Source organism: Engystomops pustulosus, chromosome 1 (genome assembly GCF_040894005.1).
Source record: "Engystomops pustulosus chromosome 1, aEngPut4.maternal, whole genome shotgun sequence".
Classification (NCBI taxonomy): Eukaryota; Metazoa; Chordata; class Amphibia; order Anura; family Leptodactylidae; genus Engystomops; species Engystomops pustulosus.
In genome coordinates, this window is record NC_092411.1 from 272,398,619 (window position 1) to 272,542,797 (window position 144,179).

The window sequence follows — 144,179 nt, forward strand, 5'->3', positions numbered from 1 at the left end:
GATTGGAGGTTGATTAGCCGATTCTGGCAAATTGACGGACCTAGCAACTAACCAAGGCTAAGATTGGTGTCCCCCTGGCCAATCAAAGCCATGGCTAATGTACTCTAATAATTGTGTTTGTACATACCCATAAAAAATCTTCAATAACAGAGCTACTCAGTACAGAACCGGTCCAAAAAATTCACATACCTAAAAATAAAATAAATAATACTGATCACCAACACCCGATGCTGGGTTTTGCCACTATGGCTCCTTCCGGGGGCACGTAATAAAAGGAATGGCTTGAGGTGATCTGTACAGGCTATGCTATCTATACATGTTATCTCCTATAGTGAAGATGAAATCTGAAAACACGTGTTCACACAAGGAAGAGAAGAATTGCATTGCATGTCTATGGTCTGAACCGGAACCTATTCCGCAATTGGAGCCGCAATGTGATCCTGGGGCCTTTAGAGTGAATTATCAGTCTACCTTGTATGAAAAGAAGCTATAACCTGATATGTAGAGCTCCAGTCATTATTTTATTCAAAGCCATGGCTACTTGCTAGGGTTGGGTTTGCTGTATTGGCTGTTTGGACTCCAATATGTCCGGTCGAGGTGGCCTAACCCAAAGCCGACATAGGGTCTGCTCATCTCTATTAGTACTCCTATAAAATATACTGGTCTAGAAATAGTTGGAAAGGTGGTATGGGGTACTGAATAAATTAATGACTACCTCCCTGGTGGTCTAGGGTAGTGAAGATGTAAGTGCTTTTTTCACTCCCTCATACAAACCTCTTGACTAGACAACCAGAAATAAGAGTCAAAAATAGCTTCCTGGGTGAAATTGTACTAAAGGGGATTCTGCTAAAATCCTTGGTGGCTTAGGGTAGTCATCGGGTTATGGTTAACATAGATTAGTGAATACCTCGACACCTTAGTAACTCAAAAAAGATTGGCCAATAAAAGATGAAGGCTACGGGAACCCTCTATTTCCCGTAATATTGGCCAGGCGGCAACATCCTGAAGGTGGGACACTGAAATAATAATGGGGCAGATTTACTTACCCGGTCCAGTCGCGATCCAGCGGCGCGTTCTCCGACGCTGATTCGAGTCTGCCGGGATTCACTAAGATCGTGCGCCCGATGTCCAATAGGTGTCGCTGCTGCGCTGAAGTCCGCCGGAGTTCACCTCCTCCGTCTCGGTGTACGTGAGTGCTGATCTTGCGATACAAATTCTTTTTAAAATTCAGCGGTTTTTCCAAATCTGTCGGGTTTTCCGATGGCCACGCCCCCCGATTTCTGTCGCGTGAAAGCCAAAATCCCGGGCAATTTGGCGCAAATTGGAAAAATTCCGGAAACCCGCCGAAAATGCATGATTCGGACCCTTAGTAAATGAGCCCCAAAGTTTGATTGATTTGTTATATTGTTGACCAGCAATCAATGTAAAATCCCCCTTAAACAACACAAGAGTGCTCTCCTTGAAGTTTCATCTCATCTCTAAGTTATTGGAAACAGCTATTATCTCAATGTCCACCCCCTTTACCCATCCGTTATCCCTTACCTCATTATCGCCGCCATGCTGAGATCATAGATAGACGTCTTACAATAACCCGTTTCAGTTTTGTTTTGTCTCCTTCCAAGACGAGTGCAGACACCCAAGTAAGATCTATCTCCTTAATATAAGATGTCCCCCCCCCCCAACCCTACAAAAGCCGCTCTGGCTGAGATCCAACTTGCTAAACTTCTATTGAACTTTCAAACTGGGTGAAGAAAATGAGAAAATTGTCAGATGCTTTGTTCTGTCAAGGTTCATTATAACAATATGGATTATTCATTCTGCGGAACTTGTGATGCTGAAAATATTTTATTAACATCTTCGTGCACCGATAACTTTCGGCATTGTCTGCCGCGTGAGCCAACAAGCGGGGAGTCAATAGGTGTTTCCGCTAAGAAGCCAGTTACCTTCAAAGTATTTAACAATGAGAAGAATGGAAGGCTGGAAACCTGACAGGGACGTCAGTCAGAGACGAGCGATGGCCCTGAAGAAGGGCATCTGCTCAATAATACATCCTCATTAACATGTCTATTCTCCTGGGCCAAACCACTCGAAGGAATGTACCATATGAGATTACTCCACAAATGCATTAATCTGCTCAGTGATGGAAGAAAGATCAAAGATCCTGAAGGCAATGTTATTAAATCGGAGGAGACAGTTGTTTTTATCTTTATTGTATTATTACGCGATCTACTAAGAGATGAGTCTTCGCTACAATCGAGGGTCATTATCTAAATAGCAATAATAGTGATGTTCCCATATCCGTACAAACATCTTTGGCTCTAGGATACATACTACATAACTTACAAATAATACTATGTGAACCCTAACATGTTGTACCTTTATGAGGATGTATATTGTAGTTAGGCTCCTTACTATAGATTTGTAATGGCGTATAAATATGTAATGTCCTGGAGTTCGTCCATTACTAAATGTAAATACTGGAATTCTTGCCCCAGTGATCTAGTGGGAATGATCACTCCATTATCCTCCCTGACTCCAAATATTTAGGGCCTCAATACACTCAGGATTGCGTTAATTGCATCTAGTAGGCAGCATTGAACCACAAGTCTCTTACAAAGTAGCAGGAATAGGACACTACAAGTACATCATTTGTTTATACAGGCGGTCCCCTACTTAAGGACACCCGACTTACAGATGACCCCTAGTTACAGACGGACCCCTCTGCCCACTGTGACCTCTGGTGAAGCTCTCCAAATGCTTTACTATAGTCCCAGACTGCAATGATCAGCTGTAAGGTGTCTGTAATGAAGCTTTATTGATAATCACTGGTCCAATTACAGCAAAAATTTTGAAACTCCAATTGTCACTGGGGAAAAAGAAAAAAATTGTCTAGAACTTCCATTATAAAATATACAGTTTCGACTTACATACAAATTCAACTTAAGAACAAACCTTTAGACCCTATCTTGTATGTAACCCGGGGACTGCCTGTACTTATGTTTGTTTCTAACTTGTAAGGGTTAATAACGTTGTTTGTATTAAAATGACTTCCTGCTGTGATACAGTCTGAGTGTATTTTGAACATGAATTAACTAGTTTTATGAGTTATTGGCTTTGGGGTTTTAATAACTGTGCAGGTGCGGAGGTCTTACATCTGGAGAGAGACCCCCGGCTAATCTCACATGTGACTGTCAGCTGCTCCGCACTAGAGGGAAAGGTCCTGTGACCCGGATATGAAGAGGGGAAGGAGAAGGCACGGCCAGTATAGGGGTGCACATGCTGTGTGATGGGTCCCATTGGTATTCTATGTTCTGTACATACATAATAAAGGTGTATCTATAAGGGGGTGCAGACATTATAGTAGTAGCCCCTGTGTAATAGTAGCTATTAGCATGTTATATACACATGACTACCTCCTTATATGTTACTCCAATGTCTGGAGTCAGCTGAGCTCTCAATGGAGGATGGGGCTCATGCCATTCAATAGGGACCTATCATATATGTAAAGGACCATAGGCACCCATGCATCTTATAGGGACATATGGGGGGAGAATTAGCAACACCGAACATTCACCATTTCCGCTATGTTGGAAGGAAGATGCACCAGGCTTTTTGAAATTAAGTGGCTCCTCATATACCAAATACTCATGGGGATTAAGGTAATTTTTGTAGATTTCTTGGGATGCAGGACACCACCTCTCTTAGTAAGAATCCCAGTCCTTGTGCCAAGGATGACATAAAATAGTAAAAATTCACAAATATTTGTAAACATAAAGAACTAAAGAAAGCATTTTTACACCAGACGACTCACACTGATGTCTGTATTTAAAGGGGTTGGCCACTTTTCAATAATTCTCTTTCCTTAGACATGTCTCTGTACCTGTGTCTTTGGATCCTTTGAGAGCTTTAGGCTTTCTCTGTTCTCTTCATATACACAACTTAGTGTTTCTCACTTACAGTCTGTCCTAATGGTGTCACCCACTGTGCCTCTTTCTCTCACAGTCTGTCTCACTGACAGTCACAGGAGGAGGGGAGGGAAAGTCATAACTCTCATAACTCTCCCCCTACAGCTCCTCCTATTCAGCAATGCTCAGACATGTAAACAAAGATCCACAGAGAGTTTGTAGACAGCACTAAAGTAAGTAGCAGGTCTGCTGAATCACCTAATAAACACTCAGGGATTATTGTTAAGGTAGTAAAGGTACATGGGCAACTTATGTAAAAGAGTGGCTATGAACATGCAACATGTAAACCCTTAATAAATTTACCTAATATCGCCACGTTCATAGAAAGAAAGATTTTCCCTCTATAATTTGGTTTGTAGCCATTGTGATACATGTGAGAAGTTCTAGAGCAGCTCAGCCTCTCCGGTACCCAAGGACAGGCATAGTAATAAGAAATCCATGATATCTATGAGGGGTGATAATTGGGGAGGTAGATGTGGAGACATGACTGAGTTGAGCAGAGTTCATGATTCCGCTTCTTGCATCTGCTGGAACATCTGGTGTACAGGTGGTAGACACTGCGGAAGCCTCTGCCGACCCACAGGAGGCAGAAATCATAATCCTGACAGTGAATGTGCTTAACTCTAAAATATGTGTACGGGGATCACACTGACAGACTCACACGCTGGGCAGCAGCTGCAGCAGAGCGCCAGGGTAAACACGGACCAGAACCATCAGCAAAACCATCATCCGAATAATCAGCAACCACTAGACGTCTAGCGAGATGGTGACATGATTGAAATGATGGATCTCACCATCTCGTAGACCTTACATGACCAGTGTTCTGGGTCTCAGCAGGTGGCATATGGTTAGGGTGTGCCCTCAATGTCCTATAAGTGGGGTATGGACTTTGTTATGGATGACGTGACAACGTGAAACGAAAGCAACATATATGATACCACATAAAGCATTGGGTTACAGGCAGGGGTGAACCTATCGTATTTTACAGACTATAAGGTGCACCGGATTATAAGGCGCACCATTAATAAATGCCTGCCAAAACTCATAGGTTCATAAATAAGGCGCACCGGATTATAAGGCGCACCTGATTATAAGGATGAATGACCAGCAGGTGGCAGACCTGTGCACAGTTCAAGGCAGCTGTTGTCTGTAAGTACGGTTCAAATATAAGGCGCACTGGACTATAAGGCGCACCTTTGATTTCTGAGAAAATCAAAGGATTTTTTGTGTGCCTTATAGTCCGAAAAATCCGGAAAACTCTCTGCTGTCTGAGGTCAACTATAGAATGGCGCCTCCGCCATCCCATCAACTAGTTATATATTTGGTTACTCCTATAGTCATATATCATGTTGTGTGGGTCTAACATCCATGCTGAGATTGGGTGTAGAGACTGTTTAAATTGTAAGTATCAGGTCCTGCTTTGTAGCACCCGATGCTGCCCCCCACTTTTATGCAGATTGAGTTGCCTGAGGAAAGTGGTTCAACTTGCCTCATGGCTGCTACCCCACTTGTTAAAGTGTCAATCATATGTCTGGAACATGACCTCCATATTGGATGAAGGACAAGTTTTTCAATGACAATGTGGTTATGTAGCATCAGAGAAGACCAGAATTGTTCCAGAAATCAATTTGTAATATTGCTTGTGGTTTAATAAATTCACATTCGGGTTCACAACGATTGGATCCAGCATCTTGTTTTCAGTGGCAGGGACAACATGCCACATAGCTGTCCATCGCAGGGAACGTTCCTGGTTGTTGTTGCTACTTTCTGTGTTGATGACTTCTGAACCACAAGAGATTTTACAAATCTGATTGCAGCAATCGATTTCTGGGACATTTCTGGCCTTCTTTGATAGGTTACATGATCACCTTCCTCTTGGCTTCTTTCAAGGTGGTGGATATGTTCTAGAAACAGTCTAAAAGTTAGGCCCCATCACCCATTACTCGCTGGGGTATTAGATATGTCTTTTGACTAATCCGTCATCAGCAGACCATAGAGAGTCAGTAGGAGGTCACAGGGAATTTGGCATTTCTAGTGGTGGCACTTTGTTCCACTAATCACAATGGATCAAGGAGGTTGGATTGTCAATTGGTGTCACGAGTCTCCCTGCGACCCGTGCCCCTCTCCGTTCCCGTGTCGGCTTACATCAACGTCCACCGTGGTACAGTGATACCCCTAAACCCTGACAAATGGACATTGCTGGCATATCCTATGCCACTTTTTATACTACCCCTATAGTGGAGATTGATTGTAATGCTTGACCTGACAGTCACTGCTACAACCCATTTAATTTGGCCATAAAACACCCCCTTAGTTACTTGTGTGATTGTTGCCAATAGTATGTACAGCAAAAAACTTGCCTGTGAATTGATTTGTACATGTATTATACACACACACACACGTGGAAGATGGACGTCTGACCCTACAGGGTGCGGTCCTCCATACAGATCCCCCATGTGTGATTATTGCTACTCCAGTAATAGTGACAGATATTAATGGGGGGTCCCTTAGCAGTGCAGTGTAAGGTCAGGCCCAGGGTAATAATGTCACCTCTCCAGGGGTAAGACACTTCAAGGCCATGGACTGATCCAGAAGGATGACACATCTGCCAGATAAACTTGACTTTCCTAGTCCCGACGCCCATTTATCAATGTCCACCAGGAAGCAGTGATTATAAACATCTGCCGTATGTAATATATTACAGACACTTATTGCAGGGTGACCCCCTTAGAAGTTCTGGGTCCCTTGACTAAACATATTCCTTGTGATGTCTATGAAAATGGAGCATAAAAGTGAGAATGTATGGGAACCATGTGTATATTATTCTATATCTCGTCTAAACACCAACAGTGGGGGTATGTTGGGGGTATAATTTATGTCGGGGACCTCCTGCCCTCATGTATTTGTTTGGACGGTTGACAGCTAATAATCATGTAATAGATTGCCTTACTAGCATGAAAAATAAGCCTCACACACTTTTATGTGCCATGGGTATGGCCTACAAGTCTCAGGATGTTATACACTGTCTGCTATGGTGTACGGGTTGCATTGGGACCTGAATAGTGATGAGCAGACCCATTGGTCGGGTTCGGTGTTCGGGTTCAGACGCCTGTCCCAGACATATTACTGGATTGGCAGCCGAACACCCAGTCCACCAAATTGATGCCCCAACTAGTTATGGCTTTGAATGTCCATAAGGGTCGTAAGGGTGTCAAACCCAAATGCCTTACCCAAACCATCAGATCTGCTCATCTTTAGACCTTAAAGGGGTTGTCCACTTGCAGTAAATAATTGATATTGCATAATGAAAAGATATTACATTTTCCAATATACTTTCTGTATCAATACCTCACACTTTTCTAGATCTCTGCTTGCTGTAGTGCACCAGGAGTTTTCATAGTTTACTTCCTGTAGCTGGACATCGGTCCATAGTCATGTGATGTCACACAGGTGCACGGCTCTGATCACACTATTATAATGAGATGTGCACCTGTGTGACATCACCTGACTATGGACCGATGTTTATCTACAGGAATTAAACAATAAAGCTTCCTGTTGCATGACAGCAAGCAGAGATCTTGGAAACCGTGAAGAATTGATGCAGAAAGTGTATTGAAAAATGTGATAACTTTTTGTTACTCACACAATATCAGCTATTTTCTAGAATGTGCTTAAAGTGGACAACCCCTTTAAAAACGGTAATCGGAGAATAGAGCAATGGAGGAACAGTGGATGTAACACAATTACAAAAATTTTTCCAAAGCTACATATTTTTCTTCCCAATTCTATCAGATTTGACAGAAAGGACACAAATCACCAGATACCGATTTATTTGTACTTCTATCATCTCTCTTTTCAGTCTTTAAAATATATCAACAATGTCAAAAATTTCATGTAAAAATTGGTGCAAATTGCACAAAATGGATCAAAATAGCATAATAAATTGGCACAGATCACTAGACATGCTCCATAGTTTCCAATTCTTTTATTTTGCGATCCATTGGTTGCTGTCTTACGGATTTGCCATAATTTGACATTTTATAGCCGTGAAATTTTTTTGGACACTTTTCATAACTTTTGAGGGATTTCCAAGAATCAAGTATCCCCCTTAGCAGATGTCAGACAAACTGCTACTGTGCCCCGGAGATGACTGGTGGGTCACAGCTGTAGAACCAGTATACACTCCTGCTGCCACAGCCAAATCGTACAGAACTAAAGTCCCAATATTTAACCTTTTTTTTTTATAATAATTCTTTATAGTAATTCTTTATTTATATAGCGCACACAAATTACGCAGCGCTGCACAGAGTTTGCCAAATCAGTGGCTCACAATCAAATCAACCGACCAGTATGTGTTGGAGTGTGGGAGGAAACCGGAGGACCCGGAGGAAACCCACACAAAAGGAGAGAACATACAAACTCTTTGCAGGTGTTGACCCTGGGACTGGAATGCAGGACCCCAGCTTTGCAAGGCTATAGAGCTAACCACTGAGCCACCATGATGTCCCTACCTTTCAGGTGCCATGGTCAATCCTGATTACAGTCCAGTAGACTCAGCGCAGACTCTACTACTGGTCCATGCAACACTATGGGCAGATGCTTGTTGTTACATTGGCTTATAGATGGAGCAGTTCACAGACTGTAATGTAAAGCTCAGCACTAGCATGGCAACCTCTAAAATATGATATATACGTGTCAGGGGTTATTCGCTCCTACTCTATGCAATCTGCATGTAACTTAGAGCAGACAGAGCTGAACAGATTGTACAGTGTCCAATCTACAGTATGTTATATAACAGGAGGAGCTGAGCAGATTGTACATAGTGTCCTATCTGCAGGCAGCATGTTATAGAGCAGGAGGAGCTGAGCACATTATCCATAGTGTCCTATCTGCAGGCATCATGTTATAGAGCAGAAGGAGCTGAGCAGATTGTACATAGTGTCCTATCTGCAGGCAGCATGTTATAGAGCAGGAGGAGCTGAGCACATTATCCATAGTGTCCTATCTGCAAGCAACATCTTATAGAGCAGGAGGAGCTGAACAGATTGTACATAGCGTCTTATCTGCAAGCAGCATGTTATAGAGCAGGAGGAGCTGAGCAGATTGTATATAGTGTCCTATCTGCAGGCAGCATGTTATAGAGCAGGAGGAGCTGAGCACATTATCCATAGTGTCCTATCTGCAGGCATCATGTTATAGAGCAGAAGGAGCTGAGCAGATTGTACATAGTGTCCTATCTGCAGGCTGCATGTTATAGAGCAGGAGGAGCTGAGCAGATTGTACATAGTGTCCTATCTGCAGGCAGTATGTTATAGAGCAGGAGGAGTTGAGCAGATTGTATGTAGTGTCCTATCTGCAGGCAGCATGTTGTAGAGCAGGAGGAGCTGAGCAGATTTTGCATAGTGCATTCAGATATAATTACATAAAGCTTTTTAAAATACATATATAGTTTTTTTTTTATACCACCTCATGCCCTTTTTTACAAAAAGTTCTTGGCCTTGAAGCCTGAAATCCTTCTAGTAAATGAGTATTCAGTCAGATGCCTGGAGGATCATGGTCCTGAAAGTGGGTGAAATCATTTCTCTGGTTATAATGGAGTCTCATTAATCACACTCCTATCTGGGAGGAAAGTGGCTGCTCAGCATCTCCCCTCGCTTCCTCTGAGTTCTTGTCCGCGTCTCTCAGCTCTCGCTCTCGGCCTCCTATTACTTGGCCTTGTAAATGTCTGCTGACAACTGCTTCACAATTAAGCGACCCAACTATCGCATGAATCCGGCTATTATTTCCTGATTGAATACAAGAGGCGAGTTAGAAGGAGGGACCTTTGTCCTTCCTCAGGCTGCCGGCTTCCTCCAGTGTTTTGGAATCTACTGGAAACCCCCAGCTGCAAATAATTACCACATCTGGCCCCTGTCAAGCACCAGTCCCCCGTCCCCCGCAGGAGCGCAGCTTTACAAACTTCCGACACCTGCTGAGGAGGATATATCGGATACTTCATCGTTTGACCTTCTCGAGAAATGAACTTGCAATGTGTTGGAAATCATTCAATATGTTTCCCTCTCACAGTGGTTACGATACGCCGGCGATAGGAAATCGCGCTAAGTCCTGTTACACGTGGAGTAGTCGGAATAATGGGATGTAATATCTCTAGTATTAGGTAGTCCTCTCCATAGGAAGTAAGATGATACATTGAGATAGCTAAGATTCCAAAAAATTTGATGATGGAATTTTGCAAATTTGTGTACAATTTTAACGTACATCTTCTTTAAAGTAAATCTCCACCTTGTCTCTTCTAAACTAAATTTGTAGAAAGTGAAGTATTTAGGAAATTGACGTAGAAGAAAAGTCCAACAAGTCCAACCTAGAATCCCACAGTGCTGATCCAAAAGAAGGCGAAAGATTGTATTAGCCTGGTGCCAATACATTCCTTGCTGTTTAACATCTCAGGACCAGAGGTTGAGCAAAAAATTACCAAAATTACCAAAATCTGTTATGATTAGGAATGAGTGGAGGTGGAGTTTAGGTTCGGCAAATACCTGAAACTTGAAGCTACATTTAGTTTCGGATTTGGCTCACCCCTTCTCTCTCACCAGTAACACCAGCGATCGGTGCTGGCACTGATCGGTGGTGTTACCCTTTGAATGCAGCCCTTTGAAACAGGGAAATGTATACACTACTCATCTTGTGGACTTTCAACTCCAACATGGCCATTGTTTGACCCTATCCAGCCTTGAAGAAGTGGCCACAATATGCAGAACTCTCCTTTTAGAACTTAAAGGGAGTCACCGGCTTCCGCTGTCTCTTTCATTCCTATATATTTCAATGGAGAGGGTCTACAGCATGCTCAACCACTTTCCCAATATGTTTCAGATTTGGTAAGAGGGTCAACACGAAATTGGTCCAAACCATATTATTTGCCAGAGGTTGTATGGCCCTATATGCCTGAGGTCTAGACATATAGCTATATCTTGTATAGTCAGGTGACGGATGACCTCTTCTATGAATGCTGAGCATGTAGCAGAAATCCCATAACTGGCACGAATGGAATTTAGCTTCATCCAGGACGTCATGTTCTTTCACTCTTCCTAGGAATCTTAGACGATTAGGATTTCCGACAGTCCACAGCTGTCCTAGAAAGAGAAGAGAATGAGAATGGCTGCGTTCCCCGGGCCATTATGTAAGACGATATGAAAAAAGTTGGAATTATGATAATCCTGGGAATTTGCATTAATTTATTCACGCAAACGTTTACTTCTACTGGTGGCATGTGGACAGCTGTGAGGAGCGATGCTGGAGAACGGCTGAGGATTTACTTCCAGAATATGATTAATAAAACTGGGATCCTGAGTTGCTTATGACATTGCACATTACCTTACAATTGGGGGATGGAAGGTTCAACACTCATTGCTTCATGGGTAATAATAACATAACGTTACTAGGGCTTATTTACTAAGGGTCCTGCGGCCACATTTCCGTCGGGTTACCCAGCCTTTCGGGGATCTCGCAGCTGGGACGGGTATTCAAAAGGGGATTGTGTCGCACGCAATCGGATTGTGTCACAAACGGGCCGGCTTTCATGTGACACAAATCAGGGGGCGGGCCGTCGGATGATCCGATGGGTTCAGACAAAGGATTTAACTTTAAAATTCTATTGCAATCCAAGCACTTATGGTGAACTCCGGCTGACCTGAGTGGGAAAGCGACACATGCAGGAAATCGGGTGCACAATCTTTGTGAATCGCGTCGGATCGCATGATCGTCGGACACTCGGGAACCCTGTGGCCGGGTAAGTAAATATGCCCCACAGTGTTGTAATGTCCATACCTGGAAAGTTAGGGCAGAACTTACTGTACTGAATTGGACACTGCAGATCACATGGAGTCTACGTTGTCTCTGAGTATGAAGTATCTTCTTATAGTGAGAAGGTCTGGTAGAACATTCATTATGGCTTATGACCTACAGTAGCAGTGGTGGTTTTCTATCAGACCTATGGTTATGTGCAGGCTACTAGATTAAGGAGAACTTTTAACCATCCTCTATTGAGACTGGTATTTTTGGGTCCCAACCCCAGTTATGGCTGGTATCTGACCCCTATTTTTTAATTGCCAAGGTGACAACCCTACTATGACTCCACTGATTTTGAGCAACAAATTTCAAGGCCATCTCTTTATATTAGCATTTTAAGAGTCCATTTTGGGTAAATGATGCTCTGACATGATGGTCTGGTCCTGTCGAAATGAGCAGGTATGGCCAACATTCAACTAATGTCTATGTGCACCTTTAAAGGAGACCTTATCACATAGATGGAGCCAACTAGGTGTTCCTTGGGTCTACCCTTCAAAATTTCGAAAGGATTGTTCACCTTGGTGTATTCAACTAATACTCATCAATTGCATAGCCATAAAGTGAAAAGATCACAGTCCATGGGAAATAAGTGGGCACAAATCCTGTCTGCCACTTGAATTAGCCATTTATAATATGAAGTGGAGGGTTTTCCATTGTAGTTTCGCTGTGTCTTGTTGCTCCTCTAATTTTGGTTTGTTATCTCATTGCCTCCATGATGAAGTTGCCCGTAACTACTGTATTTTTCGGACTATAAGGCGCACCGGATTATAAGGCGCACCATCAATAAATGCCTGCTAAAACATCTAGGTTCATATATGAGGCGCACCATATTATAAGGCGCACCTAATTATAACGAGGAATGACCAGCAGGTGGCAGACCTGTGCACAGTTCAAGGCAGCTGTTGTCTGTAAGTATGATTCATATATAAGGCGCACTGGACTAAAAGGCGCACCTTTGATCTCTGAGAAAATCAAAGGATTTTCCCAAACAATTCCCCAAAAATACGGTAATAGTAAAATAGACAACATTGCATATCATTGGTTATCAGTAGTGGATTATAATACAGGTGGTTTGGGCGGTAACCCAGGGCCCAAGTCTTCATGGGGGCCCAGGGCAACACAAACCACCCTATAAATTTGATACTAAGAAGGACCTTTATCCATGAATTCTCGTACATCTGCCCCTGTTCTCAATACCCATGTACACAAAAGCCATTTCAGGAAATGTAAAGGTCCTGAAATGGCAATTTGAAAGCTAGTAGAAGGGACGCAACCTCCATTCTCCAAGAAGCTTCATTCCAGTACCATATTTTGGAAGTGACTTCCAGACTTGTTCTAGTTATGGGATACATCCCAGGGTCCACGGCAGTCCTAATCTACTCTTGCTAGTCATTCACCACTGGTGCCAACCGGGTTTCCAATGTAATACCCATTAGATGACCACAGTCCCCCAACAATAAGTGCCCTGTTACTTAGATCTCTTATGATTGCCATTGATTCACGTGCAACTAGTGAGCAAGTGTTCATTTCCTCTACAGCTCCAGCTAGTGGTGAAAGTGGGCATTACAAAAGGGCACATTGAACCCAATGGACATACCGGTCTTCCAGAAGCAGAGACACTCTTTCTGTACACTTTCCATACTACCCCCATAGGTGTCCACGCCTGGCACACTGACTCACTGGGGGAGCTGCATCACAGTAGGGCACACAATAAGCATTTGTAACATAGAAGCAATAGCAGTATACAGTATATCATACTACAGCTGAGCGCTGCTTGTGCCAGAGAGCAGATTTCTATTGATCTTTCCATTCTTGCCCTGTGACACATGCTGCATCAGTCATTGCCGATGATTCATGTTTCAGACTACAAGGACTGATGTCATGTTATAGACCAAAACATAAAAGCACAAATTTAAAGCGAAAAAAAAAAATGAAATGTCATCAATATGTCAAAACCATGACAAGTGTGTAAACATTCCTGGGACAGGGGTACTACACAACTCTGGCCCTTACGGGGGTGGGAAACGCGTGGAATATGTCTATGACAGGTCATGGTGGAATCTGTCAGGTATATAACAAGTTTCTCTGAGGGAAGAGAAGCCATAAAATTGTCTGCAATGTGCACGATAAGACCAATATGGCTGCTCCCCTCCATAAACAGTGCTCTCCACAGGTTGTGTGTGGTACTACAATTTTGTATCCAATTCAACAGAGATAATTTGTAGTTGTAGATACAACCCATGGACAGGAGAGAAAGCAGTCAAGCCTTTGTAATCTTGGCAATTCCTTTGAAATTACTATACTATTGATTGTCTGTCTTCAGTATGTATCAGTATCAGTGGAGATCTAAATTCTGACGACCTCCAGTCACAGTGACACACCTATAGTTGTGGCTGTGGCTAGTACTGCATATCAGTCTGATTTACTTGTATGGGGATGACTCACAGTACCTGGAACCACTACATACATGGATGAATTTCTGGTTTTTTTTTTAGGGGGGGGGGATAAGCATTTTAGAGACCAAACAACGATGACCAATCCGAATAAAAGTCCAAAACTCTGGGGTATCATCTCTTGGAACAGCACCAAGCAAGAAAATGTGGGTCCTGAATTTCCCATTTAAATGGAATAATACTCATTCATGCTCTCATCCAGAGCCAGATTATAGGGAGAACTCCCAGGGCGCATGCCCCAGGGCCCCCACCACTTTACTTCTAAAGGGGACCCTCACCCACAATTTCCAGCAGTCAGCTCGCCAAGAGATCTGTTAGAGGAGAAGGGAGAACTCTCAGGGAAGCAGTGGCATGTTGGACTGGTGTGGCAACTGGTTCTAGTAACCAGTACTACTGCCACTGTGCCTGGCGGGGCCCCTGGAGACTATTTGATCTTGTGTGGAGGGCGTGGGCCGGATCTATAATGGCAGACGCCGGGGGCCCCCATAGAGAAAGGACTGATCCCAGGGCCCGGCGCAAGTGCTCCAGGAGCGCCAATGTAGATCCGGCCCTGGTGCCAGCCAACACTTGTCCTACTTGATAATTCCATACCTGGGAATATATGACCTCCCCTTTAAAAAAAACGTGATACAAAGTATATTAAGAAAACCCATATGAAAACGCATTAGGGAAGACAATTGTTTCCATCTTGGGGATGGGGGTGGGGGAGTACAAGAGGAGATGCTCCCTATTATTACCTGACACTGGTCCAAGTAAAGGTTAAGCTTTTCAATTGAAATTTCACTACATGTTGGCGTCTCCAGAATCATTGTGAAATATTGCTATTTCCCTCCGGTTCATAATTAAAAATAACAGATGGTGACTCTCGGGCCGTACAAGGCTGACTTCATTCTCTCTGCTAGGAAGTCATTCATAAAGCAGTCAATGTAAATCTTACGGTAGAAGTTTGTCGTAGGGATAGTAAATTTTCTTAAGTGAATTACAAAGTAGCGCTCATTGTGGTGAGTCACAATCGGAGAAGGCAGCGCGGATGGGTATGTGAATGGTAGGGGATGACATGAGATAGGCAAGACATGTACTGTACCATATACTACATACTGTAAAATAGGATCACATAGTGTTCCAGGCTGATATAAGGATTCATTTGGGACATGGAATTCTTAAAATATCTTAAAGGGCTCTCCAATCCTTTTGTTAGTATAGTCCCCCAACAATAAGCAGACGATATGGTATAGACCTCCTATGATCAGGTACGATCCATATGGAATCCAAGAGTAAGTGTTCAATCCTACTACAGCTCCACCCACAGCTCAATGGTTTATGTGGAATTTTGTGGAATGGATATATGGATATGTCAAGTTCCTCTGAAGTGGAGAGAGCGACTGATACAATTCATGCAAAAGAATAGTTTTCAAGATCCCCATCTGACAAACCTATGAGATTTTGGTTCAAGTTTTCCAAGGGGAGAAGAAATCTCAGTCTTTGCCTCTTTATATTGTTTTGTGATGTGGAAATGAAGCACCCGGAATCTAATTTGCTCCAATTTTCAGCCTGCGTCTTTTTTGAGCAAAACTGGAACATAATAATGATGGCTTGGGCAGATGAATGTTGATGGTATAAGTTGTGCAAAGGCATCGGGGCAGATTTACTTACCCGGTCCAGTCGCGATCAAGCGGCGGGTTCTCCGACGCTGATTCGGGTCCTACCCCGATTCACTAAGGTCCGTGCGCCTATATCCAGCAGTGTCGCTGCTGCGCCGAGGTCCGCCGGAGTTCACCTTCTATTTCTTGGTGCAGGTAAGTGCGTGTCAAGATACCCTTTTTTTTAAAAATACCGCGATTTTTCCGAATCCGTCGGGTTTTCCGACAGCCACGTCCCCCGATTTCCATCGCATGCATGCCGGCGCCGAAGCGCCACAATCCGATCGTGTGCTCCAAAAACCCGGGGCAATTCGGCGCAAATCGGAAAAATTCTGGAAACCCGACAAAAAAGAGCAATTCGGCCCCTTAGTAAAGGAATATGCATATTGCATTTCAACATGTCCAATCCTTTGTTCTTGAAGGTTTGGTAGTGGCTTGTTCTCCTCTCCTTAGTGAAATAAAAGTTATTATTAAATAGAATTTTGCCTGAGATATGAAGTTATCTAACTATAGGATAGGACATCATTTGGTGATCAGTGGGGGCTCAATCATTGGTATCCCCTATACCACAAAAATGTGGTATAACCAATACATTCCCCTATCTAAAAAGAGTGGCACATTAAGCATGCGTCCTGCTGCTCCATCCATTCTCCATGGCGCTGTCACAGATATAGATGTGAAAGGAGCGGCAGTATGAATGCTAAACCTATTGCTCGTTTCAGACAGGGGAATGGGACTCCTGCTCTCGTGATCAGTCATGGTGCCAGTGGTTTGAGCCCCACTAATCATCAAGTTATCTCCATCCTGTAGATATAGGATAACTTAAAGTGTAATTCAGACATCATAATAATTATTACCGAAATTGTCAGACATGATTCCCCCTTTGAAAACAAAAACAATGATGCCCATATTGTGCTGTTCACCCTTTTCTTCTCCGAGTTATGGTATTTTCTGTTATGAAGCTGCTTGGCAGAAATCCTCCTTAGTTGCAGTGAAATTGATGGAGAAAAATCTCTTCCGGTGTCTGCACTGAGTTAAATTTATGCCATTCCCATGTTGTCTTGTGTTCTTTGATTAAGTCATTTAGCTGTAAAACCACTGAACACTGCATAGTGTACAAACAGGATGCATGCCGTGACTAGCCTGGCATCTTCAATCACATGAAGGTGAATGGTGCATGTAATAAGTAGTAGAAACCATCAGTGAAATTGTTACTTGTAGTGTATAGTCTGTGCCTTGTGAGCACTAAGGGTTAACAGCTCGCTCTTGCCTAGAAAGTGTCCAGAGAGCAGAAGGTGGAGGGAGGGGGTTGCTGCAGAAAAGTGTATGACACAGCATGAGGTGCAGAGAGGCAGAAAACATTCTGCAGAATCTCAGACTGGGATGGAGGGACCAAACAGGGGAGACATTTTACTCTGTGTAGGAGACTGCTGCTCCAGAGTGAGCAGGGAGAAGCAGTCGCTTCCCCTCTGTGACTCCGTAAAGTTGTTTACAGGACAGTTTCATAGGGGTTAACAACACAACCAGGAGACATGGCTACTGCAGGAATAGGCTAAACTGAGGAGGATAGCAAAGAAACTGCTGCACATAGGTAATTAAGATAATAGGCAAAGTTGTTCTACATCACAACAGCTATTGATCTGTGAAAAAAAAATTATATCAGAGTTACACTTTAATCTTTTGCTCTTCAAAGAGGTAATGCATGTCCCCATATAAGCTTTGATGACTACCCCCATTGAAGTTACAACTTTCCAGAACTGTATGACCCTATAAAAAGGGCATCAGCACAATGGTTACCTCTATCCACTTTGCATCAATCGCGTAGTCAGGGTATTCCCACTTTTTAATAGAAACATTTTGGAAAAAAAATACTTGCTGAAGACATAGGGGCAGATTTACTTACCTGGTCCATTCGCAATCCAGCGGCGCGTTCTCTGACGCTGATTCGGGTTCTGCCGGGATTCACTAAGGTCGTGTGCCCGATGTCCACTAGGTGTCACTGCTGCGCTGAAGTCCGCCGGAGTTCGCTGGAATTCACCTCCTTCGTTCCGGTGTATGTGAGTGCTATTTTTGCGACTCAATGGGGCAGATTTACTCACCCGGTCCATTCGCGATCCAGCGGCGCGTTCTCTACGGAGGATTCGGGTCTTCCGGCGATTCACTAAGGTAGTTCCCCTGATGTCCACCAGGTGACGCTGCTGCGCTAAAGTTCGTTGGAGTGCACTGAAGTTCACCGTCCTAGGCTGGATGCAGCTAAGTGCTTGTCAAGCGACACTTTTTAAAAAAAAATGCGGCGGGATTTCCGTCGCGTGCATGCCGGCGCCGATGAGCCACAATCCGATCGCAAGCGCCAAAATCCCAGGGCAATTCAGGGAAAATCGGCGCAAATCAGAAATATTCGGATTACCTGTCGGAAAAACGTGATTCGGGCCCTAAGTAAATGACCCCCAATATTTTTAAAAAATTCTGCAATTTTTCCGAATCCGTCGGGTTTTCCGACGGCCACCCCCCGATTTCTGTTGTGTGAAAGCTGGCACCGATGCGCCACAATCCGATCGCGTGCGCCAGAATCCCGAGGCAATTCGTCGCAAAACGGAAATATTCGGGAAACCCGACGTAAGTGCGGTATTCGGACCCTTAGTAAATGAGCCCCAATATTTTATCTCCTCATCTAGAGATGGACTATTGTCTCAAGATTTATAGCACTTTCCATGGGAAAAGATGAATTTCCCAGCAGGTCTCTGATCCCCCGTCGTGGGATTCTCACGTAGACGACCAGGATTTAAGGGACTTTCTGACAAAATTAAAAGCTAATAGTTTATTTGAGCTCCTAATTAAAGGTGTTTTTCTAATGGAGAGCGCCATCCAATCCCTCTGCACGGAGTTTAATCACGGCGCTTAATGCATCCTGGATGAAATGGATAGCCCGCCGTGGAATGCTTTTGTTCTCCTTCGAAGCTGCAAGTCATAATATTCGAGGTGGAAACTAAAGTAAAGTAAACAGAGGAATTTCGCAGGGAAAGTGCTGAGGAATGTTACAGTATGTGTTCAATTTTGTGTTCATTTTACAAAAATGATGAATTTCCTCCTCTTTGGTATTTTTGTGATCCCACACATTTTTTATGTTACATTGAACTCCGAACTTCCAGGAGTGCAAATTTATTGTTTTTTCTGCTTTGTGAGTGATATCTGATTCCTGTTAATATTTTGTAAGTGACACAACACTGGTTATTGCTGAGCTCAGCACATTCCTACTGTGTTACGGTAAGTAAGCGCTAACTAAGGGTGAGAACCTGAGCAGCCAGGAACCGGGCAATGTTCTTCTATGTGTTGAAGGGTCTACAACACTTTAGAACTTTCTAAGCCGACCATAAAGTAAACCCCCGAAATGAGGAGGAACCCATTGGCCGATTTGGTCCTTCTGGGGCCTTATGGAAAGTTTTCTTTGGGGGGGGGGTCCAGATAATTTTACCTTGTCTGCCATAGCTTTAAACTAGATTCACATCCTGAGATCTCTGATCTCGAAGAGTGTGTTCACACGTGGAAAAGAATGTTTTTGGAGTGGATTTTGAGGTGTTCTTATGCCTGCACCAAAAAAATGTTGTTAACCCTAAAATAGAAAGAACCATCCAACCCTATTGTGGCAGAATCACCACAAAAATCCATTAAAAGGATTTTTCCCAAGTGTAGAATTTATCAACTCTCGACAGGATAGGGGGTAACAGGGCGATCGTTGTGGGTTTGACTGTTGCGACACCAACTGATCACGAGAACGAGATTCCGAGTGGGGATCCTATTCTCACTGATGGGTGGAGCGGCTGTGAGCATGGGTTTTGCAGGTCCATTCTATTCTATGGGAGATAGCCACGCACTGTGGTCAGGGAAGTCAACCCTGGCCCATTTGAGTCAAAGAAATTATCTATTTTACGGTGGACTATCCCTTTAAGAGGAAAAAGCCATCTTACATGGTGTATACTCCTGTATACATGCAGCTCTGCACGTTGCTCTCACATAGTAATAAATGGAGCTCTTCATGCTGGTTGTTGTGAACATAACAATCCCATTACCTCTCATGATGGGGCCCGATAACGCCGGGCCCACATCTTATCACATCATATAACACTTTCTTTTCTTGTCTCTCCCAGATAACACATTCTCAGTCAGACTCGTAAACCTGTCAGTCACAGAAGAAGGGGGTATTGTACATACACTACCGCCACCCAACCCCTATCTATAGGAGTGAGACCTTATCACAGGGTTGACTAAACAACTGCGGAAACTATGGATTTTTCCCTTCCAATTCCATTTTTTAATTACAAATCTGTTACAGAACCGGATGTTGTGCACTCAGTTCTCATAATATATTTCAAAAGGTTTACACTAGATCCAACCTTAGATTGACCCTTGGGCCATAGGGTCACAGTGGAAAGCTGAGCTGAAATAGAAGCTGCCGTACCGCGGCATGTCCACTCCACAATGGATGGAGTCATTGGCTTCCAGCTTTCTCCATTGTGTAGATGTGCTGTCCAAAATGGTGGGGATGTTTGTACCCCCACCAATCTGATACTTATGAGCTGAGGATGGGTCTTAAGTCTAAAAATGGACCCCAAAACCTTTGTAAAGAGGTTTACACATGAAGACAACTTATTCCATATCTTGATGACAATAGAAGTCCCACATGTATTGAACGCAGCCCCCATTCTGTTGACTGTTGGGGTTCCTAGTGATCAAAGGCTAAGTTGTCACTATGGGACAACCCCTGTAAATTGTATACTAGCTATATACATCCATAAAGGGATGTGGCGCCATGACAGCTCCTGTGTCTGCGCCATATTGAAATTACAAAGTAGGACCCCCACTTCTATGTGGCAGAATGGAGAACGACCTCTGCCAATATGCCTTATGTGGGTATTTGGACTGGAAATGCCCCTACAGGCTCCATCTACAAGCCAGAATGTTGAGCCATACTTGAACGGACCATGTATCTGTAGTACATGGCCACCATGTAGTACTGTGGTGGTCACTGAAAAATATCTGACTGGTAACAGCTCCCAATACTAAAAGTCCATCTGTTATCTCAGAAGCGAACTGTGCATTTCCCCCATTTCAGATCTTATTACAGAATTTGCAATCAACCTTTGGATATTTGGGTAGAGCCATCAGAGGTGATTAGTGAGGTGCATATCGGATGCCATGTAATTGCGTCACTGCGCTCCTTGCGGTTAATTTGTTCTCCAGATCCAGAAATTATTCCAATAGCTTCTCATTAAGAAATGTAAGAAGGGCCGATCCTGCGTTGTTATTGTATAATCAGGGAGCGGTGTGAACCAATGATTTATATGGCAGCAGGATACGGGTTATAAATGCTGCGAACAATAACACTGGATTCCGCTTTGGGAAGTGATTCATATTGTAGCGGAGAACTGGAAAAAGAAAGGGGAATGGATATCAGGAAGGTTTATTGCTCATGTGCTGGCCTATGTATGGGCAGTGTATTCAAAACCATCCAAAAATAATGGGGCAAATGTACTTACCTGGTCCTGTTGCAATCCCCGATTCGGACGGTCCGACGAGGATGAAATCATGAAGATCGTGCGCCCGAGTTCATGCATCTGTCGTTTCCGCACCGAGGTCCGCCAGAGTTCACCTTCTTCTTCCCGGTGCTTGTAAGCACAATTCTAAATGTTTAATCTTGCGCGTTGTTAGAAACCGTCAGGTTGTCCGACGGCCTGCCCCCCCCCGATTTCTGTTGCGTGCAAGCCGGCACCGATGCGCCAAAATCCGAACGTGTGCCACAATCCCTGGCGCAATGCGGCGCAAAACGGAAATCGTCGGGAAACCCGATGAAAATCCGCGGACCCTTAGTAAATGAGCCCCATTTGGTTTCCTTACAGGAAACACTATAAAGTTACACTGATTGTGACTACTCGGCCCTCTTTTCTGGTTGGCCTTGGAGGGGGCTGTGCAGATGGCCGGTGTGGATACCTCACGTCTACGTTATACCCATAGCCTGCACCAGGTTCTGGCCCAGCTATACTGCAGTTCTATGTCAAGCCACAGCCTTCTGATACAACCGGTGGGTAAGTATAAGGAATTGGACTTCACTTTGGACCAAGTGAAGGTCTACTTAAGCATCTATTGGTACCTTAGTGTCCCAAATATCCCTCAGAGGTTACCTTAAAGCGAGACACCTCTGTAATGTTTTGGGTAATGGATGTATTTTTTTCATGATATCTGTGATATAAAATATATTATAGGAAAATAGCAAGATACATTTGGTGACATTCACGCTGAAGGTGAAGGATGACTACCCCCCCCCCCTCCCCATTCATCTGCGTAGACTCTATAGAGCTGGGCAGGTTATGAGCTCTGTTCACATCAGCCGTGGAGCCAAGATTCATTTCCTAGAGCTGAGACTGAGTGGGATCTCTCCTGAACCACAGACTGCAGCATTGTGCTAATGTCACCGCTCTGACAAATGAGTAGAGGCCGGTCCGTCTTCATGGCCCCAGTGCCGGAGCCAGGATCCTGCACATTGTACACACACCTAAGCCAAGGATTGTGTCAGCACAGCCTTCCCTTCATGACTCCCAGCCCTCACCAATTACCAGGCCGGCACACACAAAGCCTCCCTCCATCCCAGCGCATGAAGCCAGCTATTTTATACTAAATGCACTGGGAGCGGGATAAATGAAGAAACCTATTTGGAACAAGACATTAAGAAAACAAGTCGTAGGAAAAGAAAACAGGAATAAGCGCCGGATTAAAACTTGACTCAAACATACAAATTACTGTTTTATCCCAAATGTGGAAAGGACTGATTATAAACAGAAGGTAGGGACCTGAAAGTATCACAAACCTTAACGTCTACCATCTATGAACTAAGGACTGAGGAGACCAGGACCACTGAGTAACCTCTACAAACTGAGGAAACTAGAACCACTGAGTAACCTCTACAAACTGAGGACTGAGTAAACAAGAACTACTGAGTAACCTCCACAAACCGAGGACTGAGGAGACTAGGACCACTGAGTAACCTCTACAAACCGAGGACTGAGGAGAGTAAGACCGTTGAGTAACCTCTACAAACCAAGGATTGAGGAAACTAGAACCACTGAGTAGCCTCTACAAACTGATGACTGAGGAAACTAGAACCACTGAGTAGCCTCTTCAAACTGATGACTGAGGAGACTAGAACCACTGAGTAACCTCTACAAACTGATGACTGAGGAGACTAGAACCACTGAGTAACCTCTACAAACTGATGACTGAGGAGACTAGAACCACTGAGTAACCTCTACAAACTGATGACTGAGGAGACTAGAACCACTGAGTAACCTCTACAAACTGATGACTGAGGAGACTAGAACCACTGAGTAACCTCTACAAACTGAGGAAACTAGAACCACTGAGTAACCTCTACAAACTGAGGACTTAGTAGACTAGAACCACTGAGTAACCTCTACAAAATGAGGACTGAGTAGACTAGAACCACTGAGTAACCTCTACAAACCTAGGACTGAGGAGACTAGAACCACTGAGTAACCTCTACAAACTGATGACTGAGGAGAGTAGAACCGTTGAGTAACCTCTACAAACTGGGGACTAAGTATACTAGAACCACTGTGTAACCTCTACAAACCGAGGACTGAGACCAGGACCACTGAGTAACCGGACACTATTGAATCATCACTGCAAAGGTGTAACTTGAAGCACCCTCGGCCCCAATGCGGTTTTTATATATGTTTTTATGTGAAAAGGTTGCAAGGGAATGGTGACTGTACCACTGAGCCACATGTCATTGCATCAATAAGTTTGTACATTGTAGCACTGAGCCACGTGGCATTACATTAATAAGTTTCAGCATTGTACCACTGAGTCACGTGAAATTATATCAATAAGTTTGAGCATTGAACCACGTGTAATTGCATCAATAAGTCTGAGCATTGTATCACTGAGCCACGTGACATTGCATCAATAAGGAACTGAGTATTGTAGGACTGTATCAGAGTCACAAGCTAATGCCCAACATATTGCTACGGAACAAGCAAGTGGGTACTGCACCAATGAATTAATACAATTAGTGACAAAGATACCATATAGAGAGTGATTGTCCATTCTGGCTAACTTTCTTGTAATGAATATGACCATTTTAGGATATGATGACCCTCAGGGGATTTGCCTCTCTTGGAAGACCTCCACCCATTTATGCAGCAGCCCATGTTTCCATGTTGCCTAAAGCTACTGACTAATGACTACTCAAAAGCCGACTTTTAGCACATAAGAAAAGGAAACAAAATCGCCAACTCCGAGGTCTCTCCGGTGTATTAATGTGGTGTTTGTTATGTCTGGATGTACACTGAGATCAAGTAGTTTTTCACTTTTGGACTACAGTACACACTGACTTCGCATCCACCGGCAAGAGATTCTTCTGTGTGTTTACCTTCTCTCGGCCAAACAAAATGTGAAGTTTCTGGAATTAAGGAATTAAACCAACAAATGCTTTGGTATGTTTAACTCTTCTGCTTCCAGCAAGATCTGAAGCAGCTCTACACCTGGTGGACCAAACCAAGGCATTACCTCAAAGGGTGAGGGTCTAAAACCTGGTCCTGCATTAGTAATAAGGTCTCATGGCTGTATGTACTTGGCCCCAAGACTTCATTTCCGAATGTAATTATTTGCGTTGGTGCTTTTGCTTCCTCTAAAGAAAAACATGACTAAATTGGCCTTTTCCTATAGATGTACAGTATAATAATGGCAGCTTCTTTTAGATGGAAATAGTCGTCTCGTCTGACCGATTTCCAGGATAGGAGGCATTCAGAACAGTCAATACCGTGTACAGTCAAATACTTCACTAGTGCCACGTAGGACCCTTGTGAGACATCTTAGGCACAACTTCCATTAAAAGTTTAGAAACTTTTTATGATAAAAGGATGGCACAGACCTCCCCAGATTGGAAGTCCCAAATTAGAAATAGGTAAGTCTGTAATAGTGACCCCAATGTGCCATTAATAATCCTCATGTTTGCTTGTACAGCACAAACTTTAGCCACAACAAAGTAGGTGTCACTGCCACCTCTGCACCTTAGTTTTGGAAATAGGCTTTTGTATTACAAACAATCATCTATTAGCCAGGACCCTTACGCTATGATTTTTTGGGAAGATGGTTCCAGAGGCAAACGTCCAAGGAAGAAGATCATGTAGCTACTCTGTACCCCAAGTGGACTTGCCAGACCCCGTTCTCAAAATTCTCAGTTGACGTGTCTGTACCGACAAAAACCTTAACCCAACCACAAACAACACAACCCCTCTTCTTATCCCACGCTGTGTACACCTACTAAATACTGCAGATCACTATAATCTTTCTGTTATTTTCTCTGGGAGAAATAAAGTAAGGGTTGAAGGAAGTGCCGGCATTAGGGAACGGCAAACTGGGCATTTGCCCAGGGCCCCTGTCCTAAAGGAGCCCCCTGCGAGTGGATATTTGTGAGCAGAGGATATATTTATATTTATTAATACCCGTTGGTTGAATTCCCGGGTGAAAATGTTTATCGCCCATCTCCTGTCTATATATCTATCATCCATATATCATCATTTTTCCTATAATTTGTCTATTTCCTATCTATATATCTGTCTATCCAACCGTTTATCTATCCGTCTTTTTGTATATATATTTATCAATCTCCTATCTGTTATCTATTCATCTATCCATCAATCTTCTATCTCTCTTCTACTTTATCCATCTATCTTCTATCATCTATCTCGCTATCTATATACAATCTACTTTATATTTCTGCATCTATAAATCTTTCATCTATCTGTAAATCTATATCATCTTTCATATTGATCATCCATCTCCCTATCATCTCTCTCCTATAAGATTCTCCTCTAGTCCCATATTACAGATACTTACCTACTCCTGTGTGTAACTACAAAGTGTTATTATTGTGCAGGGCTAAAGGAGCCTCTTACTGACTGTGACTGGTCATTAAATAGTTTTATTTTAGGGTCCCAGTTTTAGTTTTGCCCAGGGACCCACTTTGTCTAAAACCAGCCGTGGTTGGAGAGATGGGACAGTAACTATTCCTACAGGAACCAAAATGTTTCACCCTCTTAGTGTCACTCTGAATTATAACTTCATGTTTAGTCCTGGTTTTAGACCTTAGACCTAACAAGGTTACGATGTTGGGATCCTCCAAACTTCTCCCAGTAGTTTCCTTATTTCCTTCATATTGCCACAATCTGGTGCTTGCTCCATTATAACAAACTACAAGTGAAGTAGGGGGGGGGGGAGATAAGCGGTAGGTAAAACATAACCAGGATGGTAACAGAGGCATCGGAAAAGAAATGCCTGCATTCCTTTTTAGTCCGTTTTTAAGCATGCATTTTTGACCGTTTTTCCAAATTATCTTAATAGATAAACAGGTTGTAAGCAGCCAAACGCATGGTAAACAGTCCGAAACAGTTGAAAACGCATGCTTAAAAGCAGACCAAAAACGCCATTTGTGGCATCACCCTCACTCCCCCACTGCTAATGTGCTGTCCTCTGCATTGAACCTTGAGGGTGCGTTCACATGTTCAGTTTTTTAAGCCAAAAGCACGTGTGGATCATATCATTGAGAGAAGCTGTTTCTCCATTTTTTTCACTCCACACCTGCTAAATACTGCAGCCATCACTCAAAGCGGATGTAATGGGTTGAAAGCAGAGAGCTCTGAGCACAGCAGTGTGAGGATATGCCACCTTGTCAACTTGGAGACGTAACAATCCTGGAATATAAATCCATTTTACACAATTCTGCTGCTAAAACATGCACAAAGGCACAATGTTTACATCCGAGTTATGAAGTTTTATAATTAGTGCCAGTTCACATCTCCGTTAGATCTTCAGTTATTTCCTTCAGTTACTTTGAGCCAAAACCAGTAGTGGTTGAACACACAGAGCAGGTGCAACTCTTTCCAGCAAGTCATCAGAGGAAAGGTATACAGGCGGTCCCCTACTTAAGGACACCCGACTTACAGACAACCCATAGTTACAGACGGACACCTCTGCCCACTGTGACCTCTGGTGAAGCTCTCTGGATGCTTTACTATAGTCCCAGACTGCAATGATGAGCTGTAAGATGTCTGTAATGAAGCTTTATTGATAATTCTTGGTCCAATTACACCAAAAATTTTGAAACTCCAATTGTCACTGGGACAAAAGAGAAAAAAAATTGTCTAGAACTTCCATTATAAAATATACAGTTTCGACTTACATACAAATTCAACTTAAGAACAAACCTCCAGACCCTATCTTGTATGTAACCCGGGGACTGCCTGTAATGGAAAGACTTGTTCTGTGAGTACGACCACATCTGGTTGTGGCTCCAAATAACTGAAGGAAATAACTGAAGATCCAACTGAGATGTGAACTTGTCCTGAGAGGTACAGTTACAGGTTTTGTATCAAGTGAACAATTTTTAATCATGGAGGGGTCCAACTACTGAGACGGCTTTGATCTGCAGAACGGGGGTCTGCATGTCCCTCCACCAGGTCCTTATGGGTTTCGGTCACCTTCACTCCATTGACAGCGATGTGACCTCCAAAATTCAGAAGTCTTGCTAGTAGACATGAGCGGACACTTAGTTTTAGTTCGTGTTTGGCCGCACAATGCGGATGTATTGCCGGGCGGACAGCCAATTCGGCCTCCAATCTGGCACTACGTCGGGTGCCCTGAGCCCGAACTAAAACTACAAGTCCACTCATCTCTACTTGCTAGCACTGAGCGATTTTGAGACTTGTGGTCCATCGACCACAAAACGCCGGGGGGGGGGGGGGATGCATAGTCATACGTACCCCTGGTCATGCATTTACCTTTCTCCGGTGGATGGGGAAGAACTAAAGATCCAGGTTGGGGGTTTAAGTGTCTTATTGAAGTCCCTGGTGCCACTTATCTCAGTTTGAAGATCAGAATCAGAATTCCCGTGGTGGGGTCATCTTATTTGAAGTAACTCCCATGTCCCGTTTAGCTGTAAAGAACTGAATGCTACAACTGCCCAGAATGTAAAATCACCAATTCTATTTTGTCCTCATATCAAAGGCAACATGATGAACTGAGAGTGTTTGCCTTTTATGAGCTGAAACAGGCATCCAGTGTATACGTTTCCAAATCTTTTATATCCTTTATTTTGGCCTGCGGCAGAATTTTCGGGAACAAGAGTAAACAGTGGGTTTCGGCATCTTAGCGCCGCACAGTGAACCTGGCCCATGTTATATATTCCTGGGGAGAATTTTAACAACTCTGGAAGTCAGAAGAAATTATATCATAGAGTTTATGGCTATGGACACGGAGCCAGGACAAATGAAGGGGCTGGAATTATGGAAAGAGTCCCATAAAAAGCCATAGACTGCAAGTAACCGATAAGTCGGGACAATGGGGCAGAACATACAAATTGAAATAGTGTTTTTAGGGTTAATTAAGAGGGTGTGAGCACTTTTTCTCCCCATCTTAAAGGGATTGCACCAAGTTTACAAGTTAAGGGACATCAAGGTGAGCGGCGAGGGTCAGACTGTTGGGACCACCGATGATCACGAGAGCAAGACCCTCAGCAATCCGGAGAATGGAGATCCCATTGATAGAGTGGAAGGAGGTCAGCCATGTCTTCTGCCCCTTCATTCAATAGTATGGGAGTACAGCACCGACACTCCACCCATTACGGAAAAGGGGACCTCCATTCCCTGTAATGCTAGGGGTCCCATTGATCGAGCAGGAGTAGGGGAGGGTAACAAATTGCCAAGTGCAGCACTCTGCTATTTCTGGCTACACCATTCACTGTGTATGGGATTAAGACACGTCTATACTATTGAATGGAGCAGCAGAACACATGCTCAAGCTGCTGTTTCAAGGGGACCGCTATTTCCGAAATTGATGAGGGTCCAGTTCTGGTCATCTGGTCATCGGATCAGTGAGTGATCGCAACGGAGCCTTTGAATTGCATTTCAGAACGCAATCAAAACTCGTGAACATGGCCTCAAACCAACTGATAGGAGGAGAAAACTTAGACCCAACAGTATTATACTACACCAGTTCTATCATCCAGCCTCAGGCACTGAGATAAAGCCAACGCAGTATACGGATGTATAATCTATCTTTGCACTTTTATACACTTTCGATATATCTGCCTCATAGTATATCTTGACATTGCAGTCACGTGTCCTTCACTCTTCGTTTTCACTAACCTACAGCAAGTGAGTAACAGGTGACTTCAAGATCTGACTACAAGCAGGGTTGGTTTGTAGTCTGTTACCATAGAAACATATAGTTCAGGCATAAGAGCTGTATACATAAATTGATAGAAAAGTTTTATGACTGTATAAAAACAATTTTAAAAGGAAAATTACCATCGAAATCCATCATGACAAACCAGGGGCACTTACTTATAGGCCTCCCTCATAACATGCCATGGACTAATCACATACACAAGAAGTGTCCCTTGGCAGGAAACCTTGGCACGGCCTTCCCCTCTTCTTGCTTCACCCTGTGAATGTGTAGAGGAGGTCTGGATAAGGTCTACAATGGAACCCAGGCCCCTGAGACATCTATGGCCTAGCTGTCCTACAGCTGGCCACTCCGGGTTCCAGTCTCCTTGGGTGGGGATTTTACATATTGTGCCAGGGTCTATCTGTATTACGAAGCTACAATATATTACCAATGTATGTAGAGAGCCCATGGGCCTCTATGAGGGTATCATAAGTACTTGATTTGCTGGTATACATCCACTTTACACAAAGTTCATGTTGGACTAGGTACCATAATACTGGACCTAAGCAGACAACCTAATTTAGAGGGTAGTAGGATGATGGGTGAGATTGCAGGACTCATCCCCCTGCTCCCTCAGCATTTCCTTTCCCCCCTCCCTTTGCCTGCTGTAATGTTACACAGTAGGAGGGGGAGATGTGCACCTGCATAGTTTTATAAAGCTATAACATGACAGGACTCTGCTAACACACACCAGAGCCCTTCTGCCCCATTAGCATAATTATAAAAGTTGATTTTAGAAGGAAGGAGACCATGGATAACAAATATAAGCAGATTACCACAGTCACTGTGCCGGAATCTATGAGTAATGTCCCTGGATTATCATGATGATTTTGATCAGTGCCGTAACGTTCGCGGTTGCAGCAGGTGCAACCATGACCGGGCCCGATAATGGACCTGGGCCCGTAGTCTGCCAGTCGCCAGTCCTTGGTTTATCATGATGGATTCTGATTGCCTTTAAATTATAACCCCGATGGGTAATGATCATTGCACCCAAAATAAATAATAAAATCTCTGTTTTTATACTTTTCACCCAATTTGAATGAAAGAATGTCCACGCGTTAAGTCTGGTTTAGCTTTATTGTTTTGGTAAAAGTTATGTTCGCCAAGTTAACAAAAAGAAGAATGATAAAATCGATTCGGTGTCTATCCCACAACGTTACACACCAGCAGCAAAAAAGGTCAGGTAAAAAATTTCCCATCAAATGAAAAAAAACCAAACCATTCCTCTAACACAAATCCAGCTACACCATGAAAAATCCGTGGAATGCAAAGTCAGCAGTATAAAAAAATGTAAGAAAAGTCAGCTTCACTTAGATTCCAAAGATAAGTTCTCGCTATAAAACTATATATAGAATGTTCCATAAGAAAATTGTTAATTCAAAAGTCTACAACAGATACAATTTTTTTTTCTTTTTGTAAAAACCTCAATAAATTATATATATATTTATATATTTATAATTCTTAGTGACAGTTCAATCCATGCACAGCCTTGCATATTCTTATTACATTACTGGGTGGGTGAAAAAAAAAATATATATATGGATGTGTTCGGTATTTGGAATGTACACACAGCAGATAGTTGTAAGTTTTCTTGTAAAAAAAAAAATAAAAAAATGTAATAAAAACACTCAAAATGTTTCCCGAAACATAATTTTTTATATAAATCAGACCTGGAAAAGGTGCAGTGCTCTCTCCGTGTAGCTTTTCCGTGGCTTCTGTCTAATTTGGCACACTAGCTAATGTCTATGGGTGGTATTAAAAATATATATATCCTGGAATCACAGACAGGCTATGGAAAAGTCAACTGCTTCAGAGATTATATATAAAGCAACATTTCTTGTGTGCAGCCTAAAAATTTAAGCTTATTTTTATAGAACTGATGATTTCGGCAAGAATGTTTGTAGAAAATACGAAATTAAATAAAATAGAAAAAAAAAAAATGAAAAAAAAAAAAATTCACATTCAAGGTTGGAAAGGAGGGACGTGCATCCTTAGGTAGAACACATATTTTAAACAAATTATTTTAGTACTTAACTTAGAAAATTAGTTTATTGCAATATAGTAAAAGTTCTGGTTTTCAACGCAGTCCAAAAAGAAACAAAATAAATACTGTAAATCGACAAGACTGATGCGAGAGGATAGTGTTCATGACCTTGTAGGGGGAGGAGTCTTCTCAAGGTTCATGATGAGCACTCCAATCCCAGATAAGGAATATTCCAAGCAACGTGACAATCCATTATTAGAAGAACTTTTCTATTGACCAGCAATCACTCCCAAATTTTGTAAAAAAAAAAAAAAAAAAAATCCAAAAAAATAAAAAATTGCGAGCATGGTTCACACAAAAATTAGATAAATATAAATTAGAGTAAATTTTTTTTTTTTTCGAAAGCCATTGTAAATAATTTCTCTCTGCCGCGCTGTCCTCTTCTACCAAACAGCAAATATATACATATACATACAATCATATAATGCAGCTAAAAGGACTATACATTTTGTACATTATTTTTTTTTTCAGATCTTTTTTTTGGATAAACATAACAAAAAAGGCAAAAAAAAAAAATTAGAAAGTTTTCTCTGGACTGTTAATACGTTAAATGACAGATCTGTGGAGGCGTGGTGCTTACAGTAAAGAAAGGCCTAAGGGGAAGCGTAAAAGGGGTTTCATATAGGTTAATAAAGTCTATAAATAACTTTACAAATATACAAGGTTAAACAAAAAAAAAATAACAATTTTTAAAACAAAACTGACGATATAAAAAAATTATACTTTTTTTTGACGAGATCAGTGTTGTTCTAGATTGTGATGCTATAAAACGGGACCATTTTTGTGTTTTTTATATAATTTTTTCATATATACATTAAAGTACACGTGGGGAATTTACAGGATTTTCCATCACACACTAATAGATGAAGTAGACTGAACAGTTCTGCTCTTAGGTATCGGAGGTTTAGCTTAGGGGCGATGATTAGGATTATGTAAATGTGTTCAAATTTAAATTTGTTCTATATGTTGTTTTTTCACAGAATTTTCTGATATATATATATATATATATATATATATTTTTTTTTTTTTATGTAAAATAAATACCATATATACTCGAGTATAAGCCTAGTTTTTCAGCACAAAAAAAATGTGCTGAAAACCCTAACTCTGCTTATACTCGAGTTAAAAAAATATAGGTTTTACCAGGTTTTTGTGGTAAAATTAGGGGCCTCGGCTTATACTTGGGTCGGCTTATACTCGAGTATATACGGTATATATATTTTTTTCCTACATTTATCTGAAGTTTTTGGGTCACCAATAGTAATAACACAATAAAATTCATGCTCATTATCCGTATTTACCACCTTCGTGATAAGAGGCAAGATCCCAAGTTCCAATTTTTTTTTTTTTTTACATTTTTTCAGCGCTAATAAATTAAATATTTTTTGCAGAATGCGTCCTCCGTGATCTGTTACAAGTGCTCAGGTGACACACGTGGCAACAGAAAAAAAAAATATATACATTTATAAATAAATAATTAAAAATATATGTAGGTTTTTCGAAGATACCCAAAAGCAGAGCAGTGTTTTTACGCCAAAAACATAAAAAAAAAAAATACTAAAAAAAAAATTAAAAAAAATTCCAGATAACTGGAAGTTTAGTTTGTAATGTGATCCGATGTACTGGGTTTTTCTTCTAACATCACAGGCACAAATTGGTAGCTCATCAGCGGTCACTCGGGTGGTCCCAGCACAAGGACCCCCTAGTGTTAACATTCTCCAATATATAAATTTTAATATATTTCTTCTCTAGATCTTGGCACATGATTAAGTTCCTTCAGGCCAAACAGTGCTTCATGACTTTGTATACAGCAAGTATGTGATACGGCTCAAGAAAACAATTCCTTGTAACGACTGGGGCAGTCCTGTCCATATGCCTCTAGTCTACATTCCACCTGGGCGTCCGGCATAAAGTCATGTTCTAATGATGCAGTTGTATTGCTGGTGCTTGGGAAGACAGACCTCATCCGGAAGAATATCATGTGCAAAGACCGAGTCGTCTCCCGATGAGCAAGTGCTGTGACTATCCTGGCACGCTGGTGAATACTGTTCAAATGGCACAGAGAGGTCGAGGTACTCCTGAAATGTGCACAAGAGAGACGATATATGGTGAAATGCAAATAAAAGTTAAAAAAATTTGTAATTTTTTTTTTCAATTAAATGGGTGTGGCCACTGTGGTAGAGATGAGCGGACTGGAAATTTCCATCCGGGTTCTGGTGTGGCCCGTGGGACCTGGACATATTGCCGGATTGGATGTCCAACAGCCAATCTGGCATATTAATGCCCCGAGTAAATAGCCAAGGCTTTGATTGGCATGGGGTGTTCCCTGGGCCAATCACAGGCATGGCTATGGGCGTTAATTTAGTGGATTGGCTGTTCGGCAGCAAATCCAGCAATATGTCAGAGTCGCGAACCTAAAGTTTGGGTCTGCTCATCTCTATTTGGTGGGGATGTACATTTGACATTAAAGCTATAAAGATAATATAAAAAAATCTAATAATAATATGCACAAGTTTTATATAAAATAAATATCTAAAATAGATTAATAATTGCACTAATAATAACTATAATAAAAAAATACAAAAATATAAAAATAATCTAAATTAATAAATTAATGATAGCATAAATAATCATTATGATTACTTAATGCTATCATTAATTTAGATTAAGATCTAAATAGAATATATATATATATATATATATATATATATATAATAATAGCATAAATAACCATAATAATGATGAAATTAAAAACAAAAGGGAATGGTAACAATAATATATCTAATAATAATAATAGTGTAAAATAATACAAAATAAAATAAAAACATAAGAAAAATGGTAAATGATAAATATATATTAGATTTTTTTAAATTTTGACCCAAATTTTTGTAGTTTATCCTCATTGCACAAAACTAAGTCTTTGTTGATGGGAGATTTTCCTCGGAAAGTATTAAGAGCAGAGTAGTCAATAGGAGCTAATCATTTAAAGTAATGCACAGAGTAGATTTCACATCATTCATTTGCACAAATTGCTTCAATTACGTGTAAGGAAACAAGGTGCCCCAGTCAGTACACAGAGGGTCTTTGTGTAAGGGAGACTGAGGGATCGCTATGATGGGGGCCTGCAGCGTACCACCTCCACACTGACGGTAGAGAGCCATGAAGGAGCAGTGTTGGGGTAGTGTAATGCTAGTAGTGGGGTCGGCGCTAGGCACATACACAGTGCTGTGTTGTTCCCCAAGTTGTACTCTAAACACCAAGGAAACGACAGGAAAATCTTGACCGTGTGTGTCCAACCAAAGTGGGTTGTCTGATTTCGAGAATTCATTTTGATTAAGAAACTCTGAGTTTATGGAAATCTCCTGAATCCTATTGGTGAAATTAGGGATCACACAGATTGAGATCTATGGGAATGGTGCAATGCTTTATTTTGCCTGTGGGGGCACTATAGGGAAAGGTATCACTGTTCATCCATAGACAACTCTTTGCATGTAACATTGTCCACATATGTAGTTACTTACATCAGTAGATGTGACAGTAAGAGCACGGTCTAAGTCTTCAACAAGCTGCTTGAATGTAGGCCTTTGCGATGGGACAGCGTGCCAGCACTCTCGCATTATCATGTAGCTGAGGAAAAGAGAACAAAGGTTATTTGAAAAGAATTAACCAGTCAAAACAAGTACCATGCATCCACCCATAGTAGACAACTAGTATGGGTGTGATGGTCAAGTTTCTACTCCTATATTTGACACCTGTGATGATGGTCCTTAAACCCAAACACTTTCTCGAGATGTGATGATAATGGTTTAATAGTGACCTTTATGGCGAGTGCCTTTACTCTTCAAATCCACCGCAGGTAACAACACAGGTGATCCAAGTTATGGGGTAAATAGAGGAGAAGGCCTATAGAAAAGATTCTATATGGAGGCCCCTTTCAATAGCTGCTCAAAACCACCACGCTCCAGACCGTCCAAGACACCACTCCGCTCCAGACCGTCCAAGACACCACCCCGCTCCAGACCGTCCAACACACCACCCCGCTCCAGACCGTCCAACACACCACTCCGCTCCAGACCGTCCAACACACCACTCCGCTCCAAGACCGTCCAAGACACCGCCCCGCTCCAGACCGTCCAAGACACCACCCCGCTCCAGACCGTCCAAGACACCACCCCGCTCCAGACCGTCCAAGACACCACCCCGCTCCAGACCGTCCAAGACACCACCCCGCTCCAGACCGTCCAAGACACCACCACCCTCCTCACCATCTAAGACACCACCACGCTCCGCACCATCTAAGACACCACCACGCTCCGCACCATCTAAGACACCACCACGCTCCGCACCATCTAAGACACCACCACGCTCCGCACCATCTAAGACCCCGCCACACTCCTACGGTTTGGGAGAAAGGCAGGGGTCCAAAAACCACCAATCCGCTGCAACACTTTGGTTAAAAACGCTTCTGAATTGCAGGCCAGTATCAATATGTCGATTTGTCAAGAGGCCACTTGTCAAGTGAATGGGACCGAGTTGCAGTACCAAGTACAACTACCATTCTATTAGAATAAGGGAAGTAAAGCAAAGTGTTCACATGAACACTGCAGTCTCTTTATTTCAAAATCTATGATGACCCCTTTAACCAGCTACAAGACCAACCTTGGATCAGCCCCTGTATCTAAAATATCACACATTGCCTAGTACGTCATAGAGTGGATGAAGACATCAGTCCAGGGACTCACAGCTCATGCGTGCAATTGGCTGGCTTGTCCATTCGATGACCTTCTTTTAAGAGCTTGAACAGTTCCTCCACTGGGATCCCAGGGTATGGAGAGCCCCCCAATGTAAAGATCTCCCAGAGCAGCACTCCGAATGACCATCTGCGGTAAAGAAAGCATAGGAAAAATTAATATTCACAAGGGTTTCTCCAGCAGATTTCATTGTTGGGGCGAAGGGTGTAGAGCATTCATGTGCAGCCATGCACGGCTAACACTAGTAGAACTAATTGCCTGGGCCATTTTACTTGTTTAGTTAGAGATCTCTGTGCTGATCTCACTCAATTGAAAAAAAAAAAAGAAATACCGGGCACCACGTCTAAAAGTAAAACGAGCATTTAATCACAGCAATGACAGCTCATCCATTACCCCCCCCCCCCAACTCTTTTGTAAAGATTTCCACCGAGGCCGATGAATGGAACAAATCAAATTATTCATGCACACACTGGCCATGCTGGAGTACAGCGCTGCAGGGCATGAATGGAGAAAAGCGATAGCGACCTGTTGATTGTAACTACTGGTATGAGAGCAGGGACGGAGGAAAATGAGATACGACTTCTCCGGAAACATATCATAGAGAGAGATCTGAACGCTGACAGCTATAAGACGACAGGGTCACGGTGATGGAACGCTCTACACCTCCATATGTAAATGTATAACTGTCTATTGTACCGACTACTACTCTCAACATTACAATGACGCCTTACATGTTCCCCCTCTATCACTTAAACCCAAAACGCACAAGACAATCATGAACAATTTCTACGGAAAAAAATGGCCGTAAAATTACACCAGGCAAGTGCTGGGAAGTTTTTGAGTTTTCCCTTTAATTGGGAAATTTCACAGATACAATTACCTACTGTCTTTATTTGACAGACAGCCCATTAGGTTGCCATGGATACAAAGAAAATTTAGATAATTTAATCCGCAAGAGGTATTTGAGGCTATAACACGAGGGTCTGTGGTAAATTATACAGAATTATATCTGGAAGTTTGCTGGTTACTGGAATCTGTCTACAACTTGTTGACAGACACTCCCTTTAAGAGACTAGGGTGAGTTTACATTAGTATCAGGGCTTCTGTGCAGAATTCTCCTATCTTACCATTCTCATGAACTATACTACCATTACCCCTATTAGAGGGTCTTTCAGGTTTCTGAACCATTTTTTTTCATCAAATCTGCCCAGATGGAGGCCATGAGATGAGTAAATCTCCTATAATATACTACCTTGTAGAACAGTTTATGTTAACTACAAAGTTGGCTCCAGGTATCAGTAGGCCCCTGGGTGACAAAGCCTCAGTGGGCCCCTTTGCAGTGAACTCAAGGGGCATTACAAATTTAGAAAGAGAGTCTCCTGTTTTCTAAAGTATTCCCTAGTTTATTATGCCAAACACCCCCCTCATTGGTATTTTACATAAAGCCCCCCTCACACATGTGAGCCCCTCAGCAGCTCTGGGCCCCAGTACTTGCCCGGGAATGACCAGTGCTGGCGTCAGCCCTGGTTAACTATATCCAAAGTGGAAATATGGCGGCTTATTGTATCTCACTGCAGACACTGAAGCAGCAGGGGGTGCCCAAATTTATACATATTTTGCAGAATTGTAAATACAGCTTTGAGTTGTGCTTTGTACTTCTACTCTTTGGCTAAATTTCATCTAACATGGGGTAACTCTGCCTACATAAACATGACATCAGCATTTGTTTCCATTGTGCTTATGTGACCAGACTAGTGCACATCATGAAGGAGAATGTTAATCCTTACACATCGCTCTGGTGAGTGTAGACGCGGTCGAACAATGCTTCCGGAGCCATCCATTTCACAGGCAGCCGACCCTGTAATTGGATAAAAAGACAAAAATAATATCAGACTGTACCATCAGCACATTGGAGCAGCCACCCTGGCACCGGACGATGTCCCCTTCTAATCCCAGACCATAGTCCTTCATTGGTGACTGCTGACTATAGCGCTATCCTGACTAATCCCTACCCGGAAAATAAAGAGTAGACCTCACAACATCCCGTACAGTGGTTATCTATGACATCTCCGGTCATTCAGTCACCAATATTATCCCCTTATATCACAAGTATATTCTGTGTATTATAAGATAAGTACTCAGGGTAAATAATATGTCCTATATGGTCCCAACTAAACCCCGGAACTAAGGGGTCACAATATTAGTGAAGGGCTCCAGGGAAAAGACCAAAGGGATCAGTAGTGGTCCTAGAGGTCGGACATTTTCTGACCACAGTGTCCAAGGGATGCACCATAAAAAGATTTATTAGTGAAATTGAGGACCTTCTCCAACTCAAACGGAATGGGATCGCCCATTTTAGGGTGGAGTTGAAGTGAACTCCTTTTTATCTATAAGCAAGATGTATATGCAGGACTGTGTGCGAAAATTGGGGGCAATCTCTTTGCATTTGGGACTGTTGCTACGTATGCAGTAGAACTGGTTCCATAGCAACCAATCAGAGGTAAGCTTTTACTTTTATGGAACAGCTTCAGAAATGGAATGTGAGCACTGATTGGTTGCTTTGTGTAATGAAGGAAGCCTTATGGTATGATAGTTCTAATTAATAGGCTAACTAATAAATTAGTCCCAGAGTATAGATGCAGGAGAAAAATGATCAGAAGTGTCTGCCATGAGCATGTAGAACAGTTTTGCTCTCAACCAATTAGAGCTCAGCTTTCATTTTATAAACTGCTAGGAGGAAATGTAAGCTGAGCTCTGATTGGCTGTCATGAGCAACTAGAAAAGCTTTGATCTCGGACACTTCTGATAAATCTCCCCATTGCCACCATTTCTGGCCTATTGCAGGGGCTTTACATAAATACAGATGTATATGAAACCTTAGCTTGCGACTTACATTTGTGGTCTTTTTGTAGTAGTCTATATTGTGTATGTCTCTGGCTAAGCCAAAATCTGCAATTTTCATCACATTATCATCGGTAACCAGCACGTTCCTGGCTGCAAGGTCTCGGTGAATACACTGAAAAGGAAATGGAGAAATTCTTTAAAAAAAATAAAAACACATGAAAAACTTTTTTATCCTCTAGAGGGCGCAGTATAACAATGTAATAGGGATTCGATACTAAAGACAAGTTTATCTACATCTTCTCATCCAGAGGTTTCGGGTACATGTACCGTATATGTGTGACCAATACATTAAGCAGAGACTTCAACTTTTAATAGCACCCTCCTGCCCCCCTAGAGGACACTTTTGTAATTGACAAAGTTCAGCTACTTCTGCAGATGCGCTCCTTTCATTAGCCATATTGAGTATTGAGCTTCCTGACCCCTGCAAAAAATGAGTTCCCAAATGCATTTCAGAAACATTAATCTATGTGAACCCTTCACTTTTCACATGGCTATGCTTCGAAATGCAAAGTTCACGACGCTGTAGGTTATGGTAGAAGTCATCCAAGCTTTGACAACGGGCACAATTAGCTTCGCCTGGAGCATCTGGTGCTGCCGAGTTGTGAGATTCAAAGCCACAGGCAGAATGTGTAAGCTAAAGAGATGTCCCAGCCTTTCATTCTGTCCCCGCTGTGTCCTCGGGCGGAGGACAAAGAGATAATGGAGCCGCCCCCCTAATACCGCATCTTGTGCAGGGATCAGCCCCAGACACCGTGCTGACTAGATGGGACTATTGTGGTGGTCTGTTTATCAGCAGGATCATCAGGGGAGCGTTTTTGGAGATGAATGAACTGCTGACATCCCACCGTACCCATCCGCTTTCATTATGGGAAGGATTCAGCTGCACATGCAAAACATTGCACATTGTTTGTGTATGAGAGAGCGGGCGGTGAGACTGATCCCTTCATTAACTAATGGGGGTGCGGATGACAAGCCATCAATGTAACTCTGATGCTCTGGAGAGACATAAAATATCCAAAAAATAAAGCAGAGAACATGTGATGGAGCTTGTTATCCAAAGCAATGGAATGAACTTCAGCCCTTTGTAAAAACACAGATCCCTCACTGCTATATCTGCACTACCTAAATTTATGGTGGACGTGTCACTAGAAGTAATAACGTTGACCCTTTTAACCAACGTACCTTTTGAGAAGCTAGGTACTCCATGCCACGGGCAACCTGGTAAGCGCAGGAAACCAAATCCTTGAAAGTGAGCTGCTCGGCTGGAATCTTACAGGTATCAAATGAATAGTCCATCCCAGGAGGACGGCGAGCTCTTAAATATTCCCGTAGATTTCCTTTGGAGGCATATTCCACCAAGACGTAGAGAGGACCTACAAGAAAAAAAGAAATACATATATCCCATCTACTCCAATAACATCATATAGGATTCCATTAGGATCACCTTAGCAGACAACCTGTGGGATTGGGACTTGACCTCTGTCTTTGGCCAAAATGGGAATCTGCTAACACCATGGCAGTTCTAGGCCATGGCCATACATCTTGGTGGGTTTCTGAAAATAAAAACTTGCTGACCTATTGATGGTTAAGTCATCTACCAAGATTTCTCCCCATAGATGAGCATTATCTACCTAGACACCATAACCCACAGATGGAAAACACTTAGTCTTGCTTAGCCAGATACAATTTATGCCAGAAACTAGACGTTTTGACCTTCTGGTGCACGTGCAATTGTATTGGCAGCTTAGATCACCAGTCATTGGTTATCCAGTGGAGTGGTGGATAGAGTCATAGGCTTATTAACAAACTAATTTCCTATGAAAACCTTTCAAGATCTCACCATAAGGAACCCTCACCAATCAGGTGACATGCCATCTCTTTATGGTTCCAGCTCCAGTTACAAGCAAACCTTTGACAGGGGATAACTACTAAGTCCATCTACTCAACATCACTACTTTATAAGATGTTCCTGATTATTTAGTTTCCTGGAGGAGAAGGGGGTGGCCACATTTTCTGCACATTACTATCCTCAACTCACTTTATTATGACTTGCTCTTTGGCAAGAAAGCCATGTTCTGCCACATTCTCCCTGAAGCCTGCTCCTCATCATGAAGCGGCTGCTGCATGGACAGGTTAATTTACGACTAATGTTATTTAGTAGGGCAGGATGTCTTTTATTATACACTGAGTTATGGAAGAGTAGAGCAAAGTGCCGATAAAAAGTCCAGGCAGCCACCCCGTAGTAGTACAGGAAGAGGCCCATGTCAGGGAGAGGGTCACAACTACAGATTTTAAGAGTCGGAGAGAGATGATTTTTGGCAATTTTTGCTCCAGTTCATGTAGATTTTCTACCAGATCTTCATGCTATTGTACCTCTACTCTGCAATGGACCAGAGACAACCTGTCGACTAGTGTGGTGCGGTTTCTCAAAAGATTAGCAACAAGTCCAAAATTTCAGAGAATGCTTAACATGATAGATCCTACAGCCAGTGACATCACTCGGCATCAGGGACAATTTGATAACTCTGTATTAGGTGCAATGAGACCTTTCTATACAGGCCATGGTCTTCTCCTGATCATTTGTGGTTTATTCATGTTAATGTAATCTAAATTTCCCTCGACAGATCTTCTGTAGGAGAGAACTGGTGGAAGTTTCAAAAATGTCTTGGAAAACTTTTTAGGATTACCCATGCCTGTAGAAACGTACCATCTTGTGTGCAGGCTCCTAGAAGATTGATAATATTTTTATGCTTTCCAATCATCTTCATCATTTCCATTTCTGACACCAGATCTGAGAGATCTTTATCAGTGCCATCATCTGCAAACCAGACAAGACAACAAATGTTACATCTAAGATATGGACTGAGGGAACACCTGATTTGAATTATAGTGGAAGGATTTTGTGCAACCCATAATTGGAAATACTATAACATCTGAACCAAGGTCACCTAGCCATGGTAGGATGTAAAAGTGCACCCTGGTGATGTGAGCACCAAACCCATGCAGACCAAGCAGTAATCTAGTGCAGATCTCCAGTTTTTGGAAACCGACCCCTCTGTTTGACTACCTAGAAGTTACGGTCACTTATGACCAAAACATCTACCATCATGGGTCGTCATTGGGTAACCAGGGCAGAACATAACGTAAACGGTTATATAATTATTATGAAACTATTAGTTTCCCCACCAGATGAGAATAACAGAAATATGGTTTCGTAACCTAACCTCCTCCCAAAAAAACCCATCAAAACGCAATTTTACAATTTATTATTTGTAGGTAACAATTGATCAATTTTGACTTCAAAGATAAAATTTATTGAAAAAACATTAACTTTTTTTGTTACCTTTCAACATTTTCACGGCTACAGTTGAGGCTTTGTTTGGTTTTTCCTTATCAATACCAATAGCGTCTGCCATGACGACTTGACCAAAACACCCCTCACCCAATGGTTTGCCCAGTGTCAACCTGAAAAAAGAGAAAAACATGTAAATCTGGACTTTTGTAGCTCTTAAAAAAATCTAATTCTAAAAACAGAACTTACCGAGATCTTGGTAATTCCCACTTGGGATCAGCTGGCAATCCAAGCTCTGAAACATTGGCCAACATGGTTCCATCAGTGGAAGACAAATGGGTAATTCTCACTAGTGGGGTGTTGGAATTCATGGAAGAGTTGGACTCCAGAGACACCTGCTTAAATAAAGCAAATAAAAACTGTATTATTGCCAACTGTTAGGATTACGGTAAAAAAAAAATATAGACATAAAAGAGAAAGAAGAAGAAAGGAGAAACATGAAGATATCTAATGTGGTCTCTGTTGGGCAGGAAGGGGTTTAAGTCTCTATTTTTCAAGCATTTCCTTGCCATCAAAATGTAAATTGGATAAACTCATCACCATTTTTTTTTTTGCTCTGGCTGGGAATACATTTAAATGTCATTACTATCATTATAATGAGCACCACAGCATGTTCGGGGAATTGCACACCTCCAAGGTTACCGAGAAGGCAACACAAACACATTGCAACGTACGCTCTCCAACTCTGTTCAGAGGCTTAGAGATGAACATTACATCACTCTTTCATCTCATTGGTAAAAGATCAAAATCTCTTACTAATACATGCAGTTCAGGGTTCTCTATCATGCAAGAGGAGAAAGAAGACAGACATGTTAAAAATACCACATGAAAAGAAATTTCGGAGGATTTAATGATAGAAGCACTCAAGGGAAATGTGATGCATAAGAGAAAATGTAATATATAAAGTCAATTTTTCGGTGTAACATAGATATAGAATAATTTTTGGGAGGAAACCACCTTTAATTAGAAGAGACCTTTGCTTCAGATAAAAACTGTTTAGCTTATAGAGCCCACTTGGCATTGAGCTGTAGCTGTATAAAGGCTTAAAAGGGGCCTTAAAGGGTCATTTAAAAAAAAAAAAAAATTAGGGATTTATGGAGTAGGAAGATATTTGATATAAGATCTTTAGAAAGCCCACAGTAGCACTTGTGAAACATACTGAGCCGTTTTAAGAGATAATAATGGTCAACTATTGGTCAGCTATTGACCAACAATCTGTATGCCTGATAAAATGTTTGAATCTAGTCTTTAAATAGGACCATTCCCCACCATCACCAACCCAAACTTTTTCCATTCTTTAAAATGAAGGGTTCCGTTCATTTTGCCATAGACACCACCCTTCAGGAGTAATCAATCAAAATCAATGGGGCACATTTACTAAGGGTCCGAATCGCGGATTTCCGAATTTTACTGTTTGCCGGCTTGCATGCGACAGAAACCGGGGGCAGGGGGGAGGTGCGAGGGAGGGAGGCGTGGCCGTCAGAAAACCCGACGGATTCGGAAAAATCGTGCTGTTTAAAAAAATAAAAAAAAGTGTCGCTTGACACACACTTACATGCACCAGGAATAGGATGGTGAACTCCGGTGGACCTCGGCGCAGCAGTGACACCTGGTGAACATTGGGCGCACGACCTTTGTGAATCGCCGGAAGACCCGAATCCTCGTTGGAGAACGCGCCGCTGGATCGCGACTGGACCAGGTAAGTAAATGAGCCCTAATATTTTTTGAATTTGACCATCAGATGGGCAGGACCAGACTGTCTGCTCCAGACCTGGACCCACATGACAACAGAGAGCCTTATTAAGCTTATTAGTTTCAGTATTTTATATGCTAATTAGGGTCTCTGCTTTTTCCCAGTACCATCCAGATGACAGTAGAGATCCAAAAATAAGGGCAATGATTTCTCAGAAACAGGCACAAGAGAGTAAATTCCATCAATGAGGCATCTATTAATGGATTCAAAGAGTTTGCGGAGGTAGTGAAAGACCCTCTTTTAAGCTAAACTATACATAGTTTTAGGATCCATATGATTATTCACCTCACTTGATGAGGATGCATAAATGCTTTTAGTATGGGCAAAACTTTCAACAACTTTTGGTGTAGATGAACATCATTTTTGGTCATCAAGTATGGAAAGCAATTGATAACTGTCAGCAAAAGGATTTCAGACAACCCCAGAATTTTCTTGTACGGGTCATAAAAATGACACCAATGTTACCAGGTAGTAGAGGAAGAAAAAAAAAAAGTACAAAAAGATCAGGAAACCTTGTGGAGAAAGGTCACACCATGCTTGAGGTTATACATGCAGGAACCATAGAACAGTAGTGTACATTGATACGTCATAAGACTTCCAATCTTATGAGTATTGGTTAAAGGAATGACAAAGAATTGAAGATTATAGAATCTTTAGTGAATACATAACAAAGCATCCAACAAAGGGCAAGACAAAGACTTAGTAAAAGCCTAGGATTTCTACTACAGCTAGAGTCATCGTACTAAAAATTCTAAATTATGGAAAGATATGAGCTACTTTTTATGATATAGACCTACATTATGGACAAACTCTAAACGGTGATGATAATTTTTTGACATAAAAGAGAGGTAATGGTTGTGACGCTTTATACGTGGAGGTGGTGGGTGGGGGTTGTGTGGTCACAAAGAAGATAGAAGGAAGAACACAATAGTAATCTTGTATCTACTTTCTGTTACCTGTCGTTTCAGTGGAAATTTGGACACCTTTTGCACAGTTGGTGTGTTCATTGACTTTTTGGAGGTGTTTCTCATGCGGTAGGTGACTATGATGATAATGACCACCAAGAAGAAGACAATGGTTGCAGTCACTGCTATTAAGACGCTGACTGAGTTGGAGGTAGTCGCTTCCACTTTAATAACTGGTTCTATTGGAATGGAAAAATAGAATATTAGATGGGTTTGATAAAGACAATGTAAACTGATGAGACTCTAAAAGTTAGGATGTGGTGTGCACTATTTGTTGGGCTTATGAGGATGTAGAATAGTTGTGAATAAACTAATGAAATTGTGAATAAACTAAATGGTTTATGGTGTGCAGCTAGAACCCCATACTCCTTCCATTGTTCACAGTAGTACAATTGTGGTTGTGCCCAGGGGCGGATTAAGACTGCCAAGGGCCCTTAGCTGTAAAAATATTATAGCCCCTACAAGTCTGGAATCAGTTCCTACATATGGAACTAGAATCAGCTTCTTGGGGAATGGAGGATGTGTCCCTTCTGCCTGATTTCAATTTGCAGATTGAGGACCGTCAAAGGTCCTGTAATGGCTTTTGTGTAGGGAGAAATATTGGGTTATACATAATAGACCATTTTTGTTGTTTTGGCTAGAGAAGGAGTACATTTCGAGAAGGAACAGAAGAATATAACATATATTCCAAGTAGGTAGATTATAATTCCTAGTGAAGGGTCCAATGGTGTAATGAATGTAAAGTTAGAGACATTACTAGGCTATCATGAGGTATCTGTTTTGCTCTGTGGAGTCAGAATATCTCTAATTATAGGGGATTCAAAGTCAGTAACAAATCCAATATATCCAATATGTAGTAAAATAAAACATAATGCACGAAAAACACAGGTCTGATTGATTAGAAACTAACCCAGAACCAGCAAAATAAGAGCAAAAGCAGTAGCATATGTAACATAGAAACAAAAGATAATAGAACCCAACACCATGATTTACAGACACAGAGATAATCTAATACTTACATCTTAAATCAAGATATATGTACAGAAATGCCAAACAATAAGATACAAAGCAGGTGATGTAAAAACAAACAAAAAAAAAACTTAGGTTGGAGGGGGGGATTGTCTATAGAAAAGTTACAAAAAGTTTTAATGGATAACACTGTAAGGTAGCTGGATTTTACCCACTGCAATTGGGTATCAAACACAAGGGCAAAAAGTAAAATTTATGGAACGTGGTTTGGCATTTCTTGGGTACGTGGAAGTAATCACTGGAAAGAAGCAAGAGGATATACCTGGTAGAACGGTCAGCCAAGCAGTGTGATGTGAATAGCCAATAGAATTCCCAGCTAGACAGGTATACTCCCCAGCATCCTCAAAAGACACATTGCGCAAAACGAGAACCTCAAGATCCTTATCCGAGGAGTATACACCCGTAGGCTAAAAAAAGAATGGAAAGAAATAAAACTAAAAACTGGACACACAACAGAAACAGGAAGGGGGGAAAAAATAGTAAACACCAATTAATGCAAAATTAATGCAAGAAAGCCAGAATCCCAGCAGGATGCTGAAAATTGGAGGAGCGACCCAAAGCAGCCTATCACCTGTAGGAGAAAACAAAGAGGCAAGAACCCTTCACCAGGCTTTCTAAGATCTGTCCCGTCAATGTAGCATGCAAGTGAATGAGACCTGAAAAATGGACCCACAACGCAGCTCTTTATGAAGCAAAACTGAAACATCTCAAAAGGTTTTTGAGAACCTTAAGTACTTGTTTATCATGTCTATTTGACTGGTTAAGGGAAGCCATTTTGAATCACACCAAAAAGGTAGGTGGAACATAATGGAAGCCCGTATTAGTGATGGTCTTATAAAGTCAGGTTGAATATGACTTGATTACGACCACAAATTATTTAGGTCAGGTAACAAGGTCTATGGGACAGCTCATTGTGGGTTGCTTTTTCACTTCAATCTCTTGACTTTGACGGGACAGAAAACACCAATGGTGGCGAAAAACACCAGATCAATAAGCAACCAAAGACCCAAGAGTATTCAGTAAATTTTCTTTTCAGCTTGAAAAATTGTTCCAAACCTTGAGTCTATGGTTTTACCTGCTGTTGGATCGTAAATGTTGAGCCAAAATGCAGCTTCGGCTATGCCGATAAAATTGTTGGCTCTACATATATATTCTCCTTCATCGTTTGCTGTCACATTGTACAGATTTAAGACAACATCAGCTTCAGGATTATTGTTTATCGATGTCTGCAGGAACAGCAAACACTCAAACTTCAGAATATGGCTATAAACCTTGAGTGGACATCACGAAAGAAACACAGGATTGGTAGACAACAGTCTAGACCAGTGATGGCGAACCTATGGCACAGGTGCCGGAGGTGGCACTCAGAGCCCTTTCTGTGGGCACCCAGGCCATCACCAGAGATGACTCCAGGTATCTTCCTGCAGTCCCAGACAGCCCAGGACTTGCTGTGCACAGAGCTATATTAAAGTAACAGCACTCCCTGGGACTACTCGAGGAATGGGAAGGTGTGGACAGATCTGGATTATCATTGTAGCTCCTGCTCCGGCCCTGAAAAGTCTTCCTGTTTATGGGGGGAATCTACAATGATTATCCAACTTTCTTCTATTTTCTGCTTAATTGGTGTCCTCAGGGTGCAGTTAGGAATGAAAGTGACAGAGATGGGAGTATAAATCACAAATTACATTTCTGTGTTGGCACTTGGCGATAAATAATTGGGTCTTGGTTGTAGTTTGGGCACTCGGTCTCTAAAAGGTTCGCCATCACTGGTCTAGACCATAGTAGCCAATATCATTTATGACCAAATTTTTGATATATCTGGGATAAGTTGTTAAAAGGACAACTTCTCTCGAAAGCAGAAGTAATCATCTTCCAGACACCCACTTGTCACTTTAATGGACAACCTCAGTCCAGTGTATTCATGGTGGCCATATGTTGTAGGGAATATGAAGAAGGGTTTAGTTGATACTGTGATTCATGGTCCATTGATGGGACCACCTTGCCGATCACAAGAATGCTTGTCCGTTGTAACTCAAAAGACCACCATTCTTGTGATTCGTGGTGGGGAGGCCAACACTGATATGCCCCTCCTATGGATAGGGCTGACTAGACAACCCCTTTAAATGCCTCTTAGAAACAAAATGCATTGTATTAGGAAACCAGATACCCACAATGCAATCTGATATTCCAATATTGAGCCATTACCTACTAAAAGTAGGATTAAATTCCAGGCCTAATATTATAATAAAAAAAAAAATTGAAATATAAGAAAGTACTTATACAACTTCTATTTAGACAAGAAATGACAAAGTTTTTTTCAGGAGAATGAGGCAAAATCCATTATTTCAGAGTGAGTCAAGTTACTGCACAGAATTAACATAATGTCACGGCTGAGTGAGATGAGAAGCTACATTCATCCTCCCACCCCGACTGACAGTCAATGACTCAGTTATTGTGTTTTGGAAAGAAATTGCTAATCTTGAATGATTTTTCAGGTTAGTCACTGTAATCTGGCAGATCCTTATTGGAGATGTCTTATTCACCCAATATAGACCCACAATTGCTCTAGGTTGAGTTTAGCACAATACACTGAATGGAGAATAAAATCAGTAAGAACATACTTTAACATAAGTTGCACATCATAATCAGGGATGGTGACTGGGGCCAATTTCTAGAGCTATGGGGCCCCTATGCCAAATAAACCAAATCATAAATCAAATCACAATGCAAAAACCACCAGTATTGCAGTATTACGACAAGACTACACTTGGTACGGAAGCTATAAGTTATGGGCACATCAACATGGCTGGCATACGTCCCAACGTCTCCTGTAGAGTTGGCCAACAACCTCTCCTAAAACCACTAGTCAATCTTCTAAGTTGCAACAATTCTTATTCTGTAAGACATCGACTTCTATGACCTCTTGGAGAATTTCAAAACAACCAAACTTAAAAATTCGATGGGTCTTACCTTCAGCACTGAGACATAAGGATCTCCGTCCTGTCCATATTTGCTTCCATTAATTTCCACGTGCTTTAGCCACTGGATGTGAGGCTGAGCATCACTGTAAACCTTGCAATGAAACTCCACATCGCTCCCAACTATGACGGTCTTATTGGCAGGTAACCCTGCTTGGAGTATGGGTCGGTGAGAAGATCGCTCTGAGGTGAAAAGAGAAAAAAAAAAATCATTATAAAAGGATACCAAGAGAAGTAACAGGTCAACAAAACACTATTTTCCGACTCAATGCTTACAAAAATGAGGGAAAAACATAACACAAACAAAATCTGTAAGGTTGGGCCAAAACTTTTGGCAGGTCTCATAACCTTTCACTGGACCTACATGAAAGTCTCTTGTCAATGTTGTTATACGTGAGAGTTGGAGACCTCCAAAGCCCCGTTCTTCAGAGCAGACATTGTGGCTTGTGAAAGTCATATACAAACATCTCTGAAGAACCCGTGTGCCGGTCCAAGTCTGCTGCCAACAGTTCAGTTATGCCCTGCCGGCCTGGTACTGCTATTGGATATCTATTATATATTTGCCAAAAATACAATTTCCTGCTCCAGCCTCTTCACACAGTACATAAACAGCACAACAAACAACCTGGGTATTGTATGGTCCGTCCACACGTACAGAAGTTCTTCAACAAGAAGGGTCATCATATACACAAAAACTTCTTAGAACGTTTCTATGCGCATAGATTTAAAGGATTCAAATCGTATTATGAATAAATGGTGTAGACTTAAAGGCCATTTTTGTTTTAAAAATCTGGAACCTCCGGGCTTACCTAGCACATCCAACTGAAAGGTCTGTCGAATGGTTCCATACTTATTCTCCACCACACAAGTATAGTTGCCTTTATCCGAGGGGACCACGCTCTCCATGACCAGGCTCCATTGCTGGTGCCGAAGCTTTAGAGGAACAAAATAAAATGGGTCAGTGAAGAAACAGCTGACATATAGAGTACCAGGTCAATAGATGGAAGTCAACATTGGTCATGTAGACTGTAGAGATATTTAGTCAGGGCTCACAGCTATTACACGTTTGGTGTCAGCATCACTCATCCAAGAATTTGAGGTGGGCATGAGACATTAGCTAAACCCACCAGTTTTAGAAAGAATGGCTGAGCAGACAGGACAAAGTATGCCGAATATCAATATTCTCCTCATGTAGGACATACTGGGGCAGATTTACTTACCCGGCCCATTCGCGATCCAGCGGCGCGTTCTCTGCGGCCCACCGGAATGCCCCGAAATTCACCGGCCTATTCCTGGTGAAGGTAAGCGCGAGTCCCGCGTCACTTTTTTTTTTTTTAAAATGCACCGGTTTTTCAGAATCCGTCAGGTCTTCGTTTGGCCACGCCCCCCGATTTCCATCGCGTGCATGCCAGCGCCGATGCGCCAAAATCCGATTGCGTGAGCCAAAATCCCGGGGCAATACAGGAAAAAATCGACACAAATCGGAAATATTCGGGTAACACGTCGGGAAAACGCGAATCGGGCCCTTAGTCTATGACCCCACTGTATCTGGTAGTGACTTATTACCACCGCCCCACTAATAAGTTTGAATTTGCATTAAGGAACTTGGTCCATAGGAGGAGGCGTCAACCAAGCAAGAATTTCGTCTACAGGTTAAGAGCCAACTCTGTTGGTCATCCTGACCAGATTGTTGAGCACCAATTTTAGCCACGTTTGGTTGGATCTGACGAGTCGTTGAAAGGGTACAGTGGGCTCCAGACCTTATGTAATGTAAAGATACCTCCAAAACTGGTTGAATCTGAAATTCAGTCTGAAATTTTAGCCCAGCAACCCTTTACGTAGGTCTTTAAGGATGAGTGATAGATTTTGAAGACTTTTACACCCCTCTAGATTTCTAGATCCGCAATAAAATTCTTTTTAATGGTGATAAACAGAGATATCTTCAAGCCCTCACTAACCAGCACAGACATCACAAAACTCAAAAATTTTCCGTGAGCTACAATTCTCCAGAGTTTATTTTTCTCTGTCCCCAGTCTCTCCATGGAGACAGTTTTCGGCACACTCCCGATCCGTGGCTATACACAGGAGTCTGGGAAGGGATAATCCACCCGCTTTTTTCTTGTTTCAGGGTCATTTAGTGTACGTAGACTTAGACGGGGAATTGAGATTCCAGAGAGGATTTAAATATTAAAGCTCTCTGATATACGGTCATATGAAATTCTTGTATGAGGTGATCGCCCACTCAGAGAGAGGGGGGGGGGGGAGCGATATATTTACACTTAAGAAGGGCGCCACGATGGAAACCAATGACCTACTGAATAAAGTGAGATGAAGGGAAACTGCTCACTTCTGTATATTTTTCAGCCTCTGACATCAGAGCGCAATGTTTATACAAATATTTTACCCAGACCTGTCAATGGAAAATGTCCATTACCGTGTAATGTATATATACATATGGTACACAGCTACACAATGGTCAAGAACATTCAGTGTTTTAACAAGCTCTGCTTGATGGAGACAACGTGTTTATGTGTGAAAGGACCAGGCTCCGGTGCTCAGATTTCACGCTATTCTCCCCAAAATAAAGATAGTATCAGGCAGGGGGGCTTGTGTCTGGAGCCTGTCACCACACGGCTAGGGAAGCAGCTTGACTGGCGTCCTGAGCGTTCAGACCGAGGGGGGGGGGGGGAGCGGGGGTGTAGTCTTGCAGTGTAGTTTGTATGACAAATATACCCTACTCTGCTTTCTCAACTTTTTTTGTGCAATTTAAGTGCTAGTCCAATAATTATTTTGTTTATACGGTAAAATACCAAATTTTTGTCAATTTATTCTAATATACTCCCACTATAGAAGGAGAATTTTTGAATTGATGGAGAATATAAGTAGGTGTGGAGGACCCTATTTTGCAGACGATATTTGAATTATATTCATACGTTGATAAATAATCGGATAAAAAAAATCTGCTGTTTATGACTGATGGGTTCCCTCAATTAGGACCCCCATCAACTCATCCGCAAAGAGCAAACTTCTTTACTATGCAGAACACATACTGCCTATTGATTTTAATAGCTACCATGTAATACCCTGGTTCTCCTGTGGTGGCGCTGCAGTAAAACTGAATTCTTATTATCACATCCGGTTCATCGTTGGAGGTCACAGAAATGAGACACCATCTAATCACACCCTTTAAAAAAAGGGGGCTTGTCTATTTTGGTCGATCCCTTTTCATTTTAACGGTAAAGTAGGTTTATAATTCTGTAAAGAGGAATTAGACCCAATTATATTCCATGTGAAGCCGAATAGCTCCATGTTAGGCTGGGGAGTAGTTGATTGCCTTGTCAACGGGATGTTTGAATATTCCATGCCCCCCATGATCACTACTCTATCCCCCATATCTCTGGTTTTGAAGACCCTCAAATACTTTAATCCATGTCGGATGTCTGCAGATTTATTTTCAGAATGTGAGTAATCAGTCAATTTGACTCTTTTTTTTGGTGGTATCCAATGAGTCAGCTCTAAATCTTGGTCTGCTGATCAATGACTAGGACTGGCAGATAAGACAGAGACATGGCTACACTGCTTATCCTGCCGCTGCCTTTCACTCTCTGATAGGCTTTGTCACTGGGGGCTTTGTTTCTAAATTCCTTTGGCTTTCAAGACGGGAACAGAAAACATTTCTATAACCACTGTCACTTATTCCCCCGGTCAGGGCATAGGTCACATGCCTGAGGTCAGATGCTGTGGTGGCCATGATGGCTGCCATGCATATCTCTGACAAGGCATGAACTTTTTGCTTAGCAAGTACATCTGACATTACTGGGGGATGTTTGAAGATAAGGTAGGTCAATTTTGTATATAAAAAAAGTGAAAAGAAAATACAAAAAACTTTAAAAATTAGTTCAAAAATTTACACAAAAGACTTAATATTTTTTTTTTCGTTTTACTAATTATTTTTTCTCCCCTCCTTCCACTATAAAAAAAAAATTGGGCTAAATCTGAATCCCCTATGAATGGTGAAAAATTGTGGTATTACCACACTTCGCACCTAAATGAAAGGTCCCGGTCGATTTGTAACGATTGCAAAATTTCCAACCTGCTTTGTTTACTTTCTCTACGACCAATTTTACCGTTAGAGTTTTTTTTTCTGTATTCTATTATCCTCCTTTTGTTGTAATGCGTTTCTCAGCTCTACTTAATGTGTACACAAAGGATTACGTGGAGTCTACTGGCAGAGGATACAATGTAGCTACTTTCGTTATCACGTGTGTCTTGTGGCCAGACTTTGACCTGAACATTCCAGGTTAGCCAGCTTTCCCATTGACAGTCACCTAACGAGGGGGAGCATGTGAACGGATTTTTGGCATTGTGTGAAAATATAGCAGTTTAAGCCCGGATAAAAATGTGCACTTGGTGTGACCACAATGCACTGCTAAAAGGGAAAAAAAAAAAAACCATCTGAACCATTTTATACGCTCTAAAAACTCTAAAAATGGAAAAACAAAAAATGGAAAAACAAAAAATGGAAAAATAACACAATTTCTTGATTTTAAAGGGTTTTCCACAGCCCACTACACTCAGAGAATGGCTTTGGCAATGACAAGACCCCAGGTGAGGACATTAGACGTCTAGTCCATCTGAACTTTTGTTAACTTTTTACATTATATTTTTTAATAAGAATGTCATTAATAGCTATTGGTTAGATGCCGATTCCGTTAACAGCCATTTCTCCGAACGAAATCCCTTTCCCCAGTACAAACACATGGGTGGTTTGGCACCTCCGGCATTATTGGCTTTATGGAACCACAGAATAAAAAACATCGGAATTTTACACCATAATCAGCAGGATAAGTCAACTTCATATGTATGGGCACCTATGGGCCCAAAGGGACTTGGATCTAGTTAGGAGGTAAAATGTCTATTAGAAGCCACCATAATGGATTCACATATCTGGTGAGGGTAGACAAAGGTCTTGGGCCCTTTTATAATTATGGCTTCATCTATACCGATGACCTTTGATATAAATAAAAACTGAAGGTTGACCCAAAATGATTATTATTTGACTTTTTAATGTTGCCCATAATGTGTTATCACTAATCGACTCTTAGAAAAAGCGATTCAGGGTAGAAGACCCTTCCAAGAAGATTTAGCCCTTCAGTATTCTATATCTTTACACCCCCCATTGACCCTGCATTGGTTGAACAGTATAGGAAGGAACAGATACATCAGATGAATATGGGTCAATGGTCCTTACGTCTACAATAACCATCAATCGAAGCATCAGACAAGAAACTAGCACAAACCATGACCAGACCATCAAAAAACGTCAAAATATATCTGAGAAACCATACAGGCAGTTCCCGGGTTACGTACAAGATAGGGTCCAGAGGTTTATTCTTAAGTTGAATTTGTATGTCAGTCGAAACTGTATATTTTATAATTGTAGATGCAAAAAAAAAATATTTTGTCCCCAGTGACAATTGAAGTTTAAACATTTTTTGCTGTAATGGGACCAAGGATTATCAATAAAGCTTCATTACAGACACCTTACAGCTGATCATTGCAGTCTGGGACTATAGTAACATCCAGAGACTTCACCAGAGGTCACAGGGGTCTGACTGTAACTATGGGTTGTCTGTAAGTTGGGTGTCCTTAAGTAGGGGACTGCCTGTACTTATTGACCAGACATATTTACCATGTTAGAGCAAAATTATTATAGACCTAGAGAGAAACAACACCAAGTGAAGCCCAATGGTGATGGGGCTTTGGTACAAGCAGGTGAAGTTTGTAGGTGAGGACATCTGTAGAAACTATGCAAAAATAGTGCATGATCAGCACTACATGGGATAATTATAGCCTAAAATAAAATCTGTTGTCTCATATGAAATTGGGGAAGCCACCTGGAAGCAGCCTCCACTTCTATATCAAAGCATAAGCAGTGGATTTGCATATTGCAAATGATGACATTATTCTGCATGCAAATCTGGAAAATGAGAAAATTATAGTGGTTAGCAGCAATGAAGCAATCTGTACACATAAATTTACCTTGATTCCTCCGATGCGATGTTCCCCTCTGAATTCTTTACCATTTTTCAGCCAGTAGATAGTAGGATGGGGTTTGCCGGCGGCGGCACATCGGAATCGGACAGTGCTAGCAGCGGGTACTGCCAGAAGCTTCTTCTCCATTTTTTCAGGTTGGGTCCAATATGGAGGTTCTAGATTAGAAGATTAATAAAAAATAATTCTTATAATTCTTTTAATGTAAAATAAATTTTAACAAATTTTTATATTCTTAATTGAGATTATATCTTAACACTGTGTGCATTACTTAAAATATAAATATCTTAAAATAGGGGCCTACTGACATAAAGATGGCTTTTTTTGCCCCCAAAACAGCGCCACATCTGTCCACAGGTTGTATGAGGTATGGCAGGTCACTACTTATATCCATGGAACGGAGATGTAGACGTAAAATATTTTTTGGAAAAGAGCAAGCAACCACTTCAAATTGTTGACTTGTACGAAGCTGGATCTATACATCTATGGACACTCTACCTAGATCCTACAAATTATAGCAAAGGGGTGGGATGTCCTGTGGACCTACAAATAGGGACCAAGTCAATCTTTGGAGGAGTTGTTTAGTGGGCTCCATTGCCCCGATATTTCAGAAATGTCGGATCATCTATAAGTTAATAAACTATAAAGCAACTGGGCAACGGAGCCCACTAAACAACTCCTCCAAAAGGGGACAAAAAAATTATCTTGGCACAGATGCCACTGAACCACCAGCCAAACAAAGGTCTACATTTTTAGCCCTACATCATTAGAAACACTTATAAGTTCTGTCTGATGGGCTCTTAGAGGACCATTTAAGGATGGTATTGGATCACTAGCCCGGTTCTGATACAGTAACATCAAATATAAGAAGAAAAAATACATTAAAAACATGCCCAAAGCTTCACTCTCCCGATGCAAAAATAATGGCAAAACAAAAAATGTCAAAGCACTAGGGAACGGAGCCAAGCGTATGCAAATGTTACAAATATTGACCTTACAGCGTAATCTCACCCAGGGTATGTATACACTTGGACTACAGCACAGAAGTGACACGACCCATTCGGCTTATCGTTCGTTTTTATTTACTGTGCAGCACTGACAAAGTCAACGCCTAAGGACAATATTGGCACAAGGCAGCTCAATTTTCAGATCGATAGCAGGTAAGATGATAAATATTGGAGTTTCACAGGAACAATGCGTAATATTGACTTAAACCTAAGGCACCGTCATCCATGTACATCCAAGCATACAGCCAAGTGGGGTAGAGAATCGGAGAAAGCCGGTGTTGATAGGTCACTCATGACATGGGAGAGTTATATAGCAGTCCTTCATCTATACTGTACATTTTTGAATAACACAAAGAAGAAGTGTCCTAAGCAGCAAGTAATGGGATCCCTATCAGCGGCAAATCTGGGTCCACCTTCTGCTAAACATTGCTGGACCTTATAGATTCTATATATTACAACCCTGGGAACAGAGGGATGACTAAAGGAATAGTAGACATGAGAAGTGGCATTTATTATATAAAAATAGTATTTGGTAATTTGCCAAAATTGTCCATCTATTACCAAGGACTTCTGTAATGTTGGTCAACGACCTTTGTTGGTGGCCATATTGGATATTGAATGATGTGGCACTAAACAGTTTGCCAGACGTAGGTTTTGTATCCACAACCTTCTCCCCAGTCTATATTTTAGAATGTTTTTGGTTATAAATAAAGTTATATAAACTCGTCATTTTATAATGTATTTGTTCCACCCCAACTGAATTAGCCACTTACACCCTGGCGGTGAACAGTTTCCATGATACCCAACTGTAATAACATAATACCCGCTATGCTAATACCATGTATGGTTCACGTCCAGGTAACAATACGCCTGACTATGGCTTAAGGAGGGTGTAGTTTAGTTGATAGCAACAGTATCAATGAATATGAACCCGGAGAAATTTAGTCCAAATCCAATGCGTATTAAAGTTGGGTGAGATGCCAGCTTCCTTATTGCTTCAGAAACCACAAAGCAGATTGAGATTGCTATGGAAGAAACACAAAAAATACTACAGACTATATAGACTCTGTAGCTTAAATAGGGAAAAATGGGCCAATGGAGAAAATCTGGAAGGCGAGAACTTTTTGAGTTGTCTTGGTCTTCCAGACGTACCCATATATAAATCATCCCAAACATCCATTCCAAACATGGAGATGTAGAGTATGAGCCTATATGCTATTATAAGTGGTGTAATATGGCACCACTCAACAAAGCAGGGTGTACGGATCTATAACATTGATCTTTATATTGATCTAGAACAGTGGTGGCGAACCTATGGCACTGGTGCCAGAGATGGCACTCGAAGGCATCTCTGTGGGCACACGGCCGTCTCCCAGGCACAGAGTTTGCCAGACATGGCACCTTCCTGCAGTCTCAGGCAGTCCAAGTAATGCCCTAATATTTTAAAGTGACCCATCCTGTGCTGCTTGGTCCTGTCCGAAGAGTGAGAAGGTGTGGACAAGGTTGGATTGGAGCTCAAAGATTCTGATAGCAATAAGTTTGTTGTTGCCTAAATTGCCGTGTTGGCACTTTGGGAAAAGCTTGTGCATTTTGGTTCTCATTTTGGGCACTCGATCTCTAAAAGGTTCGCCATCACTGATCTAGAACATTGATGGACAAAAGTTTTGGGTGTCAAATAATAAAATTAAAGTAATATTAAATTATGTTTAGAACAATAAGGTTAAATGGTTAATGACGATGTCAATGCGATGTTCCAATGAAACCTCTTTCGACCACCCAAATTTCCATGGAGCCCCAGTCTTCTAACGCCAATAAGCATATTCTATGGTGGAAATAGTCACAATAGTTGGTCTGGTCTTCATTTGGAGGTGGTCTACTCAAAGAACTTGACTCTTCATAAGGTTTTACTGTATTAACAATATATTCTTTTCAAGAGGTAAGTTATTAAAAAATTCACTATATATAATGATAATCTAACTTACCCAAAGTAAATTTATAGAGAAACCGTAATAAAAAAAGAACAAAAACAGGTCATTGCAGTAGCTGAAATGATCAGCAGTTTTCTGGCCTCCTTAGAGCTCACATCTATCTGAAAATAAACCCTAATAATGCCAATGGTAATAAGCAGATGCTTTGGCAGAGCAGCTCATTTTTTTCCCCCCAGCGATCCAGACAAGCAGCGACAGGCCAAAAGTGGGTCCCTGCTGAACCATTGCTAACTTTTTACAATTTGACTGCTACATTTAGAAAGTAATTGTCTGTCAACGCCAAGGAACACTGCCAACTCTGTCCACGTGAGACAAACACGGCTCTGCGGAATGACAGTAATGGTTTTCTTTGTACTTGAATCACACAGACTCAAGTTCCTCAACTTCATCTGTGAATTACGGGAAAAAAAAAAAAAAAAAAAATCACAGGACAGTGGTCCGGGATTAGCCTAAGGCCCCTGGACACATTCACATCATCTATGACACAGGTAGAGAAATGCATTTTAGAAACTTATTGTTCTTTGTTATAAGTAATATTATAATATTAATAAAACAATAAGTTGCAATAAAAAACAAAAAATAACAAAAAAGTTAAGTAAAAGTTAAAAAAAACAACATAAAAAATGACAAAATAAAAAAGCAAATTAATAGATCGTAGTGGATAAAATCTGCTATTCGTGAGTTGGAGAAATATGTGGGACAATCATGTGGGGTAACTAACTCCATAGGGAGGTAGCTGGAAAAAAAAAACTAAAAAAAAAGGAGAACCAAGGTGCTCTTTGTGACCAATTCCCGAAGAAATGAGCATCCACATAATGCACAGATAAACCTTTGTTGTTTCAGAGGTATTAGAAGCTGTTTACCAAGGACTTTGGGAAGCACAAAGTAATTACATGTTAAGCCCATCAGAATTTGGCAGATACAATAAGAATCCATTACAGTCCTAAAGCTTTGGTTGACTACAATCCCCCTAATTAGGGCAGTTACCGGTGAACAGGTGGCTTTCACCGATTACGAAAAAACATAGGGTGAAAGATCTGCTGAGGGCGATGCCACTTGATAACCATCTGAAAACATCAGAATCGTGAAACTTTTTGAAAAGCTAAGTGTCTCAGATTTGGTGCTCTTACTTGAGACACAGGGGTGCACCAGTCACAACGCGAGTTGAGCCTCTTGCCTCATGCAGCATGAGACCATAATTGTTCTTGTTTTCTAACATGGCCCAAAAACCCAGTGGATTGGTTTTGGGTTTGTCAATCAAACCGGAGATACAGATTTGTAAAAATAAAAAGTAGAAATTTTTTAATGTCAACAGAGAATATAATCTAACATTATATTAGGCCATCAGCTTTTCTACAAACCCCAAATTCTCCTGTAAAAAGAGAGTACTAGACGTTGGAAACAAAGAAGCCAATCGCATTCGTTCTAGTAGACGATTGGCTGCAATTTTTCAACAGAACTCCTTACACGACCATGGACTCCAAAGTGTCAAAACACAAGACTAAGCACCTAGTTCAAGGACTTCCAAATCACCTTGAAAAACTTTTTGGATATTTTCTGCTATCGCCAGTTATTTCCTCAGGCTTGGATATATCCCACCCAACTAAATCTTTCTAAGAAACCAATATGACATTGCGTTTCTTAGAACTTAAGCAAAAAAAAAAAAAATTTTGTCCTAATTTTTTTTTTTTTTTTTTTTTTTAAGACAGCGATAAAATAATTTAGGGACGAGACATATGTCTCATATAGCAGAGTTACTGCACTTAAAGTGACTTCTCAGACTCTCCAAAACATCTTTCCAACTAGCAATTCACCACTTAAACCCTCGTCTCCTCGCTGGAAAACAAAGTTTTATAGACTTTTCAAAAAGGGAATAAATTTTAATCTGTAATCTGAAACTCCTGAAAAGTTAAGACTATATCAAGACAAACTGTAACCGATGAGGATTCTGGGCTCCAGTTCAGTCTTAAAAAGGCTGTAAATCACATCATAGGATACGTAGATTTTATTTTTCATAAGCGAAATATACCTTTAAGAAAGGACACAATATTACCACAAAAAAAAAAAAAAAAAATTATTCTTCACACGTCGCTGGAAGAGATGAGAAATTTTTTTTCCACCGTGACACTAAATACATGTTATCAATCACTCGAACTACTGACCTACAGTCCTCTGTAATGGAAAATTACTTCTGCACTTCAACTGCAGAATATATTTCAGGTTTTTCTATTTTATAATTTTTTTTTTAAAGCTTTGGTTAAACACAAATGAAATATTTCCAGCAGCAAATGCAAAAATGATATAGTAGAACTTCTAGCGTTAAACGTTTAGCGTTCTGGATTTGTCATTTACGACCAGTAACCGCACAAAATATTCACATTACGTAGTTTTTTTTTAACCATGTCTTGAATAGGTATTCAAATGTGACCTACACTAGTGAGGAAGGCTTTGAAATGTTTACAGTGTGGTGGCATCATCCAGAAAATCAACTTTGAAGTGAGATGTAAATTAGTTGTATAAAAGTCAAGGAGGTGGAGAGTTTAACACTGAAGTCAAGCTCTCTCTTGATGGTCCTACATCCAGACATGATGGACCAGATCTCCTGAAGTCTGATGCATGATGTCAATCACAGTGTAGGAGGCGTCCAGAGCTTTCCCACACTGACTTCAGTGTTAAACTCTCCGCCTCCTTGACTTTATACAAACTAATATACATCTCACTTCAAAGTTGATTTTCTGGGTGATGCCACCACACTGGGCCATGAAAGAAACAAAAACTAGAACGTGTAAGTCTAATAAACTACTACCAGTTTATTGTTGAATTGCTGTCAGGTTCCCTTTAAACAAAGATTTTTGCCCACCAATTGATCCAATCCAGTATCCATACTTTGGGCCCTGGGATAAAATAAGGGTTATCTGTAGGATGTTTCAGCAAACTTCTATATGGGTTTCTTAGTTTATTGGCTAGGTTTCCTAGCCAATACAGGCAGTCCCCGGGTTACATACAAGATAGGGTCTGTAGGTTTGTTCTTAAGTTGAATTTGTATGCAAGTCAGAACTGTATATTTTATCATTATAATCCCAGCCAGAACTTTTTTGGTCTCTGTGACAATTGGATTTTTAAAATGTTGGGTTGTCATAAGAATCCGGATTAACACTAAAGCTTCATTACAGACACATGTGATAACTGTTACTGCTGATTATTGTAGCCTAGGGCTAAAGTACAGGAAATTACCAATATCCAGAGGTCCGTTTGTAACTAGGGGTTGTATGTAAGTCGAGTGTTCTTAAGTAGGGGACTGCCTGTACATGAGTAAGAAAGGGAGATTATTCTTTGTTTCTATTGGGTTTGTCAACCCAGTCTCCATCCAATCTTTCTAACCAGGAAAGATATTTTTGAATTTTTTACAGTTTACTAAACTTTTATAGATTTTTTTTTTTTTTTTTTTTTTTTTGAGTCAACAGCTGGTGGTGAAGAAACCGAGCAGGTATGCAGAAAAGCTTCTTGCGTCATCATCAAAGGTTGTAAAACAAGAGCATCTTCCAGCACAGACATTAACTGCACCTTAACAGAATGTTCAGAGCACTTGGCCGTAACCAAACCTGGCAGAGGCTCCAAATTATAAAAGCAGACAGTCCCTTTCCCGTCACAAAGAACAAACCCGGCTTCAAGTGCCTAGTAATTTTTATATACACTGGTGCCATTCCAAAACTGACAGCACCCGAAAATGTTCAGTGTAAGACTGTAGCTTCAAAGACCACCTCATCGCAACGTGCGTGACCTGAATAGTCTACTAACGCCAGTGACCAAACATGGAAGGATGAGAATTCAAAGTTTATTCTTCCATTTTTTTCTTAAAACATTTCTAAATTTGACTTGTTTTAGGTATCTAACAAACATTTAAAGAATACAGGAAGTCCCCGGGTTTTACGTAAAAGATTCTGTAGGTTTGTTCTTAAGTTGAATTTGTATCTAAGTCGGAACTATATATTTTATAATTGTAACCCCCAACCAAATATTTGGTCTCGGTGACCATTGGATTTTAAAAATGTTGGATTGTCATAAGAACCAGCATATACAATAAAGCTTGCACCCTTGATAACTGTTATAGCTGTTCATTGTAGCCCAAGGCTAATGAAGAGTAAATTACCAACATCCAGAGGTCTGTTTGTAACTAGGGGTCGTCTGTAAGTCGGGTGTTCTTAAGTAGTCTAGATATAGTTCAAATTATTCTGGACAAACCCTTTAAGAAGCCAATGTCCAAAAAAGCAAGCAGGCTACAACGCCAAGGGCTATCAAACAAAGAGACTCCGTGGCCAAGGATTGTACAAAATGTTTCCAAAAAACACAAATGATTTTAAAATATTTCCAAAAAAATAAAACAAAATTCCAGAAAATGCTGACCCATAACATATGTTTCACCTTACACCGAGCGTCTGCTTTATATTTCAGGTAAATCCACTGAGTAAGACAAGAGGGACCAGTGTAAGAGGCAGCCCACGGAATTCTTTTGGTTAGCCCTGCAGAAAATGTTCAATTGTGTCAGATCAGGAGGTTCTTAGCAAATGAACGGTTCTCCAAAAACCACACGCCATCAACTGATGGCAAGGACTGGCACCATCCAAGCCACAATTGCTGGCCTCCTCTCCTTGTAAGAGACGTGCTGGAATAAGAGTTACTACCAGAGATACGTGCCCGATTCTGTTTAAATAGCAGAGTACAGAGTAAGAAATACTTCGCGAGATAAATGTACAACTATGAAGCCATTTACAGCTCAAAAATATTCGGAATCCCTCAACGGATCATTGCCCGTCAAACCTTGCACTTAACCCTATAAGCTCTTGTTTTACAAAATGTTCATTTTTAATAAAAATTTTTTCAACTGCACTTGTGACCTTAGATTTTGTCGGATCTGGCTCAAAATATAAAAAATTCTAGGAACATTGTTATCTTCAAAAGGTTGAGTTTTTTTTTGGCCTTCAACATCCAAACTTCTTTCCCTAGAGGACCTAAGTAACAAACATACAATTGGAGGCCCCTCCTATTGTTCTTTCCATAAAACTTTCAGGCACCTACAGCATTTTAACCATTGTATCGGCAAATATTTTTGACAAAGAGGCACTTTAAGCGTTCTACAAATCTACAAATCCCACTTTCTCGGGACACAAAGAGAGGTTCTCCGTCTGGTGGATCTAGGTCTGGAAGACTCAAGTTGTTCACTTATTTTACACTGCAGGACCTGCCGCAGTCTTTCACTGCAGTTGTACCTTGACCCAGGAGCCTTGGGGAGGGCATAATTAAGGGCCCGGTCTAGATTTTAGATTGGGGTCCAGTAGTCTGAAGATATGCCACAGATTGTTGCTACTCAACTTTCGTGGATCAACGATTATAAGAAAGGACTACACGAAACATGGGCAACTTTTGAACCCAAATTTTGGGTAAGCGATGTGTTTGGTCCCCATTAATAGAACATCGGAATTAGTACTCCCGACGCTATACATTTCCTCCTCCTCTAACAAGGAAACATCTCATGAAGCGACACAATACAGTGTTCATCAGCTGAGCCTACGGGCTTGTTGTGGGAATAACTTAAATCACACACAGATGATGTTGTACATGGATCTGTGCCTGTGGATCTCAGGGGCTAGCAGAAGAAATATTTTGCTTTAAAAGCCGCGTACATTACAACATCTGTGTATGATTTGTAGGATATTTCCAGCCAAACCACCACAAGTCTGCAAATACAGGTAGAAAAATCGAAATGTCTTGTCGCGTCAGCCGGTATTTGGCGTGTTGGGAGACTGGATTATACAAACATAGGCAAAAATACATGGCTAAAATGTATACTCAGTATGATTAGACACCGACGTTTACAATTGGTTATTGCTGGAAATGGTGATTTTTTTGGGGGGTCCTTTTGCTCAAAGGTTCTTTCACATGGGTTTCTTTAAAGTTGAAAAAAACAAAAACACAAAAATCAGATGGGTGAAGGTTTGACATTCTGACTGATGCTGGTCTATCCTGGTGGGGAAGTGGCTGTGTAGATTGTCAAATAAAGCCACCTAGAACCAAAGGAGCTCTCAAAATATTTACAAGTAGTGGCCTAGTAGGCTTCAAGGCAAATGGACCTTCCCAGAAAAAGTCCAGAGAAGATCCTTTAGGGATCACCGACAGTAGCTTACTGATCACTTACCGAATCTAACTCCGGTGTTGATTAAATGGTCACTAGGGATCCAGTCTACAGAACCACTAGATATCAGCTGATTTTCCAAGACAGCCTTGCCTGTCCAGACATTTTTTTTTATAGGGTGGCCACAGGCAAATTGCAGTATTACACACGAAATAACTAGTTGGACATGTGGAGAGCTGACCAGAGCAGAAGCTCTTCATCACGGTCTTACAAGAGTGTGGGAAAGGTTGGTAACGGCGCCTGTGGTGGCCATATGACACAAACTAAAAAAAGGAAAAGGAAAAAAAAAAACATTACCTCTCTCCTCAGCTTCCTCGTCATCATCTTCATCATCACCAGACGATGGCATGTCTGTGAGAGAAGAGAAAGGGTAATTAGAAAACGAGAAGGTCACTGAGAACATGACCTTCAAGCTGTTGGTTTGGTAATGAAATTTGGTGTTTTGGAGAGCACCAGAATTTTCAGGAGGAAAGAAAAAAAAAGTTGTCAAGGGCGACTCAAATATTTAGTTTCTAAACTTACCCGTTTCACAATGATTGACACTGCACATGAAAATAGGAAAAAAAATCCATTGCCCCTCCCCTGATACACCAAGAAGCTAATTTGCATGAATATAAAACCATCTTTCTTCTGATAGATTTTTGGGAAAGCAAAATAATTGAAGGTTGATTAAAGGGGTTCTCTAGTAACATACAAGTTAGAGCCTATCCACAGGATTGGGGCTAACTTGCTGATCGGTGGGGATCTCAGTAATGGTCCTTTTTGCCGCCGTCATACCCCGAGATGAAGATTGAAGCTGGTCGCACATGCACCAGCTGCTCTATTCATCTTTTTTGCGCGGAGATTGTTGAGTATGGCACTTGGCTATCTCCACCAGCGCCATTGAGATGAATGGAGCAGCCGGCATATGCACGACTGGCTGCTCTCTTCATCTTGGGATATGATGGGGGTACAACAGTCTTGTGATCTGTGGGGGTCCCATCACCCCCATCCTATGGATAGGGGCTAACTTGTAAGTCACTGGAGAACCCCTTTAACACTGGCAAAATCGGTGTCCAAATCCAAACAAAGACTTTCAAAAATTTTGCGTTGCTTCTCTCACTTTCCGCCACATTACATCTTGTGGTTTCTGCTGACTTTCTGTCTTTTAATAGGGATAGGGACAAAGATTTGACGATGAAACAGACACAGTACACAATGATAAAATACGAAAAATTCTTCTACAAAGAAGAAGCAAACGAAATTTTTATAAATGGAGACAACAATACGGATGGGACATGCGGTTAGAATATTGAAGTACAAGACGCTAATACAATGTAGCCGGCTAAAATATTCTGATATCTCTATAAAAGAAATAAGGCATGAGCCTCCACAATGCCTGTTAGCAATTCCACCGAGCTTCATGCCCGAGGGAATAGAGTGTGAATATTTCCACTTAGAATTGCTTCCCATCCCTATTACATAATGTATGACTGCTCCTGCAGGGCTCCGGCATGAAAATGAGAACTATTTTAGACAGTACAAAGTAACTGCAGGTCACATTTTTTTTTCTGGAAAGATTCCCTTCATTCTTAACAATGATTGCATATTTGCATCGACATGATTTATGATTTTTTTTTTTCTCTCAAAAACATTCATCACACTGGGAAAATTCAAAAACATTCATTAGTCACATGGGAGGAATAAGGATAATACAGATTTATAGTCTACAAAAAGCCTCTAGAAATCCATTTCCCGGTTAACAGTTTCTGTAATGCAATAACCAATTTAAAAAAAAAAAAATTACATTCTCAAAAAGTATAAAATTGTAAAAAAAAAAAAAAAATGGTCTGGAGTATGTAGTAGGGCTGAATACACAAGTAAATTTTTTATGGTATAGAGGAAGGATAAACGGTTACTTCTGGCGTTACACACCTCTAGTGAAAAGTAAGATGTAATCCATCATGGCGGATTTATTTTCCTCCGTGAAATTGGATGAGCCCCCCCCTCCAACCAATTGGACATTTGATAACTAGCAAGGTAAACAAAGACTGACCGATCCACCACGGATCCAGGGTATTAGATAAAGGACTGTAAACCTTTGTATCTTGTGCAAAGAATCTGAGTGTTTTAGTCTTCGAAGACCTCAACAGAGAACAGGTCAAAAAGTTATGTGCCTACAGCAGATTTCTGGACATACTTTCCTTGAACCAGCCCTTAATCTCTCCCTTTAAAAAGATATTCCTACATGATAAGGACATGGATACGACAGAACTGTTTGATCATTGTATTTTTCATCACGAAAACCTACTAATCTTTATAATGGGATTTGGCGTTACCGCCCTTAGTAGGTTTCCCCGGTGCCTACTGAAAACCTGCCGAGAAGGGAAATGTAGAACAGTCCCATTGAAGTGCCAAGAGACATCACAGCTGAGTGGCAAGAGTCCAGCCCCTGAAATCCTTCCCAATCCTGGGAATTAAGGCTCCACCACATAGATTTGCCTGGTTTATCTGCACATATATATTTAAAAGGGTGTCAACTAGTAGTTTGACCATACAATCCTGCACACAGTGCCAACTATGGGCCCTGTTGTGCATGTTGTTAGTAGCAGCAGGACTATGGAAAATGTATTTATGTATCAAGATTGTAGCTGGACTTAGTGAAATCCCTTCACTGAAGAGAAACTCACCATCCCCTCCCCTCCACTTTAATATCTAACCAGAAGCCTACTGGATGGGCATGTGCTCTGTTTATTGAAGAGACCTCAAATAGGAGTGCACCAAGTCCAAATACAAACCTAGAATATGAATGCATTTTTCACAGTCCTGCTGCTACTAACAACACACAAAAAGTATAGTTACACAGATCTCCAGGGCTGCAAGCCCACACTGTCAGCAGCTTTGTATGGTCAAAACTGCCGATAGACTCCCTATACTCCTGTAGATCTGTACATTCTTGGATTGGTAGAGGTTCCATATTCTGGACCTGCATTCATCATAAAGCGGTGTTATGTCTCTGTTAAAGGGGTTATCCGGGTTTAAAAATTTTTTTATGGCCGGGCTGGGGAGGGCTATTTATACACAATAAACATGTACTTACCTCCTCCGGTACTGCCGATATCCCGCGCCGCGGCCGGTCTTCTCCGTGCGCCGGTTTCATTACAAGTGCGCACAGGGAGCTTCCGGCCGGCCGGAAGCTCCCATGCGCACCATCTCCCAGCGCTTACAACGATGAGAGATAGGGACGGATGGGAGGAGCCATCCACATCGCGGACCGGAAGCTCCCTGTGGGCGGCTTCCTTGCCCCTGTAAACAAACAAGGGCACGGATCGAAGGGACCGCGGCGCGGGACATCAGCGGCGCCGGAGGAGGTAAGTCCATGTTTATTATGTTTAACTAGCCCTCCCCAGCCCGGCCATAAGATATTTTTTAAACCCGGATAACCCCTTTAAGTTACAATACTGGAATACCGCTTTAAAATAAATAACACGGTAGAACATTTAAAAGAAGTAGGCACCAAGTAAATAAACTCCCGTTTTTGATGGTTTATTTTAGCTCTAACCAGAACTCCAAAAAATTCCTAAAAATACGAAGAAAATTGTTGGGTTTGAATCCGAGAAACTAAAAATAAACATTTGCTGTCTGAGCTTTCGCCCCTTGCCCCCAGATACCACACTGGAGGCCAGAGAATAGGAGATTTGATCCTTTAAAATGTCTCCATTATTACTTTTCCCGCTATGAAAACATTTTATCGCCTCCCTGGACACACAGCTGTTTTCCATTCAGAAGTACCACCAGCTGCCCAATTTCAGCCCCCAACTTGGACCCTTGATCCTTAAAGCATTTTAATGTAATTTTATAGACAAAAACACATTTTAGGACCTCTGGAGGAGTTCATCGGACTCTTCTCCCGTTACTATTTTAATAAAGAAGAGTAGGTGATGGGTTTATGGAAGGGGAGGGGGGGGCACTAAAAAGTCCTAAAATGCCTATTTTGACTATTTAATTGATGTGACCTCCAAATGTCTGCTGGAGTTTCAAATACTAGAAGATTAAAAGCAGATGTATAAGAAGGTGGCAGGGAAAAAAAAAAAAAAAAAAGGAGGTGAGAGCTAAAAAATTTTTTTGTTTGATTTTTTTTCCTTTTAATCCTACGCAGAGACAGCGACTCTCCCCCGAGATCTGATACCGGACTCCTGCGGGTCAGCTGGTAGCTTCCAGTGAAGTAGACATCCTACGGTCTAGGAGGTTACAAAATTCTGGTCAGGCTGTAGAGTCGCTTTACATGAAGCTAAGATAGTGTTGATCTCCAGCTGACCCAGCTGGTTTTAATAATTAATTACATGCTCTGGTAATTACTTTCTAATTACGTGCTGAAAATTAACTCCTTATGGCCCCCACTTTGGTCTTCAGGGTGGCTCGAAAGAGTAGCAATCGCTCATTTAGGAGGCTGAAGAACGAGTGAAAGTCTTAACGTATCTAGCCTTAGATTTATTTCGTGCTCTGATTATAAGTAGGCACTGGAAATTTTGTAGGGGGTCTAGAAATAGGAATATGTCCATATTTTTTACATTTTTTTTTTACAATTTTATGACCGGTAAGAATTTTTATGTTGTTAAAACTGGCTCTAAAGGTGGAGCTTAAATGGGTTGAAGGGCAAAAAATATTGATAGCAAATCTTCTTTGGTGGGGGGTCAAACAACCACCTCCATCCACCATTCAGCAGCTGAAACAGGAAGTAGACAGCTCCATTGTCAATGTAGTGGTCCGATCAGGTTACTACAGAGCAGCTCCAAAACATTTGAGTTCAGCCAGCACATCGAGAATGGAGATGTCCATTTCCTGTTTCTTTCCCCACTTATAAGTTAATCTAAGGGGGTTGCTGAGTGTTGGACTCCCACCAGCCAGATATGGTGGACATCTTAGATGACATCATCAATATCTTTAGCCTGGAAATTCCCTTTAATTCCCAAATACATAAAGGTAACATGAAGAATTTGTGCCTATAGTTGATTCCGAACATTAGTCATCTGTCAAGAACTTACCAGCTACTCTGATAGTAAAGTTCCGCAATATCTCAGTAGAACGCAACAAAGTGCAGCTATAAATCCCGGAGTCATCATAGGAGACGTTGGTGATCCTCAGCAGGTTCTGTCTTGTTTGTGTTTGGTTGGTTTCCTTAATTGCAATCCCATCTTTTAGCCATAAGATAGACATAGGAGGGCTCTCCGCGCTACATGATAATTCTATGGTTTCTCCAACACCAAACATTAATTCCTCAAGAATGCCAGATTCTCCAATGAGGTAATCTGAAAGCAAAGACACAAATATTGATTTAGAAAAATTTGGGGAAAAATATCCAAAATTTAAATTCTACTGCTGTAAACTCAATGGGGCAGATTTACTTACCCGGTCCGTTCGCGATCTAGCGGCGCGTTCTCTGCTCTGGATTCAGGTCCGGCCGGGATTCACTAAGGTAGTTCCTCCGCCGTCCACCAGGTGGCGCTGCTGCGCTGAAGTTCCCCGGAGGCGCGCTGGAATGCACTGAAATTCACCGGCCTATACCTGGTGAAGGTAAGTGTAATTTTCGCAACAGATTTTTTGTCTTAAATGCGGCGGTTTTTCCGAATCCGTCGGGTTTTCATTCGGCCACGCCCCACGATTTCCGTCGCGTGCATGCCGGCGCTGATGCGCCACAATCCGATCACGTGCGCCAAAATCCCGGGGCAATTCAGGTACAATCGGCGCAAATCGGGCCCTTAGTAAATGACCCCCAATGGGTATGGATTCCCTCAACTGTGCACAACAAGGGTTGTAGGAGTTTGGAAAAAGGTCTACTATGCAAACTCTACTTTAGCACAATGGCCAAGTCGGGTAATGCATCAGAGCCCTCTACAAAAATTTATGTGTGAAAAAAAAAAAATTCTGGAACACGACCTCTATGGTAATATTATTCTCAGAAAGTCTTAGTAAAGTCTTGCAGGAGGTTGTCGGGACTCAGAAATGCCTACAGGCAGGGCACCGCATGCTTATCAGCTTAACTAGAAATTGGCAAGCAAGCTGCTTCAAGGGATCAATCAAAACACATGTTTCATTTTAATTAACTCTCTTCATAGAGGTGCAAGTCTTTTCAAGTTTTTGCTAATTTAAAAAAAAAAAAAAAAAACACACCAACACCACCAAATGCTTCAAATTAATTTACATAGCTAATTAATTGAAGCAACAAAAAAGATACAAAAAGATTTTTTTTTTCAAAAATTTAAAAACCAAAAAAATTGGAGAAATTGAGGAAATAATTACCACTATTTTCTCTTGTTATTTGCACTTGGCAGGGGTTGCTTATTTGAGCTCAATCGCTGACCCTGCCATTAAAATGGGCTTGAAACCAATTTCGAAAGCTCAAAATAAACACCGAGCTGTAAAATGCTCTACGAGATTTATACTCCCGCTTCTGCTTCCTGTCAAAGGCTTCTGTCAGGACATGATATTTAGACATTTCTTTGCACTACAAATCTGCCCATAAGGCCTGTCAGTATAACACCCCTCAGGATCGGTCTTGTCAGAATAATTACGCAAGTGAAAAACTGTTTTTTTGCTGCTAAAATGTCCAATTTTCCTTTTGCCTTCACTGGGATAAAGAAAAAAATTAAAAAATCTAAAGAAAAAAAAAAAAAACTAAAGTTTTGAAAATCAAAAATCAAAAGTAAAACAAAAAAAACTAAATAAAACCACAAAAACTTGTCTTTATTTTATAATAAAAACATTTTTGTTAAATTTTTTGCATATTATTTGTTCGTTACACATTTACATTGATTAGAATTAGCATACACAAAGCTTCACTGACTAAGCCTAAAGGTTTATATGGTATATTGAAGGGATTTTCACTAATGGCCCCTTCTGTCTCCTTATTACCTCTGGGTACTGAGGGTCAAGCACAGGCAGGTGGAGTAACAGCTGGACCAAAAGTTAAAGGGGGGAAAAAAAAAATGCCCTGAGCAGCAAATCCGTCTTGTTTCGACAACTTTTTGACCAGGCCACTCTGGTGACAGGGCCGAATAAATATTTAACTTTGGCTCTGAATATCTTGCCTAAGGCTAAATTGTGGATAAAGTTAAAAAAAAAAAAAAAAAAAAACACATAAAAAACATAATAGCTACATAAGAGTTACTGTATATTTTTTTCCAACTTTTTGTATAAAAAAAAATTAATTCAGAAATGTAAGAAAAAAAAAATGTATCGCTCAACTGACCAAATGAAACACTTTGGTTCCTGAAGCTCAGCCTTAGCAAATAGTTAAAGAGGTTCTAGATGACTGACCCCTAATGCTTTTTTTCTGCCAATTAGCAAGCAGGTCTTCTCTGGGTCAGCTGTGCCCTGGTATAGAGCCAAACTCAGCATGCATGAAGGCGGGAAGAGGCTCAAGTGGTTTGTTGATAAAACAAGACATGCCTTGGTGAGCATGGTCTCCTTTTTAGAGCCAAGAAGATAAGGACCACTCGTGGCACGGTCTTTACACAGAAGGCGTGACTGGAAGATTGGCTCCTGCCACAAAGGATGCTCAGCAAGAGCTGTACAAACAGACAGCTGTCTTCAAGGACACCAGCGGCTCATTCATGAACAAGCTCCTCATAGAAAAAAAAGCTAAGTTTTATTCTGTCAAAAGTCTTAAAGGGTAAGATTGTTCGAAAGAAACGTACACGTATGTAGCCGAAGACAAAAAGTTGGCAGCCTAAGACATTATAAGCCTTCCCATACAGTAATAATCCTTAAAATCGGACTTCAAAAGAATATTTTGCTTTATAGATTCTGACAGATTTTGGATTACTCAACTTATTTTCATACAAAATGATATGAAGTATAGTTTATTGTTACATATATATTAGGAATCGGTCATCTTCACTTAAGCCCTTCCTAAAAGGAGTCCAAGATATGAAGAATATGACCTTCAGTCCGAAGGTTGGCAGATATATCATTCTTCAAGAGTTACTCCTCATACACCCTGAATAAATAAAATACTCAAGAAGTGGCTGCTACAATTAGGTTAAAGGAGTTTTCCCACTAAACAAGTCCACAGGATAGGGCCTAACTTGCTGATTTGTGGGGGTCTCAGTGATGAGACAACCAATAGATCACAAGAACGGGGGAAGGGGTCCAAGTACCTCCGTCGGCCCATTCTTTGTTCCCCAAGATAAGCGGAGCAGCCGGTCGCGAATGTCCAGGCTGCCTCGTTCATCTCTATGGAGCTGATGGAGATTGCTAATTGTCGTAGAAATGAGTGGGACAGCCCATGCCAGCTGATCCACTCATCTCAGGGAGCAATGAGGGGTCTAACGGAGGTACATTGGACCCCTCGTTCTAGTCATTTGTGGGAGTCTCATCACCGATCTGCCCAGTTAGGCCTTATCCTGTGGATAGGGCTCAACTTGCTTCATGAGAAAACCCCTTTAAGGGTAGAGAGAACATTGAGGCATTTGCCCCAGTAGATGTGTCGGTGAAAAATTGGTGCCTCTACAACTTGTCAGAAGTACGGCATCAAATGGAAACTTTGGTTGATATGAGGTTAAACCTCCCCATTTCTCAGGTCCAAATTAATTTTATCTGATGCTTAAAAATATAGATGTCAAATTAGGCAATGGTTCTGTTACGTACCAAAATCTTTCTGAATAAAGTAAAAAGTATGAATAAGTTTTGCCCCAAATGGGCCTTTTGACCCCAGTATTGCCTTGATATTGATGACAATGATTTGTAAGACTTCAAACTAAAGTCAATCCATGGGAATCAATCGCAAGATGGTACATTGGAACATATGACACATCTATGGCCACTAGTAGTAGATGAGAAGAGCCTTAGGCCCCTTGTAAAAGACTTTTTTTATAATTCTTTTTCAGACCCAAAATAGCTGAAAAAGAAGAAGCGGCTAAGCTTATAAAACATTCTTTGATCTCTTAAGCAAAGACTCCGTCCCCCCAAAAAATTTTCATCAGCGCAAAGGAGTGAAGCACATTAACAACGTTCATTCTCTACAGCCCGAGGCCTCGAGACTTAATATATTTACAGGTCGTATTGAGTAACAAAGTGGAAATTCAGAATTATGTAGATCAGCTCTGTGTATTCTCTTTTCAAAGAACTGAGGAGGAAATGAAGATAAATGTCCGTGTCTCTGTTCAAAGAAAGAGAAACCGGATAAAACAACAGTATGTCCTTATATTGAGGCAACAAGAGGAACTTGTCAGATCTAAACAAAGTAACGGAAAAGGATTCTAAATTTTGGGATCAAGTCCAGTGCAGAACCAGTGAAGAAGTCTAGACCTTACCCTCTAAAAAAACTAAACCGCTGCCTTTTAAAACATTAGATATACTCAAAATGTTGGACAATGGGCCATCTAAGGACCCACAGATCACCATGTTACTTCCCAATCTCCTAGGGAAGTAACATGGGGGACCCGCTGGCCGTATGCTTGCTATGTACCCAATGACCTTCAGAGGTATAACTTGAGGAAGTGAAACTGATGCAGTCTCACCTAGAGCTTTAGGAGCCCTTAAGACACCTCTTTCCCCTGTGAGGATACTAAAAAAATCCCATTCTCTTACTCGTGGAGGCAAAAAAAATTACGAAAAAAATAGAATTTAGCACAGCTATGAAATGAAAAAAAAAAAAATGTAATACGACTATAAATTGCTCCACTTATCAAGCTGCTAAACATTCAGTCTGAGTGATTACACTTTATGAGAGAACCTGATATATGTTGTGTAGAGCTGGGCTTTGCAGAAGTAGATGGAAAAACAGATGTTCCTCTACAAAGGCCTATAAATCTGTCTCTGCTCATAGCTGCTCAGCAGACAGTGCAGAACGTACATCATGATATGTATCTCTAGGAGTGATTTCAGAAATGATGTATCTCAGACATTGCCACCGCATCCTTACATTGTTTCGGCCAGACCCTAATATAGTCTCGAAGACATAGATACAGACGCGGTCTCCACGGTCACTTTGACCTACACTATGTTACTAAAGGGGAGCAGATTGTAATTGCATTGGGGTCTTTGAGTCTACGGGAGCCCATAAGGTTCTCCAACCAACTTGTGGAGAACAGATTTGGAAACCATCATAGTTGTAAGGCCATATTACACCTCTAGATGCCATAAAAGGCTTCCACCAATGGAGGGCCCAAGTATAAGCCAAAGTAATTTACTTATAGGTCATGCCATACTAGTCTACAGCTACTGAACAGACAACTAACTGAGAAAATTATTAGTCGGGTCCCCATTGTATGATGGAGTGTCTACGGGTCTAAAAGTATACATGTAGCGACCTAAAAGTGACACCATATAGGGTAAAATTTCATAGGGTTCTAAAAACTTTTAAGAGTTGAAAGCTAAAGGAAGACTTCTGCAACTTCATTCGGGATAGGACCCTTATTAAAACCCAAGCTCTTCACACTGCATCTCATGTAAAACACCTGCAATGAAACAGGGGGGAGTTGTAAAGCTTTTGTTTTTTTGGAATTCAAATTCTGGCGTACGTTTACTTCTTCAAAACACTTTTTGGAAAAAAAAAAAAAGTTCTCGTTCACGTGACAACAGGAAATGAACTTGTAACCTTTCTATCCTCCTCAATTCACAGCGATGTAGAATCACCACCGGCCTCCGTCTGAAAGCTTGCACTTTTACTGAGCGCTACCTAATCTTTTACTGGATGCAGGCAGCTGGCTGCAAATACCCCACAATAATAGGCTTAATCCCAAGTATCCTGGAAAAGCCTCGACATCTAAATAAAGAAGGAGTAAGAAAAGAACAGCCTTGTCACAGAAGAAAACGGCAGAATCTTAGATATCGGCGCAGGACAAAGGCCTACAACTCACACAATGAGCTAAATGATGCAGGGCGGCTAATTAAAAGCGGAAGTGCGGCCTCTACATAGTTAATGTTATGTAGGAGTTTTTAGTCTATTCAAACCGGACCCCCGACTGGGGCCATATTCAGCAAGAATTAATTGTCATTCCAACTACGAGCGTCCTAGTTTCAAACTGAAAATTATTCCTTGGTAGAACCCTTAAAAAATTATGAAAAATGGTCAGGTTTGGCAGGAGATTCACTTACATGGCGAGAAAATAAATTCTCAATTTTTAAAAAAGTTCAAAAACTTGCATGATATTGAGCTGCCTTTATTCACTTTCAACTACTTTTGTCAATTTTCTAATGCAAAAAAAAAAGTACTAGACAGTACCCAAGAGTGGGGATATCTTTAGTACCTACTTAGGACTTGGTACCAAGAAAGCCAAAAATGGTACTACCGGTCATGTGTCCAAACACTCCTTATCAGAAGGAGGCAGGATGTCCTAAAGTAAGTGGCCAATTGAAAACTTTTTGTCTTTTTGGCAGCCACATACAGAAAATTAAGTACAACATCCCAATTGCTTGTGTGGGTCTCAAGTCGATGAACATGGCAGCTCAGTTAGCATCAAGCAGTCAAAAACCACCCACATGGTACCCACGTTGAATTGATCAAAACCAAAATGAGTGGACTCTTGTTTTTTTGTAGATCCAGAGTCCTCGTCAACATAAATTTAATTGTGGTAGGAAAGCTTTGGGAGATGATCGTTGAGGAATATGTTGAGGAACATGCATACTTGTGCAAAATCGGGGCTCTAATATTTGACGGAGGTTAAGTGTAAAACATATTGGAAGACCTTTATAACGATAAGTGAGTCGTGCTCTTGATCATTACCACAATAGATAAGGAACTAAAGAATAATTAAGAGAGTCAAAAAAAAGTTGGCCAATACAAAATGGTCTCTCAGACTAAAGATCAATTCTTAGGATTTAACAGATGGCCAAAGGAAGATATTCACAATTATGGAACCATCAGAGGCCATAATGTTCTACATGAGCAGAACCAAGCTGGCAGTATACGACTTCAGATGTAGGATTTAAGGTATGAAGTCATGAATTTCAACCAACATATTGGCAAAGGAAAAAAGTGTCAAGAGCGAACACTGCAATGTAATGCGAGATGATCATTTTCTTTTGGGTAGGTGTCAAAATGTAGGCGATTTTCCAAAGAGGGAAATTCCATACGTAGCGAGACATGTGCAACTCAGGCCACCTCAGAGGTCACGTCCAACGTTTCTCAGTGGTTGTGGATGCAATTTGTCTTAATAGTATCTCACTTGTCCGTAATTCACTGTAATTAAGTACACTTAAGAACATTAACTCTTTGACAGTTCATGATTGTCTTCTCATTAATCGCCAATGAGAATTAAGAAGTTTTTGTCTAGAACAACTATACCAAATAGAACCCTTCTGATGGGTTCTTTGCAATCATCATTGGTTCGGGTTCTTGTACAACTCTATAGGTATCCAGAACAGCTTCCTGCAACTCCAAAGAGTAATCAGCTCCTGACAGTACTGGAAATCTCTTGGTAAACCAGTTGTCAACTGCAAAGAGCAAAGGTGAAGAGTGAAAGTCAAAGAAAGGTACCTTATAGCTGAGGATGGACACAAAGAAGCCAATGGTGGCCAAAAACCTGAGATAAAGGTTGGTCAAATATGGTATGTGGTTAGAGGGCTCTCTCCAGAACATTTGAATGGCAGATGTTATTGTGTCCAACTCAATTCATTCCATGAACTCAAAGAGATCTGGCAGCGGCTTCAACGAAACTAGGATTACACAAACTAGACTTCTTGGCACTGTCAAAGGTCATTCAACAAATAACTTAAGGGCTTATGGGCCACCTTACCCATTATAATCATATAATATATACTTGGGTTGAAAGGTGTGTAGCCAAGTTCTTACTCAACCATAAAACTGATTATCTCTATGCTTTTATAGCAGATTCTTGTGTCAATACTTCAAATCTGTAAAACCAAACCAGAGCTCTGCTGTCAAAGAGTTTAAGGGGTTCTCCAGTCAGAGCAAGTTAGGAGCCTAACTTGCTGATCAGTGGAGGTCTCCATGATGTGACCCCCATGGATCTCGAGAATAGGGGTCTGTTATTCCCCTGTTGCATTTGAGATGAAAAGGGCAGCTGGTCACACTTGTGCCGGTTGCTCTGTTCATCTCTATGGCACTGATGAAGATTGCCGAGTACAGTGATCGGTTGGCACATGCGCAACTGGCTGCTCCGGTGTTCTCGAGATCCATGGGGGGTCACATCACTGAGACCCCACCGAAAAGCAACTAACTTGCCATGACTGGAGAACCCCTTTAGCCGGAACTTCTTAGAAATGGATCTGGGCGCCATAAATGAAAGTGACCTTGAAGATTGTGCCCGTGGCCGGTGGTGATGGGAGGAGCCATCATGGACCACAGGTAAGGACAGACTTTATTCTTTTTATGCCACCTAATGGCAACAATAAAAAAATTCTCATGGCATGAAATTACTTCTTTATTTCCATGGAAATTTTTTTTTACAGATCCGTTGATCGGAAAAGTTTAGATGAGAAGAAAACGGTCAAAAAGATCTAACCGATTTTTTTGGTTCACATTTTTATCCCCCTGCACAAATACCGTACCTGCTTAACACTATATTTGAGTACTGGTCCCTTTAAATTGTAAGCAACATTATTTTTGAGCGTCTGTTCTAAGCAAACACTCGTTCCCCCATTCTCGGAGAGTCATCTATTCCCAGGAAAGCGCATCCTCCCCGCAATATGGAGAGTAAATCAATTGTGAATGAATGAGGAGCAGCATCTGGAGTGGGGATATCATTGATGGGATATGGGACTACTGCTCCGAGCCTCTGGGTAATCCCAAGATTAAAGGCCAGTGAATGCAGACACATCCAATATATCCTGTGATGTAAGGAGCTTCGGCATAAATGGATTTTGGATGGAGCACATTACACATCTGAAGGGCTGTATTTCAAAGGATTAGCGAGCGGCTGACGGGAGGGACACTCTTATTGGCATCATCTCCGAGGATCTTCACTTGTTCGGTCGTCTCCGTTTTCACGTTTCGGTGATCATTATGCAAAGTAGGGCAATTATTGACTGTCGAGGGCTCATCTTACTTGATGAAGCGTGGATAAGTCAATCAGCGGCTCGATCTAGTGTTACCCATGTTATTACACCAAAACGTGCCGCATGCTTTGCTGGATGATAGACTATGCTGGAGAACCGGCATTTACCAGGCAGTCCTATCTCTTTAAATAGTTTCAAATTATTTAAACCACACCCAGTTTTCAGCCCCACCTCTAAATAAGATTTTAAACAGGCCACACCCCTTTCACTGACACTAACGCCAGAGCTTTATTACCAATGCACATTTAGGCAATTTTGTCATTGGAGAAAACTGTAAGGAGCTGGAAGTTTTTTGTTTATTTTTTGGAAAAAAAAAAAATCTTCCCTTAAAATTTTGGAACGTTGTCATGGTATGTTTTAGATGGATTTCCCCTTTAAGAAATAACACATGTAATATATCAGCAGCCTCAGCCACAAGTGATTCTTAAAAGGATCCAGCATCAGTAACAAGTCAATCTTCAAGGGGTCCAGCTTCAGTAACAAGTGCCTCTTAAACGGGTCCAGGATGAGTAACACCAAGTGAATCTTAAAGGGGTCCAGCATCAGAGGCAACAAGGGAATGTTAAAATGGTCCAGCTTCAGTAACATCAAGTGAATCTTAAAGGGGTTTAGCATCCGTGACAACAAGTGGATCTTAAAGGGCATCTACCACAAAGATGAAGGATTGTTTGCAAATGAGCCTGAGGGGTTCCAGGCTCCATAGGTGTTAATGGAACCTGGAGCCCCTCAGGCTCATTTGCATACAGTCTTTCATCATGGTGGTAGAAGTTCTTCAAATTGGTCCAGCATGAGTAACACCGAGTGAATCTTAAAGGGATCCAGCATCAGTGACAACAAGTGAATCTTAAATTGGCCCAGCATAAGTAACACCAAGTGTGTCTTAAGGGGACCCAGTATCAGTGACAAGTGAATCTTAAAGGGGTACAGCAACCGTGACAACAAGTGAATCTTAAAGGGATCTAGCATCGGTGACAACAGGTTAATCTTAAAGGGGTCCAGCATCTGTGACAACAGGTTAATCTTAAAGGGGTCCAGCATCTGTGACAACAGGTTAAGTAAACCTTAAAGGAAAATTACTTTTAGATGTAGCTAAGGGCAAGCAGTAATTTTATTGATTTAGTTTCTTTCCCCTATTTTTAGAAACACAGTATAATCCAGACCCCCCCTGCAACGTGAGAGTCGGAGAACAGCAGAGGAGCAGCGGCGGCTTTCATCCTATAATGACTGTAAATCAGGGAAAACATTTTCACTTTCATGAGCTGAAAACCAATGGCGCATGACAAAAGGGAACATTTCATTAAATGGAAATCAATTACCTTTTCACCTGGCAGAGTAGAGCCCCCCCTCCTAAATCCCCCCCCCCCCCTCAGCTCTCTTGATTTATTATGTATAGATAACTAAACTAAGCCAGGATTTCACCAAGTTTTTACTGATTATTTGTACAATTTTAGCTTTTATTACTCATAATCAGGAGGCGTCGTCTTAAAACTGTAATACAAAACATTCATAATTTGGAGCTTCCCGACTCATGAATACAATTCCAGAGTCGGTAAAGACTGACACACTAGTAATAGGACTGAAGGATGGGGGGGCAAGGGGAAGTAACCTGGTATCAATGCAGATTGGACACCCACCACATGGTTTGGCCATGCAATGTGTTAAAAATGTCACAACTTTACTAAGTTTTATTTTTAGAAGACAAATTTCGTTTTTTTACGTCAATTATGTGGCAATTACCTCGTCGCGGAGTGAAGGGTGTCAAAGATCAATTAAGTTGTTATGTCAGCATGGAGTGTCGGCTTCTATGTATAGATAGCTCCATTGTTTGTGGGGGTTGGTGTAAGAAAAACTTTTTCTAGTTCAGCTGAATAGATATGAGGTTACAAAAATGTAAAGTGGTGACGAGCTGCGGAAAGGGTCGTCTCTCAGGCACAGTCACATCGATAAGGGAAATGGGAATAAGCTGCTCCCAATCAGGCCCATGAAAATTGTAGGAATTCTAGGAATATCAAGTTAATGTAACTTGTCACCAAGAAAGAAATTTTTAGCTGGTGACTGGTTCCAATAGCCTCTACTATGTGGATTCTAAAAATGCCTTTGTCAGAATTCTGAATCATTTCAGAATGTATAAAATTTTATTGCACATTATTTGGCTCCCTACCAGAAACATGTGGCGAGTCCTGGGGAGAAAGGAGGGGGGTGGCAGTTGCGACCTGGTGTGTGCCAGTGTCTTTAGTCAATCCACACTCATCCAACTCCCTTACCCCTCCATCTCATGTGCAATGAGTGGGTGGGGGAGGAATGGTGGGATGGTGTGGAGGAGAGGAAGAATGCATGCGGCTCAACCAGAGGCACACACAGGCTGCAGCATTGCCCTCCCTCGGTACTCACCACACACTGCTGGCAGGGAGCCAGGTAATGTGAAAAAAGTTTTAGAAAGTACTGAAGAATTCTGACAAAGGCTTTTTCAAATCAGCACAGCATAGGCTATCAGAACCTATCACAAACTATAATTGACTTTGCTGGTGACAAGAACACAAATGGAAAAATTATATACTGCGTAACATCTCCAGAGTGGGTGGAGCATAACAAAGGGCCTATAGGTCAACCTCCTCAAAGTGTAATACATTAGGTTAGATATAAACAAACTGTAACCAGTTGCGCAAAGCAAACAATCATCACTCTGCTTTCATTTCTATTATTACCTTTTGAAAATGAAAGCTATGCTTTGATTGGCCGCAATGGGTACTAGATGTAAACCAATGCTAATCCTTCCCCGATGAACATACAAGAACCCATAACAGCAGATTGGCTGCCATAAACTTGTTCATTGTGATGTACAGCAGCAACAATATATGAACACCAATCTCTCAACAGTTTATCCAGAGCGCTCCTTGAAATTTACCCACAGAACAGTGCCCCTAGTGGTTGGTGTGGGAAACACAAGAGTTAAATATTGAGAATGTTGAATGTTGTAAATTTTAACATTATCTTTCGGATGGATTCCTCCAGTTGCTATAGTGATCACTTCCAGGACGCCTCTTCTTCTAATGACTGACTGTATATTTACATAGTCTTATCTTCTGGTGTGAACATAATGACATTGCGCTGCCCCACCAACTTGAGCGGGATTATCAGGGACCGAAGTGACACTTATGTTCTTATCAGCTGCAGATACCTGCGCAGGGTCTCTGCTGCTCTTCAAGTCTAGACTTTTACATGGACACTTCAGGAATTCGAGATCCTTCCGACTTTTACCCAGAGTACTTCAGGATTCCCAGATAACAAGGAACCAATTAATCTTCAAGATAACCGGCCAGGAGGCTCAGTTTCTGATTACAGCCAAGAATAGAACAGATACCTAATCAATACACTGAGCGGTTGTAAAAACCCCTTTAGAAGGAAATCTACCACGAAAATCCATCATGATAAAGCATAGATCCAGACACCGTGACTGTGGTAATATTATATTTGTTACCTATGGCCTCCTTCCTTTTAAAATCAACTTTTAAAATTATGCTTATGAGTCAGAAGGGTTCTGGTGCTGCAGCTTCATAGGCTGTTACACTGTCTTTGAGCACTTCCGCCATCCCACTGTGTGAGATTACAGTAAGTAGAGGGAGTGGGGTAAGGTTGAAACAGGGAGAGGATCTGGTAACACCCCCCAGGGCCCCTCTGTCTCATTAGCATGATTTTAAAAGTTGATTTAAAAAGGAAGGAGGCAATGGATAACAAATATAAGAGGCTTACTACAGTTACAATGCCCCTGGTTGATCATCATGGATTTTGTTGGTAGATTTCCTTTCCCCTCTCCGATTATTTTCATTTAATTCAAGAAACAACCCCCCCCCCCCCCTCCACTCGCCTCTATCCGATTTACTACTTCTATCTTTTATTCAGGTCTCAATCTGGAGGATTTAATATTAATATACAATGTCATTCTTCATTTGTCCTGCAGGGGCAATATAGAAAAAAAACATTTGCTGATATTTTAAAACAATATTGGACTGGCCCACCGGAGAATCAGAGGATCCTCCGGTGGGCCCAGACTACAATCCTTACTCTTGACCCGAGAGTAGAAGACAACCTAATTTCTAGTAGGGTCCACTTCCTCAGATGATAAAGGGTGGGCCCAAAAATCTCGTCGGTTTCAAACAGAAAATAATTTGGGTTTGACTCCTGGAGTACACAAAAATCTTTTTTTTTAACCCCAAAAATGTTTTGCTTAGTAGTGAGGTGTCTTACCAAAGACCTATCCGTCCCGGGACTAATCCTCTACACACTGTATCCCCCATTACTTAGTAAATTAAGGAGAAGACGGGATCAGCACCACCTTCTAGGATTTCAGAAAATTCACTAAAAAAAAAAAAAAAAAAAACTTTATACACCACCCCACCCTTCCATGTGAACCAAGTATCTCCGACATGCGGAAGAATGGGAATCACATCCACAGGGTCCCACAAATCAGCGGGGTCACAGATAACTGCACAAGATTTTCCATGCCTTCTACCGGAGGAGAAAGGTCTCTCAGAGACAATTATCTTCTTAGAAGCAATTATTGGCTCAAAACAGAAGATAACGCTCAAGGACATATCACAACAAAATGGACAGAAAATAAAAACTTTGTAATTCTTTTTTAAACATGCCCGTGGGAAACTTTCGCTAGGTATTTCACAAGACGCTTACTCAAGGTTTCCTACCTCAGGGATAAATATCTTACTGGATGGATTTTTCCTTACGTATCCAAAGGATTTCCAAATAGGTGGATTAAAAAAAAAATGTAAAAAAAATAAATAAATTATAAAATATTTTTTTTAAAACAATTACAGGTGATCTCTGACTTACAGACGACCCCTAGTTACAGACGAACCTCTCTGCCCACTATGACCTCTGGTGAAGTCTCTGAAAGTTACTTTAGTCCCACCCAGGCTGCAATGATCAGCTGTAAAGCATCTGTAATGAAGCTTTATTGATAATCCTTGTTCCCATCACAGCGCGAAATTTTAAAAATGTAGTTGTCAAAAGGGACAAAAAATAAATTTGTCTACTGTTGCAATCATAAAGTATACCAATTTCGACTTACATACAAAATTCAACTTAAGAACAAATCTTGTACGTAACCTGGGGACTGCTTGTATTAAATTGTGTAAAAAAAAAAATTAATAATAATAATCAGTAGTAAGTACTGAGTAGTGATACTCCAGGTGTAGACCATTAAGACTAGTGAAAAAAAAAAAAGATTATAAAACACAAAATGAGCCTGAGGGGCTCCAGGTTTCATTAACCTATGTAGCCTGGAGCCCATCAGTCTCATTTGCATAATTGTAATTTATTTTTTTTTTTTTTTTTGGCAAAAAACAGGGAATAAGAAGCTAAAAGAAGAGCAGTGAGTATGCTTGGTTTACAATCTTTCATCCTGGTGGTAGATTTACTTTAAGATGTAGTTCAAAATTTGTACATGATTAATTTCAGGTAGTGAAAGGTTTTTCGGGTATGAGGCAGCCAGTGTCATTTTACAGCCCTTCACATGAATTTTGGGGTCCCGTATGATGGGCACCTGAATTCATACAAGTTTATAACTCATACATTATTAAGGTGGCAGCTATTTTTTCCTTTAGTGCCCGTGAAACCAGGACACTTTTCCCATAAAGTGCAGTGGCTTCCTATAAAAATTAGTCATAGGGCAGAGAATTGGACAGAGGAGCTCTTCTTACCCAGGAGTCAGCGTTTACTGGCATTAATGGACCCTGTGACATCACTGCCATATCACACCGGGCTTCTAAATCCTCAGTAGGAAGGTATTGAGCGGGTACTAAGCCGAGGGCACCCATAACCCCCCCCCCTGGCTAAACTCTCCAGGGCAGAGAACTGCACATGTTCTCTTGGCACAAACCTGTAATAAGTTACAACTACCTGCATATTACGCCCTAGTGATTTACAATGCAGTGGAACATGCGAGATCCAACATGTAGTAAATTTATTTGGTTTTCAGGGGGAGCTCTAGACAGGTGCAGAGAGGAATGAGATATCCACGTGCAGAGCCTGGTCATAGTACACATAAGTATATACTAAAAAACTAATGATCTTTAATGTTTCAGTCACAGCTTAAGAGGAAAAAAAAAAAAAAGGTCCAGCCCCTCCCATCACAGAGCGACAACGTGAAGGCAAAAAGACGGCAACTACAGACCTTCTGCCTACAGTAGGAAGCCCTGCTTAAAAAGTTTAACATAACTTTGTTGATTTCCTGATTTCTCTCCACCATCGTCCTTATTTTTGGAGAGCCATTTTTAGCACCCCCACAGTCCCCACAGAGCATAGTACATACACTGCCAACGTGTTTTTGTATAAAAAATTGGTTTTACAGAAAAAAAGATATGTTATATTGTACCTTTTATTAGCATCTGCTGTGTGACTAGGCAGTTGCCCAATAGGAGGGGCTGGAAAGGAGCAGTTCCCCCCCACCCTTGGGAAACATGTGACCTTTTCAAATATATGAATAACTCCCCTCACTCGGGATTGGCTGTAGAGGAGCAGGGGGCGTCGCTAAGCACAGTGATGGGTGTTTTCATATATTTGAAAAGGTCACATGGAGGAGCTGTTCTCCAAGGGTGGGGGGGAACTGCTCCTTTCCAGACCCTCCCATTCGGCAACTGCCTAGTCACACAGCAGATGCTAATGATAGGTACAATATAATATATCTTTTTTTTCTGTAAAACCTATTTTTAATACAAAAAAACACTTTGGCAGTGTATGTACTATGCTCTGTAGGGACTGGGGGAGTGCTAAAAATGGGTCTCCTGGTGACAGGTTCCCTTTAAATAATGTTTCAAAGATTCATTCATTCTATAGACAAGAGTTAAGTGATGAAAAATCTGGACCACGTTGCGATAGCTGATTAGATGTTTACTGCTGGTGTCCCCTTTAACCATGAATGAATGTAATTGGTTGACAGGAAGTCTACAAAATCCCTATCAAGTTGCTACTTGATTGAACATGAGAAAAGATTCCTCATAGGAGTGAAACTTCTATACATTAAGACTTACAGAGGTCCAAATGTTCTAGAACCACCTAATAAAGCAACGTCCTGGGTATAGAGGACCCGTCTATAACAGAACTATATAAATGTATAATAGTGAAGACATTGTTAATATGTTGGGTTTTTCCAATAAGGCACAGAGCGATTAAAGTTCTCCACAAGGACCCGAGCTGGAGGAATCTGTCAGACGTGGCTTGTACTAAATGTTCTCTAGATACTTACTTTCCAATAACACAAGATTATGGGATAATATTAAGACCATAAAATGATGGAAAATAAAAATAGCCAAGCGGAGGTACACGGCAGACGTGTCCAGAGCTGGGGGGCTCTGTAATAAATGGATGAAGCCGGGCAGAGGAGAGATAAAAGTTCTCTGGAACCGTAAGGACCACTTTAGTTTCCTGAGGAGATGATCTATAAGTAACCCCTGTGTTTTGTTGTGGCGCTGTCATCTTTAGATGTCATCACAACAACTATCACTCTCATAAATTACTTGCTACACAAAGGGGCTCATTTACTAAGGGTCTGCGGACCGCACAAACGTAGGATATTCCGGCGATTACGGTTCTGCGCCGCATTTAAAAGTACATTGTGCCGCATGCGATCGGATTTTGGTGCAAACTTTCATGCGACAGAAATTGGGGGCGGGTTGATGGACGGTCAGACGGATTCGGACAATGCGCAGGATTAAACATTCAAAATTGCGTCGCAAGCCGAGCATTTACATGCACCGGGAAGAAGATGGTGAACTCCGGCGGACCTGAGCGGGGAAAGCGACACAAGCAGGAAATTGGACGCACGATCTTAGTGAATCGCGGCAGATCCGAATCCTCGTCGGACAACGCACCTCGGGGATCGTGACAAAAGTGTTTAAAAGTATAGTGTAATGTTTAGGTAGAGGACTTTACAAGTAAAGGTAGATCCTCATCTCTTATTCTTAAAGTGGAAAGTTGTTACAATGAAAATAAGACCTCATGCAGAAGAACGTATGCTCGCCCGGGCCGTTACCTGGTTACCTGAGATCTTATCGCCCCTTCCCCTCTCCATTGAAAGTCGCCCAGTCACCGCAACGTAACTGGGTGCAATAGGGGGCCGCGATCCTCACGGTCTTCTTAACGTTCGTCTACAAGAGGCCTAACTCTCTCTGTTGGACTTTCCTGTCTGAACAGCCCATTAAATTTAAATTGGCATGGTGTAATACCCTACATAACCTGTGGGAGTGCTGCAGGGAAATAGAACACTCATCCACCTCCCCCCTAACAGAATGCAGACCTTTCTGATCATGGAACTCTACTAACAAGTAGAGACTGGATAGTAAAGAACCCCTTTACTATATCACTAAATATAATTAAGAGACACTAGTCAATTTTTAGACCATTTTTTTTATGTAGTCTCTACCTAGCGAAGGTACAAAAAATTATTATACATATGTGTACTAATAAAATGTAATAGTGCCCCCTGCAGTCTTATGGGGCAGTTACTCCGCGTTTTTATACAGAACTCCGAGCATTCGCATCCAGTTAAGTGAATATAATACTCATTGGCACAGGGGGCCCCTGATACACCCCTCCCCCCGTATTTATTCTATCTTGAATAGAGTGACGGCTATCTGGAGGCTGTAGAAAGAGTCCTCTGACCTGACTAATCATCTCTGCCATAGCCAATGAGCGGATTACACATTCAAACACCCTCCTGCAACTTCGACTCATTCATAAAAACGTGGAAAGAAGGAAGGAGAGTGAAAAAAAAAGAAAAATAACATTGTTCTGAGGAAAAGGAGGGGATAAAAAAAAAAGTGTTTTTGGCTTGGATTCTATTGAATAATAACCCCACCATCTGCCTTCCTCTTACTAGTAGTAGGAGGCTTCCCTGCGGGGATGTGAAAGTGTACACCGCTTCTATATAGTCTAATGGGCATCATTCATATTAGCAAACATGCACATACCTCCAGCATGCCTGCCCTTCAATGCGTGTTTTATGTAGCCCACGACGCCAGCACAAAGCAGTAGCTGTTACCTCGCCCGCCGCCCCGTGTGCAGAATTAGCTCACTAGGGGGAAAAAAAAAATCCTTCCAAGACGCTTTTATGGAAAATCAGGGCTTAGGCTGTTAACGTAAAATCTACAGAACAACAAGCGCCACTAATGAGCTAATAACACATGGACCATTGCACTAAGAGAGTCCTCCTTTCATAGTCTACAACTTATATGGGGGGTTGGGGGGAGAAGGGGTCTTTGTGAGGTGTAGCAAAGTTTTTCTATGACCCTACAAGACTTGCGTCTCCTTACAGTACAACCTATGCCTGGACCCCGTTGATCTCTAGATTAGCCAGACTGATTGGGTGGTCCATAGATGGGTGCGAATATAGATCTAAATTTGAAGGAAACGGTTCGTTCAAATTAGAAAAAGATGGACGATTTTTTCTAGAAACTCATGAAATAACTATTCCTCCTTTAATTAAAGAACACTTGGCTGAACTGCAATACTACGCACAACCTGTGGGCAGGGGTGGCGCTGTTGTTTGAGACTGGTCAGACCTTATGTTGTGATTGATGGATAATCCATTTATATGGTTTGATTTTTGACTCCTTGAAGGGGCCTATGAGAGAAACTTATTGTACCTAACCGACAGGATGGAGGGGTGGATAAGCTTTAGACCCCACAGAGACTGAAAAAATGACTTAATCCCTTTAACTAATAAGAATAATTGAAACCCTAATACTGCCGTAAAATTCAGCCCAAATGCTATTATCTCTTTAAAGGTAAGTATTGCCCGAGGTTAAGGGGGCAATGAAATTTGGATTCTCTATCCGTGCCTCAGCTTCACACAGAGGAATTAAGCAGAAAAAAACATGGGCGCATTCATGTGAACAGTCTCAAAGAAACAGACGATTGAAATCCAATCACAGCACAGCTTTCATTTTTCAAATGCCTCTTCAGGTATGCTAGCTGCGCTGTGATTGGTTGCTATGGTCAACAAAGACTGTCTGAAAAACATGGCTGCTTTTACCCCTTATTTTTCTTCATACTGACCGTAGTATGTGGTGATATTGAATGAATATTGAGATGAAGGGAACTTAGATGCAATACCACACACACTACCCATGGTCAGAGGGCAGCCATGTTTATTTTAACCCCGGACAACCCCTTTAAGCCCAAATTATGGACTGGGTCAATAAGACACCTCATTATTAGTTACCGGACTACTATAAAATGGTGTTATATATCATAACAAGCTTTAGTGTTACCGTGTACGTCAGTGACATCATCAACCAGGAGAATGTATATAACAAATGTATATACATTTGATGAGAATGTATATAACAAATCTTATGACCCTAATTTGCCAAATATCTACTAATGGTGGGTGGACGGTGCACTAGATGGCCCGACAATTTTGTATAAATTAAGAATAAAGATGGCCGCCGATACGATTTTCAGTGACCGCTTGTTTATACTCCCCTGTGTGCTCTCCAGCATAGATATAAACACAATCTGTGCGGCGCGCAGCTCTGCTACATCACGTAGCAACACCAATTTCTTACAGTGAAGAAACGCCCGAGCGCCATCCATCTCGCTGGAATTTAGCAGCACTTATATCACAATTTCTACTGCGCTGCGTTAACCCGTCACTACCCGCCTGCAGAGCTGTCGCTCAGGCTCTCGTACAGAGAGCTGGAAAGATAAGCAGAGGTCTGGTGGTGCTGCCACGTGTTGTATGTCTCCCCGGATCAAGGAGGCCTCTTATGTCTATAGAATGTTCCGAGCTTGGGCTGAGACAGGAAGGGTTGTCATAGGGATAACCAAGTCGCTGCCATCTCCACTAAAACGTATATTTGAGTCAATTGTTGCATTGCTCATGTGTAGAAGAATAACTATGTTATGTATTATTCCTCTGTTATTCCTCCTGGAAATGTAAAAGCAGAGTGGTTATAGTTGGGAGCAGAGTGGTTATAGTTGGGGGGTGGGGGTGACCTAATTACTGGACAAGTGGAAAGGAAACACCTTTGTATTAAAGGGGTTGTCCAAGATTACAAGATTAGAAATCTATGAGTGCCATCTCTAAAAAAAATAGCTTGACACCTGTCCTTGGGTTGTTTTTGGTATTTCACAGCTACAATGAGGTGAATGGGGCTTCAAGCAACACCTAACACAACCTGCAAAAAGGTGGCGCACCATTTAAGAAAACAACCCCTTTAAGTTCTCAGAGAATGACACAGAACTATAACAAAATATGCTCTGGAGGAGGGAATAGAATCCTGTATCAAGCATTTGGGACATAAAGATTTGATTATTTATCAATTTTTTGTTAAATGGCAGCAGATCGTCAAAGGCAGAACTACAACACCCATCATGGAAAGGACCAGAGGTTGGAGATCACTACCATATAATAGAATTACTTTTATAGGTATACGTACTACAAACCACAGGTAACTTCATGACTGACGATCACTTATCTATCTACAACTACAACTCCCAGCACAGACACCTGTGTACATGACTGAGTAGGATGGGAGTTGTAGTCCTCATATGATCTACATAAGATCTAGAGAATATTGAGGTGAAAATCCGTATGAGGATTTTCTATGGAGGTAATTGCACTATAGGCTTGAGATCCAGGAAGACAATGAAGGAGTCGGCGGAGAGATCACATCATACGGAATAAAAATTAAGATTATTACAAATGTTGGGGGAGGGGGGGGGTGTAATATTCTGCGTTAAGTGTTCGTCTCACTAGACAGTAATTACTCTTTCTTCACATAGATTCTGGCAGGATTACTTTCTCTGGCAGACAATAGAGACAGGTTATTTCATGACAGCGCTGTCTGTCATTCTCTCTGTGCACGTATAAAAAAAAAACAGGCAATGCACCATAACTCCATGGTCATAATTAACCAAAAAAGAAATGCAGAAGTAGCAGTGCCAAGTCAGCACTGGCCAGGCACAGCAGAGATGGGTCGGTATGGATTCCATATATGTAGCTATGATTATTGACTGAGTGTATGCCTAGAGATTAGATAGAGTCAAACGCAGCAGAGCTGAGAAGGATAAGATGCAGCAGAGCTGAGAAGGATAAGATGCAGCAGAGCTGAGAAGGATAAGGGTGATGCCACACATGGCGTTTTAAAACCGTTTTAGTCCGTTTTTAAGCAATCCGTTAAAAAAATGCATCCGTTTTTTAAAAATGCATGCATTTTTTAACAGGTTTTCTAAATTTGTGCAATCAAAAACGGATGCGTTTCCAAAAACGCATGCATTTTTAAAAAACGGATGCGTTTTTTAACGCATGGGTTTTTAACGGACTGCTTAAAAATGGACCGAAAACAGTTTCAAAAAATGTGTGGCATCACCTTTAGATGCAGCAGAGCTGAGAAGGATGAGATGCAGCAGAGCTGAGAAGGATGAGATGCAGCAGAGCTGAGAAGGATGAGATGCAGCAGAGCTGAGAAGGATGAGATGCAGCAGAGCTGAGAAGGATGAGGTGCAGCAGAGCTGAGAAGGATAAGGTGCAGCAGAGCTGAGAAGGATAAGGTGCAGCAGAGCTGAGAAGGATAAGGTGCAGCAGAGCTGAGAAGGATAAGGTGCAGCAGAGCTGAGAAGGATAAGGTGCAGCAGAGCAAAACTGGACATATGCAGCAGAGCTTAGAAGGATAAGATTCAGCAGAGAAGGAAGCATAGATGCCGCCGAGCAGAGAAGGATAAGACGAAGCAGAGCCGAGCTGGATAAGACACAGCATTGCTGTGTTAGTCATTGATTTTAGTCAATGAAAGACAATTATTAGACATCAAGAACATAGGACCTAGGTGCACAATAAAAAATGAAGGGTCACATGGGCCCCTAAGTCGCTTAGTCAGTCAGATAGCATTCCACAGCTCATATCCATCTTCAATTAAATGAAAGCAATAGATAAGTTCCACGCCAACAAGATAATAGTAATAATATGACCAATAAACCACATTATACTTAAAAACACATAGCAAACTCATATTCACTACACACAGCTCCGTGTTGGAACTTTCTTCAGGAACTTTCTTCAGGGCCACAAGTGGCTCATCCACTATATAAAAACCAAAGGCACCTTACAAGGAATCTCCCAAATCACGACATGCAGCAGTCTGACAACATACACTTATAATGTGAATGTAGCAGCGTTCACTTTGTCATTTGTCACAAGTGTTATCTATGATTGTAGGTGTGCCGAGTTTGTCATTGGCCATGTTATCTTTCATAGCACTTATTAATTTGAAGAGAGATAGCAGCAGCTAGGTGTAATTTTACATAGGACTGCACAGTACTCTATTGCATTATTTACATAGAGAGGGATCACCATGTGGCTTTCCATAGGACTGCAGCCAAACATCTGTTCTCAATCCTTACAGATGTGATTAACATATTTATGGTTTTACATAGGACTACATTCTACCGTGACACAAGATCATATCTTCATGGTGCTTTACATGCGACAGCAGGTCCTAGAATGATCCGAATATTCATAAATGTATGATCACAAGTTGTTTGTGGATTTGCAGGTAAGTTATACATTGTTAATTCTGCTGTAAACTGATGTGACACATTCAAAACTTCTACATCTATCTAGATATTTAGAATCTATCCTGTAGGACAGTAGTAACAAACTCATTACTACTACATCCTAATTTTTCTTGTTATTTTGAATCTGTCCTATAGAACTGTAGTCACAAACTCGGCTCTACTACATCTATCTCGATACTTAAAATGTATCCTATAAGACACTAGTTTCAAACTTACCTCTGCCACATCTCCATCTAACCTTAAGATAGTAGTTACAAACTCGGCACTACTACTTCTACATCCTCCTAGATATTTATAACCTATCCTATAAGACAGTAGTTACAAACTCAGCTCTACACCACCTACATTTATCTACATATTAAGAATCTATTCTATAAGAAAGTAGTTACAAACTCAGCACTGCTACATCAACAGCCATCTAGTTATATTTTTAACTTATATAAAGTGTAGTACCGAACATCTCTCTAGATTTATATATACAATATCAGGTTTAGACAAACTCAGCACTGCTACATATTCATGTATATTATACCATTTCATACCACTAGTGCAAAAACTCAGATAAACATTAATGTAGCAGAGCTGAGTTTGTTACTACTGTTTTATAGGCCAGAAAGGTATACATTTATAGTTAGACATGTTGATGCAGCAGTGCTGGGTCTGTTACATGGCACCACTAAAGTTAGAAATATAAGGCCAGATAGATGTAAATGATGGAGCAGAGCTATTAATGTATCACCTATGATATAACACAGCAGTAACAAGCTCAGCACTACTACATGTACACATTTCTGGCAACTATTTATAACCAGTCTAACCTATAAAACTTCAGTAACAAACTCTTTTTGCTACATTTGGATATACAACCTGAGCTCTGCTTCATTGTATCCCGAACAAACCATGCTTAACCTATAGCACCGTAGTGAAATCAACTAGATATACCTTGATGAAGCAGTGCTGAGTTTGTCACTACCGTTTTCTAGGTTAGGCAGGTTGTAGATTTGGAGCTAGAAATGTGTCAATGTAGCAGAGTTGAGTTTGTCAGTCCAGTATTGCTAAATTTAAAAATACAAAGCTAGGCAGACATTAATGTAGCAATGTATCTATAATATTACCTTCCGTCTAATATTATAAATACATTGCTACAGTAACGTCTGCCTAGCATGCATTTTGAAAACGAGAAACGGCAAACTCAGCTCTGCTACATCTACATAGCTCTAGCTATACATTTATAACTTGTCTATCCTATCATGTAGGTGTTATACTGCCCACATTAACTCTTTTATAACCACCCCTACAATAACAAGGTGATTACCGCCATAATACAATCAAGCCCCCACAATCATGACCCCTTTTGATGTGCAGTGCCCCCCTACCAGCTGTGCATGTATTGTACAGCACTGTACACACATTAGGGCCTCTCAATAAACAAACAACCTCGGCATGGGATGCAAGCTAACCCTACAGCACCAAAAGAGTTAATCTGCAAGTCAACTAGCCCAGTGATTAATTAGCCTTCCCAAACAATGTCCCCCCTGCTAAGCGCCCATAGTGCCAGCCAGAGACAAGATGCAAATTCTGCATTTCTCATGAGAAGCTGGAGGGGTGGGCAGAATCTATAGGCATCAGGCATGAGAACCCCGCTCTGCCCTCCCCACTCTGCCCATTGAAAGTGACGACGCTGTCATGGGCAGGCAAACATGTTCATGTTTGCGAAACCAAGGGTGGATCTGACTCCTTACCTGCGGGTTTTCTATCTGGTTTGTCCTCTTCTGGCTGTGTAACTGGCAGCCTGGCAGCTGGCACTCCGCTCACCGTCACCAGGAATAAGCAGAGTGTGCACCACACGGTGACCATTCCCACTAGTATCCCTCTGCACGGGGATAACCTGCAGCCCCCTCCAGCCTCAGGCATCCTCCGCTGGCATACTTTGCTCCGCTGGGCTCAGCACTGTAATCCAGGCACTGATCTCCTTGACCAAGGAAGCGACGACCTAGGGAAAGCAGAAGGAAAGAGTTAACTTTACAGTTATGGTAAATGTGCTACATCTCCTCTCCATTACTGACTCGAAGGAATGGGAAGGGTCAATGGTCGGACTGGTTATCCTTTAAACCCCATTAATGAAGCACAGCAGGGTGGGCAGCACAGTTCTGTAATGCCCTAGTGGCCAGAGATCTGGAGCTATTGATGTTGTATCTATTTGCTACATCCTGTAGATAGATACAATGTAACCACAGAAAACATAAACAAGAAGAAACATTAGTACTGCCCAATGACCATGGCATCCTGGTATTATGGGGGTCTTATTATTAGGCAGTGAATTGTATCTATTTTCTACACTCTGCACATAGATATATTGTAGCCACAATGAAAAAAAATCTATGAACCCCCAAAGTCTTACAAATGGTAAAATTCTAGATTACTAGCCCACCGTTGCTCGGATCACTCGGTGATAAATATGGGTTCATTCCATAGACCACATAGACCATAAATTAGACTTATTAGTGGTCTGATTTACCTGTGCCCCCCCCCCATCACATGATCAGAACATCCCAAGATCTATGTCATAAGGTCCAAAATTGCCACAGGGCTTGCTCCTCACTCAGCTTCTGTCTCTCCAGCTGCTGCAAGACTACAACTCACAGCATGCCCTGACAGCCGCAAGCTACAATCACACATGTTTTCATCAGGAACACATATAATGCAATACTTTCCTTCACTGCAAGTGTGAATACGGCCATAGAACTACCAGTTGGCAAGCACTGCTATAAAGAGTGATGACAGCTCTATAGTCTATGCAGGTGACATAGACCTTGCTTATAAGTGTCCTCACTGCACACAGTCCAAGGAGTGCAAGCGAGAAACTGTGGTCCATGCTATTCTGAAGTGGGGTCCATATTATAAAAAAAATCACCCCCAAAACACTGGTCCATGCAACTCTGCAGATGGGTCCCCACTGTAAGGAAGACCCCCAGAGACATCAGGGTTTATACAATTCTGCAGAGGAGTCCTTACTGTAAGGGGGACCCCCAAAGACATCAGGGTCTATGCTATTCTGCAGAGAGTTCCTCTTAGAAATACTGGTCCATGCTAATCTGCAAAGGGGTCCTGATTATAAAAAAGAGACCCCCATAACCCAGAGGTCCCTGTAATGGGGTCTTCACTGTAATGAAGCCCCCGAGTCTCAGAGTCCATGCTATTCTGCTGAGGGGTCCTGATTATAAGAGACCCCCAGAGACACAATTCTGCAGCCCCCGCAGCTCCATGCACTGTCCAGCACAGTCCAGGCTTCTCCACTCCAATGCACAGGAGCCCAGTGACTACTCTGCACCCCTTTATGGAGTAGATCGCACCCCTTTATGCCCCCGGCTACAATGTATCACTATCTGCACATCCAGGGGGAAATCTGCAACCAACTTCATTGCAACCTGAAGTCTCTGAGATCCGATGCGATGTAGAGCAGGAGGGTCCAGCATACAAGTCCCCAGGGGTCCCACTATAGTCCATGCAGAGTATCCAGAGGTGTCCAGCACCTACCTGCTCTTCTTATAGCTCCAGAGCCTGGGGGAGCTCCGCTCCGGGCACCCAGTGCTGTCCTCCCGCCGTGCAACTACAGAGTGCCGGCCACTCCGCGCCTCCGCCCCCCTGACAGCAGCTCCAAGGGGGTGGGCGGTGTTACACGCTCTAACCACGCCTCTATGCAAATCCAACGCCGCACCGCCCCTGTACTACCAGCAACCCCGCCCCGCCGTGTAGAGTGACGTCAGCGCATCCCGCAGAACGTGTGTCTTCTCCTGAGGGAATCTGACTGGGAATTTAACCCCTTCACTCCTCCTGCTCTCCCACATAAACTGTGCACATACCATAGCACAAGCAACACGAACTCTAAACATCTCGTTTCGAAATTGTAGCGACTTGTATGAACAAATAAAGTTGTAAAAGTGATATAACGGCATGCTGGGAGCTGTAGTTCCCCCCCAAAAACTGAATGTAAACAATTTATGGTGCATATTTTTATTTTTAACACCTGAATTACCATCACACAAATTTTTGAGGGCTCCTTTGTAATACTGAATTGCATACATTTAGTTCTGATCCTGGGAAAGCTGGGTGGCAACCCATATGTCCTCTATGTTACAGTGGTGTACAAGGCAGGATAAAATTGCACTTCCTTGTGCAGTGATTTAGGATTGTAGCTGGACTTGGTGCTCTGCAGATGAGTCCTCACACTGCTCTGCTCTGAGTGACAGCTGGAGTAGGCAACTAGTAGCCTAGACCAGCTTTTACACAGGGCAGGAGGGGAAGGGTCACTTCACTGCACAGAGCTAAGAGCACAGCAGTGTGAGGACAATTCACAATTGTATAGAGGAAACGCTCAACCCTTGTAGTTTTTCATTGGGCTTGTAAAACAGTGTAATTTTTTGGTAACTTCACACTTTTTGTTCGCCTGGATTCCATATTTGGAAATTTACTTGTACGATTTACACTTATATCAACCGCTTTGATTGGAGGAGGAGAAACGTCAAAAGCTTTGTCCATGGTCCAGGATCGGGCTGTGGTCATTACATGTAATACATGAATATTGATAATGGGGACCTCATCTTCTCATACAAAGAGAAAAGTGACAGCGCCCCCAATGTATGTACCGGTATTAGGGGAAGTTTTGTGGTGAGATCTTCCAGACCCCCCCTCTGTCCATAAACCTGAGACATTAATAGTTAAAGTGCGGGGTCTGTTCACTATGAAGGATTAGGGAATATTTAAACATGTAAGAAATTAGTGAACCTTACACACAATGAATCAGGAGTGGAGCGCATCTCATTAACACTTGCATATCTCTCCATCTCTTGCCATGTGGGTATAACTTTTGTGCCCGACAGTGGCACCCATTAAAGGGAACCTGTGACCAGATTTTACCTAATGAAGCTACAAGTCCCTTCAGGTAGTAAATCTCCTCTTTTATGTGACATCTCACCCATTTACCTATAAAAAGTCTTCATCAAACTCATGTGAAAAGGAGCAGAAAAGAGTCATATTTTGCCTGAAATAAGTCACTTTTAGAGGCTGCAGGAGAAGCATCACTTCTGGTTTTATAGTACTGAAAAAAATGTTCTACTGAAGATAAGAGTCTCCTCATTCATTATTCCATCTGTGGTTCTATGAACTACAGACTCTGAGATAGAAGCAGTTCAAAATTTGGAAGAACACTGGACCTTTATCTCTAGCTTGGATTTTCAACTATGGGGCACATTTACTTACCCGTCCAGTTGACGCCGCCGATCCGGAATGTCTGACGAGGATTTGGAGCTGCCGCGATTCACTAAGATCATGCGTCCAATTTCCTGCACGTGTCGCTTCCCCGCTGAGGTCGGCCGGAGTTCACCATCTTCTTCCTGGTGCATGTGAGTTCTTATCTTGCGACACAATTTGCTTTTTTTAAATTCCGCGGTTTGTCCGAATCAGTCGGGTTGTCCGACAACACGCCCCCCGATTTGTGTCGCATGCAAGCCGATCGCATGCGCCAAAAATCCGGGGCAATTCAGCGCAAAACAGAAACAATCGCGAAACCCGACGGAAATGCGTCCAACGGACCCTTAGTAAATGTGCCCCAATGTCTTTAACTACCTGTATCTCCGGTTTGGTAGATCACAGAACCACAAGTCTGATCTGAAACATTTCTTACCATTATTATGACACCAGAAGAATGAAGGTACTATAGAACTGATGCTATGTCTAGGCAGGCTCTAAAAGTGACTCATCTCAGGGACATATAATGATTCTACTCTACACATTGTTACATTACTTTGGAGGAGTTTTTTTTTAATAGGCAAATGGTTAAGATTTCAAATTCTAGAGGGAATTCTAGAAAGGACATTTCATACCCTACATGATGGGGCTGGTGATTTAATGGGGTAAAATCTGGGGACAGGTTCCCTTTAATTCCTAGGCACGGGTATATCCATGATAAGTACACACTTCAGGAGTGTCTTTCTTTCCGGAGGACTAATTATATCAGTGCGTAATATTTATTTTAATAGTGTAATGCTTGATTTATCCTGCGGGGGCGCTGTGGCGAATAGAATGCTTACCCCAAGCTTCTGCAGAGAGTCCCAGGAGGACTCTTCTGATAAAAAACTTTCTAGAAACTTGTATTCTTCTGATCTGCTGGGCTCCAGACACCTCTTTGTAAGAAAATGGGGCAGCCCTGTGTGCTGTCTCGTATTATGGGCTTAGTGGTCATTCCGTTTTTCGATTGTTGCTTATTAGCCGCCATTACAACCAACGCTTCATCTGGTGCCAAACCTAAAATCTCCCCATAATTATAGTTTCTAATATCAGCGGATCCCTCGCTATTCTACACACTCTATCATTTATACTGCTGAGATTTCGGGCGTCTGTGTATTTGGGGAAATCTTACTCAGCACTTTTATACATATATAGTCAGTAGTAGCCAGAACAATAAGCCCCGTGTGACCACATGTGGGGCCCAGGCTTGGCCAAGCTCTGCCCTCCGGTCCTACAGAATAAATCAGATGCCTTTAAGGAATTTTCTATGTCCCACTAATACTACGGCAGGGAGGTTTTCACTTAAGAAGAACCTGTAGCCTTTGATGTTTTCTTGCAGTTTCATGTAAATGAAGCAAATTAATGAGTCTATGATATTCCCCGTTTCAGGGATGATGTATTTGAAAGCTTTTCATAATGTTAGTTTGGGGATGTTACCAGTAAGACCCTGATACTGGATCAAATTTAAAGACTTTAATGGGTTTCTTACAGGATAGGGGATCAGTGTGTGTCGAGTGATCACAAGCATAATGAATGGAGCGGTAGTATAGATTTAAGTGGTAACAGTGATCCAGTAGTCCTATAAAAGTGAATGGAGCAGTGGTCGCGCATGCGCACTACTACTCCATTCACGAGGGGCACGTGAGGACCTCAGTTCTTGAGATTGTTGTGGCTCCTATTAATTGACCCATCAGTGATCACAAGAATAAGACCTCCATGTGAATGGAGCGGTAGTATACATTTTCTATAGGAACAGTGATCCAGCAATCCTATGGTAGTGAATAGATCAGTTGTCGTGCATGCGCACTACTACTCCATTCACATGGGCACTCGTGGACCTCAGTTCTTGTGATGTGGCTCCTAATAATTTGTGCCGCCATGATCACAGGATTGGAATTATATGTGAATGGAGCGGTAGTATACATTTCAAGGGTAACAGTGATCCAGTACTAGTATAGGAGCAGTACATGGAGCAGGGGTCGTGCATGCACACTACTACTCCTTTCACATGGGGCACGTGAGGACCTCAGTTCTTGTGATTGTTGTGGCTCATAATAATTGAATCTCCAGTGATCACAGGAATAAGACCTCTGTGTGAATGGAGCAGTAGTATACATTTCTATAGGAACAGTGATCGAGCAATAGAGTGAATGGAGCAGTAGTATACATTTCTATAGGAACAGTGATCGAGCAATGGAGTGAATGGAGCAGTGGTCGTGCATGCGCACTACTGTTGTATTTACATGAGCACACAAGGACCTCAGTTTTTGTGATTGCAGTGGCTCCTAATAATTAAACCCCCAGTGATCACAATCCCATATAAGAAAATCGAGCAAAGGCTGCGCATGCACACTATTGCTGCATTATCAGAGGGCAATGAAAGGGACAATTTGTGGGACCACTCTTTAGAAGTAACATTTGCTCTTCTAAAATGACCTTGCAGATCAGGACCAACTTTGGAGGTCTGCAACTTGGAGCTTCTATCTGTGACATTGAGTCTGTTGACCTAGGAACTTTGGAGTTTCATCCTATTTCTATACAGTTGTTCTGTTTGGGTCATGTATGGGACTGTATGAATCCATTATTTGGATACCCCATGTTACATCGTAAGTAAAGAGGCATCAACAGATCCTAAGACGAGAGAACACTGTATAATAATACCTTTGTGTTTGCTATTAGCAGCAGCAGTACAGCGAAAAATGGATTCCAGGATTGTAGCTCCTCCACATGCACTGTGGGCGTGTCCTCACACTGCTGTGCTCTTAACTCACTGCATTGAAGTGCTCAAACAACCTTTTTCTTTCCTCTGGGTAACTGCTATGCAATTCTACCAGACGCCTGCAACATCTATTAGTAAGATAATAGTGTAGAGGCTGTGGAGCGTCTGAATGCAGGGAGCTAAGTGCACAGCAGTGTGAGAATATAAACTTCTATAATTTCAATTACAATTTGCAAAAATCTGTGTTTTCAAAAAAGGTCAATAAACTTCGAAGCCCCCAGTACTTAGCGATAATGTCATAAGTTGTATCTTGAGTAACTCCCTTATTTATGTTCTCTCCTTCTGCGGCCAAGTACGGGGATTTGTAGAAGTATTCATTTAAGCAACTGTCTAAACACAAACCTGCTCTGTGTTCCCTGTGTTTAAAGTTTTCACTAGAAAATGTGGCGGTATTATGGAGCGGTGGAGCGGGATGAAGGATGGCCCCTGACCCTGCTCTGGTTTATATGACAGGCTGGGGTGCAGTCGGGGGAGTTATATCCATACACACACGTGTAATTAATGTTATTTTTCTAGTAGTCATATATGTGAAGTTATCCCATCACCTACTTGGATAAGGATTAGTATTGTGTAATCCATATTAAAGGGATGTTCTGCTTTCAACAACTTCTACTTGTTGTAATGTCCCAATAAGCGGGTGAAGGATTGTGCTCTGGCCTGTGATCCTTCGATCCAATATCGAGTGTGCAGGATCGAGGGCAAGAACACCCGATGCCTGCCCACTCTACCACCAGGCACGCCCCCGCATTCACGCCCCTTCACGCCCACTTAGCGTGGTCGGTGGTTTAAAGGGGGAAATAATTGCAAAACCTGGTGGTTCACAAGGGCTTTTACACCAGAAAACTACAAACCCTGATAAATCTCCTCCACAGTTTTTATGCCAAATTGTTCATAGATCAGTCATATTTATATCCAATCAGAATTCGGCCTCTTGATAAATCGGCAGGACAATGGGAGGTTCTACGCCAGCTTTGCCTGAACCTGAATGGGTGCAGTCTATAAGGTACTGCACAAGTGCAGGGAAGGAATGCCGACTCAGCTGCAGACCGTGCCCCCTTTACACCCCTCCATGCTCACCATGTTTTGGGAAAGCTACCAGAGTCCCTCTGTGTTCTAGCTTCACAAGCTGTTATACTGTCTGCCTTCCCCCTACTCCCTCAGCACTTCCCCCTCCTTCTGCCTGATGTAAATCTCACACAGTGAAAAATGCAAAACTTCTGTATTTCAATGTGCGAGGCTTTACCAAGCAATGTGTGAATGATCTGTACATTGCACATCTATGAGAGATAACACTATTTGTGACTTGTACTTTCCACTGTTCACTAGTTTTTCCCCTGCAGACTCCATGATAATAATAATTCCTTTGTTTATATAGCGCACACAGATTACGCAGCGCTGCACAGAGCTTGCCAAATCGGTCCTCTGATGGGTGGAGACTTAGCTGCTGTAACTCCTCCCCCTCCCCTCTCCATAGACTTCATTTCTATCTGATATATCACTGAGCTTTTGTCTTCCGTCTGGCAAGACAGAATTCAGCAGAAATGTATTTTTTTTCAGGGAAGCATTTTCCTTTGATAGGACATACATGTATTACAAAGTTTCTTGTACTACTGATTTAGGGCGATTTTATTGAAACATTTTTAACCATTCTGAGAGTTGCAAAAAATTAGGAGTTGGGCTGGGGTGGGAATTTAAAAAAAAAAAAAACTTGTAATCACCTCCTCCGTCGCACCCTATATTTTGAGCTGCAGTCCGTCTGTCAGATCCGTGCCCCTGGACATCAGGAGCGATGGAGGAGGGGAGTACACGTTTATTTTTTTAGAAAGCCCGCCCCATTACGAATCCTAATTTAATTTAACTCTTGGACAACCCTTTAATTGTTGTAACCCCATTTAACTAAGGTATATGTGCACATTTCTGTTTGCATTTTAACCAAAATATACCATGCACCATATTTATTGTGTGTTTTCAACTTTTTTTTTTTCACTTGGATTCGAATGTGGCCAGTTTAGGTTATTGTGGACTCCCATTCTTATGATCACAAGAGGTCGCGGAGGTCGGACCCCCGTGTGATGTCATATCAAACCTGCATATGAAACCTATAGGAGCCCATGACCATCATTGCTCACTTTTTGCATTTACATTGCGCCCATTATGATTATCAGTGTACAGACAGTCCCCTACTTAAGGACACCCGACTTACAGATGACCCCTAGTTAAAGACGGACCCCTCTGCTCACTGTAACCTCTGGTGAAGCTGTCTGGATGTTACTATAGTCCCAGGCTGCAATGATCAGCTGTAAGGTGTCTGTAATGAAGCTTTATTGATCATCCTTGGTCCAATTACAGCAAAAAATTTTGAAACTCCAATTGTCACTGGGGCAAAAAAATTTTTTGTCTCGATCTACAATGATAAAATATACAGTTTCGACTTACATACAAAATCGACTTAAGAACAAACCTATGGAGCCGGGGACAGCCTATAACCCGGGGACTGCCTGTAAATCCATTGTTCTTGAATATTTCACATATAATAGCATAAAACAAAAAACTTTATGACAATCCAGAGCTTTGCAGTCCAGCATTTCATCCTTGGTACAAGTTGTCCTTTAAGAGGGTATTTCTTGCTATTCATCATATTCTCGCTGTCTGGGGCTGGCAAGACATTAAAGGGGATATCGGAGTTAATATGAAGGATAGAAGGGGAAGTACTCAAAGTGAATGGCGCTAAATTCCATATTTCTGTCTGGGCTGTCCAAGGACAGACGGCATTGATAACGGGAAGCTGACAAGCTGTACATAAACTTGTCTGGGCCGAGCGCCTCCCGCTACCTTGTAAGGGCACACGTCGTCTCCTATAGGAGGTAGAAAATGGGATATTTATTATATTATTATTTCAAGGAAATGGGGAGTCCCATGAAAACAGCGATCTGAGGTCAGCTCAAGGCTAATCCGACACTAATCCGGATATAGTCGTGTTACTACTATGCTAGGAGTCTCTAACTACTACTCCCAGCATTCCCTGATAGCTTCCAGCATAGAGTTGAGAGTTGTAGTTGCTAGAAAGTCGCATATTTTCCTGTAGTATAAACTTTAGAAATTCTCCTACCTGTCCAGATCTATATTCTTATCCATAGGGGGCAGTAGTTAGTCCTCTTAGAATGGCCCCAAGAGGTCACAACCAGTAGGGCGTAATTTTTTGAGGTCCAGATGCTATACTGACCCATTGCTCCCTATGGGTCTGTTTACACGTCCGTTTTTTTTTTTCACGGATGTGTAGACAGCGAGAAAAAAAATTGCAATGTGCACTAATTTTTTTTTTTACTCCAATGCAGATTACAGACCTCCATAGAAGTCAATGGATCCGCAAAAAAAACGGATGACATCCGTCTGCGGTAAGTTTTTTCTCAAATGTTGGACAGGACCAACTGGACAAGGCAAAAAGTAGATCAGAGACCCATCCATTTTTTTGCAGACATATGTACGTGAACACAACTGATGCAGATACAATACGGACTGAACGTGGACATCACGCATTCACATTTTTTACGGATTCATATTAGAAATTCCAGTCTGAATGCGCCCTAAGTTGGACCATGTGCTCAGGGGTTGTCACCTCCCTTCCCCCACTGCTTTTGGGTAATTGTAGGAAATACAATATCAACAAGGGAATTAATGCAGGGAAAAACTTCCAGAACCGATGGGGTTCAGTACCCCTGGATCAATGGGAGTGGGGGTCCCAGCAGAACGGCAGTCTTATTCTCCTGATGGAGCAGAAGGTGAAGTATGCATCCTACATATCCATTCAACATCATGGGGGCGCCTGAAATTGCCCACAGCGGCGCTCAGGTATCTCTGAGTTCTGGTGATAGCCGGGTGCTGGGCTCATCAATTTCAAATATTCCCATACTATTCACATGATAGATGGGGATCTGAGCAGTGAAACCCTCGCCAACCAGAGAGTTATCCTCTATCCTGTGAATAGGGTATAACAATCAAACTTTTTTTTTTCTGAATTAACACTTTTTAGCTAGTTTTTTTTTAAATATCTGATCACTGGGACCCCAAGTAGTCAGTGAAATAAGGGTAATGTGTTCACAACATGGAATGGCATCAAGAATACAGGTTTAGCCCAGTACGGCCTAGGTTCCGATACTCTAAATTCCACCAGAAGATTACCCCATGTTTAAAAATGAACTTTTAAAATGAGACTGTGAGTGTTACCAGAGCGCCTCCATGCTGCACATTCACAGACTGTTACAGTGTGCAAGGCGCACTACCCCCTCTCACTGTGTGCTGAAACCTCCTCAGCTGCAGTAAGATTACATTAGGCAGAGGGAGGGGAAGGTGCTGAGGGGGAGACAGTGTAACAGCCTGTAAAGCTACAGCACAGAAGGGTTCTGGTAACTCCTCCAGAGCCTTTCAGACACATTAGCATAATTTAAAAATTGATTTTAGAAGGAAGGAGGCTGTGGATAACAAATAGAAGATTACCACAGTGACGGTCCCTGGATCTAGGAGTAAGTGTCCCTGGTTTATCCATGCTTTATGGATTACATTTCACCCTTTCCAACTTCTCACATCCATTAATGCCCTTCCACAAATGTCCGTGTAGTTGGATTTTTTCTCTAGCACTCACCATTCCTTTTTCAGGACCCAATATGCCAATTAGGTTCTCTACTGTCAGGTGGGCAGGAGCTGACACATTGGGTACCTCCCTCATGACAGTAAAGAGCCTCATTAGCATAACGAGTTCTGGAACTTTAGGACATGATTTCTCAGCAAGGTTGGGGGCTAGAGAAAAAATTCCAACTTTACAGGAATCAGTGGAGCCACAGCTACACAAAGATCTGGTGCTAAAAAGTCATTTTAAACTCTATTTTTGTGCCCAAAGTAAGTGAAAAATACATAATCTGTAACTTGGAGTTAAACTAAACTTCTAAATTTGTGCGTGACTAGAGAATTAAGCATCGTAGTATAATATCATAGAAATAATTTACTCTCTTAGTGGTTTATACCCTGCAGCAAGTCACCTCTTAGAAGATACAAATCCCCTAGGGGTTATCAAAAATTCCGCGGCCCCCAGCAATATTCTGCTACAACTGTGAGTAGAGCGAGAGCGTTAGATGACGTCTATCTATATCTGAGTAAACAGGGAGCCGCCGGCGGGCAGGTGACTGCTGTCTTCCTTATAAACACTGATGAGAAAACCTGATAAAGAGCTCTGGTACATGAAAACAAACAGAGCGGAGTGAAACGCGTTGTGACGTCTTCTCCTCAGAAAGAAGCGCTGGCTTAGCCAAATTTAGACAGAAAATGGAAGTTTATACAATGACACAATAACACGGGCCACTCACTTACAGGACGAATGACTCAGCAAACAATAAGGATCCCCTAATGTACCTACCCTGCCTCCCCTGCTGCTTATACACGACCTACACTATTTAGCCTGGGGAAGGGGTCAGTTACTTTAATCCCTTTAAAAATGTACATTTATTTCATTTATGCATCACTGCGTCCCAACAGACATGCCTTTTTCATCTATAACGATTTATAGAGCTTGTTTTTTGCAGGATGAATTGCATTTTTTGCCGGATACATAAATTCTATTGAAAACCAGTGTTTTGTCATTAAAATCATTTATCCCCTTTTTTACATAAATATATGAATTTAGATAATAGGACTTCAGGGATGGTTTATAGGATGTTCTTTTAAGGAAGTTTTTTGGGATACAAGGCAGTTCAGGTGAAAAGTGCAATTTCCCATCCTGTTGATTAGCTGGGAGTCTCATTGATCGGACCTACAGTAATGAGTTGCTTATCTTTATGCATCACTGTGTTCCAAAAGACATTTTTTTTTTATCTAACTACTTGTATAGCTCTATGAGGTCTTGTTTTTTGCAGTATAAGTTGCATTTTTTGCAGAATACATAGACTGTATTAAAAGATTTGTGTTAAAGTGTTTGTCATTAAAGTAATTTATGCCATTTTTTAAATAAATATATGACTTTAGTGAATAGGACTTCTGGGACGGTTTACTGGATGTCCTTTTCAGAAAGTCCTTTGCAATATAGGGCAAGTCAGGTGAAAAATGTGATCCCCCATTCTGTCATTCTGTCTCATTGGTTGGACCCCCCCCAACCTATCCTGAGGATACCAAAGGAACCAAAGATTCCCCTAATTTTTTTGTGTGTGTGTGTGTGTGTGTGGGTGGGGGGGGAGGGGAAATAAAAATAACTTATATATTATTTAAAACATTTTGGGAAATTATTTGTGTGCCATCATATTCTAATAGATGTAACTTTTCAATTTTTCAATCAACAGAACAGAGTACTTTATAATTTTTTACGGACATGAAATATTTTTTAATAATAGAAAAAAAAAGTTTTTTTTAACAACTTTTTAACTTTTTCTTTTCTTAAATATCACTGATACAAAACACAGCAATACTTCTGTATTGCTGCTTGTTGGTCCTACGATGAATCTTTTGTATCTATAAATTGGCAGAAACATTCAGACTATTATGGTCATGCGCACGCTTGCGCTAGCATGCCGTCATTGCTGTGTGCCGCCATTTTGGGGGAGTCCGCATCTACTGATGATGTCATCAGGGCGCGACCATCCTTCCCAAAATGGGGATGCCTAGGGGTGTGCCAGTGCAAGGTTGCACCCATCTAAACATCACTGTCAACTTTGCCAGTGGCATTTAAAGAGTTAAGCCCCGACCACGGGCATTAGCTGTAAGGTGAAGTTTATCCAAACTCGGCCCCAACCTTGAACTTCTAATGAATTACTGCAAAATTTGGTATGAACCCGAACTTTGTGGTTTGTGTCCGCTCAACACTAATGATAATGTATATTATATATAACGTTTGCTAGAGGATCTGTGTGTGGTATGTGCATTGTATATGTTCTTGGTGTTGTTTGTATTTTTGTATGATTTGTGGCTCTATGTGAATTACATGTGACGTGTGCTTTGTGTATGTGTTCCTCACATGATATGTCAGGGGGAAGGGTATAGATTTATATGTACCATATTGATCCCTACCTAAATTCTGATCTTTTAGGTTACGTGTATGTTGTATGTGTTCCATGTCTTCTATCATCAGACGCCCTCCGCCTGGTGATATATCAGATGACACAGATAATGACACTAATGACATGATTGACAAGCATCTTACTGCCACTAATGTGCTATAACTTTGGATTCTTACTCCGTGTGGAGGAATTATGACCCGTAGAGACCAGAATACATTATCTGATTTTATCAGACTGACTTTACAGATTTTGGAGAAAGAAGGTCAATAGATAAATAAACAGAAACATAAACAGATCGGGTGAGTATAATCAGTGGCGTAACTAGAAGCTGATGGGCCCCAGTGCAAAGTCTGTGCCAGGCCCCCGACTATAATGTATGGTTTATAGTAATAGTCTTCTCATATGGGAAAGTAACACCATAAGGGCCCCCTAAACCTCTTTGGCCCAGGTGCGACCGCAACCTCTGCACCCCCATAGTTACGCCCTTGAGTATAATAGAGAAAGAAATAATTATTCCAACTCTCCTGGAATCAGTGGAGCAACATCTACACAAAGATCTGGAGTTCATGTAAGTGTTAAAAGGTCTTTTTACACTTTATTTTTTCGTCCAAATAAAATGAAAAAAAAAAACCCAAACAAATCTGTAACTTGGAATCAAATAATTTGATAGTGTGAAGACCAGAGACACAGACAAGGGCAGTAATCCCTAAAACTGAGCCCCCCCAAAATGTCACCTGCCTGCTTTCTGGGTCCACCCTAACCAGTGGCCAGTAACTTGGTGTTGTTCCCTCCTCACACCAAAGTTGGAACACATAACAGGACAAATAACAAAAAAGAATAATGAGCGGTTCAGATCACAATATAGATAGCATATAAGGTACAAAATCACAGATACAAAAGGATAGTCGCAAAACAAGAGCCAACTCCGAGTAACCAGGAGTACAGGTAATAGGCTAGGTATTAGAACAGAACTCACACAGAACAGAGAAATAGGCAAAGCAAACTTTTAACCAGCAGAGAGGAATCCTGGACACAGAGGGGGAGATTTATCTTTAGGCGGCTTCTTGGGACTGTGCTATGTCTGTCTTTGAAGCTTTGCTGCCCGTCAGATTAATTAAAGTGGCTCTCACCCTTCAATAAAATTTTTTATGCTCCACTTGTAGGATTTTTCTTTCAAAAAGTCGCAAATGTATAAAAAGTCCCAGCACAGAGGTGTAATTTGAATCTGGCATTGCACTAGCAAAAGGTCTATATATAGTGAAGTGTCCAGAATAGTCTTGTGCGACTCTGTTTACAGTTTATGACCTTCTATTTACAAAGAATCTGCAAAAGCAGCAGCTCAGGAGCAGGAGAGAAGAGAAGTTTGCAGGGTTTTGCAGATACTACAGAGATTATAGTGATGGGAATTCCGTCTCTTCTTGGTGAGATGGGTCATTAGGCTCTGCTCACTAAGAACAGCCGGCTCTTCTGGCTCCTGAAGGGGTCGCTATAAAATATATAATAAGGAGCCGCAGGCCAGTCAGGCGCCCCACACCACTCCACTTTTAACCCGATATTATCGGGTTAAAGGGGGCGTGGTGAGCCATTTAGGGGCGGGGTTTAGTGAGTCATCATGCGAATGAGCCTACCCTTTGTTCCGGCTCGTACGCGAACGACCCATCACAAACAGAGAAGTGTCCAGGTAGCAGGATGACCACACTGGTGTCTGAGGAGGATACTGTCCAGAATTACAGGGGTGCAGCAGAAGATCAGCACTGGGGGATCCGCTCCCGGAGAAGCCCCTGCTGAGGAGGTCACTGGGTGCTACACACCTGGGTGCTGCTGTGAGGGTCATTCTCATGTTGGGATGTGGGAGAAGCAGAGAGGAGCTTGTAGCAGGATCACATGTAAGAGCCCGAATCTAACATTGCGCCGAAACTGCGCCTAAAGTAAAGTTTTTAATAAGAGGCAGGAACTCAGCTAATCACAGATGGTTGTAGCTTGTGATAATTCTGGTGCAACAATGCACCACAATATACGGGCAGTAACTACACTTAAGCGCAGAACAGTGATACATCTGGCCCAGTGTTTACCAGAACCTGTAAAAAGTGGAAGGAGGATGGTGATCCCTTGGGTTCACACTAGGAGCCCTTAAAGATATCCAAAAATGTAAAGGCAACAGGGGTTAGTTTATTTCAGAAATTTCCGTCTTACCACATTTTTCAAGCTTTTACTTTTTTTTGTAGATAGATGCAGACATGCAGCAGCTCTCCGATGCCCATTTCCAATTAAAGGTGAGGTTCATTCAAATTTTTATGGAGAGGGTGATTAAAAACCTCTATCCAAGCAAAACTTTTTGCGTAATTATAGTAGAAAAGATTATTTTCTTGCTTGCTTTTTGACTCCATATTGTCTTTCATAGATGGCTCCCATTGTAAGCGAATTGTCTAGTCTGGATACAGTTCTACAGGACGAGCTATATACAGGATCACCGCCTGCAGAAGACACAGTGAATGTTCTATTTCACTGACAGCAAGCAGAGATAAAGGTTGAGCAGGGCCGTAAGTACAGGGATAGCAGCTGCTATTGGGCCCAGAGTGTCAGGGGGGCCCGGCATCTGGGGTTTTGGGTGTGAATATGCTTTATGTGTGTATTTGTGATGTGTATATGCTGTATGTCTGTGTATATGATGCATGAGTGTACATGGTACTGTATATATATGTGTGTATACGCTGTATGTGTGTATATATGGTGTGTGTATATACAGTATGTATATTTTTAAGGGGTAAGTGGGGTTCCACTCAAAAGTCTACTATGGGGCCCTACCTTTACTAGTTATGCCCCTGATGTTGAGGGATTGAAACACAAATCCAACATTTAGGAAATCTACCATCAGAATCCATCACTTACTCATAGATCCAGGCACTGTGACTGTGGTAATCTGCTTATATTTGTTATCCATGACCTTCTTTCCTTCTAAAATCCACTTTTAAAATTATGCTAATGAGCCTGAAGGGCGTTCAGGGGTGTTACCAGTGTCCCTCCGTGCTGTAGCTTCTCAGGCTTTTAAAATGAGTTACATTGTCTGGATCTACGAGTAAGTGTCCCTGGTTTATCATGATGGATTTTGATGGTAGATTTTTTTGTTAAGCAGGGGTTTTGGAAGGGTTCTCGTATGGCTGGAATCAGGGGCGTAACTACAGTGGTAGCAGCCATAGCAGCTGCTATGGGGCCCACAGTGTCAGGGGGCCCCGTCGTCCAAGCTAACACTAAAGAATGGAGGATGTGCACCATTATATACATATTTTGCTGGACATGTTGGCGTAACATGCATATTTTAAAGTGGGAAGGGGGCCCCATTCAGAAGTCTGCTATGGGGTCCTGTCTTTCCTAGTTACGCCCCTGGCTGGAATACATGCAACGGAAAATCTATTCCATGTGGACAGAACAAAAATGTGAAAAATAAGCAAAAAGATGCGTCACAGCAACCATAAAGTTTCAAAGAATAGACAATCTTTATTTCAACAAATCCATCAATAGACAAAGGGCAGCAAAAGATATCAAAAGCACCTAAAAAGTGTAACAACATACACAGAACAAAAATGTATCAAAGAAGAGAAACCTTTCCATTGAATATCATGGATAACAGAAGTGGAGTGATGTGAGATACAATCATGACCGGGGCTGATAACAGAGAACAATAAACTGCAATACTGCTGACTTTAATTTCCCTTTAGGACTGGCTCTATTGTATCCTGTACATTCTCCAGGCCAGGACTGCAGCGTTGGCTTTTTCTTTGGCGGATACATATAATGCAGGGGGACGTATGTTTGGATATGATTGGGGGGGGGAGGAGGGAGCAGCTGGGCGCAGGATTCTCACTCCTGCCCATTATTTACAGTAAATAGGTCACTTGCAGATCCTCTCACCTTCCAGGGAATTCATCTGCAGGTCATTCCTCCTCCTAATTAATTATTCACGCTCTCATTGGAGGTGATCCATCAATATCGGCCAAAACCAACAAAAAGACCACCTGCCCAAATTCTGTGAACCCGTACCCCCCCCCCTTACCATTTGTCACCGCATCTTTGTATAAAATACTCTGTGTATAGTGTCATCCCTTTAACTCTGACTGCAAACACTGCTGCCATATTGAGGAACAGGAAAATACAGCTCCGCATGACTTAAAGGGATCCTGTCACCAGGTTTTACCCCACTAAACTACCAGCCCCCTCAGGAAATGTGCTAGATTTCCCCTGTAAAAAATCTCTTCCAAAGTCAGGCAAATATGACTCTTCTCCCCCATTTTAATCCATCAGATGAGTCAAGTTTAGTGGTTACAACAGTTGTGTCATTTCAGAAGCCCCTATCTTCTGTTCTGTAGCACCTAGAAACATGCTGCTGGTGTCATATTAGAGATACAAATCTCATCTTTTAGATCACATCAGGCTTATGGCTTTGTGAGCCATAAGAATCAAAAATACGGGCAGCTAAAGACATAGTTGGGAATACAAGCTGCAAATAAAGATACACTTCTCGCCTATTTTTTTAACTGCCTGCATGTCCAGTTCTGTAGCTCACAGAACCATAAGCCTGATGTGTTATGAAAGATAAGATCTGTATGTTTAATTGGACACAAAATCTTGTTTCTAGGTGCTATAGAACAGATGATAGGGGCTTCTGAGGTGACACTACTCCTGCAGCTTCTAAACCTGACCCATCTCATGTGAAAATCTCGGTCAAAAGAGTCATATTTGGCTAAGCTTTCATGGAGGGTCCTTAGACCCCTCTACATAGATGTATTGTTGTTACTTTAACACCCGGTAAATTGCGCCTTAGATTGTTATAAGGAAGAAATCAATGATGTCCTCGAGCATTTGAAAGGACCGTCTGCAGATGTGTGTGTGTGCACATAGTGGTGTCACAAGCCGGAGCCTCTCCAGGACAATGTCTCCACCAGAGCACTGACCTCCATGTCCTGCACATAAACAACCTGCCCCTTATTCCAGAGACCTTCTGCCTGGGATCTGCTGCATAACACAAACAATGTCCAGAAATGTCTGCAGCAGATTCTCTGTGTATGAGGAGGCGAGGACCCTCAGTGCCAGATATCAGAATAGGAAACTTTACAGGGCAACCACACTATGTATAACCCACTGATGTATATGCAGGGCCGCCATCAGGGGGGGTTTAGTGTGATTGTGTTCAGGGGGCCCCTAGGAGAAGTTGGGCCCCAACTCACATAAAACACTCCTCCCTACCCAGGTGCAGGGAACTCACTGTGCACACAGGGGAAGATGATCATTCTGTGGAGGTGAGCACAAAATTTGCTAGTCAGGAGCCCTAAACTTCCTAGTGGCGGCCCTGTGTGTATGACATCTGCTTCAAGTATTATACTCCAGAGCTGCACTCACTATTCTGCTGCTGGTGCAGTAAGTGTGTACATACATGACATTACTTATCCTGTACTGATCCTGAGTTACATCCGGTATTATACTCCAGAGCTGCACTCACTATTCTGCTGCTGGTGCAGTCACTGTGTACATACATGATATTACTTATCCTGTACTGATCCTGAGTTACATCCTGTATTATACTCCAGAGCTGCACTCACTATCTGCTGCTGGTGCAGTCACTGTGTACATACATGACATTACTTATCCTGTACTGATCCTGAGTTACATCCTGTATTATACTCCAGAGCTGCACTCACTATTCTGCTGGTGCAGTCACTGTGTACATACATGACATTACTTATCCTGTACTGATCCTGAGTTACATCCTGTATTATACTCCAGAGCTGCACTCACTATTCTGCTGCTGGTGCAGTCACTGTGTACATACATGATATTACTTATCCTGTACTGATCCTGAGTTACATCCTGTATTATACCCCAGAGCAGCACTCACTATTCTGCTGCTGGTGCAGTCACTGTGTACATACATGACATTACTTATCCTGTACTGATCCTGAGTTACATCCTGTATTATACCCCAGAGCTGCACTCACTATTCTGCTGCTGGTGCAGTCACTTTGTACATACATGATATTACTTATCCTGCACTGATCCTGAGTTACATCCTGTAGATCTTTTATTTTATATAAAAGTAAAAAACATAAACAATACAAACAAAACATAATATACAATACATACAATATCTTACCTGCTGGTCCAGCCCCATTCACACCTAGCAAAAAACAATAACTTAAAATACACCAAAGGATTTTACGCTGCGTCGATACTAAGCACCGTGTGTTCCACGTGTGGTACCTGACCACTAGACTAACTAGGAATAATGTGCAGCGGTCCCGGCCACCCAGGCCTCTGAATGCTCCATAGGCCCACTCCGCATAGGAGAGACTGGCCAACCCGGGCCAATGGATGGAAGCGCCCACCCGGTTGTACACCTCTGTGTTAAAGGGGCACTGAAGCAGGAAGTGGTCCATGCTCCCAGCAGGCCACCGCACTCCTCCCGGGGACAACCCCTTTCCTCAGAGCTCCTACACTTCAGATTGTCCCTCACACACAGCTTTGCATGGAAGCAGCGCCAAGTCACATCCCAAAACTTCAAGGGGTTCCTGATGGAATTCAATAAACTCAAACCCACCCTCAGATCCTGACTTGGGCAATCCCTGAGGGCCAGAGGCTTCTGGGAATGGGTCAACAGAACCCTCTTGTCAAAGACTTTCCTCGACATGGTCCTGATCTCCCACATTCCCAGACCCCACCGGCGAATCACCTTCAGAACTGGGGTAGCGTAAGCCGGAAGATGCCCATGCGGTGTACGAAGATCCTTCACTCGCCCTCCTGTCTCTCATTCCTGGAAGAAAGGCCGAAACCATCCCCTACAGGAGTATACCCACGGAGGAGCCCTCTCTTTCCAGAGGTTTGCTACATTGATCTTAAGAAAGGTATTCACTAGGAACACCACAGGGTTGACCATACACAACCCTCCTTGTCTCCTCGTGCAGTAAGTAACCTCCCTCTTGATAAGGTTCAGCCTATTCCCCCATAACAGTTGGAAGAACAGACTGTACACCCGAGTCCAGAGGGGTTCTGGCAACATGCACACACTGCCCAGATATATCAGCAATGGGAGCAGGTAAGTTTTGATCAGATTAACCCTTTCTCTGAGGGTCAAAGACCAACCCTTCCACTGGTCCACCCTCTGAGCGGCGATCTTAAGCCTGCCGTCCCAGTTTTGCATGGGGTAATCCCCCTGGCCAAATTCGATGCCGAGAACTTTGGAAGAGTCTTGGGGCCCTGGAAGAGTGTCCGGGAGATCAAAGCCTGGATCCCCCTCTCCCAGCCAGAGACTCTCACACTTATCCCGGTTGATCTTGGACCCAGAAACCTCTGAGTAGCGGTCGACCTCTGACATCACCCATTGCGCCTCCCCTATCGAGGACACAAAAACGGTGACATCATCGGCATACGCTACCACCCTTAGAGTGGCTTCCGGTGCCACCTGGTCCATCCCGACTCCCACCAACGGCCCACGATCAACCCTCCTAAGGAATGGGTCAATCGTGAACACGTATAAAAGTGGGCTCAGAGGACAACCCTGGTGAACACCAGACCCGACCTCAAAAGGGCGGCCAATCCAACCGTTCACAAGCGGGAAACTCTCTGCCCCTGCGTACAAAACCTTTAGCCAATTGACAAACTCCCCCGGCAGGCCATACCTCAGAAGGACAGACCAGAGGTACTCGTGGTCAACCCGATCAAACGCTTTTGCCTGATCCAAGGACAGCAAGTACCCCTTCCAGTTACCAGCCTTGCCCTGCTCCACTGCCTCCCGGACACAAAGCACAGCACTAAATGTACTGCGGCCTGGAACAGAGCAGTGCTGGGTCCCCGAAAGGAGCCGGCACGCAAACTGCACCAGCCGATTAAACAGCACCTTTGCCAAAACCTTTCTGTCCGTATTGAGAAGCGCTATGGGACGCCAGTTCTCAATACGAGATCGGTCCTTACCCTTTGACAGGATGATCAGGGCTGACCTCCTCATTGACTTCGGCAGAGCGCCCGAGGAAAGACACTCATTGAATACCTCAGTCAAGAGGGGAACCAAGGCGTCCTTAAAGGTCTTATAAAACTCAAATGTTAAGCCATCCGGACCCGGCGATTTCTTGAGGGCGAGCCCTTCAATCGCCCGGCTGACTTCCTCTTCCCTGATCATCTCTGTCAAAACATCAAGAGAGGGGTCTACTCCTGGCTCAGGGACAGTTTCAGCCAGGAAAGCCGACATCACATCCCGATCTAGATCCTTCCTGCCCAAGAGGTGCGAGTAGAAGGATCTGACGACCTCCAGGATCCCTGATCTGGACCTTTTCAGGGATCCCGTATTGTCAACCAGTCCCGTGACAACTTTACCATTCACTGACATCTTGCATCGTACTGACACCTCTTCAGCAAGGATTTCACTCTGGAGATGTCCTCACGACTACCTCCAGTCGAGACGAGATGCTCGAGTTTCCTCCTCAGGCCCTGATACAGGCAGTACCTGTCCAGGCTCCTGAGGCTCGAGAGCTGGTGGAAGAATCTCGCCACCCTTTTCTTGAGCATCTCCCACCACTCTGACTTACTGCTACAAAGGCCTGGCAAAGGTACCTGGCTCTGAAGAAAGTCCTCAAAGGATTGTCTGTTCTCCGCTTCTTCCAGGAGAGACGAATTGAGCTTCCAGTAGCCTCTTCCCATCCGGGGTTCTCTGTAACATTCAGAGAAAACAAAATTAGACAGTGGTCGGAGAACTCCACCTCAACAACGGACACTGCTGAAGAAATGGCTTCCTCCTTTAAATAAAACCTGTCTATTCTAGACCTGCAGCTACCCCTATAATAGGTGAACCCCGCGTGGCCTGGGGTGTGCCGGATGTGGACATCCACCAGGCGGGCCTCACTAGCTATGCTATTAAGAGCGACGCTATCATAAGTCAGCTTGTCTCTGGAACCTCCCCTATCCTGGGACCTCGTGACAGCATTGAAGTCCCCTCCAAAGACCACCTGCCGACTTGTAAAAAGGTAGGGCTTGATCCTCATAAAGAGACACTTCCTGTCCCACTTGGACTGGGGACCATAGATGTTAATAAGGCGAAGTTCTTGTCCCTTCATGAGGACATCCAGGATCATTCACCTCCCCATTTCTAACTCAATAACTGTTACATCCTGTATTATCCTCCAGAGCTGTATTCAATGTTCTACAGGCTTCAGTGCTGAAATCTCCCAGCACCCCAAGCAGATGTAAACGACTTTTAAATCTAAATATTGCACTAATATGTGAAGTGATGACAACCTCACCCTTCTATGGTTCTCATCTTTAGATCTATACTTCCTTTACCTTAGAGGACCCGGCATTTTCTTTAGTTTCAGAATAAGTTATACAGTAATTTTTATCCAGAGAAACTGGTTCTCCCAGGAATCATTGCCAGGACGGTATAGATGGGAATAATAAAATAGATTTTACCTTCCATCAAATGTGTTTGGACAGGCGGCTGTTAGATCACACTCATACATAGTCACTTCTAAACACCTGCTTTATAAGAGTTCTTAAAGGGCTACTCCAATTTTATAATGTGATAGCATAGTCCTAATACGTATAATATTACTGTCCCTAAGGTCCAGAGATGCTTCATCCATCATCTCATTACACCAGCATTACATCATGTTTTCCATGGTGGTGACATCACAGGTTACTTCACTGGCTAATGATTGGCTGCCATGGTCACATGATAATGTATGACATCACCCAGTGATGACAGCAGGGAACCTCGAGAGCCAATAGTGTGTGAATGGGGTTAGATTTTTTAGAATATTGTTGACATTGTTGATTGTTGTTGGGATCATTGGATTTGGAAACTATTCTTAAAACATTGAGAAGTGAAACATCTTCAAGACATTCCCTACCCAGAGTAACAAAGGATCCAGATGGAAGTCATCCAAGGCTGATGAATGGTACAGACCTCAGGCCATACATGACCCAGGACACCTTCTTCAAAGAAGCTCCACACCTCTTTACTTACAAAGGGCGTCTGACACCTGTGCCCAGGTGGGTTTGATAAAATCTATGGATTAGGGATCCATAGGGATTATAGCTTTAAAGTTCCAACAGAATCAGCCAAGAGGATTCTTCCAGTAATCCATGAAAACCCAACGGGAGCCTCTGGTTCCTGCGTTGTGGTTGTTATCTGGGCTCCCTTGGCTAAATGTGTTGAGGTCTTGGTCAATCGGTGGCCTCAGTAGACCCTGGGGATCTCGCTTGTTCTATGTCTCTGGTACCGTTCTTCCCCTGCCTTATCACCTTGAGGTTTTCGATGAGTTTTGGAGAACTCTCTGCTGGGGCAGTAAGTGAAGATGCCTTCTATTTCTATTCTACTTCTCTCTCAGACTCTGGTGGGTTTTCCGGTTAACCCAAAAGCCACCTTCTATAGAAACCATTCACTGAACACCCTAAATCTTCACTTGAGATATGTATCAAGAGTAATTTAATTCCAATAGACCCCAAGGATCGAGTAGATGACCTGACCCCTGTCAAATAGCCACCCTGATGGTATCAAAAAAGGTTTCCCAAACAGTGCCACTCCCATCCACAGGTCATTTCTGGAATTACAATTACAATTTTCTAGGGAAAAGCTACGGTCCCAGATGTAGCTTATGGACTAAAGTGGCGCCGCTCTATTAGATCCTGGACAACCCCTGGAGATGCACATCATATGTAGACGTTCTAGAATGCAGAATATAAGTGACAGACATGTTACTTTAAGAATGAGTTTTCTTCTCCTGGCTGACATCTGTAGCAGGCTGAAAGGCAGCGAGGAGGAGATTGGCACAAATCAATGTCCTGTGTCTGCCTGGAAGAAGTTAGCGTGATGTGCACAGTGTTGGACGCTTCCTCTATCACTTTTGCCCTATTGTTATATTGTTATATTTCTCCTTATATTGACTTCCAATGTATATTTAATGCACACAGTGATGTCACAGTACAGGGATATTAGACACAGTGATGTCCCAGTACAGAGATAATACACACAGTGATGTCACAGTACAGGGATAATATACACAGTGATGTCACAGTACAGGGATAATATACACAGTGATGTCACAGTACAGGGATAATATACACAGTGATGTCACAGTACAGGGATAATATACACAGTGATGTCACAGTACAGGGATAATACACCCAGTGATGTCACAGTACAGGGATAATATACACAGTGATGTCCCAGTACAGAGATAATACACACAGTGATGTCACAGTACAGGGATAATACACACAGTGATGTCACAGTACAGAGATAATACACACAGTGATGTCACAGTACAGGGATAATACACACAGTGATGTCACAGTACAGGGATAATACACACAGTGATGTCACAGTACAGGGATAATACACACAGTAATGTCACAGTACAGAGATAATACACACAGTAAGGTCACAGTACAGGGATAATACACAGTGATGTCACAGTACAGAGATAATACACACAGTGATGTCACAGTACAGGATAATACACACAGTGATGTCACAGTACAGGGATAATACACACAGTGATGTCACAGTACAGGGATAATACACACAGTGATGTCACAGTACAGGGATAATACACACAGTGATGTCACAGTACAGGGATAATACACACAGTGATGTCACAGTACAGGGATAATACACACAGTGATGTCACAGTACAGAGATAATACACAAAGTGATGTCACTGTACAGGGATAATACACACAGTGATGTCACAGTACAGGAATAATACACACAGTGATGTCACAGTACAGGGATATACACACAGTGATGTCACTGTACAGGGATAGTACAGGGATAATACTCACAATGATGTCACAGTACAGGAATAATACACACAGTGATGTCACAGTACAGGGATATACACACAATGATTTCACTGTACAGGGATATACACACAATGATTTCACTGTACAGGGATATACACACAGTGATGTCACTGTACAGGGATAATACACACAGTCATGTCACAGTACATGGGTAATACACACAGTGATGTCACAGTACAGGGATAATACACACAGTCATGTCACAGTACATGGGTAATACACACAGTGATGTCACAGTACATGGATAATACACACAATGATGTCACAGTACAGGGATAATACACAGTGATGTCACAGTACAAGGATAATACACACAGTGATGTCACAGTACAGGGATAATACACACAGTGATGTCACAGTACAGGGATAATACACACAGTGATGTCACACAATATAACCTTCTAATATTTATGTGTTTCTGATTGACCTAATTACCTGTCTGATGTCCGTACATCAATGCGGTGTCTCTAACCTCCTGATATGAATGATGTGACTGATCCTTGATCTTATACTGAAGATAACATTTTAATTACCAAATAAAACAACCTGCATATGTCACATTGCGTCCAATTATCCCCCGCAGAGCGTCTCCTCCAGTGACCTTCAGGCTACACCAGCTATTAGTATCAGTGCACTTGTACAGTCCCTCACGCAGATGCTTCATGTTGTGTTACATCCCAGTTTACTTTGCCTAGTATTAGATGGTAAAGGTGACAAAGAAGTAGCTCCCTGGTGGTAGCAGGCAGAGGACTCAAGGGTTAAAGAGTGGAAACCAGGATATCACTTAAACAACAGCCCCAAGATTAACCCTAAACTGACACAGTAGCTCCATATCCACTGCACCCAGAGAAGATGGTTCCAAAGAAATGGTTCTGAAGTTAGGACCCAACACATGGGGGCAGATTTACTTACCTTGCCCATTCGCGATCCAGCGGCGCTTTCTCTGCGGTGGATTCGGGTCTTCCGGTGATTCACTAAGGCAGTTCCTCCGACGTCCACCAGATGTCGCTGCTGGGCGGAAGTCCGTCGGAGTTCACCGGAGTTCACCATCCTATTCCTGGTGCAGGTAAGCGCGTGTCCAGTGACACTTTTTTTTTTTTCTAATGTGGCGGTTTCTCCGAATCCGTCGGGTTTTCGTTCGGCCACGTCCCCGATTTCAGTCGCGAGCATGCCGGCGCCGATGCGCCACAATCCGATCGCATGCGCCAAAAACCCAGGGAAAATCGGCGCAAATCGGAAATATTCAGATAACGCATTGTGAAAACACGAATAGGGCCCTTAGTAAATGACCCCCATGGTGCCAATAATGCACCCTAAAAATTGTGCAGACATTAGGCCCACTGTCATGTTTGCCATAAGGACTATTTATAATGGGCTCTCTTTATTCATCAGTGTCATAAAAACTCTCTGATTCCGGATATGTCACTCCCATCCTCCTCCTTCATCGTCCTCCAAGGAGCAGACACCATCCCATGTCTACAAGTCCTGGTGATGGGTGATAGACCTTCTAGAAAAGCTGCAGCATAATTTTTCACAGTCAGATGTCTGAGACCTCATAAATTTCTGCTAAAACCTAAACCTTCCGAGGATTGGAGTTTCTGGTCACAGTCAAAATATTTCACTTAACTTTCTACTTGTAACACAGATCCTCAATCATAAGAGAGACAGGACTTATCAGCAGGCGGCTGCGAGGAAACGCTGTCTGCACCTTCTTCACCCTCCTCTGATCTATGGGATGGGAGATATAAACCTATTGCTTATTTCCATCGCTTTCTACCTCACCTGAATAATATGTCTGCAGTAAGAAGTATGGGGCTTAAAGGGGAAGTCCACTTTCACTATAACACTGGTGCAGTCCATTATGTGACCCCCAACCATGTCCAAAACAAGAGAACCTTACCAGTCATGACTAAGAGGGAACATGGGGCCACATTTATCACTCGTTTTTTCTGTTGTTTTTGCGCCTTTTCATTTAGGCGCACCGTTTTTGCGCCATTTTTGCGATTAAACGCCAAACTAGCCGCGCAGCAAAAATAAGCAGCTTTCCCTCATCTATCTTACCAATCCAGATGTTTTGCTGCGCCTAATGATATTCATCACTTGCTACGTTTTCATTTAGGCGCAAAAACGGGCGCAAAAACACTCCAACCCGAAGGTGGCGTTATCTGAGAAGAAAGCACTGAGCCCCTTTGCAGAACAGCTCATTTCTAGCAGCAGAGCTCAGCCAGACACTGGAACATATAATACAGACATTAGATACATTACAGACAGGAGCTGCAGACTCTATTTACAGTTCATCACCTTCTATTTACAAAACATTCTGCAAACTCCTGAGCTCAGAGCAAGAGAGAAGATAACTTTGCAGAATGTTGCAGATACTACAGACAAGTGTCCCCCATGTAATTCTGCACAGTATCACCAGTGTATCTGAGGGGGATACTGTGCAGAATTACAGGGGGCAGCAGGACATCAGCACTGGGGGATCCCTCCAGGAGAAGCCCCTGCTGAGGAGGTCACTGGGTGCTGGGTGTCACACACCTGGGTGCTGCTGAGGAGGTCACTGGGTGCTGGGTGTCACACACCTGGGTGCTGCTGTGAGTGTTATCTTCATTCTGGGCTGTGGGAGAAGCAGAGAGGAGCTTGTAGCAGGATTACATGTAAGTGCCTGAATCTAACATTGCGCCTAAACTGCGCCAAAATTTCGCCTAAACTGTGTTAAAGTAAAGTGATTAATAAGAAGCAGGAAATTACCTTATCACAGTTGGTGATAATTCTGGCAAAACAGTGCGCCAGAATTTAGGCGCAACTACTACACTTAGGCGCACAAAAGTGATAAATGTGGTCCATGGATTTAAGATAAGAGATTGATAACAATACCAATAGATATGAGATAGATAGATAGATAGATAGATAGGTGTGAGATAGACAGGAGATAGATAGATAGATAGATAGATAGATAGATAGATAGATAGATAGATATGAGATAGATAGATAGATAGATAGATAGATAGATATTAGATAGATATGAGATAGATAGATATAGATAGATATGAGATAGATAGATATGAGATAGATAGATATTAGATAGATATGAGATAGATAGATATGAGATATATAGATAGATAGATAGATAGATAGATAGATAGATAGATAGATAGATAGATATGAGATAGATAGATAATGGATAGATATGAGATAGATAGATAATAGATAGAGAGATAGATAGATAATTGATAGATTATATATTTATGCTATACTACGTTTCTGAGGTGAATATCTCTTTAACAGAATTTCTTCCTATTTCTGGTAATATATGTGCAATGATGTATAATAATTTAGGGACCTGCATTCGGTTACAAAGACTTGTGTAAATGTCATTCACTGACTATTCCACAAATAATCCGTCGAGCAGCAATTTACATTTCCAGCAGATAACCTTTCCTCACTTCTACCTGAAAGCTAAGTGCTTAGCAAATACTGAAATTTTAATATGACAAGAATGTAATTTTCCCTCTATATATAGCGGTGTAGACCGGAACTCTCTAAACTTCTATGATGTCTCTTTTTCCATCTGATCAGACACACACAATGTCATTTTTCATCTTTGTGCCGTAATAGACTTGTACAGGATTAGAAAGAAACATGGAAGCTCTGCTGAATTGGAGTGAATGGGGACTAATCTGTAATTCCACCTACTACCTGCGGATAGATGTGGCGCTGTAGCGAGTGACCTGCGAGTCTGTGCTTAGGTTCTCTACAGGATAAACCAAGAATCACACAATGGGGCAGATTTACTTACCAGGTCATGTCACTATCCCGAGGTGCGTTGTCCGACGAGGATTCGGGTCTGCCGCGATTCACTAAGGTCGTGCGTCCTATTTCCTGCATGTGTTGATCAGCTGGAGGTCACCTTCTTCTTCCTGGTGCATGTGAGTGCTTGATCTTGCAACACAATTTCGTTTTTAAATTCCACGTGCGCCAAAAACCCAGGGCAATTTGGCACAAAAAGGAAATATTCGGGAAACCTGACGAAATCGTGGTCCGCAGACCCTTAGTAAATGAGCCCCAATGTTTTCCTTCAACCAATGGGTTTTAGATCCTTAATCATGAAACTTCAAAAACTTCTGTTCATCCAAGTGCACTTGGGGCTGCCAGCTGTAGGTGCACATACTTTATCCATAACTAAACCACAGAGAAAAAAAAATATACATATGAAATATTTTGTGGCCGGAATCGGTCGGGTCTCAGTGTTCTTAACAGGCAGAGACCCCCATTGATAATGGAGGATATCGCTGTCCCTTAGGCTACATTCACACTGCCGTTGCCCGCCTGTACTGTACCGTAGCGGGCAACGGCAGTGCACGGGGAGAGGAGGAGGAGGTGAGCGCAGCTCACCCCCGCCCCTCTCCATAGGAAGTTATGGCGCACGGCGCCGTATTACGGGAAAAGATAGGACAGGTCCTATCTTTTTCCCAGGTACAGAGCGGTACGGTGCCGCACGTGTGCTGCACCGTACCGCTCCCGTAGGGCGCCGTGCGCCCATTGCCGTCTATGGAGGACGTATATACGTCGGCCGTATATACGTCGGCCGTATATACGTCCTCCATACGGCAGTGTGAATGTAGCCTTAGCTGCAGAATGAATCCAAGAAGATTCGAAAATTCCAAGACATTCCGAAGTTTAACCCACAGAAAAAGTCTGAGCAGTTTATAATAGTGAACGTATGAGTAATACAGATATGTATGTGCAGGAGGTATGGGACAGGAGCAGAGCAGGGGGGTGAGTAGTCTGTAGTAGCATGAAACTAGTTTTACCCAAAAACTGCAAGAAGGAAATATTGCTACATTTTTTGTGTTTTTTCTGCCTGATATACAGGCAGTCCCCAGGTTACGTACAAGATTGGTTCTATAGGTTTGTTCTTAAGTTGAATATGTATGTAAGTGGAAACTGTATATTTTATAATTGTAACCCCAGCCAAAAGAATTTTTTTGCCCCAGTGATAATTGGAGTTTCAAAATTTTTTGCTGTAATTGGACCAAGGATTATCCATAAAGCTCCATTACAGACACCTTACAGCTGATCATTGTAGTCTGGGACTATAGTAACATTCAGAGATCTTCACCAGAGGTCACAAGGGGCAGAGGGGTCCGTCTGTAACTAGGGGTCGTCTTTAAGTTGGATTTCCTTAAGTAGGGGACTGTCTGTATCAGCCATTCCTTCGGGCACAGTTAGTCTTGGCTCTGTATCTGTCAAGGTGCAGCACGGAATGTTAAGCCACCCATAAACAGGCAGTAGCTATCCACCTATGTTCAAACCACATATGCCTGAACAGGTTGTCCGACCTGGTAGATTTAGGCGACTTGTACACCTATAAAATATCATGAAAGGATCTATAAAATTCATAAAATTAAACAGATAGGGTTTATCATACGCCATCATATGAAGGTGGCCCCACCCCATACCGGATATATCAAGAGGCTCCTCCAAATAGTTGCAATTCCTGGGGGTTCGTCATTAGCTGCACCTCTTTCAGGGCTTGTACACTAGAATTCACATGCACAAGCTCTGATGAACACCCCCCATACTGTTTCGCCTCATAGGAAAGGTAACTACATCCTCCACCATGCATTATAATCTACTGACAGCAAGTTGTAGAGAAATTCACTGCTATTTATAACATATCTTTATTATTTCTGAGAAATTTCTGCCATTCCTGAGAAATTCCTAGTTTAATCCATATGCTAATGAGGCAGTTGGTGAACCCAGTCTGTGTCCTCAGCATTCAGTTTACTGATATTCCTGCCCAGACCTATCTTCTTCATCAGATATGTTACATGGAGATTCTTGGAGAAGAGGCAGTGCTCAGGGTGCCGAGGGCATTCACTGGGTGCACTAACTACATAATTAACATACAAATTGAACTGGGGATATCTTGGAAATGTTATAATGAACTAAAATACGATAAATGGAAATTCTAGTGCATCTTTCTGCTGCCTTAGATTAAAATGCTCGGCGGAGGTGGTAGACTCCACTTAAATAGTGAAAGAAACCTGTCCAGTATATCCACAGAATAGGGTTTCAGATTGTTGGGGATCCGATAGTTAGAACCCTCAGCATTTGGGGAAATTGGAACAAGCACTACATACACTTCTGTGGGCCTGCTGGACAGTGATCTTGGGCAGTTCCATTAAAATTATTGGGGTGCTGGAAAAAAACACTCACTCTCCTCTCCCATTTTTGAAACTCATGGAGCCATTAAGAGAATTGCCCCCGAGGAGATGTCCCAATAAAAAATGTTTGACCTACACGGTGCTATGGGCTGTGAATGCAGATGATACCTTATCTGAATTCCCATTACTGGTGCTTTTTGTTATGAGAGTACAGTAACAGTGACCTAAGGGTCAATTACTTGTCCCAAGGACTATCCAACTCAATGCACAGATGATTTTGCCTCCTGTGGCTCCACGGTGATGTCAAAAGAGTGGAGGAGTTTATCTACTACAAAGAAATCCCATGTAGGAGCATGTTATATCAGCTGGGAAACTCAGCGTAAAGTGATAGCGGCTTTTAATCAGCTGCCAGTGCGTGGAAAGGAATTCACTCCCTCCGCACCAGGTCTTCTTATTTGTTTAACATCACGATAAAGGTCCTGGACGTCTTCTGAGCAAGACAGATACAAACAACAACATGGTCTCCGCCAACACGCAGAGCGAGAGACAACATCTAACAGAACCCACGACTAACACCACAAGCTTTGAAGGTTGTTCCCAATGTAGAAAATCCGAAAAAAAAAAATTTACCCAAAAATTTACACATGTCCAAAAATTTTTGGGAAGATTGCTTAAGTGGTAGGAATGGATGGGGTGTAAGAAGACCATAAAGCCACCAAAATGTCACATATTTCAGGTCAATCCTAAAGTGACCTTTTTCAATAAATAACAAATTGGACAATTTCAGAATTTTTAGCACGGAATGTGAAATTATGTCCGATTTTTAACTCAGAAATGTGAAACGTTGTAAGAAATTTATTGTGAAGCCACATTGATCCTCTCTTCTGATAGAGTTCAATTTCTTGGAGCAATTCCTACGTCTTCCAAGAATATCCCTTATTCCCTTATTTAATTATCTCCTTCAATTCAGTAAGACAGGAGCTGTCCGTTACATTGTCATCCATTAGTCAAGCACCATCAGATATTCCTCTTTTTGGGGGGCACACAGGACATAGAGGCGATCAATTAAAACTCTGAATATCCAGCTGTGTACATGACAAGCAAACTAATATCCAAGGTTGGGGTGGAAATTTGAGCGTTGGGTCATTTTCTTTCATTGGTACAGATACATCAGCGTAAATTACTTCTAGCTTTATTATACGTGTTAAAGTAACCCTCCACCCAGGGGAGAAAACTAGGAATGTGCAGTCAACATACCCATCACCCGCTGTTCTACTTCTGCAGGCCCCATAATTTGTTTGGCTACATACAAATATGGCTGATGTGAAGATGACATATATACACCTCTACCGTATTGGTCCACTCTAGTGTAGTACGAGCTGGCACTCCTACTTCCTGTGCTTCATCCCGGATTCCCAAGGCATACACATCGACTCATGGCACATAAAAGGACAATGCACACATATAAAATGTGTCTCCTTCAATCCCTGTGCGCTCTTTATTATACTGGTAGGTGCCTGAGCATTAAGCTCATCATTACACTGTTAGGTGCCTGGGCATTAAAGGAAACCTACCACTTGTAGTGGCAATACCGAGCACCAGCTCAGGGTGAGCTGGTGCCGGAGCTTATTTTAGTTAGTGTTTTAAACCGCGGTATCGCGGTTTAAAACACTTTTTAAACTTTATAGCCGGCGCAGGCAGGTACGCGCTCGGCGCTTACCGTGCGCGCGGCTACATAGGAAGTGAAGGAGAGCCGCGCGCATGGTAAGCGTCGAGCGCGTACCTGCCTGCGCCGGCTATAAACCGCGGTTTAAAACACTAACTAAAATAAGCTCTGGCACCAGCTCACCCTGAGCTGGTGCTCGGTATTGCCATCGGAAACCTGCCACTTCAAGTGGTAGGTTTCCTTTGAAGGGGTTTTCCCACCAAACAAGTTAGGTCCTATCCACAGGAAAGAGCCTAACTTGCTGATCTTTAGGGGTCTCAGTGATGAGACCTCCACAGATCACAAGAACGAGGGGTCGAATGGGTTCCCAGCTCTCTCTGTCAGGCCCCTTGTCGCTCCACAAGATGAATGGAGCAGACGGCATCACATGTCCATTCTTCTCCATTCTTCTCTATTGAACTGATGGACTCACTGAGACCCCCACCAATCAGCAAGTTAGGCCTTATCCTGTGAATAGGTGCTTGACCATTAAGCTCTTCATTAAACTGGTAGGTGCCAGAGCATTAAGCAGCTGTGAGTTATACTGGTAGGTGCCTGAGCATTAAGCTCTTCGTTATACTAGTAGGTGTCTGAGCATTAAGCTCTTCGTAATACTGGTCGATGCCTGAGCATTGAGCTCTTCATTATACTGGTAGGTGCCTGAGCATTAGGTTATCGTTATACTGGTAGGTGCCTGAGCATTAAGCTCTTTGTTATACTGGTAGGTGCCTGAGCATTCAGCTCTTCATTATACTGGTAGGTGCCTGAGCATTAGATTTTCGTTATACTGGTAGGTGCCTGAGCATTAGGTTTTCGTTATACTGGTAGGTGCCTGAGCATTCAGCTCTTCATTATACTGGTAGGTGCCTGAGCATTCAGCTCTTCATTATACTGGTAGGTGCCTGAGCATTAAGCTCCTCCTTATACTGGTAGGTGCCTGAGCATTAAGGTCCCATTTCAAGTTTCTGAATTCTTCTGTTTTTTTCTGATGATGACCTCAGCTTGAACTGACCTTGAACTGTAGCTATCTTTACCTTGAATTCTGCCCAGCCACTTTCTGCCCTGACCCTGGCCTGTCTTTGATAAGGCCATTGGGATTAGTGAAAGCTTAAACTGATCTGGATCCATAACCCATTGCTTATTATACAGACTTAAAGCCTAGAAAGAAGGCTGTGAGATTTCAGCTCTGGAATCATCTGCATGTAAATTCATCCCCAAGCAAAGAATAGACTGTAACTTAAAGGGAGATTCTCATTTTGGCAAATTACTGTTATTTTTTGTATTATGAAAAGTTATGCAATTTTCCAATATACTTCCTGTATCAATTCCTCACGGTTTTGTAGATCTCTGCTTGCTGTCATTCTATAGAAAGCTTCTGTGTTTACTTCCAGTGGACAGATATCTGACCATGGTCACACAGGTGCACAACTTGTTAGTATCAGAGTTGTGGGTTATAGATTTATTAGATTTCTGTCCACAGGAAGTAAACAATTAAGTTTTCTATACAATGACAGCAAGCAGAGATCTAGAAAACCGTGAGGAATTGATACAGAAAGTATATTGGAAAATTGCATAACTTTTCATTTATTTCCTGAATTGTGTATGCTATTTCTGAAAATAACTAATCAAACTAAACAAACCTTTATGTAGATGAATTCAATGTATACTAAGTAAAATTGCGCTAGATAGTTTATTTTAAGCTCCCCTCCCCCGCCACCCAGATTGCCAATTTATTGAATTTGCTCATCCAATCCTCTAAATTTGGCACAATGACATTTGTACACATCTATAAATGAATTGTAGTAACGGAGATACATTTCCAATAAATGCCAACACTGAGCAGCCTCGTAGTAAACAACTTCTGTCTCGTTCGCTCATCAGCCCGAGCTGTTTCTAGTAAACAGACATCGACACGTCGGCTCCTCATTTACAGCATCATGTCCTCCTCTTCTGGTTTAGCTCCACACAATCGGGCACATTTACTTACCCGTGCACTGGAGTTCTCCGACAGTGCATTGTCCGGCGATCATGCACTGTGCCGCGATTCACTAAGATCATGCGCCCAATATCCTGCATGTGTCGCTTCCCCGCTCAGGTCCCCGGAGTTCACCTTCTTCTTCCTGGTGCATGTTAGTGCTTGGCTTGCAACACAATTTGAATGTTAAATCCCGCGCTCAGTCCGAATTATTTGGATCGTCTGACGAAAGTGTGATCCGCGACACGCGATCCGCGACATCCGGTAAATAAGCCCCAATATCTTTGTTTACACAGAAGAATCTTCTAGTAAAAATTCAACATCCAAAAAGTTTGCAAAAAGATATAAAAGCCTGAACTGAATCCGGTAATTTTACATCTTCCTTTTCATTTTACTTTTGGATTGGAAGGAAGAAAGATAAGGAAATAACTGGAAGAGATAAACAGGGAAATATGTGATGAGCTAAGACCCCAATATCCCGGCAGGCGAGGGGGGCATCGGAGGGGGCGCTGGGATTATACATTGCCCTATACATACAGTATTGAGAAATATGACCTCAATAATGGGGAACAGGGCTGACAATTCTCTGGAAACAGAGGAGCGCCTGTCACCGGGAAGCGATGAATGTGCTGTGTAGATGTGTGCACACCGGGCAGATAAGACGTGTCCAGTATGGAAGAATAAAGTGTCAAATAACTAAGTGTAAAAATGACAAAAAGAACAATGGAAAAGGAAAAATGGCCTTCAAATAGGTACTAATAATAACATTTGACATAGTATAATTTAATTACATGATATAAAATATTGTAATATAATATCCACTATATTTACACAGAGCAAATATCTCCATGGTGTGATACATGGTGACATCTACATGGTGCTATATACATGGTGCTATATACATGGTGCTGTATATATGGTACTATATACATGGTGATATCTCCACTGTGCTATATACATGGTGCTATATACAAGGTGACATCTACACTGTGTTATATACATGCTGCTATATACATGGTGCTACATACAAGGTGACATCTACACTATGCTATATACATGGTACTATATACATGCTGCTATATACATGGTGACATATACAGTACATGGTGCTATGTACATGGTGCTATGTACATGGTGCTATATACATGGTGCTATATACATGCTGCTATATACATGGTGACATATACAGTACATGGTGCTATGTACATGGTGCTATGTACATGGTGCTATATACATGGTGCTATATACATGGTGACATATACCGTACATGGTGCTATATACATGGTGCTATGTACATGGTGCTATATACATGGTGACATATACCGTACATGGTGCTATATACATGGTGCTATGTACATGGTGCTATATACATGGTGACATCTATATGGTGCTATGTACATGGTGCTATATACATGGTGCTATATACATGGTGACCTCTACACTGTGCCATATACATGGTGCCATTGACATGGTGAGATCAATATGGTCCTGTATACATGGTGACATCTACATGGTGCTATATACATGGTGCTATATACATGGTGCTATATATATGGTGACATATACATGGTGCTATATACATGGTGCTATGTACATGGTGCTATATACATGGTGCTATATACATGGGGCTATATACATGGTGACATCTACATGGTGCCATTTACATGGTGAGATCAACATGGTCCTGTATACATCTACATGGTGCTATATAGGGTAATGCCTACATTGTATCATACATGGTGACTTGTACGCAGTGTTATACTGAGTAATGTCTACATGGTGGGGTGATATCTATATCTACTTAGTGTCATACATGTGTCATTATTTGTAATGTCTATGTGGTATGATAAAAGGTTATGTTTACATGGTGTTGTGCAACAGGAGGTGTACACGGTGTCATCCATGCTGATGTCTACATAGTAATGTCTACATGGTGTTATACAAAGTAATTCCTACGTGGTGTCTTACATGGTAAATTCTCCATGGTGTCATACAAGGTAAATTGGCCAACCCCTTTATTGTCTACAGGGTAGTGGCTACATCATGTCATAAATGGTTATGTTTACATGGTGTCATACAAAGTAATATCTACATGGTGTCATACATGGTAATGCATAAGTAGTGTCTTACATGGCCATATCTACATGGGGACATATAAAGTAACACCTACAGTGTGTCATTCATTGTATTCACGGTGTCATCCCAATACGAAAGAGGTCACAGTCCAGCCAAATTTTTCCAACTTCACATAACTTTATTTATTTAATACATCTCCAATAAGAAGTTCCAAAACATGGATAACATCTACGCGTTTCGAGCAGAGACCCCGCTCTTAATCATGACAAACATGGTGTCTTACATGCCCATTTCTACATGGTGTCTTACATACCCATTTCTACATGGTGTCTTACATGGCCATGTCTACATGGTGTCTTTCATGGCCATGTCTACATGGGATCTTACATGGCCATATCTACATGGTGTCTTACATGGCCATATCTACATGGTGTCTTACATGGCCATATCTACATGGTGTCTTACATGCCCATTTCTACATGGTGTCTTACATGGCCATATCTACATGGTGTCTTACATGCCCATTTCTACATGGTGTCATACATGCCCATTTCTACATGGTGTCTTACATGACATTGTCTACATAGGGTCTTAAGTGGCCATGTCTACATGGTGTCTTACATGTCCACATCTACATGGTGTTTTACATGGCCAAATCTACATGGTGTCTTACATGGCCATATCTACATGGTGTTTTACATGGCCATATCTACATGGTGTCATACATGCCCATTTCTACATGGTGTCTTACATGGCCATATCTACATGGTGTCTTACATGCCCATTTCTACATGGTGTCTTACATGGCCATATCTACATGGTGTCTTACATGCCCATTTCTACATGGTGTCTTACATGGCCATATCTACATGGTGTCTTACATGCCCATTTCTACATGGTGTCTTACATGGCCATATCTACATGGTGTCTTACATGGCCATATCTACATGGTGTTTTACATGGCCATATCTACATGGTGTCTTACATGGCCATATCTACATGGTGTCTTACATGCCCATTTCTACATGGTGTCTTACATGCCCATTTCTACATGGTGTCTTACATGGCCATTTCTACATGGTGTCTTACATGACATTGTCTACATAGGGTCTTAAGTGGCCATGTCTACATGGTGTCTTACATGTCCACATCTACATGGTGTTTTACATGGCCAAATCTACATGGTGTCTTACATGGCCATATCTACATGGTGTTTTACATGGCCATATCTACATGGTGTCATACATGCCCATTTCTACATGGTGTCTTACATGTCCATATCTACATAGTGTCTTACATGTCCATATCTACATGGTGTCTTACATGGCCATATCTACATGGTGTCTTACATGGCATTGTCTACATGGTGTCTTACATGGCCATATCTACATGGTGTCTTACATGGCCATATCTACATGGTGTCTTACATGGCCATATCTACATGGTGTCATACATGCCCATTTCTACATGGTGTCTTACATGGCATTGTCTACATGGTGTCATACATGCCCATTTCTACATGGTGTCTTACATGGCATTGTGTACATGGTGTCATACATGGCCATATCTACATGGTGTTTTACATGGCCATATCTACATGGTGTCTTACATGGCCATATCTACATGGTGTCTTACATGGCCATATCTACATGGTGTCTTACATGCCCATTTCTACATGGTGTCTTACATGGCCATATCTACATGGTGTCTTACATGGCCATATCTACATGGTGTCTTACATGCCCATTTCTACATGGTGTCTTACATGGCCATATCTACATGGTGTCTTACATGGCCATATCTACATGGTGTCTTACATGGCCATATCTACATGGTGTCTTACATGGCCATATCTACATGGTGTTTTACATGGCCATATCTACATGGTGTCTTACATGCCCATTTCTACATGGTGTCTTACATGGCATTGTCTACATGGTGTCATACATGCCCATTTCTACATGGTGTCTTACATGGCATTGTGTACATGGTGTCATACATGGCCATATCTACATGGTGTCTTCCATGGTATAATACATGGAGATGTTCACATGGTGATGTCTACATGTTGTCATGCATGGTAATGCCTAGGATTTCATTCATGATTATCATACGTAGGGCTGTCTTATGCTGGACTTCTAGAATCATGTTTGCTCCAAGTGTTCCTGTCACTAGTTATGGGTGTGATGGAGTTAACCAGTATAAAAGGGGAGTCCAGTTTTCATCATTGCTAAGGGGTCACCTACCTTGTGTACATTCTTGTCTATAGAAAGCAGTTAGAATAGAATGACTTATTGTATTTTGTTCTGCTGACCCGATGTAGGGATGTCATGAAAATAGATTACAGTTGGACAAGATTTAGCCCTATCAACCCTTCAGTGACGATGGCAAACCTCTGATTTATACTGTCAATATGGGAGACATGCTACCTTTCAGCTTGCTATATTCTGCAAATAATCCAGGCTCAGATGAAACGTGAAATTCTGCCTTAGTGTCCCTGTGAGACATTGACTTCCATGGCAACTCCTTAAATCATGAAGGATGAGCTCTCTTTCTTGGTCGCTTTGATTCGTCTTGTATAATTGCCTCAAAGTCACTTCCTAAGCTCTCTGAATTCCCACACGTACGGAAAAGAGAGAACGAAACCTCCACCGCTGGGAAGAACGTTACCTGTTCAATCAAAATATTCCTCCAGGTTCATCAAATATAATGTGACTACATGGGGTCAGAGCAGAGACAACTGTGTCTAATTACCAAGAGAAGGAGCCGAAAATATCTCAGACTGGATGGTGTGGGAGCATCGGGAGGATGTGGGTGAAGGCAAGGAACATTTATTATAGAGTTCTGTGCTAGATGTAAGAGCAAATAAATAGAAAATATCACAACAATGACAATTTTAATTTTTTATACAATTTTTCAACAGCGTTCCCCATACCGAAACATATAGCAGAGACTCTAGTTCCAGTGGGTAACCTAATGTCTACATCATAATGGAGATAGTCAAGTGTCCTCTGGGTAGTCTCAAGATGTGAAGTGTCCTGGACTGTCTACTCCTCCTATGTAATCTTGAGTAACAACTCAACCATCCATCCAGTAGGCTGCTACACGTGATACTCAGTCATAGAGGGTAGGGTTTGGGAAGAGAGTTCAAGGCCCGTGGACATTTGGTATCATGACGTAAGTGACCCATTTAATATGACCATCCACAACGGAGAGTTGTATTTGATGAAGACAAAGACGTGAAATTTAGAAAACTGCTCTTCACTCGTACCATTTTATATTGATATTGGGTGAGTGGTGGGACGTGCCTGGTGCCCATAGATGGTAGAACCTTAGAGAAGGTTCCTGCAGCCCCAAGCTACCTCCTGGCCAGGGACAAGTCTCCTCTGCATCTTTTTGATACTAGCACTGGAAGAAGGAGAAGACCTTGTATTTGGAGGTCAATTTTGTCATCAAGAAGACTTATTGGGGGAGATTTATCAGAAGTTATGTTAAAGCCACCACTGATCATTATTGACACGTCAAAGGACATCCAATGGAATCCAGTGAGTCTTATTTAGAAGAACTTTACTCCACTTGTTCCAGTAACTGTAGGAAAGTCTCCTGCTTATGTTGTAGCCGCAGAAAAAAAAGAAAAGAAGTTCATGATGAATGAGGCAAAGCAGTGGACTCAGCAATCATGGAAGTGATACCGTCTCCGTTAAAAAGGAATTAAGCCGACCTCCCCCTCAATAATCTGACAAGTAAGCACTAAGCAACACATTTATAATACTAAAAAGCACAGAATGGCCTGGATGCCAAAACGGCAGAAATACTCCGAGCAGATAAACTCTTCCCGGATAAATTGCTGAAAATGTGCTGAAATCCACAGGAAAATCTCAAACACTCAAAGCTTCTTCTATTCATTGCTCAATCTACTTATGTACCGTTTTTTATAGAAAATAGGTCCCTGGGCTACAAACAAAGCAGGACCCCAACACTTTTGGAGGTTTGTGGAGGTCTAAAGTATAGAGAAAGAAAATAGAACATCTGAAAACTAAAATTATGTTTCATCTTCATATCAACGCGTTTCGGGCCCTTTGTCATAGTAACTTATGTACATCAGAAGTTTTTCTTTTATAATTGTTTATGAGATACTGCTATACCACTATGTAGGGCCATGATACTACTGCCTGCTTAAAGGGGTTCCAGGGCCCCCTCATATATTGTGCTTAGGGGTGAATGGTGAGGATCCTTCACTGATTCTCCAGATACCAGAACCCATTACAATAGATGGAGACAAAAGAGGAAGCCTCAATCCATTGTGTAGCTGCTGTGCTGGGGAACTGCTGCTCCACTCCCATTCAAAGGGATAGTCACTTAGCTGTAGTTGCCTGAAACTGCCTCTATGGAATAGATGGTGCCGTTTCTAGCATATGAAAGCAGAAGGAAAAAATGTTTAGTACGAGTCTGGATATTTGATTCCTGCCAATGGGTCCGTTGTAAGGTAGCCTAACCTAAGTATGGGTTATCCTAAAGTGACCAGTGCAACAGAATATATGGAGTCTCGGGAAACCCCTGTAATATCCAGAATCCTAATAACACCGCCTTATAATAACTACATCTTATGTAACATCTAAAATTGCCATTTATAACTACCATATAATGCAGCACCCTTATAACACTTTCCTATAGTAATCGCATATTAAAAAATCTATAATACCCCCATTTAATGAGCATAAAAAGAACATTCATACACCACATGCAGAATCCATACATTACTACCATACAGCCAGTCCCCGGGTTATGTACAACATAGGTTCCATAGGTTTGTTCTAAAGCTGAATTTGTATGTAAGTCAGAACTGTATATTTTATAATTGTAGCTCCAGACAATTTTTTTTTTCTTTGTCCCAGTGACAATTGGATTTTCAAAATTTTTTGCTGTAATTGGACCAAGGATTATCAATAAAGCTTCATTACAGACACCTTACAGCTGATCATTGTAGTCTGGGACCATAGTAACATCCAGATACTTCAACTAAGGTCATCTGTAAGTCAGGTGTCCTTAAGTAGGGGACCGCCTGTTTATAGTTCCCATCTAATATTATAATTGAATTTCCAAAGAATTCCATAATAGAAAAGACTACTTCTTTGCTCTTTGGCTGCCATGAAGATCCAGTAGATCCCTGAATAATCGCCCAATTTGCTATCCCCTACAACCGTTCCCTGCTTCTGTCCCTTTAGTCTAATCAGCGCTGGATAACATATTAATTATGAGTTAATAAGGAAATAGATCTATCGATAGAAATGTAGATAAATCTCGATAGAATTCCGAGAGATGCCGTTGCTGTAACAACCATCTCGATAGCGGGTCGTATTGTTTCCACACTTGGATTTGCATGATCTACATTGGAAATTATTCATATCCATTTGCGGAGTGGAGTAATAAATGTCACCATGATTTTGCCAACATTATTGTTTCATTATCGATATCTAGGCAATGTCTCGGAGGGAATTGATGCACAGTCGCTTTCTGTTCCATGAATATTCCAAGCACGTTTCCTATGATTCAAGATTTCAGTAATATTTGGAACGCCGAACCATTGTACTGCCAGCTGGAAACCCAGGCACGTGTCATGGGCAGTGATGAACAAACCCAAACTGCAAAGTTCGGATTGGTACAAAACTTTGCAGGTTGGGCCCCTGGAATCTGATTCCGACCTACATTTTATTGCAGGACACAAAGCATTTCATGACCAGAAATAGTCAATTTGATGATTTTTTATGTAGAACATTTAAAGTTTCTCGAGGGCTTCAAATGGGTCCAAGACCTCAATTGGTTTTGGTTGTTTAGGTATTTAATTTCTGTAGTGGTTGCACTCCAATCTGCACCTTATCTCATCAAATTTTCTGTCATCAATGCATTTAACCCCCATCATCCTCACACACTGTAAGCTCTTGTGTCACCCCTCATCCTCATAGACTGTAAGCTCTTGTGTCACCCAACTCATCCTCATAGACTGTAAGCTCTTGTGTCACCCAACTCATCCTCATAGACTGTAAGCTCTTGTGTCACCCCCTCATCCTCATAGACTGTAAGCTCTTGTGTCACCCAACTCATCCTCATAGACTGTAAGCTCTTGTGTCACCCCTCATCCTCATAGACTGTAAGCTCTTGTGTCACCCAACTCATCCTCATAGACTGTAAGCTCTTGTGTCACCCCACTCATCCTCATAGACTGTAAGCTCTTGTGTCTCCTCTCATCCTCATAGACTGTAAGCTCTTGTGTCATCCCCTCATCCTCATAGACTGTAAACTCTTGAGTAACCCCCTCATCCTCATAGATTGTAAGCTCTTGTGTCACCCCCTCATCCTCATAGACTGTAAGCTGTTGTGTCACTCCTCATCCTCATAGACTGTAAGCTCTTGTGTCACCCCCTCATCCTCATAGACTGTAAGCTGTTGTGTCACTCCTCATCCTCATAGACTGTAAGCTCTTGTGTCATCCCCTCATCCTCATAGACTGTAAGCTCTTGTGTCATCCCCTCATCCTCATAGACTGTAAGCTCTTGTGTCTCCCCCTCATCCCCATAGACTGTAAGCTCTTGTGTCACCCCCTCATCCCCATAGACTGTAAGCTCTTGTGTCTCCCTCTCATCCCCATAGACTGTAAGCTCTTGTGTCACCCCCTCATCCTCATAGACTGTAAGCTCTTGTGTCTCCTCTCATCCTCATAGACTATAAGCTCTTGTGTCTCTCCCTCATCCCCATAGACTGTAAGCTCTTGTGTCACCCCCTCATCCTAATAGACTGTAAGCTCTTGTGTCACCCCCTCATCCTCATAGACTGTAAGCTCTTGTGTCACCCCCTCATCCTCATAGACTGTAAGCTCTTGTGTCACCCCCTCATCCTCATAGACTGTAAGCTCTTGTGTCACCCCCTCATCCTCATAGACTGTAAGCTCTTGTGTCACCCCCTCATCCTCATAGACTGTAAGCTCTTGTGTCACCTCCTCATCCTCATAGACTGTAAGCTCTTGTGTCACCCCCTCATCCTCATAGACTGTAAGCTCTTGTGTCACCCCCTCATCCTCATAGCACGTAAGTCCTTCTGTCACCCCCTCGGTTTGGCTCAATGTACTGTAGTCCCAGTCAGTCTGTAAGGGAATGCTGGGAGTTGTAGTTTTATACATATGTATACATTGTTGCGTTCTTGCTTATAACATCATTACAGGAGGCATCTGCCACCAGTGGTAATAGAGGATCTGACGACCATCTAACCTCATAGATCGTATCCCGACGCACAACGCATTTCTCTTATTACGTGTGTGCGATCGATATAATGACTCTTCCTGCGTCTTTACAATTCCTGTCCTAAATTAAATAAAATTAGTCCCGGTCGGGGATAATGCAGGTAATTCAGACATATATTCGCTCATTTCAATCTTTTTCATGCTCCTCGGCTTTGATAAATATTTTGTAGTGTAATTATATTTGGAACTGTTTCTATTATCTGGAAAATTGTTATAAATGAAGCAGAAATTGTGACTTTCATCTTTGTATGGCCAGGAAGATGAAATGATGAATAGACAGAGAGGGAACTATGGAAGGAGATAGAAATCTTCTCGTGGGCACCCCCTTAGGCTTCACACAACTAATTTTGGTGTGGAGGGGGTATCAGTTTTCTGCTATACAAACCCTGAAATAGGCACATTTCCTTGCAATTCCGTCACAGAATTTTGCCTATTTTCGCAACCTCCACACTAAGTAGGTGTGTAGGGACGTTGAAGGGGTGGCCGGAACCACAGGGACCACCAGTAATTTGGAGAAAATTGAATCAAACACTGTCTACGCAAGACTCCCATTCTAGATATCCATGGGGAAAATTTGTATCTTTGATCTTCTAGTTGTTGGGGGGATCCCACTCTCGGACCACCAGCCATTAAAGATTTGCACTTATGGCACAGCCCCTTTAAAAGGAGTTATGAAAATCCACATGAAGGAAGGGGGCAGATGTCCTCATCAGGTTTCTCGGAAGTGAGGGGGTCTCCTGGTGGCTGGTGCACTAGTCAACGAAGATGGGTTCTTCGCATGCCGGCTGTGCGGTCTCGGCACTGAATCCGGAGCTAATGTGCTTGCACAGAACCCAGCATCGTAGACGAGTTAGCTGCGTGCTAAAGATGTCAGGGTAGGCAGAACGCAAGCGGCTACTGGGGCGTGGAGTAGCCGCGCCGTGTTGCCTCAACTCTGGCTACACCACCCTCCAGTAGCCTCTTTAGATAATTTGAATATTGGGTGATTTAAAATTGACAAAACTTATGGGCCACAAAAGAATTAGCCCTAAAAACGGCTCTACTACTCTACATTACTCTACGTTAATAGGTAGATCCGTGGTGGTAGGTTTCCTTTAATTAAAGAAAATGTCAGCCTTCCTTTCCACCTCTTCACTCACCCCTATTCCACAGACAGATGCAGGTTCTAAAGAAGGGACTTGTCTAAAGGACTTTAAAGTCATTTTGTCATACATTTCCAGGATAGGAATACAGCTTTAATACCAACTATCCTCAAGATGTACTTTTTCGGAAACCTATTCTAATGACCATGAAATGTTGAAAAAGTTGATGAGATCCTCAACGTTCAGATGCCCATCTAATAACCAGAGCAAAGAATTCTGGAGACATAATGCAGCCACAATTTCTACAAATTTGGCAATTTTGACAAATTTTTTGAACTTTGAATAGTAATGGCACCCCAGCCTGGAAATGGAATACCTGCCCATCTTCTTTAGACCAGGAACTAGCTGGTTAGAAGCTCCTTGGATTGGGCACCAAAACCAAGGCCAACCGGGATCAGTTTGGAATGGAAAGGCTTTACATAGGATCTAACTCTTGGCTTGGTGAGTCTTGTGATTCATTTCTACATGAGCACACCAAATATATATCTGGGGTCACTTGGATTTTGGGTTCTTTTTAGCCCAATGTAGACAATTAGAGATAATGGGGCACATTTACTAAGGGTCCAAACAGTGCATTATCGTCGGGTCTCCCGACTTTTTGCTGTTTTGCCCTGAACTGCCCCGGGTTTGTGCCGCACGCAATTGGATTGTGGCGCATCGGCGCCATCTTCAATGCGACACAAAATGGGGGCGTGGACGTCGGACAACCCAACTGATTAGGACAAACCGCGGAATTTAAAAATGAAATTGTGTCGCAGGATCAGCATCGGGAAGAAGAAGGTGAACTCCGGTGGACCTCAGCGGGGGAAGCAACACATGCAGGAAATTGGACGCACGATCTTAGTGAATCGCGGCAGACCTCAATCCTCGTCGGACAACACACAGCGGGATCGCGATGGGACGGGTAAGTAAATGTGCCCCAATCTGTAAAAGGTTTGGATTCAATTTTACTGCTGTACCACCACTTATTAAGTATGACATGGTCACCATTGAAAACAATGGAAAAATGCTCTGTGGAATGCTGTGCCAGGTCCTCCAGAGTGGAAATGGAGAGTCCTGAAGACCTACTCAAAGTAGAACCCAAAAAGAACCCAAAATCCAAGTGACCCCAGATATATATTTGGTGTGGTCATGTAGATATGAATCACAAGACTCCCCAGCCAATGGTTAGATCCTATGTAAAGTCTTTCCATTCCAAACTGATCAGATGACCGCCTCAAACATCCAGAATACCTACTTAAGTGAATTCTTGGATTTTCTAGCAGATATGAAGTGATTTTATTGTCATAGTGTTGGCAGGACAATCCTTTGTCTGCTCATGGGCTGATCTCATCTATCTTGGACTAGTCAATTGACACATACTTGGTTTTCTGTTCCCCTAAGGATTTCACAGACTCCATGTAAGGTAAAGCAATTTTATCTGATTTCACCTTCCCTCCATACATCAAACTCTACACAGACGAGGAAAAGAATGACAGCGAGGTCCTTGTGAACGGGAATAGACCTGATGACTTCATTGTGTCCAGCTGAAATGACCGCTACCTGTGCCCATTATCGTCTCAATCTCTGTGATCTAAATCTGCAACACAAAGCACATAAACATAGCCATGACTGCAGCGAGATGAAGCTGTCTGCCTGCATTCTCTATCCAGCATAAGCCAATGAATACATCATGGGAAAGTTTCTTGCCATAGTCTCTATGATATGATTTTATAATAATAATAATAATAATTATTATTATTATTATTTATGTATATAGTGCACACAGATTACGCAGCGCTACACAGAGCTTGTCAGATCGGTCCCTGTCCCCAATGGGGCTCACAATCTACCAAACTACCAGTATGTTTTGGAGTGTGGGAGGAAACCGGAGGACCAAGAGGAAACCCACGCAAACACAGGGAGAACATAGAAACTCTTTGCAGATGACTTGAACCCAGGACCCCAGCACTGTAATGCTGTAATGCTAACCACTGAGCCACTGTGCAGTTATCTGTGATGACTTAAGGCCTCTTTTTTTCCCACCTCACTTTTCCCTGGCAGCCTTTATGTCTGTATGCATAGTTTGTTGCAAATTATTAAACAAGGGAAAAAAAAATTCAAACAAAATTTGATGCATGAGGAGGCATCAAGCCCAAAGATGCAAGGAGTCCAAAGGTGCAAGGAGTCCAAAGATGCAGGCAGCCCAAAGATGCACCTTAAAGGAAACCTACCACTTGTAGTGGCTGGTTTCTGATGGAAATACCGGGCACCAGCTCAGGGTGAGCTGGTGCCGGAGCTTATTTTCATTAGTGTTTTAAACCGCGCTATCGCAGTTTAAAACACTTTTTAAACTTTATAGCCGGCGCAGGCAGGTACGCGCTCGGCGCTTACCGTGCGCGCGGCTACATAGGAAGTGAATGAGAGCCGCGCGCATGGTAAGCGCCGAGCGCGTACCTGCCTGCGCCGGCTATAAAGTTTAAAAAGTGTTTTAAACCGCGATACCGCGGTTTAAAACACTAACGAAGATAAGCTCCGGCACCAGCTCACCCTGAGCTGGTGCCCGGTGTTTCCATCAGAAAACTGCCACTACAAGTGGTAGGTTTCCTTTAAGTAGTGTTTTGCCTCAGCGGCCTGGCTTCTACTTTGTACTACGCTGCCATCGGCCTGGTGGGCTTTTATGGTACAAATTGCAACAAAAGCCCAAGTCATAGCTAATGAAAAGCAATAAGGCACATTTATCATACGCTGCAGCTAAGTGTGATGTTTCCCCCATATGATGGTGCCTGCCTTTCTGGATATAGAGATAGATAGATATGAGATAGATATGAGATAGATAGATAGATAGATATGAGATAGATAGATAGATAGATAGGAGATAGATAGATAGATAGATAGATAGATATGAGATAGATAGATAGATAGATAGATAGATAGATAGATAGATAGATAGATAGATAGATAGATATGAGATAGATATGAGATAGATAGATAGATAGATATGAGATAGATAGATAGATAGATAGATAGATAGATAGGAGATAGATAGATAGATAGATAGATAGATAGATAGATAGATAGATATGAGATAGATATGAGATAGATATGAGATAGATAGATATGAGATAGATAGATAGATAGATAGATAGATAGATACGTATGGAAAGTTCAAGCAGCACATTCAGCAGGGCAATAGATGGGTGCACGCTGCATAAGATTGGGCCTCAAATCTTCAAGCAATAAAAAAGGAAATTGCGCAGCACACCGAATTGAGTGAAAAAAAATTCTTGTGGTTTATTCCATATTCAATAACAATAGCAGCGACTTTTCGGCTACATGTAGCCTTCCTCAAGCCATTAAACAAGTGTGCAGGATGGACATATATACAATGGTGATAGGTCACATGACCTCATAAGTGCCGCCCATCCCATTAACATATTTGTGTTAAAAAACATATATATACATATAAATAGATATATAGCAATAAAAACACGTTCATAATACATAGTGCATCAAGTATATGCATGTGATAATTAGGAATTACAATCAGATTACATGAATAAACATATAAAGTGCATGTGTGATGTATTCAAATACAACTAATCCCTCGCGGTAAAAGTGATCCAGTGTCAAAGTGCATGAAGTGTATCCTCTTACTGTGCAGAGTCCATGCGTCCCCGATTGAGCTGCGGATATATACTCTTAAAGATATAAGTTAAATTCCTTGAAATATGCAGACAAATCGAATGGACCGCACAAGTGGAACGCATGCCATTGAAGCCGAATGCGCATGCGCATCGGTAGTTATGGAGCAGAGCCAGCGTCTTTAGTGACCATTTGAAAAAATGTGTATTGTCACGTGATTCATGGAAGGATCGCGGAAGGAGACATCAGCCTCAAGTCATCCTGGAGAAGCAGAAGACAGCAAAAAGAGATAAGAAGCTCTAGCTGTAGCTCGATTAGTTATAGTGTATGCAACTTCAGTCACAACTTCGAGGGATGCATATAGCAGGTAAGTAGGACCGGAACAGAGGTGAAATGATTAACCCCTCCCGGGGAAACCATCACCAGTGCGGGTGACCCAATCACAGGGCAACCCATCTTAGGGTGCACCCAAATGGGTCAACCAAATCCTTTATAGGGACAAGAATATATTGTAACCTCTAGCTGCCATGACTCGAGAAGTGCAACACTCAAGAGAAACAAAACCAATGAATAGATTCACTAAATGGCATCTGCTGATAAAAAATAGTTTGGCATGTGTGTCTAATGTTGTGTCGGCCATAACCTCAGAATACAGAAAAATGTATAGAAAAATATAAAGAAGGATTTTTCCGTCAGCTTCCTCGGGGAGACGACAGGGACCAGGCCAAAGTATCTGGAAAAAATAGAGATCGTAATGAGTACAAGTGTATAGGTATGTTCACACTTAATGTTATTGTATAACTATACATCAGGAAACAGGAAAAGACACAAGACCTTTGTAACATTCCTTTAAATAGCCCATAATTTAAAGTCCACATTAAGACCATTAGGTCTGAGTGTATTTAATGTGTGGATCCATTGAAGCTCCTTCTTTTTTAGAATTCTTTCCCTGTCCCCTCCACGCCTAAGTGGGGGCACATGGTCTATTAAACGGAATCTGAGTTGTTTTTCAGTATGTCCAAAATCCGTAAAGTGCTTCGGTACAGGAAGATCTCTACGGTTGGATCTGATTGTGTAACGGTGCTGGTTAAACCGTGTCTTGAATTCTAGTGTAGTCTCGCCTACATATGCCAACCCACATGGACAACTTAGAAGATAAATTACATAGGTACTATCGCACGTCAAGTAGTGGATGATGTCATATTTTTTATTGTTGTGCAAGAATGAGGAGCCTTTGTCCATATGTTTGCAATTGATGCATTTACAGCAAGGAAAGCTACCTTTGTTCAGCTGGCCTAATATACCTGTTTGTCTACTTGTTCTCGTCGGGCCTACATCCGCTCTGACCAGTCTATCCCCAATTTTCTGTGAGTTTCTGTAGGATAGTAATGGTGGTATCTGGAATTCCGGTACTACTGAATCACTACATGTTAATTTCGGC

At 42.0% G+C, this 144,179-nt stretch overlaps 1 protein-coding gene across 5 annotated transcripts; it reads right to left on the reverse strand.

Moving 5' to 3' along the window:
- Positions 1-32,527: 32,527 nt before the first annotated feature.
- FGFR3 (fibroblast growth factor receptor 3) lies at positions 32,528-95,429 on the reverse strand. 5 transcript variants are annotated; one of them, XM_072126222.1, is made up of 18 exons: positions 95,344-95,429; positions 93,549-93,799; positions 69,242-69,505; positions 64,515-64,568; positions 55,021-55,190; positions 49,788-49,911; positions 48,971-49,161; positions 46,263-46,407; positions 44,963-45,150; positions 42,443-42,588; positions 42,245-42,366; positions 41,609-41,719; positions 40,084-40,274; positions 38,891-39,013; positions 37,785-37,855; positions 35,989-36,126; positions 34,768-34,873; positions 32,528-33,324 (listed from the first exon to the last, which is right to left on the reverse strand). In XM_072126222.1, the coding sequence occupies exons 2-18, from the start codon at positions 93,718-93,720 to the stop codon at positions 33,160-33,162; spliced, it is 2,481 nt and encodes an 826-aa protein (XP_071982323.1). In that variant the 5' UTR covers positions 93,721-93,799; positions 95,344-95,429; the 3' UTR covers positions 32,528-33,159. The 5 variants fall into 5 exon arrangements, with proteins under 5 accessions (XP_071982323.1, XP_071982322.1, XP_071982321.1 ...); XM_072126221.1 differs by having other exon boundaries at positions 42,443-42,591; XM_072126220.1 differs by lacking the exon at positions 46,263-46,407 and adding an exon at positions 47,076-47,226.
- Between the last annotated feature and the right edge of the window lie 48,750 nt (positions 95,430-144,179).

Coding starts and splice junctions, on each gene's coding strand:
- FGFR3 (XM_072126218.1), bottom strand. CDS start 93,720: ATGCCTGAGGCTGGAGGGGGCTGCAGGTTATCCCCGTGCAGAGGGATA. Junction 42,592..44,962: donor AATTTCCACTGAAACGACAG/GTAACAGAAAGT, acceptor GCTTTATTTAAG/CAGGTGTCTCTGGAGTCCAA. Junction 34,874..35,988: donor GCCAATTGCACGCATGAGCT/GTGAGTCCCTGG, acceptor TCTTTTCCTCAG/CTACATGATAATGCGAGAGT.